Below are 144,179 nucleotides of genomic sequence, written 5' to 3' on the forward strand. Positions count from 1 at the left end.
AAAAAAACAGAGGGAAAGGGAAATTTTAGGGCTGGAGATTTAAAGGTCTATAGCGGCGGTCCAACCCGTTGCTATAACTAAGAAAAGGCACCGCACAAAAAGGATCCCTATTGCGGCGGTCATTCAAAACACCCCTACATCTTGCATATTACAGCATTTTTCTCTATCGCTATTATAACATCTGCTCAAAATGATATATTTATTGCGGCGAGTTTTTGGAGCGTTGCTATATCTCTGTTACCACCGCTAAAACATATATGTTATGGTGGTTTTATGTCTCCCTGCTGTAGGACGCCGCAAAAAACCATACTTATAATGGTGGTCCTAGAAACCGCCGCAATAGACCTTATGTATAGCGGCAGTCCAAAAAAATGCCGCAATATGTGACATATAGAGGCATTTTTTTGCACCCGACACAAAAAAACCACCGTAATAGTACAAATTTCTTGTAATGTTTCTATTGTTTGGTCACTTTTTTTGCATCAGCCCAATTTGGGCAAAAAATGGGATAAAGGGATAGCAATAATTACTTAGGCTCCACCACTTTATACTATAAAATGACTAATCTTTCTTTTAACACTTTTAAAAATTTGCAAGTGTTCTAATATATGAATTTCCCCATCATTAATAAGGGCACAAAGGTAAAAGCATGCATTTTTCCTTTATCTTCCTTATACAAACCAAACAAAGAAAAGACGAAATCTCACATTTTCTTCTATCCTATCTTTCTTATATTATATCCAAACACATTAAAGGGAAATATTTTATTTTCTCTTTCCCTTCCCTTTTCCTAGCTACAACCAAAGTTACCAAATATAGTGTTAAGTAACTTGATCTTAATCCTAACATTTTCCACACAGACCTTTAGAGCACTGGCATTAGGGGGTGTAAACATCCCCAGTTGCTATTTTACAACCTAATTCCTTAAAAGACAAGCTCCATCCCAGTTGCTAAACCCAATTTTTTTTCCCACCTTGCTACAGTGAGGTATTCCTCACTATTCACAAGTTGTATAAAAAATACTATTATTTTATTAACTCTTTTTTGTCTCTCCTCTAACTCTCCTTCTCACATTATTCTTTTTTCCCTTTCTTGCTCTCTCCCACTCCTCTTCATCTCACTTCTCCATCTTTGTCTCTTCTTTCTCTATATCTTTCTTCTCTGTTTCCCACTTTTCTCTCTCTATTTCTCTATTCTCTTTTCCCCTTCTTGGTCTCCCTCTCTTTGAATTGGTGAATGCTAGTTCAGTGGCGGCGTTTTGGTGGTAGCATTTTGGTGGTGGAGTTGAATCGGTGGCTGGGTTTGGTGGTGGCAGATTGGCTTTTGGGCTTTGGGTGGCCGTGATTTAGATTGCCACGAGCCGGTGGGTGCTTGTGGGTGTTGTGGCTTGCCGTGGGTGGGTTCAGATCGTCATGGGTGGTCGTGGGTTTCAGATCATCACAGGTGGGATTCAAGTGGGTTCAGATTGCCATTGGTTGGTGTGGGGCCATTGGTGCTCGTGAGTGACCATGGTTTTGCTCGTAATTGGCCACCATGAGTCTTGGGTTTGGTAGTTGTGGCAAAAAATAGATCTGACTTTGGTTTTGTTTTGTTTTTTTATTTTATTTTTTTTATTTGGGTTTATGGGTATGGATTTGGCAGTGGTGGATGTTGATGGTAGTGGTGGTGTTGTTGTTGTTGGTTATGATTGTGATTGTGGCAATGGTAGCGGTGGAGGTTGGTTGTGGGTTGGGGACCTTCAGGTGGAGGTGGCTTTTTTTTTTTTTTTTTTTGGTGTGGCAACTCAGGAGGTGTCTAGTTTTGATTGTGGGTGTGTGGTGGTTGGTTGTATTTGTGGTTGTGGTTATGGTTGTGGTTGTGGTTGTGGTTGTGGGTGAAGAGAAAAATAAAACGGGAGGAAAGAGAGAAGAATATTTATTATTATTATTTTATTAATTTTTTTATATTATTTTAATCGGTTGTATGTAAAAATAAAAATTAAGATGTAGGATGTATTGTAAAATGAGTTAGTATAATAGATAAAGCATATTTTTGGATGATAAGAATCATTTTAGAATATTCTTCCCTTTCCTCGTTTGGGAGTTTTAATGGAGGGAATAGAAAGCCCATTCCCTTGTTTGAGAGTTTAAGTAGGATGGAATGGAATGGGTAGGAGGGAACACTCATTCCTCTCTATTCCCTTAAAACCTCAAATTTTCATTCCCCTCGAAATTGGGAGGAATGAAATTAGATTTATTGATTTTTTTACTAAAACTCCCAAAATACCCCTGTATATTCAATTCTTTATTTTAAAACAGAGGTCTAATAGTACTATTGTCATAAAATGATTCCATTCCATTCCCTCCATGTTGCTCCCAAATAAGATTACTTACATTCCATTCATTTTCATTCATTCCCATTCGTTTATTTTAAAACATCCAATCAAGGTTACTTAATTCCATTACATTCCATTTTTTTCCATTAATTTCCCTTACTTAAATACATTCCATTCTATTCCATTTCTTTCTATTCTCTTATGATCATTCCATTTCATTCCCTTCCTTTATGAACTCCCAAGCGGAGCCTTAGTCAACATGAGCAGGGACCCATTAATTTGAATTTACTAATTTGCTCTACTTTCCTAACCACATTTTCCGTGCAGACTTCCTAGTTAACATGAGTTGGGGCCCATATTGCCTTTTGCATTTTTTTTCCACATCTTTTTCTTGCTATCAAATCTACCCCCATTACAAGTTTAGCACTAAGTACACTATCAAAACGAAAAATCAAAGTTATTCAAATTAAGCACAATCTGTTCATCAAAACAATTAAGCGCAATCTTAAACTGATGGTTGTAAGAACCAAACTTGTTCATGTTTTTTATTATTTATTTTATTTATTTTTATAGCAAACAAGTTAAACTCAAGCACAAGTTTAAGCTTAATTATTAAACAATCAAAACTCAAGTATAATAATTTATTCGTGAACAAACTTATGAACATGCATTCTCGATTTAATTATATATAATATAATATTTTTCTATGTATACTCTCTAAAAAATAACGAAATAGACTTGAGAACATATTTTGTAAGCTTGTAATTAGTTTTATTTAATATCAAATTCATATTTGTGATTCATTGATAATATATAAACAATTAATTCAAACGTGTTTTTAACTCTCCATTTGTTTTGAAGTAAATATTTTACACATTTTACGGTATTTGTTTTGGTGTAAAATGTGGTCAGTTGTAAAATGTTTTACAGTTAAACGATAAAACCAAGCCTAAAATAAGTAAAACGTTTTACGCTTAAAACAAGCATAAAACATTTTACTTGTTTACCTAGCCAACTCTTTCACCCTCTCTCTCTTCGACTAACCCATCTCTCCCTTTGTCACTTTGGTTCTTCTCTTCTCACCCACCCACCGACCACCACCAATCATCGATGCATTACTGTCTCCTCCTCCTACAAAGCCTCCCCTCCCTCTTCTTTTATCTCTCGTATTGTCCTTTAGGATTCAATTGACAAGCGATGGTCATATGGGGTTTTGGTGGCTGCTCTGATCTTGTTATTGGTAAGTTTGCTGGGTTTTTAGATTTTCATATTAGGTTTGTGTTCATGGGGTTTCTTTTTGGGTTTCTAATTTAGGTTCCGAGGGGGGGGGGGGGGTTGGCTCTCTGATCTAGATTTTTGGGTTGCTAGTGGTTAGTTTTGGGTGACTGTTTTATGAATGGTTGATGGTGGTTTTGGTGGTTGTGTTTTTTATTTTTTCCTTCCTGATCTGGATTTTGGGGTGGTGTATGGTGGTTTGTGCATCAGTGCTTGCATTTGGTGGGTTTTGTCGTTTTGAAAACTAGGAAAAAAAATGGATTTAAAAAAAAAAAAAAACCAAATCCCTTAAACTATTTTATTAGTAAGGCAACATTTCAAACTATTTTCGTTTCTAACAATTCGAGTCCAGAAACTCGATTTTGCCATTTGAAAATGCGCTTGGAAATTGAGTGTGAGAAACTCGAGTTTGAAAATCGAGTGTCTCACACTCGATATCCAAGTGCATTTTCAAATGGCAAAATCGAGTTCTCTGGACTCAAATTGTTAGAAACGAAAATAGTTTGAAACGTTGTCTAACTAATAACATAGTTTCGGATTTATAGTTATTTTTTAAGAAAATCCGAAAAAAAATCATTTAACAGTAAAACAAACACTTAAAATTATTTCCATGATATTTTCAAGTTCGCAATCAGACACGATAAAATGAAATTGTTTATTGAAAAAAATTTGCATCTAAAATATTTTGCATCTAAAAATATTTTATTTTGAAATAAACAAAGTGTAAAGTTATAACTTTTAGCGCTAGATTATTAGAATTTAACAAAACATAGTTGATACAAAGAAATAAAATAATATGTTCAATTACATACAATATTCCCGTGAAAAATACATACAATATTATACTTACACATGTCAATAGTAATAGTAGTACAATACCAGAATATACAACAGTGGAGGTGTTAGCGTTATTATCAGGGATGATAAAGGAAATGTGGTGGTAGCTTTAAGCAAAAAGATTAAGCTACTATGGATACTATAGGTTCAGAGGCGAAAGCCTTTGAGGCTGGCCTCCATTTCACCCATGTTGTGGGAATTAGAGACTTTATTCTTGAAGGGGAACTCTTTGATCATCTTCCAGGCTTTGAGTGGGCATTCCTTGCCTCCCTCTTCAATTGCACCAATTGTATTTGGTTTGATGTCTGATTTTCATAGAGTTGAATTTTCACATGTGAGATGGTAAAGTTATAGACCTGCTCATCTTTTAGCTAAATATGTTTTGGACATTGATGATTTCTCTACTTGGATTGAAGAGAATCATTATTTTGTTGAATAAACTCTTCTTCATGATGTACTCTCTTTTTTTTTTTTTTTTTTAATTTTTAATTTTGAATAATATTCTTTGCCTTTCAATAAAAAAAATGGTGGAGGGATTGGACTATGGTGATTAGTTAAATTACAAGACTTTTGACGTAGATACTCTCTTTTAGGGAAGAAGAAGATCAAGATTGGGCCCATCATAATGAACTTTGTAGGATAAGGTATAAAGCCTAAAGGAATTCAAAATACTTATATAATTTAACAATAATTAAAAAAAAATTACAAACAATAGATATGTAACGTACACCATAGTAGAGAGCTTACTCAATTTTACATGTTGTCTTTTTGTATTAATTAATTGGCTAAAACTTAGTACATATGTGTACTTTCACACAAGCATTTCACAACTAGGTTGAACCCATATTTTCAAATAATTAGGTCATGTTTGGTACACTAAATGAGGATTATAATAGGAGATGTAATCTTTAATACTAATAATAAAATGTATTATATGGGAATAACCAAACTTATTAATAAGTTTGGTTGTGAGTTGTAATATTAGAATAAAACTTAAAATATATTAGGTAAATTACAAATTACACCTCTAAAGTTTGAAAGTGTTTGGATTTTGTACCTTGAAGTTTCAAAATTTAGATTTCACCCCCTCAATTTTAGGGGTGTTTGGATTTTACTTCATAAATTTTGGAGGTGTTTGGATTTTATACCCTAAAGTTCCAGAATTTGGGGTGTAAAATTCAAGCAATTCCAAACTTTAGGGGGTAAAATCCAAATTCTAAAACATTAGGATGTAAATTCCAAACACCCTTGAACTTCAGAAGGTAAAATCCAAATTTTGAAACTCCATGGTGTAAAATCCAAACACCCCTAAACTTTAGGGGTGTAATTTGTAATTTACCCAAATATTTTAGGAATTATCTTACTCATACAATTATCTTTCTTGAAAAATACTCATTAAATTTAAGAGATATTAGTTATTTTTTATAATTTTAATCTCATAATCTATATATGCATTAATAGCCAAAATTTAGAGAAAATTCAATTAGATTTTAATTAGATTCTCACTTTTACGTCACTTGTTCAATTTAATTTTTAATTTTGTGCCAAGTGGATTATTGAATGTAAAAATTGAAGAGTCCAAATCTAATTAGATTCTAAATTGGATTTTAATTGGAGTCCAATTTTTCGCCACATGTCCATCTATGTTTTTAAATTTTATGGTAAGCGAATTATTATGTACAAAAATCAAAGAGTCTAAAACCATTTCAATATATATATATATATATAATTGGTTTTCTCATTATATATAACTAGTCGCTAACCCGTGCAATGCACAAAAAAACTATTAGAAAATAATAAAGCATGCATATATTAAAAGACAATTTAAGTTCATGTGTGCTTGCAAGGGATACATACCTAAATAGTTCTTGCGGTAGAAATAAAAGCCTTATCTTTGAGATAAAGAATTGATGTAAACAATCTAATCTTACATAAAACAAATTAAAAAAAAAAAACATAAAACTGATGTCACGGGAAATTCAGCCACATAGTAGTAATATATAAATCTCTTAAAACCTAAACCTAAACGTAAGGACTAAATATTTAAACAAACTAACCTTACAAAAGCTGAACTTTATAAACTAAAATCTATACTGTGAGTTGTAGATCTTGAATGCTATACCATGCGTTTTGGGCTTCCTACATCTGGAGAGAGACAGAGTTTGCAGAAACCAAAGAAAATCTCTCTATAGCTTAAGAAACACAATATACTAAAATCAAAGAGATAAAATTTTCAGAGGACAAAATATTATAGATAATTTAAAAGAATTTTGGTTTAATTCTTGAACACCGCAACTCCATAAAATTCATACTAATAATAATATTTTATAATAGCGCAGTTAGAATTTTGGTTTAATTCTTGAACACTGAATTGGAAATTGATTATATGAGTATTCAATGGTAAACAAAGTACTATGTATTAATTAATATATAAACAAAACTAACCTTACAAAAGCTAAACTTTATAAGCTAAAATCTATACCGTGCATTGTAGATCTTGAATGCTTTAGGGCTTCCTACGTCTGGAGAGAGAGAGTTTGCAGAAACTGTGGCTTTATATTTCTTAACTTGAGAGAGGGGTAAGGTTGCTACGGTTTTGTAGATCTTGAATGCTTTAGGGCTTCCTACGTCTGGAGAGAGAGAGAGAGTTTGCAGAAACCGTGGTTTTATATTTCTTAACTTGAGATAGGGGTAAAGTTACCAGGGTTTTGAGGAGTTATAATTTTTATTTATTTTTAAATATTGTGCTGACGTGGAAAATTGTGGTGCCAGCAAAGGTTTCGGTTTTATATATATATAGATGAGAAACCATTATAAATTCTAGAAATGTATGATTTAAAAAAATGTAAGCTAATACCATGTAAAATTTGAACATATTTTAAAAAAGTTGTATAATTTGAGACATATAATTGATATTGTTTTTAATTATATCCGTGCATATATATAGAGATACTAGTTGCTATTAAACCATAGGAAAATGTCTATTACAGTTTACCAAAATATACATATGGTAAATTATGCAGCAAAATGCCTATATTTTGAAATTATTTAGCAAAATGTCTCTATTTTTAAAACTCGATTTTAACAAAATCAAGTTATAAGTGTCTATGCATATTTTGCCACTTATATTTTTTTGAAAATTTAAGTGAAATTCAATTTTAAGAACATCAAGTTTTACACCAAACTCGATTTTGTTAAAATAAATCTTAAAAAACATGTGATTTTACTAAATAATTTCAAAATAGAGATTTTACTGATAATTTGTAAATTAGCATCAAATGCCCATTTTCTCCTCCATTCCCGACAGGGCCGGTACGTTTGCCAGGAGGCCCAGGACCAGCGTAAGATAAAATTTGGGAGTGCTTCACTTTATCTTTTGTTTAAACTTTGAGGTCAACATTCAAGACTTGTAGTCTAGTATACGCAGTGAGAGGCAGAAGTCGAAGATTGGACATTGTAGCGAGCTCCTAATCGCCATCTCCGTGTTGGTGGGTGCTTCTAGCTGCAGCTACTAGTGCTAATACTGATTCTATTAAGGGTTAGTCTTCTTTGTCCTGTTCCTCAGTAATTATATGGCTTTCTTTTTTGGTTGGAGAAAATGACTAGTCTAGTCTGTATGTTAAAGATTTCTAATCTAAGAAATGTTAGTGGAAATGGAAAGAAAAGAGAGCAGAATCAACATAGAGATTTATGTAGTTCGGGTGTGAGCGGTTAAGAATTCCACGTATTTACGCTGCCCAGACAAGACCCAATACACCCGCCCGATAATCTAGTGACTTTTGCTAAGCAACAAAACCAGCCACAACAGCCAAAGGCTACAACACAGGGCAAGCAACCCCAAACAACAACTTGACAAAACCAGCTAAACTACACAGCCAAGTCCAATTATACATACACACGGACCAGGCACAAAATCTCAGCAGCTAACTAACCAAATACAAGGTAATCAAAGCAACAAAGCTAACAACCAAATATCCACACAGAAAATCAGCTAGAACTCTGTAACTACTAGAGTGTTGTACTGCCACACAGATCTAGTATTAAGCTTGAGTTCAACATCTGAGATGCCCCATCTTGTGTAGATTTTTTTTGTTGACGCTACAGCTGGGATATACACCAATACTTTCAATCCTAGTCTTTACCTGATTCCTTATGACCCCTAAATTTTTTGAGAAAATGGGCACTTGAAGAAGGGGTGATCTCTATTTTCAATGCTTGCTCTGCACAACACACATAAAATGTCACAACTAATTCCCCAACTAACTATCCTTTCAATGAAATTTTTCCCTCAAAGCCAACCAATTAATGAAATTATGGCTTGGAGTGAGTTTGACAAACCAAACAATTTTATACCAATTAACAATAGGCCTCCTTAGCCAAATTTAGTCCCAAGCACTTGAGATAGAAAAATTTCCTGATTTAGAGAGAGTTCATACAATCTTATCACATTCACCAATATAAATCCATGGCAATTTACTTAAGAGTAGTAACAAGCTCATGAAACCTTGCATAGCCCCAATTCCAAGCCTTGTCTAGAATCGCACTAGATAGTTTTGCATTTATTGAGTGGGCATCATCAAACACTATTCTATCCCCTGCTAGGAACTTGATTAAGGGTCTAGCCAAATCTCTGATTTTCAAATTTTCTCCATCCCTATGAACAACATTGAGGAATTTTGATAAATTAATAGTTTTTATTTATTTAAGCAGGATCTCCTTAAAGGTTAGTGGATGATGATAAAGATTCAATATCAAAGGAGAACGAAAGGAAGAAAACTGATATAGATGATTGTTAAAAGAAGTCTAATTCAAGCAAAGCTGCAAGAGCAGATTGAGGTATGTATTCTTTTTGATAATGTTGTTGATTCATAAAATGTTATAGATTCATAAAATGATAATTTTATATGTTATATTTTATTTATTTTTTCTAAAATATTATCTAAATGTCTTACAGTTGATGCAATGTGGGTTTTATGATTTTGATGCAGTATAGTCAAAGTTGCATGCAAGGGAAGAGAGTTATTCAATGAGTAGCGGGTTGAGAGGTATTGCTCAACCAAAAACACAAGTCACAAAGACTAGTGTGTTTTTTTTTTTTTCATTCAATTATCAAAAGCTATCTTTACAATGGCATAGCATGGCTCTTTATACAATAAGAGTTACTTATGATGACATCATAACTAGCAAACTCACTACTCCTAGCACATGCTAAATGATCACAAACTATATCTAATACAACATTTATTCCACATGTCTGACTAACTTTTAAATCAATCGATCACATGCCTAAAATATTTGATAATATGTTCTAACTATAGCATTGCTTGGAGTTGGAACTTGTTCGCTTGGCTTCATCAAGATATACTCAGCCATATGAATTTGCTTGCTTCAAATGCTTTGCATTAGATATTTGTTACTCATTTTCATTGTGGAAGCTTATGGTTTTTATCATGGTCCATCACAAAATCAACCCCACGAGGGTGGTTTTGGTATTCGAAAGAGCTTAGTTCTTTTAATCAACCCCTATAAGGAAAGTAGATTTGAAGTTTTGTAGTGGAAAAGAATCATCTTCAGAGAAGGCTCATTTAGGTGAAATATGGAGAAGAGTGGGGAGGATGGACAATGGAGTAAGGGACATTATGATGTTAGTTTGTGGAGGTATTAGTGGGGGGTGGGATTTTTTTGAGATGCTCTATAAATTTTTTGAGATGCTCTATAGATGCTCTAGAATCAGCTATAAATTTTTTTTTGAGATGCTCTATAAACACTAGCCTTCATCTCATGGTAGAGATCGAGTTTTGTGGATGCCAACAAAGACTGGGATATTTAAGGTTTGTTCCTATCATAATGCCCTTAGGGGTTTCACATAACACTCTTTTCCATGAAAGAGCATTTGGGGTGCTAGGATCCCTTGAAAGATATCATTTTTTGGGTGGACTGCAACTATAGGGAAAATTAAGTTTGGCTTACATCCCGTACTTTTTTAATGGGACATTTCCTTTTTATTTTAATGTACTTTTTTAATGGGACATCTCCTTTTTATTTTAAATATACTATGGCAAGTGGTAGTGAGTTTTAAACTACATATTTTATTTAGTTAATGGGTGATGTGATAGTTTCTCATCAATATATATATATATAAAAGTAAAGACCTCATACGAGAGTGCATGTGATCCTGACAAGCGGCGCTCTAATTTTGCTATTAGCCTTTTTTTTTTACCTCTTTTATTAAGTTTTTTTTTTTTTTTTTTTACTGTTATCCAAAAGTTCACATTAACTTATTTTATTGTTATCTCATTTATATCTCATTAATTGCTTAAGCTTACACAACACATTTCTCTATTCTTCATGTTTTTTAGCATACTCACTATTTTAGTATTTTTAAAAAAGCAAAAATAAAATAAAAAAGTAAAGACTAATAGTAATAACTAACTAGATAAGACCTTGGAGAGAGATAGAGAGACAAAAATGTTGTGAATTATTAAATAAAATGTACTATTTCATTATATATTACCAAAATAAAAGACTTGAGACTAACAAAACATTTGAAAGAGAGAGGGAGGAATCTGAGGGGTCACAATCTTCGTTATAGTGGCCTCCCACCACCATCAAGACGCCAAAACTCCGACGGGTAATTTTTTTTTTTTTTCCTTTTTTCTTTTTTAAATTAGGGGCTTAAATATGATTTAGGTAATTTAGTTAGATAGTTTTTGTTTTGGGTATATAGGCAGAGAGAATATTTGTTGTGTAATGTAAAGCCATATTCTACCATAATTTAATTTTAAATCATCTATAAGCCCTGGAGAGAGATAGAGAGACACAAGAATGTTGTGGATTGTTAAATAAAACGCACTATTTCACTATATATTACCAAATAAAAAGACCTGAATGTTGGAGGTGAATGGGGTTATCTATAAGGACAAATTGGAGATGGCAGACCAAGCTGTACAGTTTTATAAAAACTTGTACAAGGAGACAAAGGAGTGGAGGCCTTTTGTAGAAGGTTTGGAGTTTGATCAGATAGAGGGGTTGGAGAGGAACTGGCTTGAACGAAGATTTGAACAGGAGGAGGTTCTTTGAGTTGTCAAAGAGTTGGAAGGAGATAAAGCCTCAGGTCCTGATGGTTTCTCTTTGGCTATCTTTCACCATTGTTGGGGAGTTGTGGAAAGAGATGTCTTAGTTGCGTTTGAAGGGTTTTATCTACACAGTAAGTTTGAAAAATCTCTTAATGCAACTTTCATAGCCTTAGTCTCTAAGAAGAATGGTGCATCCAATATTCGAGATTTTAGACGTATTAGTTTGGTGGGGAGTGTTTACAAGATTTTGGCCAAGGTGTTGGCAAACCGCTTGAAAGAGGTTTTGGATCAGCTGATATCTGAGTCTCAGAATAGTTTTGTAGGTGGTAGACAAATACTTGATTCAGTTCTCATTGCTAATGAGTGTGTTGATAGTAGGGTGAAGAGTAAGATTCTGGGGGTTATTTGTAAATTAGATATTGAGAAAGCCTATGATCATGTGAACTGGGAGGCTCTTCTTGATTTTTTGCAGAGAATGGGATTTGGGGTGAGGTGGTGTAGGTGGATCTGCACTTACATATCTACTGTCCAATTCTTGGTCTTGTTTAATGGGTCTCCAGCTGATTTTTTTGGGAGTTCGAGGGGATTGAGACAAGAGGAGCCGCTATCTCTCATGTTGTTTTTGGTTATGATGGAGGTCTTTAGTAAGATGATGAAAAGAGTTGAAGGAGCTGGTTTGTTTTGAGGCTTTAGGGCTGATGGTAGATGGGGTGGAGGGATATGTGTCTCACATCTTTTGTTTGCGGACGATACGATTCTGTTTTGCGATGCAGATGAGGAGCAGATTGTACATGTTCGGATGCTTCTTCTTTGTTTCCAGGCAGTTACAGGTTTAAAGGTTAATGCGCTGAAGAGTGAGATCGTTCACATTGGGGAGGTTCCTAATGTTCATGTCTTGGTAGAGATTTTGGGATGCCAGATTGGGTCTTTGCCTATGACCTATCTTGGTATGCCATTGGGAGCGTCCCACAAGTCCCCTACTATATGGAATCCTATCTTGGAGAAAATTAAGCGTAAGTTGGCCAATTGGAAGAAGATGTATTTGTCAAAAGGTGGAAGACTAACGTTGCTTAAAAGCACGTTATCTAGTCTCCCCACTTATTATTTATCTCTTTTTACCATCCTTACGCATGTGGCCAATAAAATTGAGAGGTTGCAAAGGGATTTCCTGTGGGGGGACTCCGAGATACATTTGGTGGGATGGGACAAGGTGTGTGCACCTTTGAAAAATGGTGGGTTAGGAGTAAGGAAATTAACTACTTTTAATAAAGCCTTACTAGGGAAGTGGTTATGGCGGTTTGGGATTGAGGAGACAAGGCTTTGGAGAAGGGTAGTGGCTCTCAAGTTTAGGGAAGAATGGAGGGGATGGACTTCTAAGCTTGGTAGAGGGGTACATGGATGTGGCTTGTGGAGAAGTATCCGCATGGGGTGGGAGGAATTTAGCAAAAATATTCGCTTTGTGGTAGGGGTGGGAGACAGAGTTAAGCTTTGGACAGATCAATGGTGTGGGGATTCTCCACTTCAATTGTCCTTTCCGAGTGTGTATGGGATTGCATCCAATAAAGAGGCATTGGTGGTCTCTTCTCTTGAACGGTTGGGGATAAGGGAACAGAGAAGCTGGAATGTTCATTTTATTCGGAGACCAAATGATTGGGAAATGGGTGGTGTTGATGAATTTTTCTGTACTTTGGGTTCAAATCTACCTCACATTGAGAATGGAGATCGTATGTGATGGAAGTTGACAAAGAATGGGGATTTTGATATCCGTTCATTTTACAATAAGTTGAGAAGCCCATTGCCCATTATTTTTCCTTGGAAAGGTGTTTGAAAGGTTAAGGTTCCTCGGCGTGTTTCCTTCTTTGTGTGGACTGTTGTATGGGATAGGATCCTTATAGGTGACAATTTGAGGGGAAGAGGGATGGTTTTTGTTGACTGTTTTATCATGTGCCCTTGTAATGGGGAGACGGTGGAGCATTTGTTACTTTATTGTGGTAAGGCTTATCGGTTGTGGAGTTTGGTGTTTAGATATTTTGGGATTTCTTGGGTCTTGCCAAGATCGGTTGCAGATACTTTATTTGGTTGGTGAAAGTGGCCTGGAAAGCATGTGTCTAGCATTTGGAATTTAGCTCCATTATGCTTGATGTGGTGTTTTTGGAGGGAGCGAAATAGAGGGACATTTGAGGACATGGAAAGTTCGGATGACCAGCTATTGGCTTCTTTCAGTGACTCTCTATTTGATTGGTCTAGGGTTTGGGGACTCACCTTTAGTGATTCTCTCCCTTTGTTCCTTAGCTCTCTCTTGTGTAATTAGTATATTTTCTTTTCTTTTTTCTTTTCTTTTTTTTTTTTTTCTTTTTTCTCTTTCTTTCCCTTTGTGCTTTTCTCTCTGCCTTATGTTTTTTGCATAAGTTAGTGTTCTTAAATATATATCTTTATTACTTATTAAAAAAATAAAAAGACCTGAAACTGGCAAAACATTTGAAATATAGAGAAAGAGGAATTCGAGGGGTCACCACCTCCATTTCACTGGCCTCCCACCACTATAAAGACACCGAAACCCCTTTGGGTCATTTTTTTTCTCTCTTTTTTAAATTAGGGGCTTAAATATAATTTAGGGTTTGGTAATTTGGTTGGATAGTTTTTGTTTTGGGCATATAGGTAGAGAGAATATTTGATGCGCAAAGTAAAGCCATATTCTACCATGATTTAATTTTAAATTATCTATAAGACACATGCATACACACTTGCCCACATCATGTCTTAATGTTACACTATCGATGAATGAAAGACGATTAGAAAGTTGGACATAATTTCATTTCATGATATGAAATATGTGAAAACAACACAAATTAGTTGATTTTCATAGTCCCTTTACTTTTTTGCATTTATTTTTGGTTTCATGATTTAAAAAAAAAAAAAAACAAATTAATCTTACTTTAAGAAGGCTACAAATATGCAATGCAGCTACTAAACTAATTTTTAATATCTCAAAATGTATATGTTTCTTTAAAGACCAGATTTGAGTTTCTAGCCCAAGAGGTGGATGGACTTAGGCCCAAAAAGCCCAAAGTAATAAATTTGTAGAGAGTGGGTTGGAACACTGGGCTTTAATGAATCAGACTAATATCAAAGCAAATTCAAATGTCAAGAGAATGAAAATAGACAGGTTTATGATAACGATAATCTTCCTCGGCAAAGTCCGAGGAGATCTGTTCTTATATATTTCCCTTAGATTTGGTTACAAAGTCAGTTCTTAATGCTATAGTCATTTTCTCTTTTTCTCGATCCCCTTCTTTCATTGCTCCTTCCTTCTTTTATACTCTTTTCTCCTTTTATCTTTTTCCTCCACATGCATGCTAGGTGGTTGATGTTGATACTTGTCCCATTAGCACCTCCCATAAGTCTTCATGTAGTAATTGTAAGGCTGAAATCCACTGTTTAGGTATCACCTCCACATTAATGTGGTCAAAGAGTTAGCTGCAATGCATTTAATGTGAAAGCAGCAATTTTCTCTTTAGATATTTTAGGACTTCTCCCTGTCTGGTGTCTCTGCAATGCTTATCCACACCTACAGAACTTCCTGGAACGTTACCTTGGTCGATAGATTACCTCCTCAGACCTTGGCTTTGGTTAGCCGAGGAGGCATTTATCCTCTGCCCATCATCTTGAGCCATTATAACCAAAACTAACCCCTTTATTTACTAACATTATCTCTTCTGACAAAAACTTCTCCTTCTTGGACAATCCCTAGTCCTCGGCTTGGGCCACGGGCCCTATATAAAAACAGATAATGGACTCCTGGGCCTAACATCCCTACAGTTTCTTTACTCTAATTTAATTTGCTTTTCCTTTATAATGTATGCACAATATTATCCAAAACCGTCTTGCATAAAATATCACAAAATTATCCGTGCATTGCACGGGCAACTTACTAGTTAAAACAAAAGGAGATTCTAGTTAAAAAAATACTGGAGGTAAACCAAACCGGGAGAATTTTCAACAACTTGAAACCTTGCAAACACATTCATAATAATATGTCACTTATAAATCTCTACAACCAAATACTTCAAACCCTAAACCACGTATATATGGAACAGAGACCCAAACCCCCAAACATCCAAGTACTCTGCTAGGGTTGCTATTCACAGCCCTGTAATTGCAAACCAAACCTTAGGTTTTCCTTTTATTTCTTCCAAAACTTCTACCATTCCTTTATCCTTGTTAGAAACCCTATATTCCTTACAATTTTTCTAGCCTTTTTTCTACAAAAACCTAACCCTAATTCTTAAAAATTCTAGCTGTCTAGAACTTCTAAATTTGACTTGGATTGTTCCCCTTTGCCTTATGTTGCTAAATTTGTTTTGATGCTTTTGTTTTAGCTTTGTTCTCGTGCGTGTGGTGGGAATTAAGTTATGTGATTCAGGTTTGGGTATTGTTTCGTCTGGGTTGAAGCTATGGATTAGGTGTTGACATTGTGATTGAGTTCTTCTCTACCGAACAATTTCTTGTGAGATAATGTTGGATGCCTTGTCAAAGAGGTCTTCTTTGAGCGGCAATTCATATCCACCACAACTATTGGTGGCAAAATAATAATAATGAACCTGCCACCAAATTTGGAGATTGATTGGATAGTTAGTTTTGGCCAAGCCTTGTTAGTCATGAGTGGGTTTTATTTTTTTTTAGGATGGTAAATAAAAATAAATTAAGAACATGGTGTTTGATGTGGCACATTCCACATAGATTGCTAATGCTACCTCTATTTGTGAAAATTTTCAGTAAAATTGGTGGTACCTGACACCATGCATAGGCTAATTATTGTTTTGCATTGCTTGATATAAAATGTTTCGCATAATGTTCACACTTTCCTACCAAATTTCCACATTTTTTACATGATATGAAATTCTTTGGACAGGATGTGAAGGAGTGTGGACACTCTTAGATGTGAAACAATCAAAGCCCCTTTCTATAATGCCCCTATTGCTTATGTTACTCTCTCTATAAAAAAAACTCTTGCTTATATTAAAAGAGATTAATTTTTGCATGGTGACCTGATGTCTAAATCATACAGTGACGTATAATATATATATTAGACTAATGGGTTATTGATTTATATGCCAACTTGATGTGGAATGCATATGTGCTTGAGCCAATTAAATCCGTAGGAAAAAAAGGGCCTTAATATTTAAAACATTAGCGCAAAAATAAATTATGACTGAAAGTGCTCCATGAGCGAAGTATGTATTTTAATATTAGATTTTGGTAGAAGGTATGATTTCTTGGAATTGTTGGTTTATTCGTTTTTAAATAAGTCCATAACTTAACAAGAAATTTATTTGATGTATGGATTCTCAAGAAGAGAGAAGCCATGGTGGTCCCCCCCCCCCCCAAGACCGTCCGGATCCTACAATTGAATAAAAAGTTGAATCTACATTAGATCCCACCTGAATCGCCCCATCTATATCCTCTTGTGGAGAAGTTTTCAAAAAAATAAAAAGAGGAGATTAAATTAAAAAATTAAAAAAATAAAGAGCCCATGAATGAATAATTCTTCATTGATTAAAATTGTTACTTGAGAATGTTTGTTTATGATCTTAGGAGAGTGATTAATGCACTAACGAGAAAGAGTGAGTTGATTCAAGTGTGATGGCAAAAAAAAAAAAAAAAAACAAAGAGAGTAAAGGAATGATTTTTGATAAGAAAAAAGGTAAAGGAATGCTAAAATAATATAAATAGAAGTTGTGGTAAAAAATAACTTGTCAATTAAGTAATAGAAAGTATGATTTTGAATAGAATAAAATGGCGAAAAAAATACATGTGGCTAACCCCAAAAAATTGGGACTAACGCTTGGTTGTCAATGATTAAAAATAGGCTCCATGTCTAAAGATGCTTCATGAGAATGTGAGAACTGTGCTTTGATTCTATAATTTTACCATGTGAGAGTCATCTACTAACATGATTGCTAAATCCACTCAGCATCTTTTGACTAACCACATCCTTGTTTGTGTTGTTGTATATTTTATTTATTACTTGTCTAAACTGAAAAGTCTTCATCCTGCATTTGAGTTTTGTTAGCATCTTGAATTCCTTTTTGTTGTAAAACAGATATGTTTGAGGCAGCAGCTTCTGGTATAGGTTCGGCTGCAGCTTCTGCTGTGGGTACTGCAGCAGGGGAGGATGCCTACAACTGTGTGAAAAATATTGTCAATAACATGAGGCGCAAACCTGATAATGAAGCTGATAATGATCTAGAAGACAACCATAGAAGGTTAAAAGAGGAAGCAAAGAAGCTGTATGCCAGAAGGGATGATATATTGGCTCAAACAAAGACAAAGCTAGTCAATCAAGTATGTGAAGCCTGGATTTCTAGGGTCATGAAGAGTGAAGAAGAGGTGCGAGAACTAGAAATCAAGTACAATGACGAAAAAAGTAATAAAAAGAGACGGAGTCAGCATGGGTCAAGCAAGTCATGCACAGATCTTAGCAAAATCATCGCAGAGAAGTGTGATGAACTGCATAATCTTTGGTTAGAGGAAAAGTCTAAGATAGGAATGCTAGTTGAGAAATTGCCAGAGCGTGTGATAATTATGCATGGACCCAAACCAGAAGACAAGCCATTTCTCCACTCAATTGTTGAAAAAATACTGGGCCATCTAAGAGATAAGAATGTAAAAAGATTTGGACTTTGGGGAATGCCGGGAATTGGAAAAACAACCATAATGAAGAGTTTAAATAACTATGAAGATATTGCTAAAATGTTTGATATTGTTATTTGGGTAACTGTATCAAAGGATTTGAGTTTAGAAAAGTTGCAACACAAAATTGCAGATCGGCTAAAATTGAATACGGAAGGCATCACTGAGCCTGAAATTGCACAACAAATATGGAGAGAGTTAAAAAGCAAAAGGTATCTACTTCTTTTGGATGAAGTTTGGGACACTCTTGATCTGTCTCTGATAGGAATGTATGGAAGTGAAATGGATAGCAAGGTGGTGTTGGCAACTAGATATCTTCATGTTTGTTCTGATATGAATACTCATTGGGAATTAGAAGTGAAACGATTGTCTGAAGCTGATGCATGGAATATGTTCAAGGTAAAGGTGGGTCGACATTTCAATATTCCAAATGTTGAATCAATAGCCAAGGAAGTTGTTATTGAATGTGCTGGTTTGCCACTCTTGATAGATAAGGTAGCAAGTTATTTTAGAAGAATGGATAACATTCACCTTTGGAGGGATGGATTAAGAAGGTTGCGGAGATGGCCTAGTATCAACATCCAAGGCATTGGTGAATTGATTGAGTGCTTAGAGTTTTGTTATGAAAATTTGAAAGATGAGGGTCAAAAGGATTGCTTTCTCTATTGTGCATTATATACTGAAGACTATGAAATTCATACAGATCCTCTATTGGAATGCTGGACAGTTGAAGGTTTCATTCATGATGCAAGTGAGTTTAGAGTTGCACGTGGGATAGGACATTCAATATTGAACGAACTTATCAGCGTGTCTTTGCTAGAGAAGAGTGAAAAGGTGAATCATGTGAGGATGAACAAAGTAATACGAACTATGGCACTTAACATTTCTTCTCGAAGATGTAATTTTAATATTTTGGTGAAACCCCATGGAGGGTTGCAAAAGGTTCCCGATGAGGTAGAATGGCAACAAGCGAATCGAATCTCCTTGATGGATAGTAAATTGGGCACTTTGCCGGAAATGCCAGATTGCAATATGCTTTCCACACTGTTATTACAGAGAAATAGGGAACTAAAAGAGATTCCTGATTTATTCTTTCAATACATGCAAAATCTACGAGTTCTAGATTTACATGGCACTGGAATTACGTTATTACCATCAACTATATCCGTCTTGAAGTGTCTTAGAGCGCTATATTTGCATTCTTGCATCTCTTTAATGGAACTCCACTTAAATGGACTTGAGCATCTTGAGGTGCTTGATATTCGAGACACTGGGCTTAATCATTTTCCAATTCAGATTAGACATTTGATTCAGTTGAAGTGTTTACGTATGTCATTGTCGAATTTTGGCATTAGACATTCAAGTGATGTAGAATCTTGTCGAGATGTCTTTTCAAGTCTTTATTTATTGGAAGAGCTACAAATAATTGTGGATTCAAATAATCAAAGTTGGGAGCTAACTGTAAAGGCTATTTCTGAGGGAGTGGCTACCTTGATGCAATTGACTTCACTTTCAATTTGCTTCCCTACAGTGGATTGTCTTAAGAGTTTTATCTCAACGAGCCATTTATGGAAAGTTTCCTGCTTCACATTTCAGTTTTCTGTTGGTTACCATGACACAGCCCTTTATAAAATTCTTGGTTGCTTTGAATATCAAAATATGAATTGTTTGAAATTTGCAAATGGTGAAGGTGTAGATCCTATCATTTCAGAGGTACTTTTGAAAACTCATGCATTTGAATTGATTGGGCACAAGGGAGCTTCAAGACTATCAGATTTTGGTGTCGATAGTATCAACAAGATGCAAGGTTGTTTGATTGACGGGTGCAATGAAATTGAAACAATTGTTGATGGTAATAACATAACAGGAAGTGCGTTAATATGCTTGGAAAAGATGCTCATAAATAATGTTCCAAATTTAAAAACCATTTGGGAAGGTCCGGTACATTATGGAAGCCTATCTCAGCTAACAATTTTAACTTTATGCAAATGTTTGAACTTGAAGATGATATTCTCTAGTGGCATGATTAAAGAACTCTCTAAACTTCAACACTTAGAAGTTGAAGAATGTCCTGAAATTGAAGAGATAATTACAGAGTCTGAGAATATTGGGCTGGAACCTGATGTGCTTCCAAGATTAAAGATGCTAGTACTTTCTAATCTTCCAAGAGTAAAAAGAATTTGGACAAGTGACTCATTAAAATGGCCATCTTTAGAGAGTATTAAGATATCCATGTGCCAAATATTGACAAAATTGCCTTTCAACAATGAGAATGCAATCAACTTGAGATGTATTGAAGCTGATCAATCATGGTGGAGTGCATTGGAATGCCAAGATGATGCTATTAAACAAAGATTAAGTTCTATATGGTTTCAATCTCCTTAATAGCGGTTCTTCTGGATAAGGTAGTGGTAGAAATATCTGCTCCATCTTTGAGTTTGTAATATTTAAATTGATTTTCTTTCCTTTTCAAGATATCGTTTAAATGTGCGTGATTACATGAATGTTGGATTGAAACCTTCCTTATAGTTGGCTACGATTGTCTTAAATCTTTCATGAAAACTCTTGAACATTTAAGTTATACCATGTAAGATAAATCTTGCTTCACTTCAGTTATGGGTAGCCAAACTGACCTTATATGGGTATTTCATGAATTTTTGTTTAATTTCTGAATAATGAGAACTTTTGTCTATATAGAGAAAGTATTGCTTCTAGAAAGCATTTAGAAATGTACTGTACATACTAGAAGCCTAGCTTGACTAACAGCTTTAAATTTATGCAGATGCTTGAAGTTGAAGGTATTCTCCATTGGCATGGTTGAATAGCTCTTTGAATTTCAATACTTAAGAGTTGAAGTATGTCTTGAAATTAAACTGATAATTGTGGTTGAAATTTGGAAATACATTTGGTTTGGTTACTCATTGAAGTGGCTATAGTTAGAGAGTATTGCAATATCTATGTGCTCAATGTTGACAAAATTTCCCTTCAACAATGAGAATGTAGATAATTTGAGACATATTGAAGGCAATGGTGGAGTTAATTATTATGGCAAGAAGATGCTAGTGAACAGTGGTTACGATCTATATGCATTTCAAATGTAATGCATTTGGCTTCATTCTTGTTCACAGCAATCCTGTGTATGGAAGTGGTCGAGGGTCTGCTCCCAACTTTTGGTTTGTAGGATTTAAAACTTTCTTGTTTATCTACTTTTTAAAATGACATATGAATGTGATGAGCATCTACTAAGACTACTATATTGACATGTGATGTGATTGTTTAGTGTTTGTAATTTAAATAAATATTAGACTGAAACCCTTTTATATAGTTGGTTATGATTTTCTAAAATTTCTAATGAAGTTATACTGTTTAAGATGCAATTTCTTGCAAATTCACTTGAATCAAATCTACCTTTTTCACATACCTCCAGCCTTTTATTGTTTGATTGGAAATGCTCGAGTCCAGCTTGCCCCATGATCATCTTTCACAAAACTTTGTCTTGTTCGATATATTATGAGATTATGATTTACACATATGAGCGTAACTTATCCAAAATTTAGGCATGAAAAGTTGTGTTTATTAGAGAATGAACAAAGGTGGTAAACTCCGCTTTGTCGATGTATAGGTGTTTTGTGTATTTCTGTTTGTTTAACTTCTTAGTGATAATGATAATGTGAATAACAGGAAATTTGACTCCATTCGTAAAATATTGCTTCGAGAAACCATTTGTGAATATGAATGGTAATGGCTAATGACCGACATGCTTAAAATTTCAATCTCCAACAATTTGAGCTCTGTCAATAAAATGTTACAATTTGTTAATAGACCTACGGACACCCTTCCTTTCATGAATCAAATTTCGTTCCCTCTCTCATTTACCCCTACCTCACAGATGAAGCAAAATCCATGTTACCCCCTCACCTTTCTGATCCAAAGAAAACAGACAAAGGTAAAGTTTAGAATCTAGTTAACAAGGAAGCTCCATGCCAAAACTTTTAAACTAATTGCACTAATTTTTTTAGAAAGAGGCAACTTTCTTCTTCTTACTTATTTATTTTAATATTTTTCCTTGCGGTTTCGTTGCTGCCTAATAAGAGAACTAAAGTCTTCATTAATTTTTGCTGAGTAAAATATATGACAGTAAAACATTTAAAAATGTCCACTAGTACTCATACAAATGTTCGTGGAAAAGAGGGAATAAAAAAAGTTAAAGATTATGTCATACAAGCGGGAAAAGAAACAAAATGAATTTGCCCAATCAAAAGAGTCATTCTATTTCTTATCTAGAGTTCTCAAAATCTCATTTATTGTTAATCATATCACCAGCATTTAAATATTCATTGACTAATATATTTTTAATATCTACGATTTAAATAATTTAAATAATGATGTAGACAAAAATTAAACCACTTATTTAACGTTGGAGCGTAAAGATTTTTAAGAAATTTATTTGGGAGTTACTTTATGTCAATTTGTCTCTTTATGCTTAATATTTAATAAGGTGAGATTTCATAGAATGTGGATCCTCTAGAGTTTATAAAATAACCCCATTTAGATTTTTTTTTTAAGTTGTTAAAGTACTTATGTCCATAGTAAGAAAGCTCTTGATGATTAAATATTGATAATAAGCACTTATATTGTAATGAGCCCACTATAAGGTTTATATACCAAATAATACTTAACTAATCCTAGACTAACTCAGGGTTAAGTTGCTTGTTTTATAAGTACATGAGTCTACAATTGGTTTGGATAGTATATCTAACAACTGTAATTGTTTCCGGATCTTGGCCTCTAATCCCTCGAACTAGTGACATGTATTGTGCTTCGCGTAGGAGCACTCCCAATTTTTGTTGAGTCTTATCATTCTTGTAATCGACTAGAATCTCCACAATTCCTTCAAAATCCGTGGGATAAACAAGTCTCCAAAATTCCAAGAATTTCCTAAATTCATGGGATTGATTGAAGTCTCCACCATTCCTTCTATCGCCAATGAAATTTCATTTCTAAAGTTTAGGTAGTTTCAACAGGTAAAATCTTCTCTCGCACAGCATTTATTTTTTTAAGTTTAGGTTGTTTTAACACATTAGTTACTATTCCTTAGGTTTTCTTCTTAAATTTCTATCATCTGTCTAATCTAAAAACTTAAACAAAAAGTGTTAAAATATATATGTTTTTTCTCTTTTATTCCCCCGTCCTGTGAGAGAATGTAGAAGGTAGAACACCTTGACATTAGATCTCTCCAACTTCTCACCCTTAATCTGAACCAATTTGAAACCAACAAAGGGTAAGTAAGCCAATGGGTAAATGGTAAGAAGAAGAAGGTAAGGGATGAGAAGGAGAAGATGCAGATGAAGAAGTGAATTTGGTCCTTAATTTTAGAGATTTTGAAAAGATTCAAATGTGGGTTTGAAGAGATTTTGCAAATTAAATAGTGGTAGTCCTTGATTTTTGGAGATTTGGACTTCCTAGAAGCCACAAGAGAGAGAAATGATAAGATTTTTGTGTCGCTTTTATGTATAACTAGTCGTAGACCCGCGCGGTGCGCGTGATAATATTATTGGTTAATAGTTGGTTTTTCATTTTCTTTCAAGTTAATATATTGACTTTTAAAAAATATACAATCTAATAGGTTGACTGGGCCCTGGGCCCGTCCGAGGACCAGTCCGTCCGAGGAGACATCGTGGTCCAGAATCCTTATTTAGGCCCACTGGGCCAAAGAAAACATGTCCGAGGAGGAATTCCTCCTCGGACACTGCAAAATCCAGATCAAAGGTGTGTCCCAGCCACTGTAGTCCATCCCCCAAATACGCAAAAAGGAAGGAACCCAAAATATCTCAGTAAAGGCTGCCACCACCACATTAAATGCATCATAACTACTCTCCTGGCCGCATTAATGAAGAGAAGACCCCTGAACAGTGCTACCTTGGCCACTGCAACTCACAAAGAATTGATAAGGGTGTCTGATGAGACAGGTGCTCAAGTAGGGGTTTGGATGATCAATAAGTGTAAAGCCCAAATGATAGGAGAGGGCCTATATAATATGTAAAAGTCTCCCAAGAGAGGGGGAGGAAAAAGAAAGGAGAGGAGGAACACAGAAGAGAAATTTTACTGTATTAATATATGCCTATGAATGAAGTTTCGAGCCCGGTCACTTAAGAGGGATCTCTCTTCACGTCCATCTTTTTCGTTTTTCTTTCTGTATTTTTTTTTAACCCATGCAACAAATCGTTTAAGCTAACTGAAACCTAGTTCTTCAGCCCATACTCTACAAAAAAATTCATTGTGTGGGACCTTTTGGACCAAGACTTGACCAACAAGGATTGGGCCACTAGAATTGTGCCCCTACAATTGGTGCCATCTGTGGGAAGAACTAAAGTGTCAGTAAGCACAATAGTTGAGCATGGCAGGATTAGGTCCACACCAGGAGAATCCTCACCAGGCTAACCCTCAACAGACAGAACCCATTGAGTCTCAGTGGCAAAATGATCCTGCCAACCTAGGTAACAGAAGGAATCATGAGGGGAGCGTACATACTACCCAGACGAGCCAAAGTCATACCCAAATAGGTAGTCACGTATCCCAGAGGCGAAACAATCATCAGGCCATGCAGCGAGAGATAGATGACCTGAAAAGAAAGTTGCGACGTGCGCAGCGAAAGCGATCTCCCTCTAGCTCAGACGCAACCTTTAACAAGGAGGACGTGAGTTATCGACGGAGGTTGAGAACACCCCCAAGTGAGACCTTTTCTTACGAGAAGGAGTCTCACCTTCTGCGAAGGTATGAGAACCCGTCCAGCAAGGGTTTGGGAAATGACGCTATGAACAAGGCATTAGATCAGATCTCCAGATCACCTTTCGCACACAGAATCGAAGGGGCTAAGTTACCTCGACGCTTTAATCAAGCAACGTTTGCCATTTACAACGGCCGATCAGAACCAGTGGAGCACGTAAGCCAGTTTAACCAAAGAATGGCCATCCGCTCCCAAAATGAGGCTCTGATGTGCAAAGTCTTCCCGTCGAGCTTGGGGCCAATGGCGATGAGATGGTTTACTAGCCTAGAGACAAATTCCATAGGCTCCTATAAGCAGCTCACTCGGGCTTTTTGTTCTCGCTTTATTACGGATAGTAGGGTCCCTCGACCCCTAAGTTTGTTATTGTCTTTATCCATGCGCGAAGGAGAAACCCTAAAGGCGTACTCGGATAGATATTGGGAGATGTATAACGAGCTAGATGAGAACCACGATAACGTCGCTATCAGCACGTTCAAAGGCAGTCTCCCCATTGAGCATGGCTTAAGAAAATCTCTCATTGGTAAACCCGTTACCAACGTTCATCAGTTAATGGATAGGATTGACAAGTACAAAAGGGTGGAAGAAGATCAGCTACAAGGAAAGGGAAAGGAGAAGATCGTTCCCCCCAGAAGGAATGATTTCAGGTCAGAACGATATAACCATAACCAGTTGAGGAGAGATTTTTTGAGACAGGCTGGACAAAATAACATGCAAACGGTTAATGCCGTGTTCAGAGAGCCAGTACAACAAGTTTTAGAGAAAGTCAAGAATGAACCTTTCTTTAGATGGCCAGGACAAATGGCTGGGGACCCTTCGAAACGTAACCAGAACCTGTATTGCCACTATCATCAGGACTATGGACATACCACTGAGGATTGCAGGAATCTATGGAATCACCTAGATTAGTTGGTCCGAGAAGGAAAGTTACGTCACCTTTTACACCCCTCAAGCGGTCATCCGGGCCAGGCAATGCAAGAGCCTCAAAAAGATGTATCCTTAAGACCCCCCACAGGAACGATCCATGTCATCTTTGTCGCTCCAGGAAGAACCGGCTCATATCCTTCCAGGGTGCTGTCTGTGGCTTGGCTCTCTGTCGAGGACAGGGAAAGAGGATTTAAAAGGTCTAAAAAGTGAAGCTCTTTGATATTAGTATTCTCGGACGAGGATAAGAAAGGAACTATCCAACCTCACGACGATGCCTTAGTAGTTACGCTGAGAATCGGAGGCTTTGATGTGAGAAGGGTGTTGGTAGACCCGGGTAGCGCAGTGGAGGTAATGTACCCTGATCTATACAAGGGGCTGAACCTGAGGCCAGAGGATTTGACGGCTTATGACTCTCCCCTTATCAGCTTCGAAGGGAAGACTGTTACGCTAAAAGGACAGATCAGACTACCCATACAAACTGGGTCAAAGGTGGTGGAGGTGAACTTTATCGTGGTCGATGCCTACTCGCCCTACACAGGGATAGTAGCCAGGCCATGGATCCATGCCCTAGAAGCTGTATCTTCCACGCTTCACCAAAAGGTAAAATACCCGTCCAGAGGCCAAGTAGAAGAGATTCGTGGAGATCAAGCCATGGCCAGGCAGTGTACGGTGGCCGCCATCTCACGTCGGTCCAATGCCGAGTCCTTGGCCTCTGAGAACTTATAGCAACCAGCCACCTCGGCAGGGCAAGTCAATGAGTTAGCCGAGGAGATAAGGTGTGAAAGTTTAGAAAAGTTTATCGTTGACAATGATCCGAAGAGATTTTTCCAGGTCGGCTCTGAGTTGCCTCCTCAAGAAAAAGAGGAACTGGTCGGGTTTCTGAGAAGAAATGTCGATGTGTTTGCATGGGACGCTTACGATGCCCCCAGGGTTAACCCTAGCCTTATTTGTCACCACTTGAATGTCAACCCATCTTCCATTCCAAAGAAGCAACCACCCCAACGTCTCTCAAAGGAACATGCCAGTGCCGTTAGAGACGAAGTGACAAAATTGAAAAAGGCAGGGGCTATCAAAGAAGTCTTTTACCCCAAATGGATGGAAAATACGGTGGTGGTAAGAAAGAAAACAGGGAAGTGGCGAGTCTACGTAGACTTCACAGACTTGAACAAGGCATGCTCGAAAGACCCGTTCTCGTTACCTCGAATAAACCGACTGGTAGATGCGACTGTAGGCCACTCTCGAATGAGATTCTTGGATGCCTTCCAGGGCTATCATCAGATACCTCTGGCATTAGAGGATCAAGAGAAAATAGCATTCATGACACCCGTCGGAAACTACCACTATAAGGTGATGCCTTTCGGACTAAAGAACGCAAGGTCAACGTACCAAAGGATGATGACCAAAATGTTTGAACAGCAACTAGGCAAAGTTATTGAAGTCTACATAGACGATATGGTGGTGAAAAGCAAGGTGGTGTCCGAGCACGTGAAAGACCTAGAGATCATTTTTGGCATCTTAAAGGAGCACAAGTTGCGGCTCAATACTTCCAAATGTTCATTTGGGGTCGGATCTGGGAAATTCCTAGGCTATATGGTAACCCATAGAGGGATAGAGGTAAGCCCAGATCAAATCAAAGCGATCAATAGCCTACAGGCTCCTCGGAATCCGAAAGAAGTGCAGAAACTCACTAGCATGGTTGCGGCATTGAACCGGTTCATATCACGATCTGCAGACTGATGTCGACCTTTCTACCTATTAATGAATAAGTGGAAAGGGTTTGAGTGGTCGGAAGATTGTGTCCTGGCCTTCCAGTAACTCAAAGAATACTTGTCGCGACCACCCATTATGTCTAGCCCTGAGGCAGACGAGGTGCCGTTTGCATACATAGCGGTAGCCCCTCATGCTGTAAGCCTGGTACTTTTACAGGATGATAATGGAGTTCAGCGACCAGTGTATTATGTGAGTAAATCGTTACATGAGGCTGAAGTGTGTTACTTACCACTAGAGAAGGCAATTCTAGCAGTGGTGCATGTCAAGCGAAAACTCCCCCATTACTTTCAGGCACACAGAGTCATCGTTCTAACCCAGCTTCCCCTTCGATCGGTACTTCAAAGCGCCGACTACACAGGAAGGATCGTCATGTGGAGTGCACTTTTGGGGGCCTTTGATATCAAATATATGCCCAGATCCTCTGTCAAGAGTCAAGTCCTCGCAAACTTAGTTGCAGAATTCGCTAAACCCTCTGTAGAAACAATAACCAAGAAGAAAGGCATGGATGGAAAATTGGTTTGCACAATCTCAACACGGGAGACCTTGCACTGGAAAGTCTATGTGGATGGTGCGGCCAACCAAAGAAGATTTGGAATTGGGCTAGTTCTAATATCGCCCGAAGGTATTGCCATTGAAAAATCGCTAAGGCTCGGGTTCTCGGCCACGAACAACGAGGCTGAGTACGAAGCCTTACTTCAAGGAATGATGATGGTTCAAAAATTGGGCAGAAGGGTAATGGAAGCGTTCTCGGACTCCAAATTGGTTGTTGGCCAAGTGATGGGTGAGTTAGAAGCTAGAGATGCTAGAATGCAAGAGTATCTCAGACGAGTCAAACGCTTATAGTCGGACTTTGAATCCTTCAATCTGACACATGTTTCTAGAAGCGAGAACACACATGCAGATTCGCTGGCCACTCTTGCCACGTCCTCGGCGCATGATTTGCCACGAATGATCCTTGTTGAGGATCTAGTCCAAGCAAGTTCAATTAGAATAGACTCAGCTCAGGTCCATTAGGTTAGAAAGAGTCCCAGCTGGATGGATCCTATAATGAACTTCCTCAAAGATGATACATTACCAGAGGGAAAACTAGAGGCCGAGAAAATACGAAGGAATGCTCCTCGGTTTTGGTTGTCGGAAGACCACAAGTTATACCGGCGTTCCTATTCTGGGCCGTACCTATTGTGTATACACCCAGAGGGGTCCGAGTCCCTGCTTGAAGAGCTACATGAGGGAATTTGTGGGAGTCACACAGGAGGAAGATCGCTGGCGCACAGGGCACTCACCCAGGGATACTGGTGGCCGAATATGCAGAGAGATGCCCAAGAATATACGAAGAAGTGTGATCAATGCCAGAGATTCGCCCCAAATATCCACCAACCTGGAGGAATCCTTAACCCCCTCTCCAGCCCTTGGCCGTTTGCTCAATGGGGTCTTGATATTGTCAGTCTTTTCCCTAAAGTAGCAGGGAATAAGCGATACATAATAGTCGGCACCGACTATTTCACCAAGTGGGTAGAGGCTGAACCTTTGGCCAACATCAGGGACGTGGACTCTAAGAAATTCATTTGGAAAAACATTATTACGCGCTTCGGAACTCCTCACACCCTTATCTCGAACAACAGTCTTCAATTTGATAGTAAGAACTTCAGGGAATACTGCAACGAGTTTGGCATCACCAACCGATATTCCACTCCTGCCTACCCTCAAGGAAATGGGCAAGCCGAGGCCGTGAACAAAGTTGTAGTAAGCGGTCTGAAAAAGAGATTGGATGATGCAAAGGGGAAATGAGTGGAAGAGCTCTCGTATGTTTTATGGACCTATCGAACGACGCCGCAACGGTCAATGGGCGAAACTCCCTTTTCAATGACTTATGGGGCCGAAGCTGTACTCCCAATCGAGAACAGCTTCCCCACATTGAGGTCTAGCACTTTTACCCCAGAAAACAATGACAAGTTACTAGGGAGAAGTCTAGACTTAGCTAAGGAAAAAAGCGATGATCCATATGGTCTATTATCATTAGAAGCTAAAGCGGGGATATGACGCTAATGTAAAGCTGCGACCTTTAAGTCCAGGCGACCTCGTAATGAGGAAGATTCTCGGCAGCGCTAAGAACCCTTCCTAGGGCAAGCTGGGACCCAACTGGGAGGGACCGTATCGCATCACATCTGTGGCCGGAATAGGTGCTTATTACCTAGAAGATTTAGATGAAAAAACTGTACCTCACCCGTGGAATGTAAATAATCTAAGAAGATATTATTATTAATGAAAACAGCTCTGCCTATGTTTTGTTCCATGATCATCGCATTGGTCCATTTCCATCTATCCAAGTTTTAAACAGAACTTAAGTCTTGCGTGGCTCCTCGAACCACAGACTTAGGGAAAATTAATAACTTATAGCATCTGTACAAGTTTTAAACAAAACTTAAGTCCTGCATGGCTCCTCGGACCACAGACTTAGGAGAAATTAATAACTTATGGCATCTATCCAAGTTTTAAACAGAACCTAAGTCCTGCATGGCTCCTCGAACCACAAACTTAGGGGAAATTAATAACTTATGGCATCTGTACAAGTTTTAAACAGAACCTAAGTCCTGCATGGCTTCTCGGACCACAGACTTAGGGGAAATTAATAACTTATGGCATCTGTACAAGTTTTAAACAAAACCTAAGTCCTGCATGCCTCCTCGGACCACAGGTTTAGGGAAAATTAATAACTTATGGCACCTGTACAAGTTTTAAACAGAACTTAAGTCCTGCATGGCTCCTCGGACCACAGACTTAAGGGAAATTAATAACTTATGGCATCTGTACAAGTTTTAAACAGAACCTAAGTCCTGCATGGCTCCTCGTACCACAGACTTAGGGGAAATTAATAACTTATGGCATCTATCCAAGTTTTAAATAGAACCCAAGTCCTGCATGGCCTCTCGGACCACAGACTTGGGGAAAATTAATAAATTAGAACTCTTGTGCAAATTCGAGGTACGTGCGTAGTTTAGTATAATTGCAACTATCATTCTAAATTCGCCGCATGGCACTCCTTTTTTCTTATTCGTTTATATTTGTTTATATTGTTACAAATGGTAAATAGAGGAACAGTATTAATAAACATCAGAAGAGAATGGAAAAAAGAACATTCTATATTAATAAGCCGAGGTCAATACAAAGAGAGGTCTTTACAAAAGAACAAAAAATAAGACAACTCTCGTTCCAAAAAAAAAAAAAAAAGTACAGGAATTAAAAACCTAGCAGCTAAGCCTCAGCAGGAGGATTTTCTTTCTGCTCTGGCTGAGGAGCAGGAACCTCGGAAGTGGACTCCTTGGCAGGATCCTTGGCTTTATCAAGCAGAGGCATGGCATCAGGAATAGCCATGGCCTGCTCAGAAGCTTCAGGGGCGCCGTCAGGAACCTCTCGGATCTCCGGAGGGAAGAAGACCTTCTCGGGCAACCTTAGCGCCGAATCTGCAGGAATCCCTGCAGCATCAAGGGCATGAGCCCATGAGATGCTGTAATAACCCCTTCACACCTCTGGAATCTCCTTGGAGAGCCTGGCTTCGGTTTCTTCAGCCCTAAGCTGATAAATAGCTTTCTTTTCAGCCTCTACAGCCTCCCGAATCAGCTGAGCCTCTTCCTTAGCTCACGGGACCTTCTCCTCAGCTTTTTGTAGCACAGCCTTGAGATCTAGCACTGTTTGCTTTTCAGTGGCAAGGCTGGTCTCGGTCACGAACAACTTTTGGCGCTGGTCCTCGGCTTGAGTTTCGACGTTTTTTAGTCCGAATAGGGCGCTCTTGCGGCCTTTCTCCACCTATTTGAACTTCTCCGCAAGTTTAAGGTTCTCTTGCTTGAAGGACCCCGCGGTTTTCTCCACCTCTGTCCGAGATTGGGCCTCAACTTCAGCTAAGCTGCGGTTGCTGCGGTAGAACTCCTCAGCCAAAAACACCTACTGAGTGATCTGCCAACAAAACAAAATTGTCTTAGAATGCAACAATGTCTAATGATTTAACGAAAGGGAAAAAGAGTCACTTATCATTGCAAGATCCCTCTTGAGAGATAGAAAGAGCTCGGGCTGAGAGAACCGCTTGTAGGCCTCCATATCCCAAGGGAGGAGTACTGGCTACTCCAAAACCTCAGCTATGTACCCTGCTCGGCCCCTGTTGTATTCTCGGACCGAGGCAGTGTAGGGGATAGCAACCCCATCTACCTCCAACTTCGGGCTCCAAGTGCGTGGTTGAACACACACTTCAGCCCGGTTCTCCTCCTCTCGGCTTTCTATGGAGGAAGCCCTTTTATTCTTTTGCCCCCGGGTGGTTTTTTGCTGCCTGCCCTGGCGGGGCACCACCTCGCCTTCCTCAGGGATTTCAGCCGGCCTTCTCTTTTTTAGGTCCGGGTTAACCTTGAGGCCGAGGTCAGAAGGAACTTGATGAGCGACTGGAGGAAGGTCCTGGGTCTACGATTGAGCAGACACCTTTGAAGATTGACCTTTTCCTCGGGAGGCCATCAAATCTCGTAGGATTTTTCCTTTGCCAGCCATATTGTCTACCTCTTCTTCTGAGGAGTCTTCCGAGCAGGTTATAATAATTGGAGCGCCGACCGTAGAATTTCAATCCTGCTTTCCTTCAGGGTCCGAAAGCTCGATCAAAGGGGCTTTATGAACCTCCTCTTCAAAATAGAACTCGTCTATCTCCTCCTCAAGAGAAAGACGAGATGATTCGGTCTCTCCTTCAACTGGCGCAGCAACTTCAAGGTTGTTTGGTAGAGGCAATTGCGCAGCTGGTGGAGGATTCCGAACACCAGGTAGCACGATTGGCTTGAGATCTTGTTAGGCTAGGAACTTGGGCTTGGATATATCAATCCTAGCCAATCTTGGACTACCAGCTCTTATGGCATGGCCAATGGATTTTAAAGAACGGGTTAGGGGTTGGTAGCCCGAAACCAAATGAGCCGTGCGTAGCTGCCTGTCCTCGGTAACGTGGATTTTCGACCTCAACAGATAGTTCAAGGCCAGAACGTTTACGTGGCTCAGCTTAGGAGCAACTTGAGCTCTATCTGCAAAATAGCCAAGAAGGAGATTAGAATTAAGTTATAAAAATTTTCGATTCTTAAGCAAAAAAAAAAAAAAAAAAAAAAGAATGAATCCAAAGAGCTAAGCCCCCTCCCTAAAGGATTGGCCCTACAGGCGCCGCACTTGGAATTCCTGCCCGAGTTGGACAATGAAAACCATCGCTCTACTCTTCTGAGGCAATGAGGAAATCATCCTTCATAGTCTTATTGGATATGGGGAGGCAGGAGATTAGCCTAACGACCTGGGACCGAGGTTTGAGGTAATACCCTCCCTTCTCGATGTAATGGCACTCATACAGGTGAACCACATCATGCCAGGTCAGGCCTAGACCTATCCGCTCGTTCAAAACATCTATGCAGCCTAATATCCTGAACATGTTTGGAGCGCACTGATGCGGTGTCAACCTATGGTGGAACAAGTAGTCCCGGGTAATCCTACGCATGGGGAGTGTCATTCCTCCTTCTATAAAGGCAATCATAGGAATGACAACTTCGCCCACGTCTCTATCTGTCAATACTCCTTTTGGGGTACAGTACCGCAGAACCACCCCCTGCGGGATGTGGTATTTTGCCCTAAAGGCCTCCATGGCAGCCGGAGTGTCTACTAGGTCCTTGAATCTACTTATTTAAGTTGAACTGGAGGGACGAGAATAAAAATCGAGGAGAAAAGTGAAATTCGAGGAGAAATTCGAAGCAGCGAAATGAACGGAACTTACGAGTATCTTCACAAACGACCAGTAAGATGCTTGAAAATCTCTTCTAGGAAGGACTCTTCGCAGAAACGATTATGGAAATCTGAAGAACGGAAGTTTTTGTAGATCTCTGTGCACTGGAGTTCTCTGGAGTTCTTTGGACTTCTGATATGCAGATAAAAAAGAAAAAAATGAGCCTCTCTAGTGCTTTATATAGCAAGAGGGAGAAAGAGAAAATCACTCTCGCTCAAAAATTCAAGGAAAAATGCTGGCCATCAGATCTACGCCTCGCCGTTGGATAAAGGAGACATAAAGCTACCTGGAGTAAATGGCCGCGCCTCGTAAATTGTAGTGCGTCCAAAGTGACTGCCCACACGCGCGAACCAAGATCTCATTAATTCCATCATTTGTAAATGTCAAAACCCCGCTTTTCTCCTCGGAAGGAGATCAAAAACTAGAGTTTTGAGGGGCTATTGTGGGGATCGGTCCAGAATAATAGGTTGACTGGGCCCTGGGCCCGTCCGAGGACCAGTCCGTCCGAGGAGACATCGTGGCCCAGAATCCTTATTTAGGCCCACTGGGGCAAAGAGAACATGTCCGAGGAGGAATTCCTCCTCGGACACTGCAAAATCCAAATCAAAGGTGCGTCCCAGCTACTGTAGTCCATCCCCCAAATACGCAAAAAGGAAGGAAACCCAAAATATCTCAGCAAAAGCTGCCACCACCACATTAAATGCATCACAACTACTCTCCTAGCCATATTAATGAAGAGAAGGCTCCTGAACAGTGCTACCTTGGCCACTGCAACTCACAAAGAATTGATAAGGGTGTCTGATGGGACAGGTACTCAAGTAGGGGTTTGGATGATCAACAAGTGTAAAGCCTAGATGATAGGAGAGGGCCTATATAATATGTAAAAATCCCCCAAGAGAGGGGGACGAAAAAGAGAGGAGAGGAGGAACACGGAAGAGAAATTTTACTGTATTAATATATGCCTAGGAATGAAGTTTCGAGCCTGATCACTTAAGAGGGATCTCTCTTCACGTCCATCTTTTTCGTTTTTCTTTTTTTATTTTTTTTAACCCATGCAACAGATCGTTTAAGCTAACTGAAACCCAGTTCTTCAGCCCATACTCTACAAAAAATTCATTGTGTGGGACCTTTTGGACCAAGACTTGACCAACAAGGATTGGGCCACTAGAATTGTGCCCCTACAATAATAATGTTGAATAAAATAATATGAGAAGGAAAAAAAAAAAAGATATAACAATAAACACCAAATTAATTATCTCTAAATAAATCATATTATGTAATATTATAATATTACATTTTTATATACTATCTTTAATTCTTTACAATGCAATACGATAAAATTTAACAACCAAAGTAAAAAAAAAAAAAAAAAAACAATTAAATCGCATCAACCTAAAGTAGAGTTCTAAAAAACACAAAAATTTCTCAACCTAAAACAAAGATGCAATATATATATATATATATCACCAAAAATTGAGTGAGATTTTTTTTTTTTGGTGAAGAAAAATTATGCATATAATGGAAAAGAGAATGCCAAATTTATACTAAAAAGATAACAATAAGAAAAAACAAAATAAAGGGAAAAATGAAGAGTGATATTAAGAGAAAGGATAGTGGGGAGATGAAAATGTAAAGGGAAAGAGAAAGGTTGGAGTAAGTGTAAATGTTAAAAAAAGTGAGTACAATTTAATTTATTTAAATTTAAATAAAATATTATATGTTTAATTAAAAAAATAAAAAAAATAAAAAATTTAATTATATGGAGGATGTGACTGAGTTTAAATATTGAATAAAATAAGATGAAAATATTAAAAAAAGTAAAAATATAATAATGTAACAATAAATACCAAATTACCCAAATCATGTTATGTAATAGAATAATATATATTATATTCTTATATATTATCTTTTTAATTTTTTTTATAATGCAATAGTATAATATTTAATAATCAAAGAGAACAAAAAAAAAAAATTAAAACACAAAATTAAATCGTATCAACCCAACGTAGAGTTATAACAAACACAAAAATTTATCAACTTAAGCAGAGATGCAGGAAAAAAAAATACTCCAATTATTATTGTGAGAGAGAGAGAGAGAGAGAGGGAGGGAGAAACAACATTTCTATGATGGAAAACTATGCAAAGAATGGAAGAGAGAATAACAAATTTATAGAAGATGGTGTGAATATGAAGAGACAAAATAAAGGAAAATGAATAGAAAGATGAATAGTGACTTTAAGGTTGAGGGTAGTGGGGAGATGAAAAGGTAAGGGAGGGAAAGATGAAGAGACAAAATAAAGAAAGATATAAAGTGATATTAAGGTTGAGGGTAGTGGAGAGATAAAAAGGTAAAGACATGAGAAAGGTTGAAGAAAGTGCAATTATTAAAAAAAAGTAAATGTTAAAAAACAATTATAGGAAAATTGAAAAGAAAAAGGATAATGACGTGGATACTGATGTGACTCAATATGAGTATAGTAACATTAAACGCTTCAACTTTTAGTAATATATAGATATAGATTTATTCTCTAAAATTTATTTAAGATAAATTATTTTTTCTTAAATATTAAAGAATTTCTAAAATTATTTTTCCATCTCTCTATTTCTACAATTTCCCCTCCCCCAAACCAACCTTTTTACTCGTTTCTCTCTTTTTCTACAATTTCCCCTCCCCCAAACCAACCTTTTTACTCGTTTCTCTCTTTTGCAAGGGAATTGTGTGAAATATGAAATTAAATGAAAATTTTCCTTTAAAATATGAAGTCAGCCTCTAACTCTTTCATGCATGCATTGTCAGTACATGTACATAAATTGTAAATGCATATGCTAGTATTTGAATTTCACGTGTAGATGTAGTACACGTACCTGGATATATTGTATGTAATAGTATATTTCACATGCTGGATACATGCACTTACTTTTGCTTGCAAATGTATATATCTTGTTAGTGTACCTCACATGCTAAGTATGAGTCAATCTACTAAGCTCACCACGTTTGGGCTTAAATCTTTATTCGAATAGGCCTTTCTTTTCCAAACCTTAAGCCCACCGTGGGCTAATTCTTTTGGGCTGTTCGCTTTAAGTCCAACTCAAGCTTTGTGGGTCCTTAGTGGGCTAGCTTTCCTAAGTTTGCCTGTCAATCTTTTCTCATCTCTTAGATATTCCATAGCTTTTTTTTATTTTTTTTGGAACAAATATTCCATAGCTTTCTCTATATGCTATGAACATAATAATTTTACAATAATTTCTTAACAAATCATAAGTAATAAATTATTACCGATTCTCGTCTTGACACTTAAATTATTTTTTTTACCTACCTATAACATTTTGTCCGTAACTTTATTCTTATGCTATGAGTATTGTTTGTTGGAGTTTGGAAAACACTAGAATGATGATCACATGGCTTTAGGGGCAGAATAAGTGGCTATTGCATATTGATTGGTCCATGCCATGATTCGATCAATATGTGCAAGCCACATGAGTCACTTAACTCAATCAACGTCTTATCTTGTCTTCTTACTCCCTCTTTCTCCGTCCCTATGTTTTCTGTCTATATTATCTTTAAAAAAAAGAAGAAGATAAGTTGTCTAAAGTACCACGTCGGTCAATTAGTGAGTGAGTCTTTGGTTTATAAGTCTCGCTTTAGGCACTTTTGTAAGTGTCAGTGTTGTAAGTCTTGTCTTCTCACTCCCTCCTTCCCCATTCCTTGTCTATATTATCTCAAAAAAAAAAAAAAAACACTCAATCAACGTATGTAACATGGCTCAATACACATGCAAATTATCTTTCAGACATGGATTAAGTTCAGTAGTTTACTATTTTAATATAAAGTTTTATAAATTGAAGACTGAATTTTATTGCTAAGTATAGGATCATATCTCTCTCATTTTCTTTGGGAGGCTTGGAATCTAAACAAGATGGAGAGAGAGAGAGAGCAATAAATGATACTTGCTACGATTACAAGACAAGCTGCCAAGAAGAGCAAAGTTGTCGGTGCTGTCAAAGAGAACCAAGGTCCACAACGTATCTCTTGGTACTGTTTTTTAGGAAAAAACGAAATTTTAGATTATTTTTATGGAATGGGTTGAACAAGTTACGAATTTAAATTATTAGGGATTTTTATTTTTGTTTTTGAATGAACTTTTTGTTGATATTTGTTGTTTAGACTATTTTTCTTATATTTGAACTAATTTTTATTATTTTTATTTGAGAGTTTTTTTTTAAGAGATTACCTATTATGTCTGGGGGGGCATTATTATTTTTGTGAGTAATATTAGGCACATAACAAAATTTCACTACATTCTTGAACTAACAAACCAAAAAATTTACATTAGAGATCGTGGGGAACTTATGTGTGAGTTGGCATGCTAATTTAGGAATGTAGTGACATTTTGTTGTGTCCCTAACATTATTCTTATTTTGTTGAACCTAGATTCTTCGGTTTTTATTTTTAGAATCAAATTTTTGGGATTCTCAAATCAGGTGCTCAAAATGTAGTCGTTAAAAGCCTCTCCGCAACATCTTCTGTCTACGGATTCTTTCCACACTACTTCACTGTCAATCTTGCTTTCAAGACTACTATGTAGAGCCGCAATTGCACCTTATAAATAAGTATTTAAATTGCCACTTTGTATTTTGTTATACATCAATTTGGGAGCTCAATCCTCAATTAAAAGTTGTAGTACTTTAGAAGTCCTATGCCATTCCATGTGTGTAAAATAAATTACAGAGAGAATGAGCTTCTTCTAGCAGGTGTCCATTATCCATAAGTAAGCTTGGTGATGATGAACGAAGATTCTGAAATTGAGCTTCAGTCCAACCTTCTACCGATACTTTTCTCACACCATACTCCTTTGCCAGTTCGAGCCCCTTGATTAGCGCCATGGGGTGCCCTTCTGCTGTTCTACGAGCCAACCTCCCCATGAAGCAATAAGCCAACAACGTTTCTCCTTTTGAGTCTCGAAGACATATCCCCACACTACATTGCCTATGTGAGCTTAGTACCCCTGCTATGTTGATTTTGAAGAAACCCGGCTTAGGTGGAAGCCACTCTGTGGTGGTTCTTGGCTACAAATTAAATAGCTGTTCATGAATTGGCTTCCTTGAAATCACCAAGCATTGTCTTTGCCACATCGAAGATTTGCTACGGTTGATGGCCAAAATGGCCCATTAGCATTAATTTTTGAAATATTTAGCAACAGAGCACTGTTTCGGAAATAATTAGGGAAATACCACTTTTTCGGGCCCTATAGCGGCGTTTTCCTGCAAAATTTTTTTATAAGTCCCATAACAGGTTCAAGGGGCCCTATAGTGGCGTTTTTAAGCCCTATAGTGACGTTTTTGGGCCCTATAGCGGCGTTTTCCTGCAAAATTTTTTTATAGTCCCATAACAGGTTCAAGGGGCCCTATAGTGGCGTTTTCAAGCCCTATAGTGACGTTTTTGGGCCCTATAGCGGCGTTTTCCTGCAAAATTTTTTTATAAGTCCCCATAACAGGTTCAAGGGGCCCTATAGTGGCGTTTTTTAAGCCCTATAGTGACGTTTTCGGGCCCTATAGCGGCGTTTTCGAAAAAAGTGGTATTTCCCTAATTATTTCTGAAACAGTGTTCTGTTGCTAAATATTTCAAAAATTAATGCTAATGGGTCATTTTGGCCACGGTTGATGAAGAAATCCTCTTCATTTATTGAAGGTAGCTTTTGGAGCTTTCCTTTGGACAAGGCCCAAACATTTTGCGCTAAAAGGCATGTCCAAAGAATGTAAGTCATAGTCTCGGCCTTTTGCTGGCATATTATGCAAGTCTTATCTACAGGTAGCCCCCATTTCATCAGGTTCATTTCAATTGTGATCGCATTGCAGCAGGCCCATCAAAGCTTTATTTTGTTGGAAACCTGCATGCCTCTGTTTGTTTGTTTGTTTGTTTTTTTTCCCCAATTTTTTATAAACACCATGAAATCTCAATCAATTAAGCTATGACTGCATTCCTCATATCTACTCCCACACAATGCAACAAGTCAAACGACCATCTATGTTTAATGAATATGTGACTTGTTTGAATAATTTAAATTACACATGGATGGTTTAACTTTAAAAAAAAAAAATTACACATTGATTGTTTGGAATCGTTACATAATGAATCCACTAAACCTGTTCGAAGAAATTCTTTTCAAATATTATCTACATCATGATTTTACAAAGGTCAAGGGACCTTTTTTTTTTTTTTTTTTTTTTGGTGTGGGAAACAGGTCAAGGCACCTATGCTCGATATATGTGTACTTTTTTATAAACAAAAAACAAAAACTTTTGGTCCATATATGTGTTTGGTTGCAAAGGTTAAGTCCACATCCATAAACTTGGGCTTACAGTATGTACATTGCAGGATTCCAGGAAAGCATTTCCTACATATTCATGAACTTGGATTTCGTTATCATTTTGTGTTAGGAGAATTATAAACCTAAACACACAATACATATTTTTTTACAAATAGCATGAGAAAGATCAGGCTAGAGGGACTATATTCAATGTAAGTAGGGTCTAAACGCCATAGCTGCTACAGGACTACAGGAATATGAGCAGAACAAATAGAATGCGGTCCATGGATGCCTCAGTTATACTATCTTTTTTTTGATAATCAGTTATATATACTACCATTGACATTAAACCAATGATCTTGCACAAGTCAATGCGTAGACAAAATCTGATTAGGGAATATTTCAATTGTTCAGCAATTTCATATGTCAATTGGAACAAAAATTTCATCCAAATTACCCGGACAACTGTTGCTCCACTCCAATGCTTCCCACCAACTCCTCTCACCCTTTATCTTTTTCAAATCTTGACTAAATACTTCATCGATTAATGGATTCTTAAGATTTGGGCAATTATAAAAACTCAACCATTCTAACTTTGGTGCAATGCGTAAACCACCAGAGATGCTAACTAATCCAGGCATGTAATGAAGTGAAATCTTCTTCAATTTTGGGAGAAAATAAGAGGTCTTATGCTCAGCAGGAATGTCGCAACATACTATGCTTTTGATAGAGGGGCAATCTTCAACTTTAAGCTCTTCTAAGTTGCATAGGTTATTAATAGACCCTTGTGTGAAAATAGTGGTCAACTGGGGACATGTGCGCAATGTCAAGGACTTGAGAAGAAACAAAGAATTTTGCTGTACCGACCCCTCCCATATGCCCCTTAAACTCTTCATATAATACACATACAGGTATTCAAGTGATCCAAGAACATTTTTTTCAGTACCATAGGATTTAGATACATTTTGGTTGCAATCATCCCCTTCATAACCATCTGCTTCATCTATAATCACTTGAAGCTCATTACATTCCCCCATAACTATGCATTTTAGTTTCTCCATATTTTGAATCCCAAAATTGGATAGCTTCTTAGCAGTTGCATGCCTGTCTAAGAAAAATGCTGTGGCATGTTGGAGTACCTTTTTAATATCTCTAGGGACACCCACACCATTTATGTATCTCAAGGATCTCTCCCATCGTTCTAGCTCAAATTCAACATCAAGTGGGACTCTAGACATAATGCGCTTAACATGGCGACCAACAGTAAATCTGAAATGAGACAGTGATAGGCTATTCCACTGAAAGTGCCTCAAAAGTTCCACCCTTGGAAAATAGAATTTAAGAGTTTCCAACTTCTTTAAGGTACATACTTCAGTAACAATATCTTCCACATGTGCATCCCACTGCTCATTATCTGGATTCACATCAATATTCAATTCTTCTAACTGAGACAATGCAGAAATTACCCCACCAGGAACCACTGCATTTGACTGCATGGCTCTCCTACCATTACTCATATATCCGTAAAATGAAACTTCCAAGCATTTCATATTAGTTAGCTCCTTAATCTCCATAGGTAAATCCATAATCTTTGCCCCTTCAAGATCAAGAACCTCAAGCAGCTTGAGATTTCCAACCTTTGGTGACAACGTCATGAGGCGATGACAATCATTTAGAAACAGTCTTTTGAGGCTTACCAATCTGATAAGGGAATCAGGCAAAGACTTGATACCAGTCCTGGACAAGTTCAGGATTTGAAGGGCTGGCATGTAATCAAAAAATGACAGAGGAATCGTTCTCAATTTGTAGTTTCTTGGAAGGAACAAAGCTGACAGATTGGGGCACCTTGGATTCTCAGGTAAGATGGACAACTCATTGTCCATCAAGTAAATCTCTTTGGCGTTCTTCCAATCATCATCCTTTGGCGGCTTAGTTAATCCTAAACCACCCTGCATGAGAAATAATCCACATTGCTCACTGGCTTCAGGTTCCATCTCAACGTCTTCAATCTGAGATTCCATCTGCCCATTAGATTTAAGGATCTTAACTGCTCCATCATCAAACACCACTCCTTGAGTACTTAATGCTTGTGGTTGCATTTCCTCAACCTGTATACGCTCTGGTTGTCTTTCTTGTGAAGCTAAATTCCCAATTTCTCCAATTTCAATTTTCTTTTGTTCACTTGAAATAGTCATCTTAACTGGTTCAACGTTAAACACCATACCATGAGGCTCTGATGCTATTTGTTTTTCACGGTTTTCATCTGCCAAAAAAAAAAAATTCAAGAAAATTTATACTTCTATACAGAAATGATCCCCAAAAAAAAGGAAAAGAAAAGATTGAGAAGATATATATTGAACAAGCACATGTGAGATTTACCAAGTATCCCTAAATTAATTGAGTAAGTTTTCCATCCATTTTAAAATTATAAAGAAATATGATAATAGAAATTCAAAAAAAAAAAATTCTTGAAAGAAAAAGTGCAATGACCAAAGGACACATAAAATTCTAATTTCAAAAGAAAACAAACTCAACGCAGTGGAAAACACCAAGTGATGATAATAAACTGCACCCACACGATGCTTATCAGTTAATCTTTCACAAAGCCAGTTCCAACCCCAAAAAGAGGATATCTAAGGTCAAACATTGGATTGGGCACAGTTCGGTTTGGAGAGGGAGGGGATAATATTATAACTGAACCAACCATAAACTCCCAAACTGCAGCCAACAACTGGCAGGCGGCAGGTCGTTGAAGTTAATAGCGGGATTCAACTCAGTGGTCTGACCTACTGTGAATACCCTCCCCCACCCACACCCCCCAAAAAAAAAAAAAAAAAAAAAACATTTTCTGTTATGGCCAACAACAACAAAAACAAAAAATACATTCTCTATAAATAAATAAATAGTATTGTTTTAAAGAAGTAATTGGTATTTCTTGTCAAAGAAAAAATGTTGTATATTTTGTCCACCAAGGAATAGTTCGTGAAGCCTAATATGTTGACAGTAACGCAAAAGATTGTTGCTTTCCAAAAATGTTTTCATTGTATTTGTGTGTTTGGTGAAGGTGAATACTGGTTTTCCTGAAAATATTTTAGGTTGAGTGGGAAAACACAATTGAGAGAGGCCTAAAATGTTTTAGGCCTGGCCTTAACACATAAAACATTTTCAGAGAGCACAACAGAACACCCTCCAACCCCCGAGTAAGTAGCCAACTCCCTCCCCCAAGCTGACCACTCCAAACCACAAGAGAAACCATTGCACAAGCCCACCAACAAAGCTCTTCCAACACAACAAATTAGACCAGCAATCCACCAGTTTTAGCCAAGATAACCCACAGTGAACATTTTTTTGTAATTATTTTTGCTGTTTTTCGTTCCCAATCCATTGACCCCCCCCATCCCCCACAGCAACCAACCCACCCTGCCCCACTATCACTGCCAACCCACACGACCTCTCTCTCTCTCTCTCTCTCTCTCTCTCTCTCAAAATCTCAATTTAATTCCTAAATCTGTAATATTTTTGTGTATTTTTTCATGGCATGCTTATTGGCATAATTTATGTGAGTTATATGTAATTATGAAGAATTTATGTGATTTTTATCAATCCCTATGGCAAAATTTGTGATATCAAAGTGGATGCTTATGCTGTGATTGATACTTGGTTGAGATTATTGAGCACCTCGTATGGATGTTTTTTAGTGGTAGGCAGATTTTAGATTTAGTACTCATTGATAATGAGTGCCGAGATAGAAAATTGAAGAGTTGTATCCCGGATGTGGCCTACAAGCTGGACATGGAAAAAGCCTATGATCATGTGAATTGAGATTCTCTGTTTAATCTTTTGAGCAGAATGGGTTGGGGGATAGATGGAGGAGATGGATTAGGCCCTGTGTCACCACTGTTCATTTCTCAACATTGGTTAATGGCTCCCCCTGCTGGGTTTAAGCACACCGGGTTTGAAACAAGGAGATCTACCTCTTCTGTTTCATCTGATCGTGGAGGTTTTGCCCAAGATATTGAAGAAAATTGAGGAGAGTGGTTTAATACATGGATTTCATGTAAGGCTTAATAACACAGATGGAGAGTGCATTTCACATCTTTTTGTTAATTACACTATCTTATTTTGCGATGCTTCTAGGGAATGATTGTTTTACATCAGGATGACTCTTATATGTTTCCAAGCAATTACTGGATTGAAGCTTAATGTGGAGAAAAGTAAAATTGTACCTATTAGGAAGGTGAGTAACCTGGATGATTAAGCTGGTATACTTCAGTGCAGGGTGGGTAGTTTGCCAATGAAATATTTCGGAATGTCTTTGGGTACACTGTTTAAAGGCAACTTCTATTTGGAATCCCATTTTGGATTAGATGGAAAAGAAACTTTCTAGTTGGTAGTGACTCTACTTATCAAAGGGGAGGTAGACTCACTTTGTTGAAAAGCACTCTGTCAAGCCTTCCAACATATTATTTTTCTTTGTTTACCATCCCTAAATTTGTGGCTGACAGATTGGAAAGAATTTAGAGAAATTTCTTCTAGGGGGCGTCAGAGGAGGGCTTCAAATACCCCTTGGTGGCAAGGGACAAGGTTTTTTCTCACATTGAGGTAAGCATTGCTAGGGAAATGATTATGGAGGTGTAAGCATGAAGTTTCTTTCTTGGGCATGAGAATAAATTGCTTAACCAATCAGGAGTGCAAAACTCCTAAATTACCTAGTAACTAGTCCCCGCAGGTGGAGTTAGTTGCCTATAGAAGTTTGATTAACAGTGAGAATTTTTGTACAGTATGCTATACGACATGCAACTAAATCTAAGTGAAGTTCTCCTAAGTCATAAAAAAAAAGTTTCTCATTTATGAAGACGGGTTATTCCCACCAAATATGGGGGATAGAGGGGGGAGGAGTAGTAAAGTTAGTCAGGGGGCTCATGGGTGTGGTTTATGGTGTAGTATACAAGTAGGTTGGGATAGTTTTTCTGAACATTTGGCTTTCGAAGCTAGAGAGGGTAATCATATTATTATTTGACATGATTGGTGGTCTGGGGACACTTCTCTTAAGACTCTTTACCCTAATCTTTTTGAGTGTTAATGTGATAAAGAAGCTTTTATCTCTAATGTTTTGGACCACTAGGTAGATGGGAATAATAGGACTTGGAACTTGAGAATTCACAGAGATTTTTATGACTGAGAATTAGAGGTGATTTTCTCTTTTCTTGATCATATTTACTCTTGGGTTCCAAATGGTGAGTGAAGTGATAGCCAACAGGATGCGTTGGTGCCTCAAAGGGAGTGACAAGTTTGAGACTTGGTTTTTTTTATCAAGAGATTTGAGGTGCTACTAATTCTCCATTTCCACGTAAGCGTATTTGGAAAGTTAAAGTTCCTAAACGGGTAGCTTTCTCTATGTGGACAGCAGCTTTATGTCGGATCCTTTCTTTGGATAATCTTATGTGGAGAGGATTGCCACAAGTGAATTGGTGTTGTATGTGTCAAAGTATTGGGGAATCAGTGGATCATCTCTTACTTCTTCATTGTGATGTTTCCCATACTCTGTAGGTGGACGTGTTTAAGATCTTTGGGACTCACTGAGTCATGCCAGACTTTATTGTGAGTTTATTGTTTTGTTGGAGGAATTGGCTTGAGAAGCAAGGCTCAGATATTTAGAACATGATTCCAGGTTGTTTGATGTGGATTTTATGGAAGGAGTGGAATCTTCATTTGTTTGAGGACATCGAAAACTCATTGGATTAACTCAAATATTTGTGCCAGAAATGTCTTTGATTGGTCCAGGTATTGGGGTTCCTCAGATTGTTCATCCATTCTTGATTTCCTAGCTTCTCTTATACCAGTAATTTGATTGTTTGAATTTATGTATTCCTTGTTCCTTTGTATTCATCATGGTAAACTCAAAGTTTATATTTTTATTGACCAATAAAAATGCACTAGTTACCTATCCAAAAAAAAAAAAACTCTTTAACTTTAATAGACAGCCTCACTGACATGTTTAAACCATATTTTAGGATTGTAAGCTTCAGTCCCTTTAATATATATTAAATTTTTAAAAAAAAAAAAAATTGGAGACAAATTATAAATAAATCATTTTTGAAAGTTGATTGCAAATCAGATCAGACAATAAAAATAAAAAGCTCGCCACACTTCAAATTATATAAACCCTAAAGCTTCATCTTAGAGGTAATTTATTTATACAAGAAGCCATTTAACTGGGGTCAAAGTTGATGCAATTCAGTCACTCAATTTATATGATTTTAATTTTTTTGTCAGAAAAATAGTGATTTATTCTTAGAATCCAATTGCACCACGCAATCATGGGAACAAAACACACACACACACAAAAAAAAAAAAAAAAAGACAGATGGAGTTACCACCTTGATAAGGATTGCCTTTGCCCACCATGATTTTTGGTTCTGCCACAGTCTTGTGTGACAAAGGGACCTCAGATATCCCAGCATCTTTCATCCTGCACTCCAAGGAAAAAAAAAAAAAAAAAATTTCAAAAATCACAAAAAACAAAAAAGGGTAAAAGGATGAATATGTACAATAATACGTTGGAACATGCCTTCCCTTTGGATTTGACCCATTCCCCTCTTCTATTGTTTCTGCATCGCCTTCCCCCTCACTGTCACTTGATCCAGTTAACCGAGTAAGTGCTGTTTGAGTAGGTTCTTGATCCCTCTCAGGAACTGTATAAGCTGGTACCACTTGACTTGACCTGTTCCAATTTCCAGCCTGGCTTTGCAAACCCAGATCTGTCTTAGCTTGAGACAAAGGGAACTCAAATGTCCCAGCATCTTTCATCCTGCACTCCAAGGAAAATATATATTTAAAAATCACAAAAAACGAAAAAGGGTAAAAGGATGAATATGTACAATAATAGGTTGGAACATGCCTTCTCTTTGGATTTGCCCCATTCCCCCCTTCTATTGTTTCTGCATCACCTACCCCCTCACTGTCTCTTGATCCAGTTAACTGAGTGAGTGCTGATTGAGTAGATTCTTGATCCCTCTCAGGAACTGTATAAGCTGGTCCCACTTCACTTGACTTGTTCCAATTTCCAGCCTGGCTTTGCAAACCCAGATCTGTCTTAGCTTGAGACAAAGGGACCTCAAATGTCCCAGCATCTTTCATCCTGCACTCCAAGGCCCCAAGGAAAATATATATATATATATATATATATTTCAAAAATCACAAAAAACGAAAAAGGGTAAAAGGATGAATATGTACAATAATAGGTTGGAACATGCCTTCTCTTTGGATTTGCCCCATTCCAAAGAGAAGGCATTTCAGTTTAATTATATATATTATAAGTATTAGATCACATAATTGAAGAAGATGAGTACTACTATATATGACCTTATAATCTTCATATATAAGACATATTTGTTTCAGTAGTCAAACTTAATTAAAAAGAGTGGTGGCCGGTAATAATAAATATAAAATTATAGGAGAAAAATATACCTTCCCTTATAACAGCCTCTCCGATCCTTGGGAGTTGGCCTCTTTCTATTCTCGCCAGAGTCATCAGAGCCGCCAGAGTCATCAGAGTCATGAAAGTAATCATAGTCATCAGACCTGGGGTCATCGCAATGTGAAGCAGCATGGGAAACAGCCAGATTCCGATGAATTACCTCAACAGACTTACAAGAGAGTATGGAAAGACTCTCAGTGAAAGATCTCATGATTTTCGAGACAAGTTCATCAGGTGAGGGTGAGGGTGAGGCATGGTCATGAGTTATTTCCAAGCGCTTGTGGAGAAGGGACTTAAGCTGGGTTGCAATGTCTCGGCCTTCATCTAGCTCTTCGATCAACTTTTTCCGAGTAGTTGATGGACCTTCAGACTTAAGCTGGGTTGCAAAGTCTCGGCCTTCATCTAGCACTTCGATCAACTTTTTCCGAGTAGTTGATGGACCTTCAGACTTAAGCTGGGTTGCAAAGTCTCGGCCTTCATCTAGCTCTTCGATCAACTTTTTCCAAGTAGTTGATGGACCTTCAGGCCAAGGATGAGTAGTTTCCATACTATATGTTTGTGGATCTAGATAGTTGATGATCTTGTTTGTTTGTTTGTTTGTTTGAAAGATGAAAAAATTAACTAGCTATAGCTATAGGAGTACTGGGAGATGGTGTTGGTATTGGTGTTGGTGTTGGTGTTGGTGTCGGTGTCGGTGTCGGTGTCGGTGTCGGTGTCGGTGTCGGTGGGGATGAGGAGGGTGAGAATAAGAAAGGGAGTAAGAGTTTGTGTTTTTTTTATATGAGCTTCGGAATGAGATGAAGAGGAAATGGAGAAGTAATTTAACGGAAGATCTCAAGCAACACCTCCAAATTTTTGTATTGATTGCAGTATAAATAGTAATTTTTATTTTTTTAGCTATACAATTTTACAAATACATCTTTTAATAAAATTCCTATCACATTTTTTATCTTATTTAAATATTACTTCTTTATTTATTTTTTATTCTTTTTATATTTATTCTCAATAATTATATTTTTTAATAAAAAAATATTATATTCATAATATTTTTTGCAATATTTTCATAAGAATCACATCAAAATCTTATGTAAAAAGTTATTATTAGTTCTAATTTGAACTCACCATTGAAATTATTTTCTTACTTACTAATATTAGCTAATTACTTAACATTTTTTTGCAAGAACGAAAATTCCACGCAGATGCTTACAAAGCCCATGCTGACGGTTCTTCCATGATGTTAGGCTTACGCTGCTTTCCCTTTCAGCTTATCTGGCATAGTAACTTTTAGGCAAAATTCTAAAACTGACCCTCTAATTTTCACTATTTTTCATTTCAGTCCTATAACTTTCAGTTTTTCAATTCAATCCTCTAATTTTCAATTTTTGTCAATTCAAAACTCTGTTACAACTCAGTTAGTGCTACTATTATATATACTTGAAACAACGCCATTTTGCTCTTTTTTTTTAATTTAAAATTAAAAAAATAAGAAAAATCTATAAAAAAAAAATAAAAACATTAGGGGAAGCAAAAATTGACCAAGAAACAATAAAAGAGAGAGAGAGAGAGAGAGAGAGAGTGTGTTTTTTTTTTTTAACGGTGTTCTTCCATCAATCCTAAGCGTTGACATCGACGCCATACTCGATCAAGCACTTCGCGACTTCAATCCAATCGTGGAGCAATGCCACGTGGAGCGGCGTGCCGTTGTTGTAGTCCCTAGCATGCACCAACGTCTGATGTTCCTCCAGAAGCTTTCGGACAACTTCGGCGTCGTTTTGGTGCGCATGCCAGAGAATCGAAGAGGTCCAGCTCACTCTCGCTTTCTCCTTCTCGTTCAACAGTGACGGCACTGACGTGGAGCCTCTGCCGCTACCGCCTTTGCTGCCGGTGCTATCTCCGCCAGGTCATCATTCCCTTTCCCTTGAAATCAAAACAAGACAAAGAAACAAAACAAATCCCTAACGTAAATCAAATCAGAGAAACTTTGAGAGACCCAAATCCCTAACGTAGAGAATTTGGGGAAAAGGAAGAGAGGATGAGTCAGACTTGAGAGAGAGAGGGGGTCGATGGTTTTCTTTTTCTTTTTCTTTTTTCAGATTTTTCTTATTTTCTTTTAAATCTGAATTTATAAAATAAAAATAATAATAAATAATGGAGAAGTAATTTAACGGAAGATGCAAGAAAGAGGGGCGATAGACCATTTCATAGGAGAGAAAACGTTCTGTCCGAAACTGGTAGAAAAGGGGCTATTTACGCCACCAATCAGGAGCTGCCACTTCAGATACACATTGAGGCCTTAGTACACTCTATCACACAGGATTGTAGCTTAAACAAAACCAAAATCACCAAACACGTTATGTTCAGAAGAAGCCCTTACCTGGAGAAAACAGAGTCCGATGCCAACGCCTCCTCTCCTCTGAGTCTGACCAACGGAGCTCCTCCCCGCCACAAGAGCTGTCACCGCATCAATCTTAGCTGGCTCCCACGCACCAAATACTGCGGTTTGTTCCGATTTCCCGTTTATTGTTTGATTAGTTATCTCCCCAATATTTAGGTTTCGAAATTTTGATGGGTTTGGGTTATTTTTTGGATATCAATCTGTTCATATTGGTATAGGTTTTATTGATTTATATGGATTTTCTTTTTCTTCTTTTTTTGCCCCTTTATTGTTTGATTAGTTAATAGTTATTTCCCCAAAATTTAGGTTTTGAAATTTTGATGGGTTTGGGTTTTTTTTGGATATCAATTTGTTCATATTGGTATAGGTTTTGTTGACTTATATGGATTTTGCCTTTTTTGTGGGGTATTTTCATGGGTTTTGATTAGATTCTTAAGTGATAGCCCACCCACCTGTATAGACTTAAATTTCTTGGAAGTTCATGGATTTTGGTTTTAATGGATACAGGCTTAAATTTCTTGTACCACTCTTGATTCTTAAATTTGTCATCGATTCACTTTTTCTTCCTTCATTTTGTAAATTAAGTATATAATAAAAAAGTTGAGCTTCCTTTCTTCCTGCTGTCAATTAGAATTGTTGCAATCTGTTACAAGAAAGCCATACACAAATGATAAGTAACTAGCTACCGTTGATTTGACTAAATGTCAGTTTTATCTAATCAACTAAAAGGAAAACAATTTCATGTCACTCCCAATGGTGCAAGATTTAAGTTTTAGAAGTAAAAATATTGCAGAACATGATAATACTACAGCATAGCAAAAGTATAATGTAACCCATGTGAAATTTGCCCACTAAAATATCCTTTAGCAAATGTATAAATGTGAAACTTATAGAGATTTTGATTTTGGTTTTAGTTCTTGACAATGGTTACCTCTGATTCCTAACATTACAACTACCGTATCCAAACATAAAAGGGGAATGTAAATGTGAAATCAAGAATTTTTCCTTTATAAATTGGATACAAATACAAATATACAATCTGATAAACTTTGGCTGAAATTAGTAACACTTATTTTATTTTTAAATGTTACCAAATCCTTATTGAGATGTATCAAAGCCGCTATTCAACTGTTGAGGCTCTTTTTCTTTGTCTTTTTGGTTGATGAGCTTGATTGATCTCCTTGTTCGTAGCTAGGATTTTGTGTTTCTCAATTTTCTGAACTATATATAGTAATACTATTGGTTTATAAACCTCATTGGATATCTTTTTTTTTTCTTTCTTTCTTGTTTTTGAAAGGTGGTAGTCCTTTCTATTATGTTATTAAAAGGCTTATTGTTTGGATGATATTGAATTTCCTTGTACAAATTTTTTCAACTTGGATCAGTGCCTACCACTTAATTTTTTAAGTACTCGTATGATGGTTGAATTTGTGCTTTTTCTTAATTCAGGATGTTTTCTTAACTCTATTTATTTATGGCTAGGATTTTGTGCTTCTCAATTTTCTGAACTATATATAGTAATACTATTGGTTTATAAACCTCATTGGATATCTTTTTTTTCTTTCTTTCTTGTTTTTGAAAGGTGGTAGTCCTTTCTATTATGTTATAAAAAGGCTTATTGTTTGGATGATATTGAATTTCCTTGTACAAATTTTTTCAACTTGGATCAATGCCTATCATTTATTATTTAAGTACTCGTATGATGGTTGAATTTGTGCTTTTTCTTAATTCAAGATGTTTTCTTAACCCTATTTATTTATGGCTGAGACTAGCATGAACTATTTCACATCTTCCATTCTTGAATAACTTTTAAGTGCAGGCAAAAATAAGTAAAATAGGTATTAAGTGCAGGCAAAAATAACTATTTCTAGGTTGCCCCGTCGTCATTATACTGTCATATTTATTTAATTTTTTAGTTTGTGTTTCTTTTTTTTTCTTTTTCTTTTTAAACCTTGACTTAAATTTTTTGGATTTGCTTTTCTTGGGAGCTTGTTCAATTAGGAATCCAACACTAAAATGAATTTAATTGAATGAGAATCTTGTTTTTTGTTACAGGTGCCTTTTTGACAAGTTTTTTTACTGTGGTTGTTGAATTCTCCACCGTGAACCTAGGCCTCCGGGACACAACCAGTATCATTTATTTGATAGATATTATCATATTCTTATCTTCAAATATAATTTTATGCTACTTGTAATTTCAATTTTCTCCTACTTGTAATGTCAATTTGCTCTCTATATGTACCAGAGTGCAATAAAAGATGTAGTTGGAGCTATTTTATGTAGTTTTTATTGAGTTGTTGAGTAGGGTGTTCAAATGTACCTTGCCTCTGTTGTGCTTATATGGAATTAATTTGAATTTCTAAAAATTCAAATTGGTTGTTCAATTTTGTATTAAGTGGTTGGATTCACTCTTTACTTGTACCCTAGAACAAGTCTATAATTAAACAAGTTTGCCAAATTGTGCAAGTTTGATATTGTAATAGCACAATATTTGAATTTTTTCTCAATTGTTTCTTATGAATTGTTTCTTCTTTGTTTTTTATAGGTTATTTTGAAATTTAAAATTACTTGAATTGAAAATATGAGTGCGAGCAATGAACCTAAAACAATCTCACTTTATGATATGATGGATGATGAGTCAGAAATAAATGAAGATCAAAATGATGTAGACTTGTCATTGAATGGTTCAAATCAACCTTTTGCATGCAATAGGCATTTGGAACCATGTCTCAATATGGTATTTGATAAGCTTGAGGATGTTAAAGCATGTTATAATGCATATGCAAGGTGAAAGGGGTTGGGCATACGAGTAAATCATACTTGAAAGACTAAAAATGATAGAATATTGGTTGGTATTAAATATGTTTGTTCAAAGGAAGGGTTTCCTCATAGACATGATGAAGACACAGAAAGAATAGGTCCAGAACGTGCAAAAAAAAAGAGTGGAATGCAAAGCAATAGATTTAAAGAAATTGAAGATTCATGGGTTGTATTCTGAATCGTGACAGGTTTTATTTCAAGTGATGTATTGTCAATTAGGAACTTCTATTGCAAATTGTGACAGGTTTTATTGTCAATTAGAAACTTTGCTTTCAGAAAAAAAAAAAAAAAAAAATTTGGGGGTATATGTCATCATCCTGTGAAGTAAGAGCAAAAAAATGCATACAGAAATTTTTTTGTTGGTCTTGTATAGATTCATTCAATCATGTTTTTTACATTTTGTTTGAGAAACAAGGGTATCCATGAAAGATTATTTTAATGCTTTAAAACTAACAAAATAAAATGTAATGCATTTATTTCATTGATTGAACAACGTCATACATTTAAACCATTTAAGTACTTATCGGATCAAACACAAATATTATGGAATTACAGTAATATCAACAAATTTAGCTCTTAGATCTAGCTAAAGATGCAAAACTGTGTGCAGCTGTGCAAAAGAATGATTAACCTTTTCAATATAATTGTGTTTTAAGCATACAAAGCTCATATGATGCATAGAAAGTACCTTCCTTAATCAGTATAGGGAACAATGAGAGGGAGTGATACATAAAGAATATAAGCAGCTTTAGCAATAAAAGACAGAGCAAGCAATCAACTAGGTTGCATACAACAATGAGAGTGGTTGATACATATGGAACTTTCACTTTATACTGTAAGTGTTAATGTTAATTGTTAAATAGGTACATTTTAGTTAAAAAAATCCAGTGGCATAAACTAATCATGCCCAAGCAATCAAGTGAACACACTTGCTTTAACCCCTATATCACATGGGTCTACTTGCAATTCCATAAAGTATTCTATGTATTTTAGCCAAGGATGTCAATACCGTACCGGAGGCTGTACCGATTTAGCCACCGGTACGATATATTTCGGATACTGGTCAATACCGGTATACCGTTTCGGGTTTACCGCTATTTTTTATATTTATAAATATATATATATGTATGTGTCTGTGTATATATATATTATAATAAATATAAAAGTTTACCATAAAACATTTCCTCACATCCTCTTCTTCTTCTTCTTCTTCTACTCCATCCTTTGATAGTGAGCGGTTTTTAAGTGAGAAAAACCAAGAGACGTATGAGAAGCTGAACATTATTAGGAATGTGTGAGCTAAGTGGAAAGTAGTTTTATATGAGCTTAACCCAGAAAGTAGGAGAAACTTTGAGCATAGGGGCTAGTTGGCTTTGTTGGATGTTGATCATCCTCCTCTAGCTACCTTGATTAGAGAGTTCTACTTGAACCTTTCTGTCCACTCCTATGATTCCAACACTCTGGTGAGAAGTTGGAGAATTTTGTGCTTCCTTTACTCTTGACTTTTCATCTCCCTCTATATATAAAATACCATCTACTGTTGGTATTTGAACTGATGAAACATATTTCTTGTCGTGTGGTGGACCCTCATGATTCTCAAGGCTGCAAGTTATAGCAAAAGTACGTTCAGATTTAATATCTTACAATATAGATATGAAAGTGAGAATTTGAAAAAATAGTAAATAGTTGAGAAGAAGAAAAGCATGAAAATTTTATATCCAACATAAGTAGTGGTTTAACAGTACACACACAGAGGAGATTAAAAAAAGCATTTCATTGCAAGATTAAAAACTGCAATGAACGTGTGAGTGCCCATAAGCCAATAGAACAAACTACAAAGCCTACTAGTTTATGTTCATTTGACATGCCATAGAGATCGGCATTCGTGGTTCCAATCATTGTGAACCCAGTAATCAAGCTCTTCAAAACATTCCATGCCATCCTTATGAAATTCTAAATCATAAACTATGGCCTATGGGAGAGAGAGGAGGGAGGGACGGGGAGAGAGAATACAGAAGGCTTGATCATGGTTCAACTCACAAACCTAACAGGCTTATCATCAAATAATTCAGAACACACACACACACACACATACTCTCTATTGCTTCATTGCTCATAATAAAGAAGCTCGTACCTGTAAATAGGCTTAGGCCATATTTTCTTGCCACAAAGCTCATGTAACTTCTGCTTTGCTCCATCAATCTCAAATGACTTATTGAGTCCAAAGGAAAAATCCAACAGATTGCTAGTTACTTATCATTTGTGTATGGCTTTCTTGTAACAGATTGCAGTTCTAATTGACATCAGGAAGAAAGGAAGCACAACTTTTTTATTATATACTTAATTTACAAAATGAAGGAAGAAAAAGTGAATCGATGACAAATTCAAGAGTGGTACAAGAAATTTAAGTCTGTATCCATTAAAACCAAAATCCATGAACTTCCAAGAAATTTAAGTTTGTGCAGGTAGGTGGCCTATCACTTAAGAATCTAATAAACCCCATGAAAATACCCTAAAAAAAAAGGCAAAATCCATATAAATCAACAAAACCTATACCAATATGAACAAATTGATATCCAAAAAATAACCCAAACCCATCAAAATTTCAAAACCTAAATTTTGGGGAAATAACTAATCAAACAATAAAGAGGGGAAAAAAGCAAAATAGACATAAATCAACAAAACCTATACCAATATGAACAGATTGATATCCAAAAATAACCCAAACCCATCAAAATTTCAAAACCTAAATATTGGGGAGATAACTAATCAAACAATAAAGGGGAAATCGAAACAAACCGCAATATTTGGTGCATGGGCGCCGGCTCAGATCGACGCGGCAGTGGCTCCAACGGAGGGGAAGAGCTCCGTTGGTCAGACTCAAAGGAGAGGCACCGGATTCTGTTTTCTCTAGGTAAGGGCTTCTTCTAAATAGAATGTATTTGGTGATTTTGGTTTTGTTTGAGCTACAATCCTATGTGATAGAGTGTACTGAGGCCTCAACGTGTATCTGACGTGGTAGCTCCTGATTGGTGCCATAAATAGCCCCTTTTTTGCCAGCTTCGGACAGAACGTTTTCTCATGATTTAAACTATGAGCATGACTTCCATCATCAATATCATTATTATTATTATTATTATTATTATTATTATTATTATTGAAGGGAAATTGATTATTATTCAAGAACTAGCGTTTTCCAATGCAGTAGGTGACATTTGAGTTGAGGCAAAAGGACATGTGGGTTGTGAGTTTTGTGACCAACCCAACAATCTCTTATGCCTCCAAAATTTAGGTCTGAAAACAAACTACGCTATTGCTCTTCTATGTATGCGTGTGCGAATTGTTGAAAACAGTTTTTCATTATTTTTTGTCTTCGCTTTTGTGCATATATTCTAGCTTTTAGATATTTTGAAATAAATTAGCTTTTACCTTTATGTAACATATTTAAAATAAAAGTTACAAAAAATTATATCTTTTGATAAATATTATGCAAATAAGCAATTGGAAATAAACAATTCCATGCTATGTAGTTTTGTTGATTTAACCCGCTTGGTAATGATAAAAGCCTTGTAAGAAAAAAATTATAAAAAAAAAAAAAAAATTGAAAAAAACCAAATACAAAGACAAACAAACCTTTGGTATGACAATATCCTAAATAATAGGAATTTTTGTCTCTATAAAATATTCCTTCGAGATATCATTTATCAATATGAATGGTAATGACTGATGCCTGACATGCTTAAAATTTCAATGTCCAAAGCAATTTAAACTATGGCAATAAAAAGCTTTCACCATGTAGTTATGGATGGATATTCTACTAATTCACCATGCCAAAACTTTAAAGTAATTGTACTAATTTTCTATTTAGAAAAGAGGCAACTTTTTTTTTTTTTTTTTACTTTTCATGTTTAGCATATTTTCCTTGTGTTTTCGTTACTTCTTAATAAGAAAACTAAAGTCTTCATTAATTTGATGAGTAAAATGTACGCCAAAAAAACATTTAAAATGTCCATTACTCATTTAGATGTTCATAAAAAAAAAGAGGGGAAAAAATTGAGGGTTATGTCATACAAGCGAAAAAAAAAATAATAATAAGAAAAGAAAAAACAAAATAAATTTGCCCAATCAAAAAGGTCAAAATCATAACCATTTACTATTTATTGCATCATTTACATTTAAATATTCGTTGATAATATCTACTATTTAAATAATTAATGATGTGACCAAAAATTAAACCACTTATTTAACATTGAAATGTAAAGATTTTAAGAAATATATATTGGAGATTTCTCTGTTATTGCTTAATAAGGTGAGACTTCATGTAGAGCTGAGCATGAGTATGACCAAGGCGATACGAACAAATGTTCAGTCCCCTCATGTGCAGGTGAAGAAGGAAGACTCATCTAGCCACAGTGAGCCCTAGGGAAAGTTAAATAACAACACGGTGACTCTTCCAAGGCCACAGACGCTTAACGGGCCTGCTGATCAAGCCCAGGTAAAACTTTCAACTCTTTCTCCTTTCACTATGTGCCCAACTTCACCGTCCAGCTCAGCAAAGCTCAAACCGAAAAAATCCAACCAAGCAACATTAAAGAAAGGACGAGTAGGCCTAGCCATGCAAAGAAAAGAAAACAATTCGCGTAGAGTGATAGATATGGAGAAGAGCGATGGTTGGAGACGGGTACCATGATGCAGGTAGAGTATACTGAGAAGTGTGGCAAGCGTAGAACTCGTTCTCCCTTGGAAGACATATCGGGTATTGTGGAGAATGTGAAGAGGACCAGGGTAGAAAGGGATGTCATGGCCTTTAGCAAACTCATGCCTTAAGAGACTGGATCGGCGGTGGCTGCAGGTTAGCACTGTCGGGAGCAATAAGTGCGATAAGCTAGAACTATAGGGGGCTTGGGAACCCCCTCACCGTTAAAGCACTCCACAAAGTAGTGATGGAGGAAGATCCCACCTTAGTCTTCTTAATGGAGACCAAACATGATGTTACAGAGATGAAATGGATCCAAAGGAAGTTGGACAGAAAACAGGGGCTAGTGGTACCATGTGTTCGTTGAGGGGGGGGGGCGGGACTTGCCCTCCTATGGAGGTGTTCTACAACTATGGAGGTGAAAACATACTTAACCAACCATATAGATGCTATTATAACGGAGGATCAGGGTGCAAGGAAATGAAGGTTCACCGGTTTTTACGGGCATCCCGACATTAGTAGACGTAGTGAATCATGAGCTCTGTTGTCAAGGCTCAGTACTCGCAACGACTTACCTTGGGTGTGTATGGGGGATTACAATGAACTCATGTTCGCAAGTAAGAAGGAGGGTGGCAATGCTAGACCAGAGGGCCAGATGAAACAATTCTGGGATGCGATTAATAAATGCAATCTTAGGGATTTAGGGTACAAGGGCTCGGCATTCACCTGGCGGCAGAGGTTGGGCAATCGTGGGTGGATACTAGAACGGCTAGATCGTGCACTAGTCTCAACCAATTGGGTGGGGATGTTCCCATGCACTAAGTTATTCCACATTGCCTCCTCTACGTCCGATCATAGTATACTGCTCCTAAAGGCAACCAACTCCTCAAAGCAGAAGCTCAAGAGATCTAAACTCTTTCGGTTTGAAGCCATGTGGCTCAGAGATGATGCGTGTAGTGAGATGGTACAGGAAGCTTGGGTAAGAGGTGAAAACAGGGGCTCTCAATGGCTAATTGCTAGCTACTTAGAAGAATGCCAATCCACATTGACATCGTGGAACAAAAATGTGTTTGGCCATGTAGGTAGAAGAGTCTCAACATTGCAATAGAAGCTCCAAATATTGGAGAATTCGAACATGGGTGGCGCTGTCTTGGATGATCTTCATGAGACTAGATTAGAGTTAAACAAAGCACTAGTCATTGAGGAAGATATATGGTTACAGAGGTCAAGGAATTGTTAGTTGAAAGCAGGGGACAAGAATACATCATTCTTTCACACCAAAGCATCTAACCGCCTGCAGTGTAACACTATAAGTAGGGTGTTGGACTCCAACAACGTGTGGATAAAAGATGAGGAGTAGATTGGCCGTGAGTTCGTACAGTATTTTGATAACCTCTTTACCTCCTTTGAACCTCGGATTGAGGGGGAGCTCATTGATGCCATTCAAACAAAAGTATCGAACAGGATGAACGCCTTACTGAACAGGGAGTTTTAGGCAATGGAAGTCAAGAAAGCCTTGAAGCAAATGCATCCCATGATGGCCTCGGGTCCTGACGGTATGTCCCCTTTATTTTATCAACATTATTGGCCTACTGTTAGAACTACTGTTATATGTACCACATTGAATTTTCTTAGCCACGGTATAGCACCGCCTAAGTTTCATGAGACTCATATTGTGCTCATCCCAAAAATGAAAGATCCAAAAAGGGTCACGGATTACCAACCAATAAGCTTGTGCAATGTGGCTTACAAATTGGCTTCAAAAGTGGTGGTAAACAGAATGAAGTTAGTGTTGTAGGAAATCGTGTGTGAAAACCAAAGTGCTTTTGTGGCAGAGAGGTTAATTACAGATGATGTTTTAGTGGCACATGAAGTGATGAATCACATTGGCAAGCTAAGGATAGCCAAAAGTGGGGAAATGACATTGAAATTAGATATGAGTAAAGCCTACGACCGGGTTGAGTGGGAGTGCTTAAAGCAAATAATGTTAAAACTAGGCTTCCATGAGCAATGGGTGCAAATAGACATGAGGTGCATGTCATTGGTCTCTTATGCAGTGAGAATTAATGGCAGTCCATATGGGGAAATACATCCTTCGTGTGGGCTCCAACAAGGCGACCTACTCTCTCCATATCTCTTTCTCATTTGTGCGGAGGGCTTGTCTGCTTTACTCCATAGTCCAATCCAACGGCAAAGATTAAGAGGAGTGGCTACCTCGGGTGGGGGCCCTAAAATGTCACACCTCTTCTTCACCAATGATAGCCTCATTTTTGGGATTCGCGTGAGCTCCAACAAGGCGACCTACTTTCTCCATATCTCTTTCACATTTGTGTGGAGGGCTTGTCTGCTTTACTCCACAGTCCAATCCAACGGGAAAGATTAAAAGGAGTGGCTGCCTCGAGTGGGGGCCCAAGAGTGTCACACCTCTTCTTCGCCAATGATAGCCTCATTTTTGGGAGGGCTACGTTGAAGGAGTGCACAGAAATACTAAGGGTGTTGTAGGTTTATGAACAATCATCCAGGCAATAGTTAAATCAGTCGAAAACCTCCCTATTCTTCAGTCCTAACACAACTAATGAGTTAAAGGAGTCAATCAAGGCAATGTTTGCTGCAAGTGAGATTCGGCCTCATGAATCCTATCTCGAGCTACCATCCCTGGTAGGTCGATCTAAAAACAATACTCTTGCCAACTTAAAACAGAGGGTTGCAAACAAAGTGTCGGGTTAGAAGGAAAAACTCTTGATGACTGCTGGTAAGGAAATACTAATCAAGGCGGTTGCACAAGCCGTACCGTCGTATTCCGTGTCTTGCTTTCTCTTGCCCAAGAAATTATGTGATGAACTCACTAGCATGATTCAGCAGTTCTAGTGGGGTCAGGTTAAAGATGAGAAAAAACTAGCCTGGCTAAGCTGGGACAAGTTGTGCATGCCAAAGGAAATGGGAGGCATGGGGTTCAGAGATTTGCGATCATTTAATTTGGCGCTTTTGGCAAAGCAAGGGTGGAGGTTGTAGACTAACTCCACCTCTTTGTTTGCCCTAGTTTTTAAGGCGAAGTACTTTCCCCACTGCTCCTTCATTGAGGAAAACTTAGGCCGCCACCCTTCCTATGCTTGGCGGAGCATAATGGCGGCTCAAGGGGTGGTGAAAAGAGGCACGAGGTGGCAAATTGGCTTGGGGGAGGGTGTGAGAGTTTGGTGCGACAAATGGGTCCCTAGGCCAATTTCATGCAGTATTGTTACAAGTGAAGATGCTTTTCCAAATGTTACTTTAGTCTGTGACCTCATAAACAGAGCATCCATGGTTTGGAATGCAAAGCAGATTCGAAGCTGCTTCATAGAGGAGGATGCAACTACTATTTTAAGCATCCCATTAAGCTTGCATCGGCCCAAAGACAGGATGATATGGGCGGAAACACCAAGTGGAAAATTTAAAGTCAAAGCGCATATAGACTGGCCTATGAGGAGAACAGAGATGGCGGCAAAGTTGACTGCTCGAACCCCTCAGCGAGGAAGAAAGTATGGAAGGGGCTATGGAGAATGAACCTGCCTAAAAAAGTCAAGCATTTTGCTTGGAAGCTTGTTAGGGACATTTTGGCTTCCAAAGAGGCTCTACGGCAGAGGCACATCGTGGTGGAAGGTGGCTGTGCACTATGCGAGAACCCGATGGAAAACATGCTCCACATTCTCTGGTTTTGTACTCAAGCCAAAGATGTGGAATACAAGTAAGTTCTCTCTTCCTTTTGATATTGGGCCTAACTGGAGCTTTTTGGATGTTATTGAAAAGCTTTAAAGGCATGAGGAAATGCAACCAGGTCTGGCAGAATGGTTTGTATCTATATGCTGGGGTATTTGGAAAGAGAGAAATGTCATTCGAATCGATGGAAGGGGTAAACCTGGAAGAATCACACTGCAGAACTCCCTTGGCTTAATGGATGAGTACCAGATGACCAATGAGGGACAGAGGAAGTCAACAGCTGCGAGCTTTGAACCAGTACGATGGGCGCCACCGTTGTAAGGACAATACAAGGTTAATACAGATGGGGTCGTGTTCTCAAACCAGAGGAGGGTTGGGCTAAGTGTGATGATCCGTGACAGCAGTGGGAATGTGATCGCTGCACTAAGCAGACCCATGGTGGGTCCCCTTGGTGCTCTTGAGACGGAGGCCAAAGCCGTGGAGATTGGTATGCGCTTCGCACTTGACATAGGCATTCGAGATGCAGTGTTTGAGTGTGATGCGCTGGAAGTCTTCAATGCAGTTCAAGGGATAGCGACGCTGAGTTCTTCGACCCAATTCATTGTGGATGGCATCCATCACCAAGCACACATGTTCAGATCATGTTTTTTCTCTCACCCTAAAAGGCAGGGAAATCTCCCTGCTCACATGTTAGCTCAGTATTCTAAGTCATTAGTTAGTTACATTGCTTGGGTAGAATCCTGCCCGAGCCATATTGAGCAGGCCTATGCTCAAGATTTGATGTAGCTACTATTTCTTAACTCATGAATACAACTACAGTGTTTCCTATTAAAAAAAAAAAGTTGAGACTTCATGGAATAAGTATCCTCTGGAGTTCATAAAATTACACTTAAAAAGCGTAATTCACAACCCTAGCACTGATAAATAGATAATAATAGATCGATAGAGTCTCCACAATCCCTTTAAAATCAACAGATGCAGTACGATTGACCAAAATCTCCACCATTCCTTCGAAATCAATAGATATCAATAGATACAGGAAGAAGCTAGAAAAGCCCTGCTTCAATTTTCATGTTATTAGCAAAGCGGTAACGTGCCCTTCATTGAAAACAACCCAACTATAACGTGTTTTAGTTTGATTGCAGCTTGCACAGGGGCACTCACATTTTTTGGCAGCTTCATATCATTCTGGTAATGGATTGACTAGAGTCTCCACAATGCCTTCAAAATCCATATGATAAACAAGAGTCTCCAAAATTCCAAGAATTTCTAAAATCCTTGGTATTGATCAAAGGGCAAAATGGTCAAATAATATATCTGGTTGAAATTATTAGTGTTTTATCACTATTTGAGAAATAATTAGTGGTTTACCACATTTTAAAACTCGAGTTTCAAAAACTTGAGTTCCATAAAAAATGCCGCTAACTTGTTTTGTCTAAAAATATTAACAATAAACAATGTCCTCAGTACATTTATTGAGCACTATCCACTTAATACACCAAATAAAAATCATATTTTATTCAAACATTGAAAATGATGCGTTAAAAAATATATATTTAAGGAAAAAGAAATAATATTCAAACATAATAGAGATAGAGTACTAAGATTGATGTAATTATCTGTAAATAATAGATTAGCTCAACTAAAAAAAGTGAGTTTTTTAGACTAAATTCAGCTAAAAACCTATTTAAGCTGATGTGAATGCTGAGAGAGAGAGAGAGAGAGAGAGAGAGAGAGAGATTTTTGCTAGTGTGGTCACAACAACCTTGTTGGTTAAAGAGGAAGAACTAGGTGCCCATACGTACAACTAGATGGATGGGTGACAATTTTTGCGAGTGGTTTTATTCTCTAATTTTGCTGTCTACTTGGTTACCAAGAATTGGAAAGCAAAATTAAAATGGGAAAAATGAGAGATTGAATAGAATGAAAAAGAAGAAGAAAAAAAGAAATACTAACATGACATATAAATGGCCACTAAGCTACTGAGGTTCTTCTAAAAAATAAAAAAGCTACTAAGGTGGCCATTTTATGTAAAGTGTTTTTTATTCTGATGATATGATTCATAAACATTCCATTACACAAGGCAGCAATTTTTATGCATCATATGATAGCAGAATGTGAATTTTTTTTTAATAAGAAAAAATGTAACATTTAGACAATTAAACGTGCTAAAAAAGTCAATAATTAAATTGGGACTACTAGTTTGTTAAAAAGCAAAATGATCTTGTAGGTATAGGATTTAGCATTTGGAAAAGTTATGTGAAAGTTCGAGTTGAGTTTGATATTGCATGCTTTTTGGTCACTAGATTCCCTCTTGATCAAGGAAGTCAACCAGATCCAAGGATAACTTTTAAATGTGAAAAATTGGGATTTTTTTTTTTGTTATGGTTGTGGCCTCCATGGGTATGAACAAAAGAATGGTAGTAATGCTGGGTCCAAGTCATGATGAAGGAAGACATTATGTGTGGGATCTATGGAAAATTGTTAAAAGCTGATAACGAGGAGTTTCAATTGGCGATACAATTGAGGAGCCTTCAAGGGTTTGAATTGGAGTGCACTGATAGAAAGAGGAACCTAAATTAGGGGTTGAAAAGTGATTATAGTCCTTTGGATGAAGGGAATGCTATAAGCTTAACACTGTGTTTGATTGGGTAGAATTTAGGAAGGATGGAAAATATAAGAAGGAAAATGGGGTGGAAAACTGAGTTTTTCTCTGTTTGGGAATGGGAAGAAAATAAGAAGAATGGAAAACCTAGGAGAGAAAATTTTCTCTCCTGGGCCCACAAATTTTTTCCTCCCAAATTGGGAGGAAAATCAATGAGAGAAAACTGCCTTATTGTTATTTTAGCATAATGCCCTCCCACCTACCCTCATTCATGCCCTACCCCACCTGAAGACTTTTGTCCACAAATCCTTATCACTTTTTCTCATCTTCTCATCTTACCTTCAGCACACCGTCCAATGGTCCAGGTTCTCCACTCTTTCCTTTTTCCTTTTTTTTTTCCTTCTTCTTCTTTATTATTTTTCCTTCTTCTTCTTTATTATTTTTCAACACGATCTATTGTTTCTTGTCCTCATTATACTCCTCATTTTCTTGTTGATTTTTTGGTTTCGTATGACATTCATGGAATTTTTACATTATAATAATAAAAATAATAATATAAATTTATATATATGATGTGGTAAATTTTATATTATTTAATAAGTACAAATAAATCTATTTTTTACATATTATGTAACAAGGGTATAATAGTTAATTTATATAAATTACATTTTCCATCCTTCCCTTTTTCTCTCTAACCAAACAAAAGAGTTTTCCACCCTCCCACTTTTCCACCCCTCCAACCAAACACATAAGAGGGAAAACTAAATATTTTCCATTCTCCCACAATTTTCCATTCTCCTACTTTTCCACTCCTCCATCCAAACGGTCCCTAGGGATCTATAGGTATCATACATGGTCCCATCATGGGGTCCAACTCTCATGTGATAAGGGAGAGCATTGCTCGAGTACAAAAATAAATTTCCTGATAAATTAGGGTCATCTATATTTTCCTCAAAAATATTTATACCTATGAACCAGAGACGTATTTACCTTGTTTAATTCCTAACCAAAAGTCAATCCCTCCTCTTTATAAGGCCCAAGCCCAATTAATACAACAACCCAATTCACCAAAATTTCACCAACCCAACTAAATCTTTTGAACCTAAGGAGTAACGATACTACTAGAAGCCCATTAACCAACACCCCAACTAACCCATATCTCACAACTAATTCAAGCTCAAAAATAAAAATAGACCCTTTGAACCTAGAAGTTCAAATACCCAATAAAAAATTAAAAGCCTACCCTTTATACATTACTAACTTGTAATTTCATGCATATGCACGGATACACTTAAAGATATATAATAAGATACGTAATATAATTTTTATATATATATATATATAATTTAAATACTATTGATAGTAATTTTTATATTTTGTTAACTCTTTAAAAAAATTTTGTTAGGATATTATTAGGTATAAAATGTAAATTGTCAATTTTTTTAAAAAAATTATTGTGAACCATTTTTTTTTTTTTTACGATTCATTTATTCTAAACTTTTTGATTTTTGTACTTTATAACTCACTTGGATGAACATTTATGATGTGGTCCCACATTTGATTCTAAAATTAAGAAATAATACTCTTTAAGAATAAATAATTTAGGACACATGGCGCAAAAAGTTTTTCTCTGTTTCACCTACTATATATATATATATATATAGATATATAGATTAGATTAGTTAACTTGTTCCTTAAGATTATTTAACTTTGAATAATATATTTTAGATTATATGTATTATTAATTTTTTTATTGACTAAAAAAGATTTATTTGTGATTATTTATTTGCATATTTGTTCTCTTATTCATATTTAAAGAAATGCACCAAAAAGTTTTTGCTCAAGTTTAACTTTTATTTATTTATTTATGCAATTTGTTAGAAGACTCCGAATATATAGTTACTTTGTAATGTGCTAAGATATAATGCATACAAGCATATACATGGATTAAAAATCCAAAAAAAAAAAAAAAAAAGAGGGAGAATTTTTTTTTTTTTTTTTTTAAATTTTTGCTTGGACAGTATGGCAAAGAGATGTGCAAAGTAAGTAATAGCAAATTAATAGGAAAAAAGAAAAAGAAAAAAAAGAAGAACGAAAAAGGGAAATGATTTTTTTAATTTTATTATTACAGTATAATTTATAGAGGAGGGAATTGAAGAAAAGCAATGGTAGGGTTGGAAAAAAAGTGCGTGACAACTGAAACGGCATTCCCGGATTGACCCGATCCACAATTATGATTGCTAGTTGCAGCCATACATTGGAGTAAGTAATATAAAATGAGATTTGGGTTGCTCACTTTATCTTTACTTTGAGGTCAACGCTAGTTAATCGCCATCTCCCTGTGAGTGGTTACTTCGAGCTGCTGTACTGAATACTCTGTTAAAGCCTTAAAGGTTAGTCTTCTTATCTATCTGTTATCTGTACAGTTCTGACTCCACTCCTATTTAAGGTTAGCTAGCTGAAATGGTTTCTTAACGCTGTATTACAAACTTGGGAAATTCAATTCTGATTTTATTTTCTTTGGGATTATATAAGTAAAATTAAATTTGGTTGCTCACCTTTTCATTTCTTTCAAGTCAACGCTTGGTTGTGGGGGAGCTGGAAGTTCAATATCTTCTTCACTGCTGCGAGGTCCAGATCGCTATTTCTATTAAAGGTTAGTCTTCTTATCCATGTATAATAGTCTCTCATAAATGGTTAGATTAGTCTTCTCATCCATCTGTAGTAATAGTATGTACTCATTAATGGTGAAGTTACCCCTTTGGAGTTTGGAAGGAAGTGCTTGAGTTTGTTGCACAGTATTTAAAGTAGCTTCTTTTTGATTGGGAAAATGATTAGACTGTATATTGATGATTTCTGATCTAAGAAATTTTAGTGGAAATGGAAAGAAAAGAGAGTAGAATAATTTATATGTTTTGGTACTGTGCTTTCAGGTGCCACACTGGTACGACACAGACTTTATTTGGTCTGCCGAACTGGTGTCATACCCGTGTATCTGCTCTGTCATGTTATAATTTTTCAGAAATTGCTTGTGTTGCCATGACTTACCCGTGTCCGTGTTCGTGTCTATACTTTCTAAATTCCACTATATAAAAATAAGAGTTTTCAACATAGTTATATGGCCTGAACAAACCCTAGCCCAATACGCTGAATTTCCCAATTGATTTAGAAAACGAGGTCTTTTTTTGTCTGTTTTTTTCCCCCCAAACTTGATTTGGGTTATATTTTGATAAATTAATAGTTTTTATTTATCTAAGCAGGTTCTCCCTAAAGGTTAGTGGAGAATGGCAACTATTTAATATCAGAGGAGAACGAAAGGAAGAAAAAAGGATATAGACAATTGTTAAAGAAGTCTAGTTCAAGTAAAGCTACAAGAACAAATGGAGGTGTGTATTCTCCTTGATATTGTAGATTCAAAACTACTTAGTTATAATGCCCTTGTGGAGGAAAATGTTGTTGATTCATAGCATGATAGTATACATGTTTTATTTTATTTATTTCTTTCTGAAGCATTATCCAAATGTCTTACAGTTGCTTATGAATGTTAATATTGATGCAGAACCATTAAAGTTGCACACAAAGGAAGTCAGAAATTCTATGAGTGGCGGGTGGTGGGGAGGTATTTCTCAACCCAAAACACAATTTACAAAGACTAATTTCTTCATTCAATTATCAATAGCTATCTTTACAATGACACAAAGACTAATTAATGATGACAACATCATAACTATCTAACTACACCTAAGCAAGTGTGTAATTGAGGAGGGAAAAGGGGGTTGGTGCACTAGAGCTAGTAGAAGGGCTCATGGTTGTGGGTTATGGCGGAGTATTAGTGAAGGGTGGGATACTTTTGCTAAGCATTTCTCTTTTGTGGTGGGGGATGGTTCTCGTATTCTTTTTTGGCATGATAAGTGGACTAGGGGTGTTTCTCTTAAAATTCTTTATCCTCAGTAATTTTGTGCTCAGCTAACAAGGAGGCTTGTATTTCTGAAGTGTTAAGCCCTCTAGTGGGTGATAATGACAGAGTGTAGAGTTTAAAATTTTATAGGGAATTCAATGATTGGGAGTTAGCGACTTCCTACTCCCTACTTCATTTCATCCAAACCTGAATTCCTAGGGGTGGAGGGTGTGACAGGCTTTGTTGGGATCTTAATGGAAGTGGGAAATTCGATATTCGGTCTTTTTATCATAAGATTTGAAATGCAGCTCCTTCCACTTTCCCTTGGAAGGGCATTTGGAAAGCTAAGGTTCCTAAAAGAGTGGCTTTTTTCACGTGGACAGTAGCTCATGGTCAGATTATTACCTTGGATAACCTTAATCTTCGTGGTTGCCTTTTGGCGAAACGTTGTTTGTATGTGCTGTTGTAATGCGAAATTTGTGGATCACCTGTTTCTTTTTTGTCCGATAGCTCATTCTTTGTGGATGTATATGCTTCGGCTGTTTGGGATCGATTGGATCATGCCAGGTTCAGTTGTGGACTTATTATTTTGTTGGTATAATTGGCTTGGGAAGCATAGTTCTAATATTTGGAATTTGGTTCTAGGCTATTTATTGTGGACCATTTGGACCGAACGGAATCGGCGGTCTTTTGAGGATGAGGGGAAAACTGTGGTTCAGTTATTAGAGCTTTGCCAACAGACCCTCTTTGATTGGTCTCATTGTTGGGGTTTCTCGGATTGTTCTACCCTTATGGATTTTCTTTCGTCTATTAGAATAGATTATGGGTTGCTTCTGTCTTTATGTTCCTTTTTCCTTTGTTCACTATCGTGAACTCCTTGTATTTTTCTTGCTTTTCTTTTATTAATAATATTCTCTTCTTACTTATAAAAAAAAAAGTGTGTAATTGAATTAGTAACATGTTAAAATAATCACAAACTATATCTAACACGACATTCAGTCCACTAACCAACTTATAAATCAATTAAGAATATGCCTAATTGTTTGATTACATGTCATAAAGATAGGAGTTGGAACTTGTTCACTTGGCTTCCTCAAGACATTACTCAGCCATATGAATTTTCTTACTTCAAATGCTTTGCATCAGATGTATGTAACTTGTTTGTGGGAGCTTATGGTTGTTAACATGGTCCTTCATCACAAAATCAACCCTATTTGGGTGGTTTGTTGTCCATATTTCACCTAAACGAGTTACAAATACCAAAACCCCACGAGGGTGGTTTGGGCATTCAAAAACTTAGTTCTTTTAATCAAGTCCTATCAGAAAAGTAGCTTTGGAGTTTTGTAGTGGAAAATAATCATCTTTGGAGAAGAGTCATTTTGGTGAAATATGGAGAAGAACGGGGAGGATGGACAATGAAGCAGATTAAGGGACCTTATGGTGTTAGTTTTTGGAAGAGTATAAGTGGGGGATGAGATTCCTTCAACTTCTTAAATTTGATGTACAAGAAGGATCTAGAGTGAGGTTTTCGACAAATATCTAGAACGGGTTAAAATTTTTTTCCTAGATTTGTATGCCTTAGTTGTTGACAGGGAAGCTTCAGTAGCTTCTTACCTAGTCAACCCATCCAAGGGTGAGGTTAGGCATTGGAATCCTCCATTTGTTCAGCCTTTTCAAGATTGAGAACTAGAATCAATGATAAATTTTTTTTTAGTTGATCTATAAGCGCTTGCCTTCATCTCTTAGTGGAGATGGAGTTTTATGGATACCCACAAAGAGTGGGATATTTAAGGTTTGTTCCTATTATAATGCCTTTAGGGGTTTCACATTCCACTCTTTTCCATGGAAGAGGATTTAGGGTGCTAGGGTCCCTCGAAAGGTAGCCTGTGTTTTGTGTGGACTACAGTTTTAGGAAAAAATTTGTTGATTGATATTCTCCATAAGCAGCACTTATTGATAAGTTGATTAATGTTGTCCATGTAAAAGGAGTGGGGAATCAATTAATCATTTTCCGTTCCATTTCTTTTTTACAACAAATATTTGGTCATTTGTTTTTGCATTGTTTGGGACAGTTTGGGAGATGCCAAAATCTGTGATTGAGATCTTGGAAGGTTGGCAAGGATGATTCCATTGCCATAGCAAGCCACAACTGTTATGTCAAATCTTTGGCGTGAAGTGAACATGAGGATTTTTTTATGGTGCTGAGTAATCTAATTTTGTATTCAAATAGGTTTTTTTTTTTTTTTTTTTTTTTTTAAGTCCTTGTATGATTAGATGACTGCCCTAGGTACCACCCCCTTGTTGTATTTCGTTAATTTTGTAGATTTGTCTTTGTGATTGATTTGTATGTACCCTCCCTTTTCTTTTCTAATTATTATTAAAAAAAAAAAAAACAAATAACTCTTATTAAGGTTTGAAGAAGTCCCAGTTCTATTACAAATTAGGAATAAGTATTAATCATCTATTTATATGGATGTAATGTTTTCTAATCAAAAGAGGAGAATAACTTTCAAAAGTTATGAAACTAAATTTGAGGATTGTGTGATATAATCTTCTATGAGGCGTGATGCAAGGAAATGCTAGGTGTCATGCTTAGAAAAAAATTCTTATGTATGTATCAAAAAAAATCAAGAGAAAAGGGAGTATATCTAAGTTTTGCATCTAAACTTTGTCTAATACTCTGGACAATTAGTTAAGATATTCAATTCTTTGAAAAAGATTTTTTTTTTTTTTTTTTTTTTTTTTTTGGGGAGCAGAAAAACACAACTGCCTTTTATTTTCATAGCAATAAGATCTATAACAAAAAAAATCATGGAGATCAGGAGAAACAGACTTCATTCAAACTAATACAAGAAAAGCAAGTCTCACTTTCTTGGCTAAGGCATGAGCTAATGCATTGCCTTGCTGAAAAGTATGAGAGAAAGTTAAGCTCTGTAAAGAGCTAGCAGAAAATAAAGTTTTTCTAACAAGGTAACCAAAAGAAGAGTGTAGCAGGTTCTTATGGTGGAGAGCGTTGTTTAAAAAGAAAATGCTACTTTACCAAACAACTGTAAATGATATGATTTTACTCATTTTAGATTAGATTACCAACATTTTTTGCCAAATATTCAGTTTTTGCAAAAAAAAAAAATTACTGAAAATTCTCTTTCTAAAGTTATTTTGTTATGTAACCCTTTTTGGAATTCGAGTTTGCTAAACTCGAAAACTCAAATTCTAGGCAGAGGCTGCATAATAAAATAACTTCGAATATAGGCCTTTCAATAATTTTTTTTGCAAAACTGAATATTTGGGGGAAAAAAAGCCTAGATTACCGGATTGATCTGATCCGTAATTATAAATTCAAGCACCCGCTTTAGTTTCCATTTCCAAAAGAAGCTCACTGCTCACTTTTTCTTTTGTTTGAAGTTAATGCTAGGTACTGCGACCCAAAAGTTCAAGAACTCTGATCTTCATGTGGATGGTTGCTTCGAGCTGCTATACTGATTCTATGAAAGGTTAGTCCTCCAATCCATCTGTACTTCTATTATCTCATTAATGGTGATGCTTGTGCTTTTGGAAGGAAGTGCTTGACTTGATTACAATCTTGGGTTTCAATTCTGATTTTATTTTCTTTGGGATTATAGAAGTAAAATAAAATTCAGGAGGTCACTTTTTCTTTTCTTTGAAGTCAACGCTTGGTAGCTGAAAGGTCCTGATAATTTCCACGGTGGTGATTTCTTAATTAGAGCTGCAATTCTGATTCTAGTAAAGGTAAGTCTTCCTATCTATCTTTTGTATTCTCTCGTTAATGGTGAAGTTATGCCTTTGGAAGGAATTGCTTGAGCCTGTTACACACTGATTATATGCCTTATTTTTGGAAAAAGACTAGACTGTATGTTGAAATTTCTGATCTAAGCAATATCATTGTTAGTGGAAACACAGAGAAAAGAGAGCACAATCAGCATAGAGATTTATGTGGTTTGGTAGTGTGCCTACATCATCGGGAGTGAGTGGCTAAGAATTCCACTATAAAACTAAGGGTTAACAATGTATTTATGCTGCCCAAATACATTAAATTTCCCCACGGATATATACTACACAGTCTTTTTTTTTTTTCCTTTCAAACTTGAGTTGGATTATATTTTGATAATTAATAGTTTTTTTTATTTATCTAAGCAGGTTCTCCCAAAAGATTAGTGGAGAATGGCAAAGATTCAATATTCAAAGGAGAACAAAAGAAAGAAAAAGGATATAGACGATTGTTAAAAAAGTCTAGTTCAAGCAAAGCTACAAGAGCAAATGGAGGTGTGTATTCTTTTCAATAATGTAGATTAGTTAAGATGATCTTGTGGAGGAAGATGTTGTTGATTGATTCATAACATGATAATATTTTATATGTTTTACAATTGCTGCAATGAAGGTTTTATGAATGTTGATATTGATGCAGAAACATCAAAGTTGCAGGCAAACGAAGACAGAATTTCAATAATTGGTGGGTGGGGAGGTATTTCTCAACCTAAAACACAAGTTGTAAAGCCTAATTTCTGTATTTAATTATCTAAAGTTATCTTTACAATGGCATAGCAATTAGCAGGGCTCTTTAGACAACTAAGAGTTAGTTATGATGACAACATGTCAGCATAACTAACTAACTACTCCTAAGCACATCTAGTTGAATTAGTCGCATGTTAAAATAATCCCTAACTATATCTAGTACTTGTATTCCACATGTCTAACCAACTTCTAAATCAGTTAAAAACATGCCTAAAATATTTGATCGCATACTCAGCCATATGAATATGCTTGCATTAAATGCTTTGCCTTGGATATTTGTAACTTGTTTTCATTGTGGAAGCTTATGTTTCTATCATGGTCCTTCATCACAAAATCAACTCCATGAGGGTGGTTTACAAATACCCAAACCCCAGGAGGGTGGTTTGGGTATTCAAAAAATTGGTTCTTTTAATCAGGCTCTATTAAGAAAGTAACTTTGGAGTTTCATAGTGGAACAGAATCATCATTGGAGAGGGGTCATTTAGGTGAAATATGGAGCAGAATGGGATCAATGGACAACGAAGCAGATTAAGGGACCTTATGGTGTTATTTTGTGGAAAAGTATGAGTGGGGAAATGGGATTCCATCAACTACTTAAAATTTGATGGACGAGAAGGATCTAGAGTGAGGTTTTGGACAAATATCTAGAGTGGATTAAAGATTTGTTCCCAGATTTGTATGCCTTAGCTATTGATAGGGAAGCTTCAGTAACCTCTTATCTAGCCAACCCATCTGAGGGTGAGGTTAGGCATTGGAATCCTTCTATAAACACTTGCCTTCATCTCATGGTGGAGATTTGAGTTTTGTGGCTGCCAAAAAAGAGTTGGATATTTGAGGTTCATTCCTATTATAATGCCCTTGGGGGTTTCACGTGCCACTCTTTTCCAAGGAAGAGGATTTGGGGCGCTAGGGTCCCTTGAAAGGCAGAGGGTGTTTTTTTTTTGGTAGACTGGAGTTGTAGGGAAAATTTTGACAATTGATAATCTCCGTAAGAGGCACTTTGATGTAGGACAACCTAGGCTTCCCACCTAGATTAGTCCTACTGTAAAACCTTAGGCTTCCCACCTAAGGTGTTTGGAATCACCACCAAACAAATCAATGCAAATAATCTCAATAATGATAATAATAGTCTGTAAAATACAAAAGGAACCATTTGGAGCTTTAAATACAACTTCCAGGAATCATAATGATAAAGATAAACTCTCTTAAACAAATCGTAAACAATCTCAAATACTAATACGATAATCCTAACAATATCAAATACTAATCCAATACTAAAGATAAACCCAAATAAAGATAACATAAATGATAAAGATAATCTCCACAGATGTGCCATCATGTGGTGTCCGCACCAACTCCCTTGGGGTGGGAGAAACTCGACCCCATCAAGTAAAGCTCATAAGGATCAAGTAACATCAGAATAAACTCCATCAAGCCACAAGCTTATTGGATCAGCATGGCGCCTCTGTCGACGCTCATATGTGCGGGTGATAGGAGGTAGAGATGAGGTGGTAGCAAGTGTATCCAAGTAAGCCTCCAAAAGAGTGGGATCAAGCTGCTGCAACTCCTCTCTGGTGATCCATGTACAGTCAAAATCAGGCCGTCCTTGCCAGCGAACCAAGAAGCGCTGAACTATTCCATCCCTAGTGAAAAGAGACTGCTCATCCAAAATAACATCAATAATATCTTTATGTGCCTTTTGGAAACAAGATGGTGTAGGGCTAGGGACAGGGTTAGCCAAAGAAGAAGAGAGAGGATCATCAAAAGGGTCATAGGGAATAACTGCTGGACCTTTAAAAGCAAGTAAATCAACAATATTAAAAGTAGAACTAATACCGTAATCTGAAGGTATATCAATCACATAAGCATTAGGTCCAAGTTTCTTTAATACCTTGAATGGGCCAGCACTGCGGGCCTGCAATTTCTTAACGGTTCCTGAAGGATACCGTTCAGGCCTGATACGAATCATAACATAATCTCCTACATCAAAGTCTAAATGACGTCAATGTAAATCAGCCTAAGTCTTATACTTAAGATTACTAGCAAGAATTCATTTTTTTTTTTGATAAATAAGAAAGATGTATATTCAAGAAACTACCCCATGAAAACTAAGGTAGGGCAAAGAGTACAGAGAAAGAAACAAAAAGAAGAAGAAAAAGACTAGAAAACAAACGGAAAACAACAAAGAGCTAATTACAAAGAAGAGAACTAAGGAACAAAGGGAGAGAGTCACTAGAGGTGAGTCCCCAAGCCCTAGACCAATCAAAGAGAACCACAAAAATAAGCAAGCAATTGGTCATTGGATTTGTCCATGTCCTCAAAAGTCTGCCAATTTCACTCCCTCCAAATACACCACATAAGGCACATCGGAGCTAAATTCCAAATGCTAGAGGAGTGCTTTCCAAACCAATTCCACTAACTGAAAAGCATATCTGCAACCGATCTAGGCAAGACCCAAGAAATCCCAAAGGATCTAAACACCAAGCTCCACAACTGATAAGCTTTTTCACAATGGAGAAGCAAATGATTCACCGTCTCCCCATTACAACGACACATAACGCACCAGTCAACAAAATCAAAGCCTCTACTACGCAGAATGTCTCCTGTAAGAATCTTCTCCCAAGTTGCAGTCCAAACAAAGAAAGAGACGCGCGTAGGAGCCTTAACCTTCCAAATACCTTTCCAAGGAAAGATAATAGGCAAGGGGCTTCGAAGCCTATCGTAGAACGAGCGTATGTTAAAATCTCCTTTCTTCGACAATTTCCATATCATACGGTCACCTTGTTCAGATTGAGGTAAGCTAGAAGCCAAGGTGTGAAGGAAATCATCCACATCTCCCATCTCCCAATCATTAGGATCCCTAAGTAAAAGAACCTTCCAGCTTCTTCGTGCCTTGGTCCCCAACCGTTCGAGAGACGAGGCCATAGAAGCCTCTCTATTAGTGGCAATCCCATACACTACCGGGAAGGATAGGTGGAGTGGTAAGTCCCCACACCACTGATCTGTCCAAAACTTCACTCTATTCCCCTCCCCTACCTCAAACCGGATATATTTGCTAAAAACCTCCCAACCTTTTCAGATACTTCTCCATAAACCACATCCATGAACACCCCTACCTAGCTTAGAAGACCACCCCCCCCACTCTTCCCCAAACTTCGAAGCTACGACCCTCCTCCAAAGACGAGTCTCCTCAACCCCAAACCGCCATAACCATTTTCCTAATAAGGCTCTATTAAAAGTAGTTAACTTCCTTATCCCCAAACCTCCATTAGCCTTAGGAGCACACACCTTATCCCACCCCACCAAATGAATCTTTGAATCCCCCCACGTGAAGTCCCTCTGGATCTTCTCAATCTTATTAGCCACATGCGAGGGGATAGTAAAAAGAGATAAATAGTAAGTAGGAAGACTAGAGAGCGTACTCTTAAGAAGCGTTAGTCTACCTCCTTTTGACAAATACAACTTCTTCCACCCGGCCAACTTCCTATTAATTTTCTCCAAGATAGGATTCCAAATAGAAGGGGACTTATGGGAAGCCCCCAACGGCATACCAAGATAGGTCATAGGCAAAGACCCAATCCGACAACCAAGAATCTCTGCCAAGGTGTGAACATTATTAACCTCCCCTATTGGAACCATCTCACTCTTCAAGGCATTAACCTTCAAACCTGTCACAGCCTGAAAACAAAGGAGAAGCATCCGCACATGAAGGATCTGCTCTATTTCCGCATCACAGAACAGGATAGTATCATCCGCAAATAGAAGATGCGAGACACATTCCCCTTCACCCCGTCTCCCAACAGCCTTAAAACCCCTGATCAAGCCAGCACCTTCAACTTTTTTCAACATCCTGCTTAAGACCTCCATCATGACCAAAAACAACATTGGAGAAAGTGGGTCTCCTTGTCTCAATCCTCTCGAACTCCCAAAAAAATCAGCTGGAGTCCCATTAATCAAAATAGAAAACTGGACAGTAGAAATACAAGTGCGAATCCATCTACACCACTTCTCCCCAAAGCCCATTCTCTTCAAAAGATCTAGAAGGGCCTCCCAATTCACATGATCGTAAGCTTTCTCAATGTCTAGCTTACAAATCACCCCCGGGATCTTACTCTTTACTCGACTGTCAACACACTCATTGGCAATAAGAACTGAGTCAAGAATCTGTCTACCTCCCACAAAACTATTCTGAGACTCAGAAATCAATTGATCTAAAACCCGTTTCAAACGATTAGCCAAAACCTTAGACAAGATCTTGTACAAGCTCCCCACCAAGCTAATAGGCCTGAAATCTCGAATATTAGAAGTATCATTCTTCTTAGGAATAAGGGCTAAAAAGGTAGCGTTCAAAGATTTCTCAAACTTACTATGATGATAGAACTCCTCAAAAATTGCTAGAACATCACTTTCCACCACTCTCCAACAATGATGGAAAAAAGCTATAGAAAAGCCATCTGGACCTGGAGCTTTATCTCCAGCCAACTCATTAACAGCTAGAAGAATCTCCTCCTTTTCAAATCTCCTTTCAAGCCAACCCCTCTCCGACCCATCTATCTGATCAAACTCCAAATCTTCCACAAAAGGCCTCCACTCCTCTGTCTCTTGATACAAATTTTTATAAAAGTTTACTACTTGGGCAACCACCTCGGATTCCTCCTCATAAATCACCCCATCCACCTCCAAAAAACTAAGATGATTAAACCTTCTACGGGAATTAGCCACCTTATGGAAGAATTTAGTATTATTATCTCCTTCCTCAATCCATAGCATCCTTGATTTCTGTCTCCAAGAAATTTCCTCCAAGGAGAGAAGTTTCTCAACTTCAGATCTCACCGCAACTCTCTCACATGTCTCAGCATCAGAGAGGCCAAACTCCCCTTCCTTGGCATCTAATAACTTCAAAGCCTCTAATAGTTGAGTCTGTTTGCAACTAGCAAGAATTCATTTGCTGATCTCTTTATGCAACTCATGCATGTGACTAGCAAACTCTACTGCAGACACAAAAACCCTATCATGTGAGGACATTGGGAGAAGGTCTAAAGGTCTCCTTGGTGTATAACCATGAACAACTTCAAATGGGCTCATACCTATGGACCTATTGACTGAGTTATTGTAAGCAAATTGGGCTACAGGAAGTATAGATTCCCAAGTCTAACCATTTTCACCTATGAGACACCTTAAAAGATTTCCTAAACTCCTATTGACAACCTCAGTTTGACCATCAGTTTGAGGATGGTATGTTGTGGAGAATTTCAACTTTGTTCCCATCATGTGCCAAAGGGTCTTCCAAAAATAGCTCATGAATTTAACATCCCTATCTGAAACAATTGATTTAGGCAACCCATACAACTTAACAATCTCATCAAAGAAAATCTTGGCTACCTTGGATGCATTAGAAGTCTTAGAGAATGGAAGAAAGTGAGCCATCTTAGAGAACTGGTCTACCACTACAATGATGGAATCGAACTTCCTAAGGGTACGGGGAAGACCTAGTATAAAGTCCATGCTAATATCCTCCCAAGGACGGTATGGAACTGGTAAAGGAGTGTAAAGGCTAGTATTTTGCTTGCAATGCTTAGCCAGTTGACATTGATGACATTGACCAATTATCTTGGCAACATCCCTCTTAAGACTTGGCCAATAGAACTACCTCTCTACCTCTTCAATTGTCTTATCACGTCCAAAATGTCCTGAAAGTCCTCCCGCATGCACTTCCCAAACCAAAAAGTCTCTAACTGATGTGCGGGGGATACAAAGCTTATTGGCTTTAAACAAGTAGCCATCTCGGAGGATAAAATCATCAACAGCCTGAAGATGCTCAGTCTTAAGTGTAGTGTACACTTCTCCAAAATTTGGGCAAAATTCATACTCCTTTTGCAACTTCTCAAACCCTATGACTTTTGTGCTCATCACAGAAAGTAAGGTGACTCGGCGACTTAAAGCGTCAGCTACCTTATTCTCAACACCAGATTTATGTCTCAAAACAAAAGAGAATCTTTGCAAAAACTCAACCTAAGGGACATGTCGAGCATTTAATTTCTTTTGGGAATTGATGTGGCAGATAGCATCATGATCCGAATAAATGACAAACTCATGGGGTGTCAAATAATGGCTCCAATATCTTAAAGCTTGTACCACAAAATAGAGTTCTTTGTCATATGTTGAATACTTCTTCTTAGCCTCATTTAATTTCTCACTAAAGTAAGCTATAGGGTGACAATCTTGGCTAAGAACTCCTCCTATGCCTACACCAAACGCATCACATTCCACTTCAAAGACCTTATCAAAGTCTGGTAGGCGCATCACCGGTGCTTCTGTCATCTTCTTCTTGATTTCTTGAAATGCTTTACTGGCAACATTTGATCATTGGAATTCGCCTTGCTTCATACAATCAATGATTGGTGCCATGATTGTACTAAATCCACGTATGAAGTGGCGATAGAAAGTTGCAAGCTCATGAAAACTGCGAACCTTATGAATGTTCTTGGGTTTGGGCCAATCCACTATGGCCTTGACCTTTTGTGGGTCAGCAGAAACTCCTTTAGATGAAACCACAAAACCTAAGAAAATGACACTATTAGTGAAGAAAGAGCATTTCTTTAGGTTGGCATACAAGTTTTCTCTCCTCAAAGTGGAACAAACTTGTTTAAGATGGTCCAATTGTTGCTCTTTTGAGTTACTATAAATGAGGATCTCATCAAAGTACACTACCACAAATTTGCCCATGAAAGGCCTTAGTACTTGTGTCATCATTCTCATAAAAGTACTAGGAGCATTTGATAAACCAAAGGGCATCACAAGCCACTCATATAGACTATCCTTTGTCTTAAAAGCAGTCTTCCATTCATCACCTGGGCGGATCCTAATTTGGTGGTACCCACTTTTCAAATCAATCTTTGAAAAGATTGTGGCTTCTAACATCATATCAAACATATTATCTAACCTAGGGATAGGAAAACGATACTTCATAGTAATCTTATTGATTGCGCGACTATCCACGCATATTTTCCAGGATCCATCTTTCTTTGGGGTCAAGAGCACAGGGACTGCACATGGGCTTAAGCTTTCATGCACAAATCCTTTGTGCAAGAGCTCATCCACTTGTCTAACCATCTCATCATGTTGAGGAGGGCTCATTCTATAGTGGGGCAAATTTGGGAGTGCTGCTCCCGGGACAAGATCTATGGCATGTTGAATATCACGCATAGGAGGCAATTGATTTGGGAGCTCCTTAGGAAAAACATCTTGGAACTCTTGAAGCACTGACCGTACTTCTTTTCTTGGTTCTTCAAAGTTATCTAGTGCAATTTCCTTAACAACCAAAGCAAAGATGATGGAGTCTTGATTGACAGCCCTTTCAAGTTCTTTTGGACTAATGAGGTTCATACTTTGCTTTTTGGGCTCTTCTTTAGCCTTACTTGCACTAACAAACTTAGTTTTGACTGGGTTAAGCTTAATCCTTTGTCCATTGTGCATGAAGGAATAAGAGTTCGAGTGACCATAAAGAGTGACTTCTAAATCATAGAGCCATGGTCGTCCTAAAATTATGTGTCCTACATCCATTGGAATCACATCACATGAAATCTGAGCCTTGTATGAGAGGATATGAATAGGAACAAGACACCTATCCTTGATGGTGATAGATGAATCATCTACCCAAGAAACCTTATAGGGCTTAGGATGGGCAACTAACTTCAAACCTAGGAGGGAGACAAGTTTAGAAGAAACTACATTAATGCAACTTCCACTGTCAATGATAACCTTCCAATTTGTGGTTCCACACTTAATAAAGGTTTGGAAGATAGTATTTCTTTTCCAATCATCACTTTCTTCGAACTGTGCTAGAGCACACCTAACAACACTCATTACAGGAGTATCAAGACTACCTTCATTGAGGTTATCAAAAGATGGTAGGGCTCTAATGCAAGCTAATTGGGTGGGATCATCCTCTCCTATTTCTACAATGTCTTCAATGTTAGGCTCATAGACTACTTCTTCTACCTCTTTCTCTCCATCCAATTCTTCAATCAACAAAGTCTTATTAGGACATTGGGCAGCCATATGACCAAAGCCTTGACACTTAAAGCACTGGATTCTAGAATTTGGCCTAAATGTCTCTCTAACCACACGCTTCCCTTTGTCTTCTGGGCGTAAGGGCCTATTGTTCGGATTGGGTTTAGTTTGAGAACCTTGTTGGTATCTACCCTGAGGATTTTCTTCTATGTGTAAGGGTCTGTTGTTGAGATAAGGCCTATTTTGGGTACCTTGGAGGTATCTACCTTGGGGACCATCAAAATTGTTGCGAGGCAACATGCGATTGTCAAATCTCCTTCCACCTTGGGGCCTAGGGATCAACTCTAAATCTTGCACTAAGGTATAAGCATCATCAAGAGTTGAGATCTGTCGAGCTACCAATTCTCTTTGAAGATCATAATTGAGACCTTTCCTAAATCTACTCAAGGTAGTTGGCTCATCCTCAGCTGCATTGCTACGTATCCTGTACTCTTCAAATTGTTCTACGTACTCAGTAGCAGACCTATTGTCTTAACTCAAATCATGCCATTGATCCAACAAGTTTCCTTGAAGAGAGACTAGGAAGTACTTTTCATTGAGCTTGGCCTTCATTTCTTCCCAAAGAGTTATGGGTGGTTGGCGGGTCCTATGGAGGTGGTTGACAACACTATCCCAATGGAGTTTTGCTCTTTCTACGAGTTTCATTTTGGCAAACCTAACCTTTCTATCCTCAGACAGGTCATACCACTCAAAAAAATGCTCCATCTCTTGCACCCAATCATTGTAAACCTGAGGGTTCCTAACACCACCGAAGGTAGGGGCCTCTACTTTGATATGCTTAGCGGAGTTGTCTTCATTATCTCTATGGTTTTGCCTAGGGTGAGGGCCATGCCTATTATTGTTTCTTCCATTATGTGCATTTTCCCCGTCATACCTAGCCTCTAAGTGTCCTAGACGGGCAGTAAGCTCTGCTATGGCTTGTCTTAATTCATCTTGGGGAGGAGGATCCATGTTTAGGCAGGATTGTGGACTAGACTGGGATTCAAACTAGACTCTGATTTGGAATTAGACTGTTCTTCAGAACTAGTTACTAGACGACTACTACACAAATGCATGCAAAGAGATCAACAAACTAATTCTAGCAAGTGAATAGTAAGGATAATACTCAAGTTAAATTATATGTGAAGAGAAGTCATGAATTCCACAGTTTGCTGCATTCAAACAGTACTAGCTTCAACAAGAATTAAATTAAAAGGACCTAATTATGACAATGTGATTGGGCTAGTTCAACCACTAATACTGAGAAGTAATTACTTTAAAGGATTTTTTTTTTTTTTAGGGTTTTTTTTTGTTTTTGTTTTTTTTTTTTTTGGCTAAAATAAAATGCTGAAAGAAAATAAACCAGCAGCTAAGATAACAAAGTCATGTGGAAGTTTAAGCAAAACAAAGGACAAAGGCAGTAGCATGTGACTGAGATAAAGTTGAGGCACATAGTAGACATATAGATATTAAATTTGAAAGTACATTTCAATTCATTAAGATAGGAAAGTTCACACCTTGGATGGGCTGACTTAACAACCTGGGCTTCACTGGACAGTGGGTCACACTACTAACAATGGTGAAAGTGGGCTTGTGGTTCCTCACATGTAGTGAACGTGGAGCCTTCCTAAGAATTCTGCCTGCTTCGTGGACCTGACTTGACCTTTTTTTTTTGAAATACAATAAAGAAAGACCAAAATATAAAACTAAAACCTACTAGTGCCAAATAGTAGCACGTCAAACTGAAACATTACACACGGAAGCTAAAGAAACGAGAAGCAGAGGAAAACTAAAAAGAGAAGGAATCGGCGCTCGCAAGAGTCATCGGCGAAGAGGTAGCGTGTCTCATCGACGTTCACTATCGGTGGTGCGCGATGGTAGGGATCGGAGTTGGTGAGTCAAATCGTGGGAGCGATGGTGACGGCGTGTCGGCGGCGGCTGTTGGTGATGATTTTGGCAGCGGGTTGTGTGATGTCGTCATTCCGCTGGGGGGATCAGTGGTTTGGTGTTGGCTCTCAACTCTCTTCTGTCTCTGTCTCTGATCTCGTGGATTGAAGTTGTGAATTTGAATTTTTTTTTTTTTTTTTTTTGGTGGTGGTCCTAAAGTCGGGCACGAATGGGGGTTACGGGTTTGGAGGGAGTAGTGGGTTTCTCTGTTGGTTTTGGGATGAAGAATTCGTGTGGCTAAAGGGGGTATATGGTTCGGGCTGGTTCTGGCTCTGGTTTGCAGATCTCGTGAGGTAAGAAATTAGGTTGTGTTGGTTTGCAAATCTCGTGGGGTAAGTATTTGAGTAATGGCATGTTTGGTGGTTGAGTTGTTTTCTGACGGTGAGTGTGGCTGTGGGTTGTCAGTTGTGATTTTGGTTGCTGAAAGGGGAGATCGGGTTAGGCTCTGATACCAAGTTGATGTAGGACAACCTAGGTTCCACCTAGATTAGTCCTACTGTAAAACCTTAGGCTTCCCACCTAAGGTGTTTGTAATCACCACCAAACAAATCAATGCAAATAATCTCAATAATGATAATAATAGTCTGTAAAATACAAAAGGAACCATTTGGAGCTTTATATACAGCTTCCAGGAATCATAATGATAAAGATAAACTCTCCTAAACAAATCGTAAACAATCTCAAATACTAATACGATAATCCTAACAATCTCAAATACTAATCCAATACTAAAGATAAACCCAAATAAAGATAACATAAATGATAAAGATAATCTCCACAGATGTGGCATCATGTGGTGTCCACACCACACTTATTGATGGTTAATTGGTGTTGTATGTGTAAACAGAGTGGGGAATCAATTTATCATTTGCCACTCCATTGCTCTTTACAACAAATATTTGGTCATTTATTTTTGCATTGTTGTGGGATAGTTTGGGTGATACCAAAATCTAAGTTTGAGCTCTTGGAATGTCGAAAGGGATGATTCCATTGCCATGTTAAGCCACACCTGTTATGTGGAATCTTTGGGGTGAAAGAAACATGAGGACTTTTGATGGTGTTGAGCAATCTAATTTTGTAATTAAAGAGTTTCTTTTAAGTCCTTGTATGATTAGATGACTGCCTTAGGTACCTTCCCCCATTGTCTTTTGTTAATTTTGTAGATTTTTTATCTTTGTGATTGTGCTCTTTGGAAAGGGATTTGTATTTGAGATTTGTGTTATATACCCTTCTTTGAGGTGCTATGGGAGGAAATGCTAGGTTTCATGCTTGGAATTTTTTTTTCTCTTTATCCATCCTTAAATTTTCAACAACTTGAAACCTTGCAAATGCATATTGATAATGATTTTGTCACCTAGGAAACTCTTAAACTATGAAGCACAGACGCGGCACCAGAGGTGCCGCACCCGCGTCGGACGCGGCAACGCACGAGGGACGCCACTGCCCGCGTGTCCGGCCACTTCATGCCACGTGGCTTTTTTGTTTTTTCAGCCGACGCGTCTCCGACTCGGGCCGATTCGCGCTGAATTGGGCTGTATTGGCCATATCAGCTGAAACCGCCGAAATTCAAAAAAAAAAAAAAAAAAAAAGGCACAGAACGCACCATTTGAGCCAAATATTAAACCCTACTAAAGACCCACTTCACACAAACATAGTAAACTTAGCTCTCTGCCTCTCTCTCATTCCGTCTCACTCGTCTCTCACTCTCTCTGTGCTTTGATCTCTGCCTCTGTCTCTGCTTGCTGTGACTCCGTGAGACACTCATCCTGAGTTAGCCATATTACTTGTGGGTTTTATTTAATTTGTGATCATCATGTTTTAATTATTATCTACTATTGCTCTTAAATTTGGTATATGTTTGTATAATGTGAAAAAGTATGCTTAGCAATATATTAAAAATATAAATAAAAATATTTTTAATAATTTTTTAATTGCCGAGTCCCATCGCACCCGCACCCACCTTTTTCAAAAGTTGCCGAGTCCCACACCCGCACCCGCACCTGAGTCCCGAAACGCACCCGTGCTACTTAGCTCTTCTATCAAATACTTCAAACCCTGAACCAAATAACCTGCAAAGTGCAAACATCCAAAAATTCTGCCATTCCTTTTTCCTCATTAGAAACCCTATATTCTTCACAATAACCTAAACCTAATGCTTAAAAATTCTAGCTGTCTAGAACTTCTAAATTTGATTAGGCTTGTTCATTCAATTACAAAGACTAATTTCTTCATTCAATTATTAATAGCTATCTTTACAATGCCACAAAGTCTAAGTTATGATGACATCATCATAACTAATTAACTACACCTAAGCAAGTGCGTAATTGAATTAGTTACATGTTAAAATAATCACAAACTATATCTAACAAAACATTTATTCCACGTGTCTAACCAACTTATAAATCAATCAAGAATATGCCTAATTGTTTGATCACATGTCATAAAGATAGGAGTTGGAACTTGTTCACTTGGCTTCCTCAAGACATTACTTAGCCATATGAATTTTCTTGCTTCAAATGCTTTGCATCAGATGTATGTAACTCATTTTCATTGTGGGAGCTTATGGTTTTTATCATGGTCCTTCATCACAAAATCAACCCTATTTGGGTGGTTTGTTGTCCATATTTCACCTAAACGAGTTACAAATACCAAAACCCCACAAGGGTGGTTTGGGTATTCAAAAACTTAGTTCTTTTAATCAAGTCCTATCAGGAAAGTAGCTTTGGAGTTTTTTAGTGGAAAATAATCATCTTTGGAGAAGAGCCATTTAGATGAAATATGGAGAACAACGGGGAGGATGGACAATGAAGCGGATTAAGGGACTTTATGGTGTTAGTTCATGGAAGAGTATAAGTGGGGGATGAGATTCCTTCAACTTCTTAAAATTTGACGTACAAGAAGGATCTAGAGTGAGGTTTTGGACATCTAGAGCAGGTTCAAGATTTTTTCCCAGATTTGTATGCCTTAGTTGTTGACAGGGAAGCTTCAGTAGCTTCTTACCTAGCCAACCCATCCAAGGGTGAGGTTAGGCGTTGGGATCCTCCGTTTGTTCAGCCTTTTCAAGATTGAGAACTAAAATCAGTGATAAATTTTTTTGAGTTGCTCTATAAGTGCTTGCCTCCATCTCTCAGTGGAGATTGAGTTTTATGGATTCCAACAAAGAGTGGGATATTTAAGATTTGTTCCTATTATAATGCCTTTAGGGGTTTCACATGCCACTCTTTTCCATGGAAGAGCATTCAGGGTGTTAGGGTCCCTTGAAAGGCAGTGTGTTTTGTGTGAACTACAGTTTTAGGAAAAATTTTGTCAATTGTTAATCTCCATAGGCAGCACTTATTGATAATTTGATTAGTGTTGTCCGGTTAAAAGGAGTGGGGAATCAATTAATCTTTTTCTGTTCCATTTCTTTTTTATAACAAATATTTGGTCATTTGTTTCTGCATTGTTTGGGGCAGTTTGGGTGATGCCAAAATCTGTGATTGAGTTCTTGGAAGGTTGGCAAGGATGATTCCATTCCCTAGCAAGTCACAATTGTTATGTGAAATCTTTGGCGTGAATTAAACATGAGGATTTTTTTATGGTGCTGAGTAATCTAATTTTGTAATCAAATAGGCTTTTTTTTTTTTTTTTTTTTTTTTGAGTTCTTGTATGATTAGATGACTGCCTTAGGTACCATCCCCTTGTTGTCTTTCATTAATTTTGTAGATTTGTCTTTGTAATTTTACTCTTTGGAAAGGGATTTGTGACCCTCCCTTTTCTTTCTAATTATTAAAAAAAAAAAAAAAAAAAAAAAAAAACTCTTATTAAGTTTTGAAGAAGTCCAAGTTCGATTAGAAATTAGGAATAGGTATTAATAATCTATGCATATGGATGTAATATTTTCCAAATCAAAAGAGGAGAATAAATTTTCAAAAGTTATGAAGCTAAATTTGAGGTTTTTGTGATATAATCTTCTATGAGGTGTGATGCGAGGATTTTCTCAAAAAAAAAAAAAAAAAAGGTGTGATGCAAGGAAATGCTAGGTGACATGCTTAGAATTATTATTATTTTTTTTCCTGTCTTTAAATTTTCAACAATTTGAAACCTTGCACTGGGTTACTATTCACAGTCCTGTAATACCAACCTAAACCTTAGGTTTTACTCGTTAGAAATCCTATATTCCTTACAATTGTCAAGCCTTTTTTCACTAAATTCTAACCCTAATTCTTAAAAAATTCTAAATTTAATTTGGCATGTTCCCCCTTTGTCTTTCGTCATTTTGGGCAGGCTGGATTTGTTGCTGATTGAGGTCTTCTTTGAGAGGCTATTCTTTTTTGCTGCAGCTCTTGTTAATCATGGGTGTTTTTTTGAAGCACAATAAAGAAAAATCAATTAACAACATAGCATGGCTAAAGTAGTGGATGTGGCACATTCCACATAGATTGCTACCTCTATATGTGAAAATTTTCATGAAAAGTGGCTGTATCCCCTAACACCACCCTCTGTATCGGTAATTATTGTTTCACACTCCCAAATATGAAATGTTTCTCAAATGTTCACACTTTCACACCAGATGTCCACATTTACCACATGATATAAAAAAAAATGTGGACACAATGTGAAAGAGTGTGGATGCAGTTGGATGTGAAACAAGCAAAGCCCCTTTCTATAATAACCTATGTTACTCTTTCTTTTAAAAAAAAAAAAAAAAAAAAAAAAGGCTTATGTTAGAATAGATTAATTTTGCCATGGTGACCTGATGTCATAATCATAAAGTGACATATTGGTATGATATATATTTCTAAAGTTGGGTTATTTTGATGTACATACCAACTTGATATGGAAATCATATGTGCTTGACCAAATTGAATCCACAAGAAAAAAGGGTTTAAATGTTATTACCATTTTATATTTAAAACAATAACACAAATAAATTATGACTGTTTTAATTTTAGATTTTCGAAAAGAAAATTACAAAAAAGGGTCATAAGCCCATGAATGAATAAATCTTCATTGATTAAAAATTCTCCTCAAGATGGTTTAGCTATGTTTAGAGGAAAGCAATTAATGCACTAATGAGAAACAGTGAGTTAATTTAGGTGGAATGAAAAAAGGTAGAGGAATACCAAATTAATAGAAATTGTAAAAAATGACATATCAATTAAGGAAGTAATTGAAAGTATGACTTCATATTGAATAGAAATGGCAAAAAAGAACACTTGTGGCTGACTCTAACAAGTTTGTTGAGGATCCATAGTTGACCCCAAATTTGGGATTAAGGTTTGGTTGTTGTTGATTAAAAATAAGCTCCATGTCTAAAGACCATTCATGAGATTGTGAAAACTATGCTTTAATTTTTGTAATTTAACCATGTTTGCGCCTTTTGACTAATAAAATCCTTTTTTGTGTGGTTATATATTATACTTATTACTTCTCTAAACTGAAAATTCATTCTTCACTTTGCATTTAGAGTTTTTGTTAATGTTTAAAATTTTTTATTGTTGTGACACAGATATGTGGGGGGCAGCAGCTTCTGGTATGGGTTCAGCTGCAGCTTCTGCTGTGGGTACTGCAGCAGGGGATGAGACCTACAAATATGCAAAAGAGATTATCAATAACCTGAGTTGCAAAGTTGATAACGAAGCTGATTATGATCTAGAATACAACTATGAAAGGTTAATAGAGCAAGCAAAGAAGCTGTATGCCTGCAGGGATGATATATTGGCTCAAGCAAAGACAAAGCTGGCCACTCAAGTATATGAAGCCTGGATTTCTAGGGTCACGAAGAGTGAAGAAGAGGTGCGAGATCTAGAAACCAAGTACAAGAAAGAAAAAGGCAAAAAAAGGACATGGAGTCGACGTTTGATTGGGTCAAGCGAGTCACGCACAGATCTTAGCCAAAGCATGGCAGAGAAGTGCAAGAAACTGCATAATCTTTGGGTAGAGGGAAAGTCTGAGGTAGGAATAGTGGTTGAGAAATTGCCAGAGCGTGTGATAATTATGCATGGACCCAAATCAGAAGACAAGATATTTCTTGACTCAACTGTTGAAAAAATACTGGGCCATCTGAGGGATAAAAATGTAAAAAGATTTGGACTTTGGGGAATGTCAGGAATTGGGAAAACAACCATAATGCAGAGCTTAAATAACAATGAAGATACTGCTAAAATGTTTGATATTGTTATTTGGGTAACTGTATCAAAGGATTGGAATTTAGAAAAATTGCAACAAAAAATTGCTGATCGGTTAAAATTGAATATGGAAGGCATCACTGACCCTAATGAAATTGCCCAACTAATATGTAGAGACTTGAAAGGCAAAAGGTGTCTACTTCTTTTGGATGAAGTTCAGGAAGTTCTTGAGCTGCCTCTGATAGGAATGTGTGAAAGTGAAAAGGATAGCAAGGTGGTAGTGGCAACTAGAAATTATCATGTTTGTTGTGATATGGAAACTGATTGGGAAATTAATGTGCAACGATTGTCTGAAGCTGATGCATGGAAAATGTTCAAGGTAAAGGCGGGTCGAAATGTAAATCTTCCAGGTATTGAACCGATAGCCAAGCTAGTTGTCAGTGAATGTGCTGGTTTGCCGCTATTGATAGACAAAGTAGCAAGTATGTTTAGAAGAAAGGATAACTTTCACCTGTGGAGTGATGGATTAAGAAGTTTGCGGAGATGGCCAAGTATCAAAATCCAAGGCATCGATGAATTGATTGAGTACTTGAAGTTTTGTTATGAAGATTTAGATGATGAGGTTAAAAAGGTTTGCTTTCTATATGGTGCAATATATCCTGAAGACTGTGAGATATATATAGATTATCTGTTGGAATGTTGGAGAGCTGAAGGTTTCATTCATGATACATGTGAGTTTAGAGTTGCACGTGACAAAGGGCATTCCATATTGGAGGAACTTATCAGTGTTTCTTTACTAGAGAAGAGTGCAAAGATGAATCATGTAAGGATGAACAAAGTAATACGAAATATGGCCCTTAACATTTCTTCCCGAAGTTGTAATTTAAAGATTTTGGTGAAACCCCGTGAAGGGTTGCAAGAGGCCCCCAATGAGGTAGAATGGCAACAAGCAAATCGAATCTCCTTGATGGATAATAAATTGTGCACTTTACCGGAAATGCCAGATTGCAATGAGCTTTCAACATTGTTATTACAGAGAAATCAAGACCTAATAGTGATTCCTGAGTCATTCTTTGGATGCATGCAAAATCTACGGGTTTTAGATTTACATGGCACTGGAATTACATCATTACCATCATCAATATCTTGCTTGAAGTGTCTCAAAGCATTATATCTGCATTCTTGCAGCTGTTTAATGGAACTCCGTTACTTAGAAGGACTTGAGCATCTCGAGGTGCTTGATATTCGAGACACTAGCCTTAATCATTTTCCAATTCAGATTGGACGTTTGAATCAGTTGAAGTGTTTACGTATGTCATTGTCGAATTTTGGCATTAGGCATTCAAGTAATGTAGAATATTGTCGAAATGTCTTTTCAAGTCTTCTTTTACTAGAAGAACTACTAATAGATGTGGATCCAAATAATCAAAGTTGGGAGGTGACTATAAAGGCTATTTCTGAGGGAGTGGCTAAATTGATGCATTTGACTTCACTATCAATTTGCTTCCCTACTGTGGATTGTCTTAAGAGTTTTATCTCAACGAGTCAATTGTGGAAGGATTTCCGCTTCACATTTCAATTTTCTGTTGGTTATCATGACACGACTCATTATAAAATTCTTGATTGCTTCGAATATCAAATTAGGAAATGTTTGAAGTTTGCAAATGGTGAAGGTGTAGATCCAATAATTTCTGACGTTCTTTTAGAAACTGATGCATTTGAATTGATTGGCCACAAGGGAACTTCAAGACTATCAGATTTTGGAATCGAAAGTATCAACAAGATGCGAGGTTGTTTGATTGAAGGATGCAATGAAATTGAAATGATTGTTGATGGTAACAGAGTAAAGAGAAGTGCGTTAATATGCTTGGAAAAGATGTTTATAAATAATGTTCCAAACTTAAAAAGCATTTGGGAAGGTCCTGTACATAATGGAAGCCTATCACAACTAACAACTTTAACTTTATGCAAATGTTTGAAGTTGAAGAAGATATTCTCCGGTGGCATGATTAAACAACTCTCTCAACTTCAACATTTGAAAGTTGAAGATTGTCCTGAAATTGAAGAGATAATTGCAGAGTCTGAAAATAATGGCTTGAAACCTGACGCACTTCCAAGATTAAAGATGCTAGAACTTTCTAATCTTCCAAGGGTAAAAAGCATTTGGACAAGTGACTCGTTGAAATGGCCATCTTTAGAGAAGATTAAGATCTCCATGTGCCAGATGTTGACAAAATTGCCCTTCAACAGTGAGAATGCAATCAACTTGAGATGTATTGAAGCCCATCAGACATGGTGGAGTGCATTGGCATGCCAAGATGATGCTATTGAACAAAGATTAAAGTCTTTATGGTTTCAATCTCCTTCATAGAGGTTCTTCTCTATATGAGGTAATGGTAGAAATGTCTACTCCTTTAAATTTTCATTTTCTTTATTTTTCAAGATATCTTATGAATGTGTGTGATTGTTTAGCATTTGTGATTACATGAATGTTGGATTCAAACATTCCTCATATTTGGTCATGATTATCTTAAATCTTTAATGAAAACTTTTGAACATTTAAGTTATACCATATAAGATATCAACCTTGCTTCACTTCAGTTTTGGGTAGCCAAACCTGCCGTACATAGGTGTTTCATGAATTTCTGTTGATTTGTGAATTATAGAAATTCTTGTTGCTATATAGAAAATATTGCTTCCAAAAAGCATTTTAGAAATTTCTTGTACATACTAGAAGCCTAGCTCAACTAATAGCTTTAACTTTACGCAGATGTTTGAAGTCGAAGATATTCTCCTATGATTGAATAGCTCTTTCAACTTCAACACTTGAGACTAGAGTTGAACAATGACTTCAAATCAAAGAGATACTTTTGGTTGGAATTTGGAAATGCATTTGGATTGATGACTGATTGAAGTGGCTATATTTAGAGTGTAATACGATATTTATGTGTTGACAAATAGCCCTTCAAGAATGAGAACGTAGTTAATATGAGACATATTGAAGGCCATTAATCATGGTGTAGTTCATTGTCATGGCAAGAAGATGCTATTGAGCAGAAATTATGATATATATGCATCTTCAACTGGTGCATTTGGTTTCATTCCTGTTCACAACAGTCCTATCTAAGGTAGCGGTAAAATTCTTGCTCCAACTTTTGGTTTGTAAGATTTAATACTTTAATGTTTTTTTTTTTTTTTTTTTAAAAGATGACATGAATGCTAGTGTCTACTATATTGACGTGTGATTGTTTTGTATTTGTGATTAAAATAAAATGTTAGACTGAAACCCTTCCTCTTCTCAAAAAAAAAAAAAAAAAAGGAAACCCTTCCTTATAGTTTGATTTTCTATATTTTCTATTATACTATAGAAGATGCAATCTTGCTAATTCACTTGATTTTTAGTAGCCAAAACTACCTTTTTCATATACCTCCTACTTTCAAATGTTTGTTTGGAAAAGTTCGAGTCCAGCTTAGATCATGATCATATTTGCCACAACTTTGTGTTTATTATTATTATTATTTGGGTAATATGGGAATATTATAAAACAATAAGAAGCAGCTTTAGAAGCTGTATCAGTGCATAAACGGTTACAACCTTGACGGCTAGACCTATCAGGTCATCATCAAAAGAGGTTGTAACTCCACAGGAGGAGTACTCAACATCAGGAAGTCATTAGTCATGTTGTGTCTGAATAGCCTTTCTTACTGGAGCATCAGCAAACGGGTTTGCCTCCCTATAGCAGTGGCTCAGCTTCCACAAAGGATTTTGGTTCAACAGGTTCTGCAATCATCAACAATTGGTGCAAATTCAGCATAGCTATTTTCGTTATTAGACAGCAAAATAACCACAGTGCTAGCATCAATCACAATTTCAATGGCTTGGATTTGCAGCAGGATACAGAGGGTGAGCCCATCTCTGATCGCCCATAGTTCAGTTTCAAGACTGTTTGCCCATCCTATAGCTCTAGTGAACCCCATCACCCAGCTTCCCAGGCAATCTCTAATTATGCCTCCCCCTCCTGCCATACCAGGGCAGCCAAGCACAACTTTGTGTTTGATATATTATGAATATGATTTAAACTATGAGCATGACTTCCATCATCATCATTATTATTATTGAAGGGAAATTGATTATTATTCAAGAACTAGCGTTTTCCAATACAATAGGCGACATTTGAGTTGAGGCAAAAGGACATGTGGGTTGTGACTAGTGAGTTTTGTGACCAACCCAACACTCTCTTATGCCTCCAAAATTTAGGTCTGAAGACAAACTACGCTATTGGTCTTCTATGTATGCGTGTGCGAATTGTTGAAAAAAGTTTTTCTTTTTATTTTTGTCTCCGCTTTTTTGCATATATTCTAGCTTTTAGATATTTTGAAATAAATTAGCTTTTAGCTTTATGTAACATATTTAAAATAAAAGTTACAAAAAAATTATATCTTTCGATAAATATTATGCAAATAAGCAATTGGAAATAAACGCTATGTAGTTTTGTTGATTTAACCCACTTGGTAATGAAAAAAGCCTTGTAAGAAAAAAATTATTTAAAAAAAAAAAAAAACCCAAAACAAAAACAAACAAACCTTGGGTATGACGATATCCTAAATAACAGGAATTTTTGTCTCCATAAAATATTCCTTCGAGATATCATTTATCAATATGAATGGTAATGGCTGATGCCTGACAAGCTTAAAATTTCAATGTCCAAAGCAATTTGAGCTATGGCAATAAAATGTTTTCAATTTGTTAATGTACCTATGTACACCTTCCTTTCTTTCAAGCGCCCAGATTTTAGAATCTAGTTGACAAGGAAGCTCCATGTAGTAATGGATGGACATTCTATTAATTCGCCATGCCAAAACTTCGAAGTAATTGTACTAATTTTCTTTCTAGAAAAGAGGCAAATTTTTTTTTTTTTTTTCCTTTTCATGTTTAGCATATTTTCCTTGTATTTTCGTTACTTCTTAATAAGAAAACTAAAGTCTTCATTAATTTGATGAGTAAAACGTAAGAGAAAAACATTTAAAATGTCCATTACTCACTTAGATGTTCATAAAAAATAAAATAAAATAAAAAGAGGGAAAAAAATTGAGGATTATGTCATACAAGCGAAAAAAAAAATAAGAAAAGAAGAAACAAAATGAATTTGCCCAATCAAAAGGTTCATTCTATTTCTTTTATAGAGTTCCTAAAATCATAGCTGTAGGGGGTGGGTTTGAGCACTCCTTCTACTGGACGGAAGGTCTTAAGCCCAACTAACCCAATACAATAAATTTTTAGAGAATGGGTTTAAGAACTAGGTCTTAGTCTGAACCACAATCACTTGACACGGTTGGGTGTGGGTTAAGCAACAAGGAAATGGGTTAAAGTATGGAACTTTGTCCTTGGGCGTTTCGTCCAAGGAGTTTAGTATTCTTCTTCTTATTCTTTTCGGTACTAGTTTACAGTGGGTTTCAAGATCATGTAGACTATCATAGTTTTCTCCTATTTCTCTCCTCTTACTCTTTTTCTGCGATCCCTCATTCTTGGAGAGTCTCTCACATTATATACTCCTTTCCAGTCGATCTTGACCCTCCACCTGTTGATCGTGCAGATGATTACTCGAGTGCTCGTCCCATCAGCCACCTTCCCAAACACTCTGTGAGTTGCGGCAATCAAGGCCACACTATTCAGGGGTCCTTTCCTCATTAATGCGGCCAAAACGTTAGTTAGGTGCATTCAATGTGAAAGTGACAGCTTCTCCTTGAATTGCTTTTACACCATACTCCCGTATGTGTCATTCTATACTCATCCTTTCTTCTGGGGGCGCTCTGGGAAGCTGCCTCTGATGGCGTGCCATCCTTTCCTACTGGGGTCTGGAGTGCCGATAATAGGATCATCCTCGGCAACGTCTTTAGGCCATTTGGGCTTTCTTTGTACGTCCTCGGGCATTTTTCCTTCCTTGGCGCAGGCCTTGGGCCCAGTATAAAGTGGACCGGGGTTGCTAAGTTCTTTGGCACCACAATAGCTCCTCAAAATCCTACTGTCCGGCACCTCGGACGGAGAGGAGGGTTTTGATGACATCAGTCCTGTGTCGTAGCTTGTCAAGTCTTGTCCTTCATCAATGCCAGAGCCTCTTCATCTGCCCAAGACACATTCCTGGCGCCTTGGTATATGAAGCATGTCTTCATTAAATGCTGGCGGCTCTGTGCTCCTCACGTTCAACGGTGAGATGGTGATCTAAGGGTGGAGATTTTCTCACCTTTATGGGTGGGAAAACCCGCACGGTTATTTTTAATGGGAGGTATAAATACCCATTTGAACGGACTTGTCTCTTTACCTCTGCACTTAAGAGTTCTTACGCATATATCCTGAGTTCAGTCAAACTTCCAGCCAAACTCCAATCTCTTTCCAACATAAAAAGCCTGTCCGAGGAGCTTTTCCTTATTTCTGTAAGTTTTCTCCTCTCTCCAACTTGCGTTTTCTCTCTTCTAACTTTATCTTTTTCTTGTTCCTCTCCTTCTTTCGTCATCCCCTGAGTCTCTTTAGCGGTTTTTAGAGATGGGTAAATTAAAAAAGTTGGTTGAGACCGAAGAGGCGATGGAAAAATTCATCGCCGATTATAGGATACCCCCCAATGTGGGTTTGAGGTACTGCGAGGAAGGGGAATGGCACTTTAGGAGAAAAACAGGCGAAGTGGTGATCCCTTTACTCGCCTTTATAGAAGGGGGTGTGAGAATCCCCATGGGGCTAGTAATGAGAGATTACCTTAGGCACTTTCGATTAGCTCTCACCTAGTGTGCTACTAATGTGTTTAGGATCCTGGGTTGTGTAGATGCCTTAAACGAGAAAATGGGGCTAAGATTAACCCACTACGACGTAAACTGGTGCTACAACCTCCAACTCCTGAAGGGCAAATCCTACTATATGAAGACGAAGGACGACAAGGTTCGGCTTATTCAGTGCCTTCCTGAGTCCAACAAAGGGTTAAACAAGGACTTTCTCATTGTGTCTGGGGAGTGGCACGATAGCCTTCCTTGCCCGACAGTAGAAAGGGAACCAGGTGGGGTATCGAGAGTAGGAGAGGGATGGTCTTCTTTGCCATCATGATTTGCATGGTTCGGTTACTAATATGAACATGTCTTCTTTTTGCAGATCCACACGCCTTTCAACAGCACTTCCATCTGACCAACAAGGAAGATTTGGAGACTATTCTAAGGGCGGCGGTTTTTGTAAACGAGGCGGACAACCAAGTCAGAGCCGCTCACAAGATCTTGGGGTATGATCCTATCCAGAGGTCATTTGCTGCCCCAAAGCACGTGATCAGGGCTAACGATCCTCGGCTTCAGAAAATCATTGTGGTAGAGCATGGATTCCTGATCCCTGAAGGATCTCCTGTTCTAGAGGGCATCCCGTTGACTGACTCTTCTTCGTCCCACCAAGCAGCGGAGGTCCAGAGTGATTTGGGTTTGCTCGAAGAAGGGTTCGGTGTGTTTGACCAAGCTAGTCCATCTGAGGATCCTTCTGGTAATTTGGGTGACCTCGACTTATCTGAGGCGGATCTCTTGTCAGCGGGGACATCTTCTCAGGCGGGGATGGGTTTTAAGAGGAAGCCCCAGGCAAGCCTATTCGACCTGATTGAGGGCCAGCCGGGGAAGGATGAGCCAGGGAAGTCACAATCCAACCCTCCTCCTCCTCCCCCACAGCCTCAGCCTGTTTGGACCAGGTCTTCTCCTTCTCAATCACAGCCACCCTTTCCTCGATCCAAACTTCCTACCCTTGCCCAATCGACTCTACCTCCTCGGCCTAAGCCCACTGACCTAAAGAGAAAGAGGAATTCTAAGGGTAAGGAGCCCATGGATGGGGGGAAGTCTCGCACATCTCAAAAGGAGGGTGAAGCCCCTCGGCCTCAAAAGCAACTAAAGATTGGGCATCAAGGCCAGGGAAAAAAGATCGATGCTCAATTTACGCTCGAGGCTTGGCTTCCTGCCCCAATGCTCCACGGGGAGCCGTTGATGGAAAATGCCTCCCTGAGGGACTTTCGAGGCGGCGAAGATGCTTATGTGGCCGACGCGTTAGAGAGGACCCTGCTCCTCCCCATTGACATGGAAGAGTTGAAGAATACGAGGAGGCAGGAGGTTTTCCTCAACATGAAGAGGTACTTGGCCATGGTAAGGCTTCTGATACTTATGACTCCACTGATTTTTGCTCCTTAATTTCCCATTCATGGTGTGTTTGTTCCAATTGGCAAGCCGTTCAGGCCACTTATAGGCTGGAGGATGAGGCTAAGGAGGAGATTGAACGTAACAAGCGCGTGGACGTTGCTCGGACCTTCAAGAACTCCAAGGCTGACCTCTCTATGGCCATGGAGGATCTGAAGGAGATGACCAGGGCTAGGGACAGTAGTGAAGCAGGCCTGTTTGGTGCCCAAAAACAGGCCGAAACCCAGACAAAGCACCTACTTGAAACTGAAGATCAACTGAGAATTGCTAAGGAGCAAATTGTTGATCTTAAGAAGAGGCTGGTTGAGGTAGAGGAGGCCAAAAACATTGCGGAATGGGCTAGGGACGAAGCTCTAAGGGCTAAGACGGAGGCTGAATTTGCCAGGATGGAGGTCGAGACCTCCAAGGAGAAAGTCGAGGAGGAGGCCTATGACACAGGGGTGGCTGATACCCAGGCCATCCTCAAGGCTCAAATCCCTGGGGTATGTCGGCTTTACTACTTCTAGGTCTGGAATGAAGCCCTCAGACAAGCTGGGGTAAAGGCTTCATCTGATCTATGGAAGGTGGAGAAGGTATACTATCCTCCGGCCATTCATGAGATCACCCCTGCCAAATCCGAGACAGTGAGCACTCCAGAGGAGGCTGGGGCTGCTCAGCCTGAAGCTGCCTTGGCCGTGCCCACCATCAATGAGCCAACCAAGAGGGGCGAGCTTCCTAGGATAACGGAAACAAGTGGGAGTTCTAACCTGAAGCGTCCCAGGAGGCTGCCGGATCTATAGTTAGCGCTCAGGACTCTCACGCCGAGGAGCCACCTCTCTTGGTTCAGCCCCTTTAGTCTATTTCCCCGGCTAATGTCACTCAAGATCCCGATGCCAATCTTGCTCAGCTTCCCAAGGAAGGGGATGTCTCCCAGGGTCCTGAGGCCAACGCTGCTCAGCTTCCTAAGGAAGGGACCAAAATAAAGTTGAAGAAGTAGGGGTCTCAGCCAACTTTTGTATTGGTTTTTTAGTTTAGTTTTTAGTTAGTTTGCTTCTATTTGAAGAACCTTGGAATTTGTTTGTAACTAAATTTTTCGACTAGGGATGGCAATTTAGATCCGACCCCCGGATACTCGGTCCGGTCCGACTCTAATGGGCTGGATTTTACCCGGTCCGATAAAGAATAGGGTCGGGTATGGGTTTTTAAAAAAAAACCCGAAGCGAGTCTAGGTTTTATTAAAAAAACCCGAAACTCAACCCAAAACCCGACCCGGTTAAAACCCGGTTATATTATATATAAAATTACTAAATTACCCTCCTATATATATAGTTAAACCCTAAATTTTCATTTCCTCTCCTCATTTCAGCCTCTCACTGTCTCACGCCTCTCATCTCCTCAGCTTTCTCAATCACTGCCTCTCATCTCTTCATCTCTCAGTGATCTCACACGCACAGCCACAAGCCATATGTATAGCGTGATGAACATCATGAACTCATCAGAAAAGAGCTAGCAGGACTCCCGTTGCTGACAGATGGAAGTACCGATACCAGAAGAGCTAAAGATCCTCGCCGTTCTGACAGATTTAAGAAGGGAAGGAGGCAGTTTCGTCCTTGCCGTTCCCGTTTCTCTCAAGTCTCAACTCCGTTTCGTCCTCGCCGTCACCGATCTCGCACTGTCTCCATTTTTTTTCTTTTTTCTATTTTTTTTCTGGGTTCAGTTCGCCTCAATCATGTGAATTTGTGTTTGTGTTTATGATTTCTGAAAGGGAAAAATGAAAATCATAGATCTGAAATTTGTGTTTGGATTGTGATTTTGAAAGGGAAAAGTAGATCTGAAATTTGTGTTTGTGATTTCTTTGTTTGTGTTTGTGTTTGTGTTTGTGATTGTGATTGTGTTTGGATCTAAATTTTTTTTTTTTTTTTTGGTTAGGCCACGAATTGGGCCCAATCCTTGAACGGGGCCCGTGGGGCCTGCGGGGCCCGGATGAGGCGGGTCCGGGGCCCGAGAAAAAAACCCGTTTAGTTAACGGGCCGGGTCCGGGCCATGGGTCTTGGCTCGCGGGTTGGGTCCGGGTATAGAAAAACCCGGCCCGAACCCGACCCCGACCCGTTGCCATTCCTATTTTCGACTATATGTATGAAATTCCTTTCTTCCTTTTTCTTTTGAATCATGTGTTTATTGCCATCATCGATATTACTATTACTACGAATCTCGTGGCTTGTGAATTAGTTATCCTAACGGGTATGAATGGTCGTGCACATAGTATATTTGAAATTAAATACCTAAATTTTGACTTACCGGCATCAAGGGGATGCTTAGTTTGCATCTACCTATATTTCTAAGGGGCTAAGTGTATAATCTGAGGTGCCGAGCGTGCACTTAGGTCATATCCACAACTTCTAAAAATCTTGAAGTAGCTAGTTTCCCCATAGGTTTGAGTCTGAGGACCATGCAAGACCTTGGTTCTGTCCAGTACTTAGATTTTCTTCGAGTAGCTAGTTTCCCCATAGGTTTGAGTTCGAGGACTATGCAAGACCTTGGTTCTGTCTAGTACTTAGATTTTTGGAGTGACTAGTTTTCCCATAAGTTTGTGATGTGTATGAAATATATACAATAAAGTACTCACATGTCTACATATTTAGCCTTACTTTTATGTTATTTTGTGATTGATTCTATAATATCTTTGTGTTATAGGTAACAAGGGCTTTACATGCAAAGTGGGGTTAGGCCAATTGAATCAAGCCAACTTACATCCAGCCAGGCATGAATTTAAGAAAAGACCAATCCAATTAAATTTAAGTCCAATTGGAGTAAGAAATCAAAAGAAATTTGCACCAAATCCAAGTCCAATTCGGATTAGGATTCCGGACTGCACATCAGTTAGTATTTTTAGCATAACTTTTGGCTCAGATATCCAATCGAGATGATTCAAGTTGGCTGAAAAGTTAACTTAAAGGGCTACAACTTTGTAGTTTAGCAAAAGTCCAAATTCTGAAGTTAAATGGGCCAAAACCGTCGGTTAAGTGAAGCCTAAAAATCTAGGATTTTTTCCAAACGGGAATTCAACTTGTAATAGGATTCCTTGACCTATTTAAAGGCTCTTTAGGGCAAAATTCAAGGGGCAGAGGCTAGTGCTAGGGCTGAGGGCTGAATGTGTAGAGAGTTGCAGCTACTTCTTCCATGACAGTTAGTTTTATTTTATTTGTCTAGTTTAATGTTTAGTATTTTATTTTTGTGTTTTCTTTCAATTACTATGAGTAGCTAAATTGATAATTAGAGTTGAGGATGAAACCTTATTAAGGATTATCAATAATATTTATGTGATTTGATTTTTCCCACAATAGTTGTTCTTTAATGATTTAAATTGTTCTTACTTCATATCAATTGACTAAGATAGAATTCTAGATATGAGTTCAATCATTTTTTTCTCATGATTTAGGATTTGTCTTAATTAATTGAATGCTTGGTTTATTAATTCTTGATTATAAAATTGGATATTGCTTGTGATTTGTCTGTCAATGGATACAATTTATGATTTGATTTTTAGAATTGGATATATCTGTGATTTGTTTGGCTACGGATACAATTGATGATTTGATTTTATACTTAAGAAGCGAAGAAGAACATGCTTTTGATTTTTAAAATAAGGGTTTAAATGATGATATTTTCCATGATAGCAAGATTGATTTCTAGATTATCATATAGTGAGTTGGGAAAAATTAATGATCATAAATATATGCTGATATGATTTACAAGGCGGATTCCAAAACCTTAATTCCTTTCTCTTAATTGTTTACATCTTTTTATTGCTTTATATCTTTTGCTTAGTTTAACTATTCGCTTAATTTTATTATTTGCTTAGTTTATTTTATTGCAACCAACCAATTTTTATTTAAACTAGATTAGGATTAATTTGATTAAGGTTTAATTAATTTTCCTACGTTCATACAAGTCCCTGTGGGTTCGACCTCATTCTTGTCCAACTATACTTCGGTACAGTTCATACACTTGCGTGTATTTTAAAATTTCACAACAGTTTGAGTCTAAGAACCAGGTAAGACCTTGGTTCTGTCTAGCACTTAGATTTTCTTGGAGTGACTAGTTTACCCACAGGTTTGAGTCTGAGGATCATGCAAGACCTTGGTTCTGTCTAGCACTTAGGCTTTTGGAGTGACTAGTTTCCCCATGAGGTTGAGTCCGAGAACCATGCAAGACCTTGGTTTTGTCTAACACTTAAGCTTTTGGAGTGACTAGTTTCCCCATAGGTTTGAGTCCGAGGACTATGCAAGACCTTAGTTCTGTTTAGCATTTAGGCTTTTGGAGTGACTAGTTTCCCCATAGGTTTGAATTCGAGAACCATGTAAGACCTTGGTTCTGTCTAGCACTTAGATTTTCTTGGATTGACTAGTTTCTCCATAGGTTTGAGTTCGAGGACCATGCAAGACCTTGGTTCTGTCTAGCACATAGACGGTTGCCAGAATGCGAGACGTGTAATCAGGATGGACTTAAAATTCGAACTAGATAAATGATTTTATTAATAATAATACATTCTCAGGTTATTTACATTCCATGGACAAGGTACAGCTTTTTCATCTACGTCTTCTAGGTAGTATGCTCCTATTCCCGCAACTAAAGTAATTCGGTATGGGCCTTCCCAGTTGGGTCCAAGCTTTCCCCATGATGGATTTTTGGCAGTACTCACAACTTTTCTCAGCACTAAGTCCCCTAGCGCTAGCTGTCTAAGCTTCACGTTGGCATCATATCCCTGTTTGATCTTTTAATGGTAATAGGCCAACTGGACCATTGCCTTTTCTTTTCGTTCGTCAATCAAATCTAGGTTTTTCCCCAGTAGTTCGTCGTTACTATCTGAGGTGAATAAGCTCGTCCTCAGTGTTGGGAAGTTTGCCTCTAGAAGGATAACAGCCTTAGCTACATATGTCATGGCAAAAGGTGTCTCCCTTGTTGACCGCTGTAGGGTAGTCCGATAGGTCCATAGGACGTGCAACAACTCTTCCACCCATCTTTCCTTGGCGTCATCCAGTCTCTTCTTCAGCCCGTTAACTATGACCTTGTTGACAGCCTCAGCTTGCTCGTTTCCTTGAGGACAGGCTGGAGTTGAGTACTTGTTAGTGATCCCCAACTCGCAGCAGTATCTTCTGAAGGCCTTGCTGTCAAACTAGAGTCCATTGTCTGAAATGAGGGTGCGAGGGACCCCGAATTGTGTAACAATGTTTCTCTAGATGAATTTCTTAGCATCCACATCCCTGATGTTGGCCAGAGGCTCAGTTTCGACCCATTTAGTGAAGTAATCTGTGCCGATCAGTAGATATCTCTTATTCCCTGTTGCCGTTAGGAAAGGTCCTACAATATCCAGGCCCCACTGGGCGAATGGCCACGGACTGGACAGAGGGTTGAGGGTCCCACCTGACTGATGAATATTCGGGGTGAACCTTTGGCACTGGTCACACTTTTTAACATACTCTAGGGCTTCCTTCTGCATCCCCAGCCACCAATATCCCTGGGTAATAGCTCGGTGCGACAGAGATCTTCCTCCTGTGTGACTCTCACAGATCCCTTCGTGCAGCTCTTCAAGTAGTAGTTCTGATGCCTCAAGGTGGACACACAGTAAATATAGCCTGGAATATGAGTGTTTGTACAATTTGTGGTCCTCGAACAATCAGAACCGAGGATTTTTCTTCGTGTTTTCTCTGCCTTCGAATTTTCCTCGGGTAAGATGTCATCTTTGAGGAACCTCACCATAGGGTCCATCTAACTAGGGCCCATTATGACTTTATGAACATGGACCATGCCTTTGACTGCTTCATTCACTCTGTCCAGATGCTCAACAAGAATAATTCTAGGTAGATCCCCTGTTGAGGAGGTGGCTAGAGTGTTTCCACTTCTGGGGACATGCGACAAGCTGAAAAACTCGAAGCCCTGCTGTAAGCATTTGACCCGGCTTAATGACTCTTGCATCCTTGTATCTCTGGCCTCTAGTTCTCCCTTTACCTGGCCTATTACCAGTCTCAAGTCCGAGAACATCTCCGCTACTTTTCCTTCCATTTTCTGTACCATGGCAATTCCTTGTAGCAGGGTCTCATACTCGGCCTCGTTTTTCGTGGCCGAGAACCCGAGTCTCAGGGACTTCTCTATGATGGTCTGCTCGGGAGATATTAGGACTAGCCCCACTCCGGATCCCTTTTGGTTTGCTACGCCATCAACTTACACCCTCCAACATGGAGGTCCTGGTATAGAGATTACTCCAACCGATTTTCCATCCATGTTCCGCTCCTTTACCATTACTTCTATTGGTGGTTCAGCAAATTCGGCTACTAAGTCAGCTAGGACCTGGTCCTTTATAGAGGTTGGAGGCATGTATTTGATGTCAAAAGCTCCTAGGATTGTGCTCCATATGGCAATCCTTCCAGTGTAATCAGCGGTTCGAAGTACAGACTTCAAGGGTAGTTGGGTTAGAACAACCACTGTGTGGGCTTGGAAGTAATGGGGAAGCTTTCGCGTGGCGTGGACCACAGTCAGTATGGCCTTCTCTAGGGGTAGGTATCTGACCCCAGCTTCATACAGCGACTTACTCACGTAATAGATTGGCTTTTGGATGCCATTGTCATCCCGTATTAGCACCAAGCTCACAAAATGGGGGGCCACAGCAATATATGCGTACAGAACTTCATTGGCCTCGGGACTGGACATGATAGGTGGCCGGGATAGGTACTCCTTGAGTTGTTGGAAGGCCATAACACAGTCCTCAGACCACTCAAACCCCTTCCACTTGTTGATCAAGAGATAAAACGGTCTATATCTATCCGCTGACCTGGAAATGAATCGATTGAGGGCTGCGATCATCCCAGTAAGCTTTTGGACCTCTTTTACATTTTGTGGCAGTTTTAGGTCGTTTATAGCCTTGATCTGGTCAGGGTTAACCTCAATTCCCCTATGAGTAACCATGTAGCCCAAAAACTTGCCTGACCCCACGCCAAATGAGCATTTGGAAGCATTCAGGCGCAGCTTATGCTTCCTCAAGACGCCAAAGGTGCTGCCGAGGTCCCCTAAATGCTCAGACACCACTTTACTCTTCACCACCATGTCATCGACATAGATTTCAACGTTCTTGCCCAACTGTGGTTCGAACATTCTTGTCATCATCCTTTGATAAGTGGACCCTGCGTTCTTCAGACCAAACGACATCACCTTGTAATGGTATTTCCCAGTTGGTGTCACGAAGACTGTTTTCTCCTGATCCTCCAACGCTAGTGGTATTTGATGATAGCCTTGAAAGGCATCTAAGAAGCTCATCCGAGGATCGCCTGCTGTCGCATCCACTAGCAAGTCTATCCGAGGCATTGGGAACGGGTCCTTAGGGCACGCCTTATTTAGGTCTGTAAAGTCCACGCAAACTCGCTATTTCCCACTTTTCTTCTTAACCACCACAGTGTTAGCCAGCCATTCGGGGTAAAAGACTTCTTTGATAGCCCCAATACGCTTAAGCTTCGCCACTTCGTCCCTAATCGCATCGGCATGCTTTTTTGACGAGTGACGGGGTTGTTGCTTCTTGGGAGTGATGGCCGGGTTGACATTGAGGTGATGGCAGATGAAGGTTGGGTCAATCTCGGGGGCATCGCAGGCATCCCATGCAAATACGTCAATATTTCTTGTAAGGAACTTAATCAACTCCTCCTTCTCTTGAAGAGGCAACTGAGCCCCTACTCGGAAGAATTTCTTCTGGTTGCTGCCAATAACCATCTCTTCTAGATCTTCGCATTTTGCCTCCTCGGTAGTTGTGTCATGGAGCAAAATCGGGGCCTTTGATTGCTATAAATTCTTTTCAGCGGAGGTCGAGGACTCCGCATTGAGCCAATGTGAGACGGCCACTACTACGCACTGCCTTGCCGTGGGTTGGTAACCACGGATTTCAAAAACTTGGTCCCCTGATGGGAACTTCACCTTCTAGTGCAACGAGGAAGCAACAGCTTCTGAGGTATGGAGCCAGGGTCTATCGATAATGGCCGTACAGGGGGAGTAGGTGTCCACCACGATGAAGTTCACCTCCACTATCTCTGGGCCGGTCTGAATGGGCAACCTAATCATGCCTATTGGGATGACAAGCTTCCCGTCAAAAGTCATCAGAGGGGAGTTGTAGGGCATCAAATCCTCTAGTTTTAACCCTAGCCCCTTGTAGAGGTCGGGGTACGTAACCTTGGCAACACTACCGCCATCCACCATCACTCTTCTTACATCGTAGTCCCCGATTCTGAGGGTGATCAACAGCGCATCGTCGTGGGGCTGGATGGTTCTCATCTTATCTTCCTCTGAAAAACTCAAAATGGGACAAAAGTTCATTCTGGCCCTCTTCGGCCCTGGTTGGGACTCCTTGGCCGGCAATTGAGCCATCAATAACACTCGTGCAAGGTGCGTGCTTATTCTCCCTGGCACGGCCACGATTACGTTGATCGTTCCTACGGGTGGCCTCAGGGCAGCATCCCTCCTGGCTTCTTAATGGCCTTGATGACCACTGGAATGATGCAGAAGGTGCTTCAGCTTTCCTTCCCGGACTAACTGGTCCAGGTGGTTCCAGAGGTTCTTACAGTTCTCCGTGGTATGACCATGGTCTTAGTGGTATTAGCAATAAAAGTTCTAATTGCGCTTCGAGGGTTCTCCTCCATCTTATTCGGCCACCTAAAGTATGGCTTGTTCTTGATTTTCTCCAAAACCTAATGTACTGGTTCTCGAAATACGGTGTTGATAGTTTGTGCATTGGTTGTTCCGGGTTGCCCTACGAGGTCCCTTCTCGGGCGGTTGCTGCTATACCGGTCCGACCTGAAATCCCTCATCTCCTGAGGGATAACCTTCTCTTTTCCTCTTCCCTACAACTGGTCTTCTTCCACTCGCTTATACTTGTCGATGCGATCCATCAGTTGGTGCATATCGGTGGTGGGTTTGCCAGTCAGAGACTTCCTCAAGCTGTGATCGGCTAGGAGACTATTTTTGAAAGTGATAATGGCGATATCGTCAAAATTGTCTTTCATTTCATTGTACGTCTTCCAATATCTATCCGAGTAGACCTTTAAGGTTTCTCCGTCATGCATGGAAAGCGACAACAAAGCGCTCAAAGGCCGAGGGGCTCTATGGTTTGTAACAAAGCGGGAGCCAAAAGCTTGGGTCAGCTGCCTATACGAATCTATGGAGTTCATCTTTAAACCATTAAACCACCTCATCACCACTGGTCCCAAGCTGGATAGGAAAACTTTGCATATCAGCGCCTTGTTCTTAGGATGGACAGCCCTCCTTTAGTTGAACTGGCTTATGTGCTCCACTAGGTCTGTTCTACCATTATAAATGACGAAAGTTGGCTGCTGGAACCATCGAAGGAGTATAGCCCCTTCTATGTGATGCGTGAAAGGTGACTTGGAGAGTTGATCCAATGCCCTACTCATGGCATCGTTTCCCAAGCCCCTAGGAGATGGGCTTCTGCGCCTATGCCTCCGGTAGTGTTCTTCTTCGTGGGAGAAGGTCTCACTTGGGGGAGTCCTTGATCTTTGTCTATAATCATCGTCACTTTCATCGTCGGAGGGCGTGTCAAGCCTGGAACGAGATTGCCTTTGCTGTGCATGGTGCAGCTTTCTCTTCAAATTATCTATTTCTTGCTGCATGGCCCGCTTATTGTTTTGTTTTTGAGACATATGGCTCTTAACTTCTTCCTGTTGCGGGGCCCGATTGTTATTTTGTCTCTGAAGCACATGGCTGCCTACGCGAGAGTGGCTCCTGCTGGTTTAAGTGGTGTTTATGCTGCCCTTTCGAAACCTTCTGTTCTCTTCATTTCGATCATGTTCGGGGTTGGGGAAGTTACCTTGTTGTTGGGATTTAGCTGGTTCGGGCTGATGAGAGCCTGTTTGATGAGGGCCTGATCCTACCATGCCTGATTGTTGTCCTTACTAACACACAAGTTCTTCCCACAGAAGGTGCCAATTGTAGGGGGTGGGTTTGAGCGCTCCTACTGGACGGAAGGTCTCAAGCCCAACTAACCCAATACAATAAATTTTTAGAGAATGGGTTTAAGAACTAGATCTTAGTCCGAACCACAATCACTTGACATGGTTGGGTGCGGGTTGAGCAACAAGGAAATGGGTTAAAGTATGGAACTTTGTCCTCGGGTGTTTCGTCCGAGGAGTTTAATATTCTTCTTTTTCTTCTTTTTGGTACTAGGTTACAGTGTGTTTCAAGATCATGCAGACTGTCATAGTTTTCTCCTATTTCTCTCCTCCTACTCTTTTTCCGTGATCCCTCATTCTTGGAGGGTCTCTCACATTATATACTCCTTTCCAGTCGATCTTGACCCTTCACCTGTTGATCATGCAGATCATTACTCGAATGCTCGTCTTATCAGCCACCTTCCCAAACCCTCTGTGAGTTGCGGCAACCAAGGCCGCGTTGTTCAGGAGTCCTTTCCTCATTAATGCAGCCAGAATGTTAGTTGGGTGCATTCAATGTGGAGGTGACAGCTTCTCCTTGAATTGCTCTTACACCATATCCTCGTGTGTGTCCTTCTGTACTCGTCCTTTCTTCTGGGGGCGCTTTAGGAAGCTGTTTTTGATGGTGTGCTGTCCTTTCCTTCTGGGGTCTGGAGTGTCGAGGACAGGATCATCCTCAGCAACGTCTCTAGGCCATTTGGGCTTTCTTTGTACGTCCTCGGGCATTTTTCCTTCCTCGACGCGGGCCTTGGGCCCAGTATAAAGTGGGCCAGGGTTGCTAAGCTCTTTGGCCCCATAATAACCATTTACTATTTATCGCATCATCAACTACATTTTTAATATCTACTATTTAAATAATTAATGATGTGACCAAAAATTAAACCACTTATTTAACATTGAAATGTAAAGATTTTAAGAAATATATAGTGGAGTTACATTATGTCAATATTTCTCTGTTATTGCTTAATAAGGTGAGACTTCATGGAATAAGGATCCTCTGGAGTTCATAAAATTACTCTTAAAAAACGCAATTCACAACACTAGCTGATAAATAGATACTATTAGATCGAAGTCTCCACAATCCCTTCAAAATCAACAGTGGCAGTAGGATTGACCAAATCTCCAGCATTCCTTCAAAATCAATAGATATCAATAGATACAAGAGGAAGCTAGAAAAGCCCTGTTTAAATTTCCATGTTATTAGTAAAGCAGTAACGTGATCTTTATTGAAAACAGCCGAATTAACGAGCTTAAGTTTGATTGCAGCTTGCACAGGGGTACTCACATTTTTTAACTGCTTCATATCATTCTGGTAATGGATTGACTAGAGTCTCCACAATTCCAAGAATTTCCAAAATCTTTGGTATTGATGAAAGCCTCCACTGTTCCTTCTATCATACACGACGGCCAAATTTTTCTTAACAACACATTCGAATCACACCCTCCTTGGTTATATGACCCCTCACAGTTCTAACTTCTAATTCACCTCAATCATACCCTTTGTAGTTATAATTCAGCTGGGATTACACCCTTCATGGTTATAATTGATGGGATTTGTTCTTTAAAATCTATTTTGTATGATGATTTTAATTAATAAAAGTATTTTGGACATTATGCATTCATTTGATAAATAGTGAATGAGTTACACTACATGTGATTTAGATATGTTGATAAGATTAACATACCAAAGATCTGAATTGCAATTCCTTAGGATTCTTAAACTTAGGGTCTCAAACGCCATAGTTGCTACAAGAGTATAAGCATAGCAGACAGAAAGTGGTTTAAGAATGCCTCAGCTTACAAGTTACAATCATATTCTATCAATTGACATTGAACCAATGAGCCTGCATAAGGCAATGCACAGACTACTTTTGATTAGGAAACATCGCTAGTGCTCAGCAATCCCTATGTCAATCGGAACAAAAAATTTCATCCAAATAACCTGGACGACCCTTGCTCCAATCCAATGCATCCCACCAACTCCTCTCACTCTTGATCTTCCTTAAATACTGACAAGACACTTCCTCAACCAATGGTTTTTTTTTTTTTTTTTTTTTTGGGCTTTTTACTGAGAGTATATAATTTCCAAAACCATTTTCAAAATGCTTTTTGTACCTTATTTTGTCAAAAATTTGTTGAATTATACAAAAAACTTGAGATGCTGCATCTTAGATATGCCATTGAGTCATCCATAGGTGGGGTAGTCCTTATCTAACAAGGGAGTTCTTCCACAATATGGGATCAAAGATGGGGATCAGGTACTACTTGTTGCTGAAGAAGGGAAGAACTTGTTGCTGGAGCTCTTAATCTTATTGGAGGATATACTTTATTTGGGCGGCTATGGGGATGTCAGCCACGAGCTTACTATCCAAGTTTGCATTTTGAAGTATGCTATTACCAGGTTTGTATCTGACTGTTGAACCTAAATAATCTACAATTCTCAACTCCTTACATTCAGTTCTATAACCGGAAGAACAATCTCGAAATTTTTTGATGTTATGAAAAACCAGCTATATCTATGATAATGTTGACTATAAGTATGAACATGATAGTCACATCCTGTGTATTAGGGCTGCGCACTCCTCTTTGCTCTTGTTTCAATATAATTAATTACTTGTCAAAAAATGAAAAATAGCTATGAATGTGATAGTGCACTTTAGAACCCTTGAGCCCAGGGTGATTGTTCTCCCACTTTATCACAAAGCTCAAGCTTACCGGCAAAATCACGACAGTATGGGTAGGAGGGTTGAATATCAGGAAATTGAGTACACGAATACACATAATCCAAATTGGCAACCAGTGTGTATGGTGGATGTAAGACTACATATACATATAGCATAGTTTTTGTGCATGAGTGGTGGTGTAGTTTCTTCTATCACATGCATAATATTAAAAGTGACCCTTCTTCTCTATAGGAAGCTATTTAATTTCAAATTTACTCTTATCTCATATACTCTTCCAATGCCCCTTCAACCTCTACCTCTTTCCCCTCTCTCTCTCTCTTCTGAGCAGTGAAATTTCAATGTAATTAATTGTCCCTTAATGCTGATAATATTTGTCTGCATAGATTAAGTACTCTTTTTTGCTGAAATAGAAGATTTAGTATTCTTACATACATGCCTTGCGTGATTTTACAGTATCTAATTAGTTATTCTGTTTGCAGGTCAGGTTTGTTATGAAACTCTTGCATGAGTCTGGTCCCTTTAAGGCCTTGAAGGAAAAAATTTGTGTTTTTACACCTGTAAATGTCTTTTTCATCATTTTGTGATGATCATGGTTATGATATTTTTCTTCAAGAATCAAGATTATGTAAATAGGCACACGTGACAGCAATCATTAGTGGATCATTGAATCATATTTCTCTTCAGTAGATAACCAGCTAGCTGAGATACCAAATGCTGTCTCTAGACTAGTTTAAACCCATGTAAATCGTGCCCTGATACCTATAAAAAACCTGTAAATGTCTAGAGGGAATCATATCACTATAAATGCAGACAGTATTATTCATAAATTGAAAATATCCCCCATCTATTTAGAAGAAAGTTCTTTATATAAGCCTATCAAGAGATTAAAGTTCTTTATATAAGTTGAATAACACCCCCAGAAGTAGTGCTGATGACTCTTTTGGAGAAAAGGGAGGGTGCTTGGACAAATGCCTTTAATCATAGAAATATATGTACAAACAATGTAAACTCTTCAATAATTTTATGGCTTTCTGGGGTATTACGCAAACAGTAATAATTCCTTTCTTTAAAGAATAAATTTGAAAAATGTAAAGAAATTCATATTTTTCCTCATTGACAACTTCCAATCGCAAATTATTATTACTATGAATGGTGATTATTCCATTCAAAGATGTACTTGGTATGAATTGTCTTCAAATATTGACTAGATAATTCCTCAACCAATGGGTTCTTAAGATTTGGGCAATTATAAAAACTCAACCATTCTAACTTTGGTGCAATGTGTAAACCACAAGAGATATCGAATTGACTCCGGAGCGTATACCGAATTTCGGCCGGTAAATGGATACCGGGCCGAAATAAAAAAACCTCCATTGTTTTGTAGATTTCTGAGAAATTGAAGGTATTTGAACAAGAATAAAAATAGAAGAAGCAGTTGAGGCTTTTTGTAAAATCTTTGAAAATTTTCTTTACCTGCAGATTCTGCTTCTTTCTCAGTTCTCTGATGTGGCCTTCTTCTCCTTCTTTTTTACTTCTTTCTTCTTTATGTTTTTCTACCACACTTTGGCACTTCACCCTCTTTTTCTTGTTCTAACCGCATGTGAATCTCAATGCAAAATTTTGAAACTTGTGATCAGTGATGGGAAGTGAAAATGACAACGCTTTTACGCTCACTTTTACCCATCCAAAATGGTCACGTTTCACTCACGTGACCTGTGGTGTATTTTTTTTTTTTTTCTTTTTTCTTTTTGAAAGGTGTATTTTTTTTTTTTTTTTTTTTTCCTTTCACTTGGTAATTGTACAATACGGATCTTTAGCTCAAAAAAAAGTACATTTTGTATATATATAAATACTATAGATTATAATAAACTATATATATTGTACATTAGTTAGATAGTATTAATTTTTTTTTTAGAAATTATTGTGTACTTATTGTTATGGCAAGAAGGTGCTGTTTTTTAGGTTCCCCTCTTAAGATTCAACCATGTGACTATTTAATTAGAAAAAAAGTCTACATGGCAGAATTTTAAAATGAAAACTTAAGGAACAGTACCTAAGTACTGTACAAATTCTATACCTAAATTTTGTCCTTATTGTTATCATTATTACTATAGAATTAGTGGTAAGCTGAAACGATATACATGTATTGACTAGTACCAAAATATATCGTTTTTTTGGCTAAATCAATATGGCTTCCAGTACGAAATTAATTCTCTTGTCGCCACCACTACCACTACTACCGCAGCATCACCTCATTTTGGGATCGGGTATTTTGGATAATTTATATGATCAACTTAATAATAAAAGCATCTTAGCTATTTTCAAGATCTAAAAGTAAACTTCTTTTTTTGGTAAACAAAAGTAAACAACTTCATCTCTTCTTCATCAATACGAAGAATAGAAAGCTAAACTATTTTGTCCCGCGCTCTCTTTCTTGATTCTAGTGTCAAGGTTTTCAATTCTTTGAGTTTATTCTTTTAGGATATATATATATATATATATATTAATCCTCTTCGATTTTCTTTTTACCAAACCATTTCTGTGTAAGTCTTAATTTTTTTATGAAAGAAAAAATTTCTAAAATATCATTTTTTTTTAATTATTTCCCTACTAAACATAATCAACATAAATAAAATAGATTACCATAAAATAATTATAAACCATCATTTAACAACGTTAAATAACAATATAATAGTACCAAATCATAGTTCAAAGACATTAAAATAAACATAATCTAATAGGAAATTATTGTTTTGACATAATCCCCCATAGCCTACTCAACCAAACCATCCTCCTGGCGAGACTTATGTTAACAAAGATCTCTCTATCATTAGGATCTTGCTTGAACTTCTCAACAACCTTCATAAATATTTCATCATTGACTACTTCCATGGTCTCAAGGATATTAATGCACTTGCCTAAGGAGAAGTCATTTGTAGGTGCAGTATTGCTACTAACTTCATCAATGGTATACCTCTTATACCTCTCATAACTTCATTCGAATTGCCTATCTGCCATATTTCCCTTATTGATCTCTTTCAGCATTATGTCAATAAATAGTTTCTCAAGTTGTGGTGTTCAAAGTTTATTGTCATCAATTGAATTGTTTCCTTTCATCTATTATAATACAATGAAACATGGAAACAACTAAGGAACAACCTCAGAACACATGCCAAACCACCAGATCAACAAATACATAAATAAAAGGAGATATTGACATTAAATTTTAGATAAAATTTGTATTAACTGTTGAAAAAGAGAACAAACTTAAACCATTGCATAGTTGCTGCACAAGGATAGTGTATTATATGAAATCACCTTGTTAAGAAATTCATTACAATACAAAAAGATATCACATAATTCACAAAAAAAAAAAAAAAAAAAAAAAAAACTGTAATATTTTGTGTTTCACGGCTCCTATTAAATCTCACATATTTTGTGTTTCATACGGCACCTTTTTTTTTTTTTTTTTAATGAATTATATGGCACCTGTTAAATCTCATACTGCAATTGCACTGTTATATACCTATAAAACTGGAATCCTATAAACTAGGATAGTATTATATGCCTATAAAATAAACCAAATGTGCTAACACTATTATATACCTATAAAATAAACCAAACATACTATTATATCACATCAACCCCTAAGATGGATTCTGTAAAGCTCGTTGTCCTTGTAACATTAGTTTATTCAAAGTTAAAGTAGGTCTTATTTATTTAGATAGTAAAATATTATTTTATATGTGTACCTTTGACTGATGGATCACCAAAAGCTGTAAAAGATTAAGCAAATCTGCTAATAGAAGATAGAAATATGAAATTAGGGAGTGGGTTTTCAGTACCTAACACCCTTGTCTCTGGTTTCGTTCTCTAGCCTCTCTATGATGAACTAGAGGCACAGCAAAAAGAAAGAAATATATAGCAGGATTTGTGCGGGAAATTTTAGTAGAAAGTAGCTACAAAGATTGAAATTATTATGTGAAGTAGCGGCAAAGAGAAAAAAAAAATATAAATAAAAAATCAAAGTAAGTTTAGTTGCACAATTCGAACCAGAGAGCTGGTTCATTAAAGTTGTAAAATAACTTTTTTTTCCCGTGTTTTCACAAGCCTAAAAAAACACAAAACTAAAAAGAGCCCTTTGGTTGTTTTCTTTTTTCTTTATAAATTAGAAACAAAAATTGTTTTCTATTTTTTGTAGTTTTGAGCTTACCAAGCAAGTTTTTTGTGATTGGAAACAAAAAATAGCCCTTGAAAACAAAAAACTAATAAAAAAAAACAGTTACTAAACATACCCTTAATTTTCTTTATAATTTCCTTATACCTTAGGGAAGTAGGTGTAATCTTCCTTCTTCTTCTTTCTTCTTCTTTCTTCTTCTTCTTCTTTTAATCAGAATTTTCCCCTAATCTTACTCCAATTGACTTACTCATATAAGTATTCATGTGAATGGCCAAATGATTTGCCATAAAATAGGTTAGACAATTTGGAATTTTTTTTTCTCCTTTTTCATCTATAGCCTATATGTACAAGGAGAGGCAATTCTCTCAGTTTTCTCTGTTAAATGCGGGAATGCATTCCATACTCTTATGCAACAATTAAAAAAAAGTATCAATTCATTTAGACAACTGTTGATCTGGCTTAACAACAAATCAACAAACCAAGGACGACTATTGCTGACATCAATAGAAGGCGGCATGACAATAACACTGACAACAAGCAAGGAAGCCATAAGCGTGAGAGATGGGTACTATATGGGTCCTCTCTACAATTGACGTCTCATCCAAATCCAATTTCTTATTCCTTGAAAAGTTTTTTTGATACAAGATAGAATTTATACTCTAGCATAATCTAAGTGTATATGTGTGTGAAGGTCCCTTCTGGAGACTTGAACCCCGGCCCTTACTCCCCATACCCCACAAGCATTTATACTTGTAGGTTGAAAACCTTAAAGCATCCTCATCAAAGATTTCAAAAAATTTAGCATTTATTATCTCAAAAACTTACTTTATCAATTTTAACACATCACTTTACAATACACCCAATATCAAAGATTTTATATTTTTTACCACTTCATTAAAATATTAATTTTTTATTAATTTTTATTCTCATTCACATCTGTTTCACTACCAACAAACCCACTGCCACTGCTAAAACCCGCTGCCACCACCGCAGACAGCCACAGCCACAACCACCACCACCAACCACAACCTCAACCCCCAACCACCAAAAGAATAAATAAAATAAATAAATAAAAAACCCACAGCACAAACCGCTGCCACCACCGTGGACAGCCACAGCCATTGCCACCGCCACCAACCACAACCTCAACCTCCAATTGCCAAACCCATGGCACAAACCGCAGCTAAAACCCATGACACACACCACTGCCACCATTGCGGACAGCCACAACCACCACCACCAACCACAACCTCAACCCCCAACCACCTAAAAAAAAAAACCCAGCACAAACCGCAACCAAAACCCACAAACAACCGCAGCCAAAACCCACCACCCCAGCAACCCCGATCTAAACCCCAGCAGACCCATCACATCGAACCAAATAAAAAGAGAACCACAGCCATCGAACCAAGAAGAACCACGCAGAAAAAAAAAAACAAACAAACAAAAACAAAAAAAAAACAAAAAAAACAAAAAACAAAACAAAAACAAAAAAAAAAAAAAACAAAAAAAAAAAAAAAAAAAAAAAAAAAAAAAAACAAAACAAAACAAAACAAAAAAACAAAACAAAACAAAAAACAACCTCCATCGTCGCCACCAGACCACAACCATCGGACCCACGATCCATGACCACAATCATCGGACCACAGCCATCGGCAAGCCACAATCACCAAAGCACAATCATCGGCGAAGCACAGAGAGAGAAGAGAGAAGAAGTGAGAGAGGAAAGAGAAAGATAGAAGAGAAAGAGCCGTTGAGGTGAATAAAAAAGAATTTTTCTTTTACAATTCAACGATCTCAAATATGAGATTGTACTGTAGCTGAATCTTAAAAATTTTAAGATTTAGCATATTTAATGTAGAGGTGTTTTTATCATTTGAGGTGCTAAAAATGCTAAAAAATAGCATTTAGCATTTTTAGCACCTTTGATAAGAATGCTCTTAGGATTATTTTCCATTCAAAATTCTCACCTGTTTTGTTAAAATGTTTGAAATTGATTATTTATTTAAATTTCATGGTAAAATTTTAGAAGTTTTGATTTCCTCCGTCAGATTTTGTGGTCACTACTGTTGTTGCTGCTCTATCAAGTGCCAAGCCCGAACTGTCATCATTGGGGACAACAATGAGATGGAAAGCTCAAGTAGAAACTTTCACTTTTTTGTTTACAAGACGAAAATCGAAAATGGGTGGTTCTTTTCCATTCGGACTTACCAAACACTGATTTCCCCAAATAGGGAGAAAAGAAAGGGATGTAGACAAAAATATTGACAAAACCGTTACACACCTATTGATGTGGAAGATTATTTTTTGTAGGTAAAAAGGTAATGTCCTCTCTATTGCTTTTCTTCTCTCAGATCTAGATGTCTTTGTTGGATATTTTCTTAACCAGTTGAGCTGCTCCAAGGTTGGTTTTTAGAATTGTACCACTGCTCACTCAGTTACTCTATTAGTACTATGAGGAACTTCCCCATCTAGTCATTAATTTTTATACGTATTCTCGGTCTAATTTGAATTTACTTCTTAAATTACTTTTTGCCAACTAGTAACAGTTAATAACAATATTCCACTGAGAATTTGTTGTGAAAATGTTATGGGTATAGCATTTTATTTATCATACAACACAAAGAATTTTTTTTTTTAAATTGTTTTTTTTTTTGGGTAATGTTATATGGCATGGATAAAGAGGAAAAACAACAAATTCAACGTCATAAATATAAATAACCTAAAGCATCTTGTTTAAGTAACAACGAAATATTAACAGAGAGGCATCAAAAATAACAAAATCTTCTCCAAGATTAGTGACACTCCTTCCTAGAGCATCATCCACACCATTTGCTTCCCTGTAGCTGTAATGATTTACTTGGTACTGGGGGGATCCTACATTCCTACTCAGAAGGGCCCTGCAATCATCAACCATAGGAGATAGGGATCTAGAGGTGTTGGTTCCTCTATTTATCTAATTAACAATCAAGGAAGCATCCATTTCAATTTCAACTGAGGAGAGGTGAAGTTGAATGCAAAGATTTAGGCCATCTCTAAGCACCCACAGTTCTGCAATCATGCTAGTGGCAATACCAATTAATTGGGCAAAACCACTGACCCAGTCACCATTGTGGTTCCTAATAATGCTACCTCCTCCAACTCTCCTCAGGTTGCCTAGCGTAGAGCCATGAGTGTTTTGTTTGAAAATTGAAACAGTTGGTGCTAGCTAGGCTTGATTTAAGTGGGCCGAAGGTCTCTCCCCCATATTATTAAACTGGGGTCATATTGCTTTAACATATATATGATCAATCTTGAGTTCCATTTAAGAATTTACGAAGATCATCTTATCAACAATAAAATAAATGGTCAAGACCTATAAATTTATTTGTCTCAAATAATACATGGGGTTTACCAAGAATGTTTGTCTCATTGAATGATCAAGACCAAAAATTAAACCACTTATTTAACATTGAAATGTAAAGATTTTAAGAAATTTATGTTGGAGTTAAATTATGTTAATATTTCTCTGTATTTGCTTAATAAGGTGAGACTTCATGGAATAAGGATCCTCTGAAGTTCGTAAATTTACTCTTAAAAACGTAATTCACAACTCTGGCACTGATAAATAGATACTATTAGATCGACTAGAGTCTCTACAATCCCTTCAAAATCAACAGACGCAGTGGGATTGACCAAAATCTCCACAATTCCTTCAAATTCAATAGATATCAATAGATACAAGAGGAAGCTAGAAAAGCCTTTTCATGTTATTAGTAAAGCGGTAACATGCCCTTTATTGAAAACAGCCTAGCTAACGAGTTTTATTTTGATTGCAGCTTGCACAGGCCGGGGCACTCACATTTTTTGGCTGCTTCATATCATTCTGGTAATGGATTGACTAGAGTCTTCACAATGCCTTCAAAATCCATATGATAAACAAGAGTCTCCAAAATTCCAAGAATTTTCAAAATCCTTGGTATTGATCAAAGGGCAAAAATGGTAAATACTATCTCTAGTCGAAATTATTAGGGCACGTTTAGTTGACTGTAATAGGCACTGTAATATAATAGTTATTTATATGGTTTAACTATTCAATAGTTTGATTATGTTTTTATTACGGGGAATAGTCATTCCTTATGAATAGTTATTCTTTAAAATGAAGAATAATTATTCCTCTCTAAAAGAGTTGTAATAGCTATTCCTTAGTAAATGTAATAATTTCTAACATTAATATATTTCCAAATAAATAAACTTTTCATATCCACCTAACAATTATGGAAATAAAAAATCATCAAAAAATAACTCATCTCTCTAAAATTTAAAATATATTATTTTCAAGGAAATATATTTGTATGAATGAGATATTTCCTAAAATAGATCATAAGTTTTATTCTAATGTTACAACTCACAACCAAACTAATGAATAGATTTAATTATTCCATTAGAACAACTTTTATTCTTGGTAATAAAGATTACTATTCCTGTTGTAATCCACATTCAGTGTACCAAATGTACCCTTAGTGTTTTACCACTGTTTAAGAAATAGTTAGTGATTTACCACCTTTTAAAACTCAAGTTGTGAAACTCGAGTTTTACATGTAACTCGAGTTTCAAAAATTCGAGTTCCATAAAAAATGCCGCTGACTTGTTTTGTCTAAAAAAATTAACAATAAACAATGTCCTTAGTACATCTATTGAGCACTATTCACTCAATACATCAAAAAAAAATCATATTTTATTCACACATTGGGAAGGATGTGTTAAAATATATATATATATATATACATATTTATTTATATATATATATATATATATTTAAAGAAAAAGAAATAATATTAAAACATAATAGAGATAGAGTATTGAGATTGATATAATTATCTATAAATAATAGATTAGCTCAACTAAAAAAAAGTGAGTTTTTTAAACAAAATTCACCTAAAAACCTATTTAAGCTGATGTGAATTCTGAGATAGAGAGAGAGAGATTTTCGCAAGTGCGGTCACAACAACCTTGTTGGTTAAAGAGGAAGAACTTGGTGCCCATACCTACAACTAGATGGATGGGTGACAATTTCTGCGAGTGGTTTTTTCCTCTAATTTTGTTGTCTGTTTGGTTACCAAGAATTGGAAAGCGAAATTAAAATTGGAAAAATGAAAGATAGAAAATAATGAAAAAAAAAAAAAATGAAATACTAACATGACATATAAATGGCCACTAAGCTACTGAGGTTCTTCTAAAAAATAAAAAAGCTACTAAGGTGGCCATTTTATGTAAAGTATTTTTTATACTGATGATATGACTCATAAACATTCCATTACACAAGGCAGCAATTTTTATGCATCATATGATTGCAGAAGGTGAATTTTTTTTTTTAAATAAGAAAAATGTAACATTTAAACAATTAAACGTGCTAAAAAAGTCAATAATTAAATTGGGACTACTAATTTGTTAAGAAGCAACATGATTAAATGAAATCAACCATAAAAAGTTGAGAATCATAGCAAAAATGTCTCTCTCTCTCTCTCTCTCTCTCTCTCTCTCTCAGTATTCACATCAACCTCTGTAGGTTTTTAGCCAAATCTAGTATAAAAAAACTCACTTTTATTAGTTTAGCTAATTTACTATTTACAGCCAAATTTAGTCTAAAAAGCTCACTTTTATTAGTTTAGCTAATCTATTATTTACAAACAATTACATCAACCTCAGTACTCTATCACTATTCTATTTTAATATTATTTCTTTTTCCCCAAATATATATATTTTTTTAACCCATCATTCTCAAAGTGAATTAAGATTTTTATTTGGTGTATTGAGTAAATAGTGCTCCACATAGATGTATTGAGGACATTGTTTATTAAGTTTTTGAGACAAAATATTGAGATTGATGTATTGAAATTTTGGGTGAGTTTAGCAATTTTTTTTAATTAAATGTTACTTTTGTAGGAAATTAACACAAAATTCTCAAACCTATGACAAAAAAAATAGAGAAAACACACGCCAAAGAAAAATAATCACACACACAAGACAGTATTTACGTAGTTCGGCAATTTGTCTATGTCCACATAGTTGCAAGGATTTCACTATTATTAGGAAAAAGTACAAAGTGCGGCATTACAGATTTTCTCTCTCTCAAAACTACATCAAGAAACCCTAATCACCAAAACAACGATTTCTATATCCTGCGCACAGGATTAACAATAGGCTATCAACCCTAGCCTCTGCTCCATGGATTAAGCCTCAGAAAATCTCCCATTAAAAAATCATGTAACATCATTTTGAATCGAGTTATCATTCGGATCAAATACAACTAAACTCCACAAAACCCAACAACTTTAGCTAGGTTGATGGGAATGCTCTGAGCTCAGCATAGACTTTCAGCGTAGCTAAAGAAATGTGACAATAGAATTCAAAGATAATTTTTGGTAAAAGGCCGGTAATATCCAAGAAACTAATATTTGTGAAACAAAACAACAGAATCGTTTATAATCCATTAAATCAGTTGATCGGAAAAGATTACTCATGTTAGGTCATTACTTTAGTACATACAACAGTTTTGACCATGTAACCATGATAGAATTCTGGTTCCAATAAAAAAAGAAGGGCTCACAATTACAGACAGACAACCAACGGTAATGGACTACATTAATCTAGAGCTTTACGGATCCAACTTTGTAGGATTGCAGAATGGACTTTTCCCCATGTTCATGAGCTCGGATTTCATAAGCATTTTGTGTTTGGGAGTATCAGAAATCTAAAAACACATTACTCTTTTTTTTTCTTTTTTTCTTTTTTACAAATGTGTGTTGGAAAAAAGCCCCAACAGCAGCATGAGAAAGATACATCAGGCTAAAGGGCTATATTAAATGAAAGTAAGGTCTCATCGCCATAGCATCTACAAGGGTATAAGAATAGCCAACAGAAATTGGTCTAAGGATGCCTCAGTTTTCACACATTATCATTGACATTGAAACATTGAATTTGCCTAAGGCAATGCACAGACTAATTTTTTATTAGGGAACATTTCAGGTGCTCAGCAATCCCATATGTCAATTGGAACAAAAATTTCATCCAAATAACCTGGACGACCATTGCTCCACTCCAGCGCTTCCCACCAACTTGTCTCACCCTTGATCTTCTTCAAACATTGACTAGATACTTCCCCAACTAAAGGGTTCTTAAGCTTTGGGCAAGCATAAAAACTCAACCATTCCAATTTTGGAGCAATGTGTAAACCTTTAGAGATGCTAACTAATTCAGGCATGTAATGAAGTGAAATCTTCTTCAATTCTGGGAGAAAATAAGAGATTTTATGCTCAGCAGTTATATCATGGCTTACTATGCTTTTGATGGAGGGGCAGTCATCAACTTTAAGCTCTTCTAAGTTGCACAGGTTAGCAAGCAACCCTGGTGTGAAAATAGTGGTTAATTGGGGACACGTGCACAATGTCAAGGACTTGAGACAAACTAAAGACTCGGGCTGTAGTGGCCCCTCCCACATGCTCCTTAAACTCTCCATATAATATACATACATGTATTCAAGTGAACCAAGAACAATTTTTTCAGTATCATATGATTCAGATACTATTTCATCGCTATCATCTTCTTCATAACCATCTGCTTCATCTATAATCACTTGAACCTCACTACATTCCCCCATAACTAAGCATTTTAGTTTCACCATATTTTGAATCCCAAAATTGGATAGCTTCTTAACAGTTGCATGCCTATCCAAGAAAAATGCTGTGGCATGTTGGAGTACCTTCTTTATATCTCTAGGAACATCCACACCATTTATGTATTTCAAGCATCTATCCCATCGTTCCAATTCAAACTCAACATCACGGGGGACTCCAGACATAATGCGCTTGACATGACGGCCAACAGTAAATCTGAAATATAACAGCGATGGGATATTCCACTGAATGTGACTTAAAAGTTCCACCCTTTGGAAATAGAATTTAAGAGAGTACAACCTCTTTAAGGTGCATACTTCATTAACAATATCTTCCACACACGCATCCCACCGCTCATCATCTGGATCAACATTAATATCCAACTCCTCTAACTGAGACAGTACAGAAATTACCCCACAAGGCACCACTGCATTTAATTGCATGGCTTGCTTACAATTACTCTGACATTCACAAAATGAAACTTCCAAACATGTCAGATTAGTTAGCTTCTTAATATCCGGAGGTAAATCCATAATCTCTGTCCCTTCAAGACTAAGAACCTCAAGCTGCTTGAGTTCTCCAATTTTGGGTGACAACACCATGAAACAATGACAATCATTTAGAAAGAGTCTTTTTAGGCTGACCAATCTGATAATGGAATTGGGTAAAGACTTGATATTAGTCCCGGATAAGTTCAGGATTTGAAGAGCAGGCATGTAATTAAAAAATGCGGGAGGAATCAATCGCAATTTGTAGTTTCTTTGAAGGAACAGTGCAGACAACTTGGGACACTTTGGATTCTCTGGTAAAACAGACAACTCATTGTCCATCAAGTAAATCTCATTGGCATTTTCCCAATCCTCATCCTTTGGTGGCTCAGTTAATCTTAAACCAACCTGCATCAGAAATTGTTGAGCTTCCTGAGGTCGATCTGCTTCAGGCTCCATCTCTTTGTCTGCAATCTGAAATTTCATTTGTCCACTAGATTCAGCCATCTTAACTGCTTCAACATCAAACACTCCTTGAGTTTTCAAAGTACTTACTGCTTCTTGTTCCATTTCCTCAACCTGTAAACCCTCTGGCCATCTTTGTGAAGCTTCAACCTCAATAAATTCAATCTCAGATATTGTTTGTTTACTTGAGTTAGATGCCGTCTCAAATGCTTCAGTGTCAAACACCATTCCTAGAGGCGGTAACAGTATTTGTTTTTCATTTTCTTCTTCCTCAAAAAAGCTTTCAGGTGGGCCAGTCAAATCCAGCTCTGTCACTGATTTTGCAATAAAAAATTAATTAAGATTCACAAAGATTTATAGTAAGTAAATGTGAAGTTCACCAAGTAAACCTAAATTGATTATTTTCAATTTATAAAATAAAAATAATGGAATTTGATAAATATAAGTCAAATAAAGTAATTATCCTCCTCCAAGAGAACAAAACAATCGCCAAAAAACACATAAAAATTTATTTTAAAAGAAAATAAAATCCACGCAGTGGAAAATACCACCAACAGATAAATTTCAGTTTAAGCCAATTTTTTTCATCACTAAGGTGCTAACTAAATTTCCTCAACCTGCATAATGCTTAGCATTTCATCTTTCACACAGGCAATTCCAACCTCATAAATTGGACAACTAAGGTCAAAGACTAACCAACATAAAATTATGATCTCAGAAGCAGCTAAATAGAAAAAGGATTCACAGTGAATTATCTGCATTTCCAATTATTGAGCTCTGCAATAACAACTCAACCAAAAATATATTTTCCTAAAACTTATCAAAACCAACTCCAACATAACATTTATTCCAAAACAACAAGCAGTATCAGAGCCACGTTCGACAATCTTATTTGGGCAATTTCAGCAGTCATAGAAGGACAATTCAAACTAGAAGATGACATCTTTTACTGGACAAAGTTCCAGTGTTTCACTCTCTGTTATTCCAATCTTTGAAGGAGAAATTTACAAATTTTCGAAGGTTAATATGGAGACATTGCTCTTGTCAGAAGGGCTGTGGAACATTGTTGACAAAGGTTTCAACAAACCTGCTGATGAGAATCAACTTTCAGAGGCAGAAAAGGAGAAACTTGAAGTGAATAGAATGATGTATGCCAAAGCTCTCTCAAAGCTGCAAAATGGAGTCTCTTCCACTGTTTTTCCAAGAATTATTAGAGCCACAACAGCAAAGCAAGCTTGGGAGGGAAAGTCTGCTGCGAGAGTTTCAAGGTAATAGCAAGGCAATAACGGTAAAATTTCAATCCTTGGAGAATTTGAAAATCTGAAGATGAAGGAATCTGAATCCATAAAAGATTATTTTTCTAGAGTCATTGAGATTGTTAATCATATGAAAACTATGGAGAAGAAATTTCAGATCAGAAAATTGTTGAGAAAATCTTAATAAGCTGGCCAGAAAATTAAGCTTGCAATTGAAGAATCCAAGGATCTTGCTACTATACTGTTGAACAATTGATGGGCCCTATTGAGTCTCATGAGCAAGGAAGATTCAGGCATGCTGACCAATCGCAGAGATCATTCAAGAAGGGCAATTCAAGAGAGGAGCAAAAGATGACAATCAAAGAAGATAAAAGAAAATTGATTCCAGCGAGAAGGAAGATGACAAAATTGAGAAAAGTACTGCCTCTGACTCCAAACCTCCTTGTAAAATTTGTAAGACAAATCATGCAACTTCAAAGTGTTGGTTCAGTGGAAAGCCCCAATGTCATCACTACAAAAAGTTTGGCCATATTGAGAAATTTTGCAGGTTCAAGGCTAATAACCAAGCAAATTTCGCAGAGAACAGGGATGCCGAAGAAGGAAAACTATTTTTTGCTTGTCATTCATCCATCCATCAAAGAAGAAGACAAAATTTGGCACCTTGATAGTGGCTGTAGTTATCACATCTCAGGAAATGAAAGAAGATTTATTGATATGGACACTTCAATTAAATAGCTATGCACTGTAGCTGAGTAGGTAAAAATTTTACCTATACCACCACTGATGTATCACATTTTTTGTACATGGTGGTGCTAAAAATAACTATTTAGCTTTTTAGCACCACCATTAGTAGTGCTCTAAGGTATACATGGGTAATGGAAAAATTGCAATAGCCAAAGGAAGAGGAAGTGTTTCTGTATAGACAATGAAAGGAAAAAAAAATGTTTGTGATATTTTTTTGTCCCTGATCTGAAACAAAAGGCAGCTGAAGATGGTGGCTGCACTATCTATGATGATAACAGGAACTAGATCTTGTGATTGCTAATGTCAAGCTGAAGTTTTGATGGATACTCAGTTCTGGCACAAAAGATTTTGTCATCTTAATTTTCATGGGCTGAAGCTACTAAAGGAAAAAAAAAAAAAAAAAAAAAAAAAAAAAAGTGGATGGACTACCAAAGATAGAAACCAACTTGTGAAGAATGAATAATAGGAAAGCAACATCAATGGCCATTCATTAAACAAAGCTATTGGAGAGCAAAGGAGCCATTAGAACTCATTCATACCAACACGTGGAAAAACGAGAACTCCTCTCAGCCAGCACGGATATTTTCTGACCTTCATAGATGATTACTCGAGAATGACCTGTGTACTTTTTCTGAAGAAGAAATCAGAAACCTTTCTAGTGTTCAAGAAATTTAAAGCGTTCGTAGAAGAGCAAAGTAGCAGCAGTATCAAGATTATTCATGATGATAGGCAAGCACACTCAACAGTTTGAAGAATTTTGCAAAGATGAAGGAATTTGGAAGCAGCTAACTGCTGGATACAGTCCACAATAGAATGAAGTCGCTGAATGAAAAAACAGGACTACTGTGGAAATGGCAACATTGATTCTCAATGAGAAAGCCTTGCCAAAGAATTTTTCACTCAGCCGTGTACATTCTCAATAGATGTTCAACAAAGGAAGTGAAGAACAAAACTCCAATTGAAAATGGAGTGGAATCAAGCCACCTGTAAGGCATTTCAGAATTTTTGGAAATATTTGTTATTCTCATATACCTCAAGAAAAAAAGAACTAAATTTTATAATAAAAGTGAAAAATGCATACTTGTTGGGTACAGTTCAATGACAAAATGATATAGACTTTATAATTTTGAAAGTAAAAAAATAATCATTAGCCAAGATTTTTTTTTTTAATATATATTTTATGGGAAGGCTTCTGGGGATTGAAAGAGAAGAAAGTGCCGGAAAATGCCTTTGTGATTGAAGTGCAAGAAAGTATTCCAGCAGTACAATATGAAGAAGCTTCTCCACAGTCACCGATGACTCCATCAAGTTCAAATTCCAGAGAAGAGTTCAAATTCCAGAGAAGAAGTATCTTCGCCAGAAACTCCTTCAAGAAGGATGCAAAGATTGAGTGAAATATATGAGTCATGTAATTATTCTGTAATGGAACCAGAAAGTTTTGAAGAAGCTGACAAACAAGAAATGTAGATGAAGGCAATGAAAGAGGAGCTTGGCATGATAGTGAAAATAAAAAATGGGAGCTTGATGATCGTCCAAAAGAACATGATGTCATTGGAGTAAAATGGATTTACAAGACCAAGCTCAATTCAAATGGGAGTATTCAAAAACATAAAGCAAGGCTTGTGGCAAGAATTTACTCAAAAGCCAGGAACTGATTTCTTTGAAACCTTTGCTCCTGTTTCAAGACTCAAAACTATAAAAACAATAATTTTTTATTGATAGAGAATCGAAATTTTTATTGACTAGAAAAGTACAGTGTTTACTATAGTAAACCCACTGCACTTAAAATGAAAACAAACAAAATCAAAGAGAAGAGATAACAGAAATTATTGTAGTCTTGAATGAAGATAATTATATGTTGAGCAAACCCAAGGATTTTTGATGAAAGGGGAAGAAGACAAGGAGGATAAAAGCAAGCCCCTCAAGCATGTTACAGTGAAAATAATTAATAGTTCACCTCAAAAGAGTTTGAAATAAGCAAAAGTGAGCCTACACTTTACGTCATGAAGAAGGCAATCCGTATTCTCATTGTTTCTGTTTATATTGATGACTTAATCTTCACCAGTAATGATGAGAAGATGCTCCAAGATTTCAAGAAAGACAAGAAGAAAACTTACTAGATGAGTGATTTGGGGCTACTACATTGGTTTTTGGGAATTGAAATACCTCAAACAAAATATAGGATCTTCATTTCTCAAAAGAAAACTGCTGAAAACATTTTCGACAAATTCAAGATGCTTGGTTGCAAATTTGTTCCCACCCCCTGATTGCAAATGAAAAGCTGAAGAAAGAAGATGGTGCTAAAAAGGCAGACGCTAGAATATATAGAAGTCTGGTTGGTAGTCTATTGTATCTAACAGCTACTAGACCTGACAGAATGTTTGCTGCAAGTCTAGTTTCGCTCTTTATGCAAGAGCCAAGATAGCATCACTTTGTTGTTGGAAAAAGAGTTTTGAGATACTTGCAAGGAACTCATGATTATGGGATTTTCTACAAAGCTGGAGAAAGTTCAAGTCTAATTGGTTATACTGGCATGATTGCGCTGGATGTCTAGATGATATGAAATGCACAAGTGCCTACTTTATCTCTCTTGGTACTGGCATATATGTTCATGGACTTTGAAAAGGAAAATATTGTGGCACAATCTTCTGCAGAAGCAGAGTATGTGGCAGCAGCTAAAGCAACTTCACAAGGAGTGTGGCTAAGGAGAATTCTTAAAGACATCGGAGAAAAGCAAGAAGGCACTACAATGTTGTTCTGCAATTACAATCATCAATTGCTATTGAGAAGAATCCAATTATTAATGACCAAACAAAGCACATTTCCATAAGAGAATAAATTGAGAAATGTGAGATTCAACTCGAGCATTGCAGAAGTGAAGAACAGCTAGCTGATATTTTTATCAAGACTCTTCCAAAAGAAAGTTCTGCAATCTTAGCAAACTTATTGGAGCAATTAAGAAGTGCATTAAGGGGAGTGTTAGAAATTAATGCACCTTCATGAACTTTCTTGAATCTTCATGTATCTTTCTATTTCCATTGAACTTGTTTTATGTGTAGACACAATTTAAGTGTTTGATTAGTTCTAGAATGGCTCTAGAATTGTCTAAAGGAGCCTATAAAGATGTGGTTTGTAGCTTCACCTATGTAAGCAAAACTGAATAATTTTCTCATAGTGAATTGTCTGCATTTCCAATTATTGCTCTGCATTAGCAACTTAACCAAAAATATATTTTCCTAGAACTTATCTAAACCAACTCCAACAAACCATTATTCCAAACCAACATAGGATCGATGAGTACCACTAAGCTGTGACCTTCCATTTCCCCTGAATCTTCCATTATTGACCCTTGTGGGAGGTTGCGAACTCTCTCCTTTGTGATGTGATGAGAAAGGACTGAGCTTGTAAATAGCTCAATGATTCTTTCAAGGATCTAATTCTGATTTGAGAGAGAAGAACTTACATTCTGCTCCAACGACTGCACCTTCTGCCCCATTCCCAAGCTCTAATACCACTTTGGTATGTAAAAGGGGTTTTCCTTCCTTATTGTGGCCATTGGAGTGGAACATAGCCAAAACAAGATAATTGGGTTATTACTTTGAGGGAATCCGACCTCCAATAAAAGAGTTAGAATTTCAGTGTTTTTTCTGCCCTTTATTCACATAGTTCCCCTTTATTTATACAGCTATGCTCAAAAAATCAAGCAGAAAAAATAGGACCCATTACATCAACTACCAAGGAACTAGGAACCCATAACAATAAAGACTCGGCAATTTAATTTCCTAAGCACTCAAACTTATTGCTAACATTGACATGTTACTGCAGGTCAACAATAACATTTGACACGTTTAAACAAAACTAACACATAACAACTCAAACTAACATATCTTTCATGGTGAATTTTGATAAGGAAATGAGCTCGATTCAGAGTTTAAAGAGAACGGAGATAATATGAAGGGAGTGAAAATATATTGTTCTAAATAAATCTTTTGCCATTCAGCAAAAAAAAAAAAAAAAAAAATCTTTTGGTTGAGTTTATTTACTTCTATGTTTTGACAAAAGACGAATATATTTGAGTTGTTCTGAATTGCAAGACAAGAGTTGTGGCAATGGGGATGGAGCTAGTAATCTTGTGTTGGTGGAAACCATAGCAATGGCAGTGGATTGATAGTTCAAGTGATGGTAAGGGGCTAGTAATGATGGTCCAACGAGAAGATAAAGTGACGATGGTGGTAGAAAATTGGCAATGGCTATAAAGTGGTTCTAAGTAGGTTGTTAACAATAGTGATGATGACAATGAAAGCACAAAAGCTATGGAAATGGCATGACTTCAATTCTTGTCATGATTGATGGTTGCAATAGTGTGGGTATGCACCAAGCCTTTGCATGATGAAAATTTTTTAAGAGTACAAATAACATTCACGGTAATGCAAATAACTTTCAACAAAAGCTTCAAAACCCCACTCACTAGCTGCAAACATTTAAATAGGATGTTAATGTTCTTAAGTGGTTCCAGTAAACGCTAATATTTTACATTTTATCATTTATCAAATGCAGAACAAATCTAAACCACTAAATAGTTACATAAACTACCTTAAATGTCATATTATACACAGCTCTTCCCTACATCCAGAAATTTTCTTTTTATTTAGATAGGTAACACAACTCACACACCTACATAGGATTGAAAAAATGCTTCTCAATGGTCAGGGTAAGACTAATCCAAGATAAAACTGAAAAATAGCTTATATGGAATGTATCCAAAAATTTAAATTTATAAAAAATAATAATAAATAAATGGGAACAAAATACTTGTTCAATTGATCCAATGCAATGCAAGGAAAAAAAAAAGATATTTCCATCAACAACCATTTAGTGAAAAAAAAACCCAAAGAGAGCTAAAATGAAAAATAAAAGATGATAGGCCAAAAATGTACTGATCCCTTGTGATTAAATTAATTGATTAATTAGCCAAGTTATTAATTAATCAAATTAACATGCAAAGCACGTGGTAGCACAAACAAATCACCAATTAAACTAAGTGCAGCGGAAAATAAATTTGACACGGTAATTTGTTTACATTGTGCAACTTGTGAACACTTTGATAGCCCTTAAAACAATCCTTTTATATGTCTAGGGTTAGGAGAAAAGAAAGCCCAAAGACATTCAAGGATTCCAAGAAAATCATATCAGAATTCTGGAATTCTTAAACCTCAACAGATAGGAGCTATCGAGCAGGTGTCGAGCACATGGGCTGAAACAGCTTTCTTAAACTCGATAGATGCAGCTGTCGAGCCAGCTGTCGAGCTTTAATGAATTTGCACTATTTAGCTTATTTCTTGGATAGACTTGAATGACTTTAACACTTGATCTTGAAACTTTGTTTCTTGAAGTATTAAAAACACCTAAATCTACCCAATTACAAGTAAAGTGCGTTTTGTCAAAGGATTAGTCAATTTCATAAAAGAATGACATATGTCCTTAACAAATGAAACACATATGTCCTAACAAAAGAGGTTGAATAGGTGAGAATGCCTTTATCAGGATCTAAACTATTGGCTCAACATTTTTCCATCCACAAAACTCAAGGAAAGAAATATGAGGGATAATTATATGTTCATAGCAACCCCAGTAGAACTAAATTCTCACATACACTTATACCGAGAGAAGGAGAAAGGAGATCAAAGTTTCAGAAGTTGCTAATTAATTCTTATAATGAGAGTAGGACTGGTTTTCTCAATTTTTATTTGCCAAAAAGAAGTAGAATAGGTGGAATGCCTTGATAAGGATCTAAACTCTCTGCTCGGCATTTCCCCATCCACAAAACTCAAGGCAAGAAACCGAGAGGATCCTTATACGTTCAGAGCAACTCCAGTAGAACTGAATTCCCGATACAAATTTTCAACCGCTTGAAGGAGAAAGAAGATCAAAGTTTCAGCATTGTCTAGTTAAGAACAGTAAAAGATAAAATGACAGGATCTAAATACAGAATAAGACAAGGTTAAACTTTTCAAAGTAAAAAGAAGAACATCTATGAAAATGACAGGAAAAAAGAGGGAGAAAATTTTGGTATGGTGAGGAGGCTGTCATCTTTTAAAATTAAACTATCTATAATTACAAATGTATTGAATAAGAGCTGTTATAAATAGATTGAAAGAAATAAATAAATAAAATAAGACCTTTGAACACAAACAAGAGCAAGAGCACATGCAAAGAGGCAAGTTATATAACCAATGTTGGCTTCTTTGTTGGACGTGGCCCCAAGGAGAGAAGGCTTTGTTCCTAAATGGAATAACTGTTAAACAGTAGCAAGTAGCATTATTGAGTTGATTACTAACTTATAAAAGGTTAAAACTATATATTAATTGTTAAAATGAAAAAAAAAAAAAAAAAAAAAAAAAAAAAAAGAGAGAGAGAGAGAGAGAGAAGATATTATACGATAACTAAAAAGGTAACGTGGGGTTTTGGGGGAAAAAAAGTTTACCTCCTAAGGTTGCGTTTGGCATTGGCTTAAAAAGCTAGCTTTTTTTACTATCCAGCTTATTCTTGCTACTATTCATGGGTCTCATTGCACTTTTTGGTACTATTCATGGGTCCCACTGTACTATTTCAGCCACTTTTTAGCTTTATCTAAAATACTTTCAACAAAAAATTTTCAATTTCAGCTAAATAAGTTGTTCCTAAACAGACTTGAGTATATTAATGTGATTTAAGATATGTATGACAGAGCGTAAGATGGTAAAAGTGTCACTCGAAGAGAACTTTTCTTGCAAAATGTTTTCTAGATTTTGGCAAATGTTGTCTAACTTATCTTTTCTCCAAAAAAAAAAAAAAAAAAAAAAGGTAAAAAAAGTAGTCTAACTTATCAATCAACCATTGGTTATATTCATACCTCCGGATCTACCCCAAACTCGCTTATCTAAACTTGTTTCTTCAGACATGAAGGAGCCAATCCTATGTGATGTTGGGGGCAAGTCTTTATTAAACAAGCGACAAAGAATAAAGCCACCCTGTAAAAGGTAAAATGGGAATGTAATAAATTTTTTTAAAGTAATGTTGTAAACATAGCATTTCTCAATAACTTTATTCGAAACTAGGAATGAAACAAGTACACAGGAAGTGTTCTAGAGGTACATCATACTAAACATTGATATGTAATAATTCAAGAGATAAATGCTAAGAATGTCACTCAAACAATCTGAGCATATATGACGCCAATAATTTCTAGAAAGAATGAAAGCTTTTGAGTAACTAACCATGAAAAAATATGTAATAGACTAATAGTATATTGATATGCAGACAAGTATAACATTGTTGATGCAAGCTGGCAAGCCTATGGTTATTTTACAAATATAGTTAGATGAAATGATTATAAAGTGAGAAGATAATAACCAGACAACTACTAAGGAAAGAGAAAGAGGGAGAAAGTAAAGAGAAAAGAGGCAAGAAAACATAACAAAAAAGCTCTTCGTTTATTTATTTTTTTTTTTTACGTCAAAATCTTCACCCCTTTTAACGTCCTAATTTATCCCTTTCATTGACTTATTTACCTACCCTAGAACTAGTCACACTAAAACTCACTTAGCCTAACAGATATGGATCCTATGAAGTGCAGGACACACTTTAAAGGTAGAATAAGCCACTCGCATGAGGTGCACAGTCTCGTTACTCAAACAAACCAAGCAAAGTCACGAAGAGTAGCAACAGAAAATGAAGAGTTAAAAGACAAAGAAGAAGCCATCCTCTCTCTCTCTCTCTCTCTCTCTAAAAATGCATGCTTTTAATTTTCTTCTTGAACTCAATTCAGTGCAAAAACAAACAACAAAGCGAATTAGTTTCGACAAACACATTTACCTCTTAAAGATGTATTTCTCCCCAATTTAATTGAAAGCTTTCTAGACCAAAGTGGCCAATTTTTCAAATATTTCTGCACGTGTATGTGTGATGGAACTGTATATGCTTTGTTAAAGCATGAAATGGTTCTTATGGAAAAACATCAACGAGCCACCGGATGAATTAGAAAAAAAATCTAGGTTCGGAACATTTTGAACTCATGTTATTTCAAAATTAGTGACAGATTTTTTTAGGAAAAAAATATGTTGGGAGCAGTCTTTTTTTTGTATATAGACCATCCACTCATTTTACTGTTTACATGTCAAGATGTGCCCACAATAGCCTTCAAAGCTAGTCTTACACTTTAAGAGGAGACAATTCCCTTAATATTTCTAGGATGGCCAAACCCATTGGGTAATGGATAACCTATCCTACCCGGCTCGAAAGTTTCGTGTAATACCCAGTTCATCACGGGTAAAAGGTAATTGAGTAGGATTTGGATATTACCTGAACCCAGCCTACATTTATATTAAAAAAAAAAAAAAAAAAAGAGATGATTAGTTCTTTCAGTATTTCATGGATTTAATACCAGAAATTATATCCCTTGGGTGAATTTTTTGCATTCACCTTAAGTGATTTTTAAAAAAAATTATTAAAAGATTTGTAAGGTTAGGTGTTTAGTCTTTAGTTGTTGGCTCCTTTATTTTAGCACCTGATATGGTTGTTAGTTAATAAGTGGTCCTTGATTTTAGCTTGTGCTTTTTGCTTTAATTAGGAACATATAGAAATATAGTACTAATTTAATTCTTTATCCTAATGTATATTATTATTCATTATTTAATTGCTGGTTGACCGGATTTTTAAATTTGAATTGCATCTTCTATATATATTGAGTTTTATATTAATATTGATTGAGTACAGTATTAATGATGACATTGTAAAGTCAAAAAGTATTAAGAAAAGGAATGTATTGATAACTTAAATAATTACTGCCAAAATACATTTATTATCAAGATTAATTCAAACTTTTTTAATTTTACAGTTTAAACAAAAAACAAAAATTACACAAACTCATATATTTAACAAAAAAAGATTCATAATACTATAAGATAGCATTTGGTACGGGAGAATCCACATTACCCCTAGCATCCAGATCCTTGGAAATGTAATGCCTTGCAATTTGGATGTCTAGGAATGTAACTATTCCTATATTTGGTTTAATTGGGAATCTAATAAGATTTCTAAGAATGTGAGATTATAATGTTTGGTTTATTTTTAGAAATCTTAACTGAATTATTTATTTTTCCCATTCTATTCTTAGATTTGTTAATCCAATATAAGTCTTTTTTTTTTTAAAAAAAACTTCCTCTAAATAAATAATGAAAAACAAATAGTCCTTTTTTAAAATCAAATACAAGTAATAGGCTCATGCAATGCATAGATGAAAACCATATCCAAACTAAAGAAAATATTTCAATAAACCATATTTCCTTTCTCATTTTTATAAATCACTAAAACTTAATGGCGTTATTCATTTTAACCGTGAAAGAAAATATCTTCTGTTTTCACAAATCATTATGCAGGCAGCCAGACAGATATGTAGCTACCATGAAACCCCCGCAAAATATATATGGCATCTACTCATAACATTCTTCCTAACTATATTATATAATCACAAAATCACTACCATTATGAAGCATCCCCCAATTAAATTCATGCAATTCATTAAGGAAACAATATAATATTATAAAGCATTCTCAAGAGTGTGAATAAGCTATGATATACCTGGGAACTCGCTCGTAACCCACTACTTGACTCCTCAAGCTGCAATAATAAGAGACAAAGTTGCCGCAAAATTAAAGGCAGAATACAATAAAATAAATCATACCAATTAAAGAACAAAGTATCAATAAAGCAAACAACAAATTCACACCATTATTTGAATATAGCAACTAGTGGTCAAATATAGCACCAAAGCCACCTTCAGCATAAATCCTAAGACCTTCCAATGCCTTTCAAAATTCAAAAACACTCATACAAATATGATGGGTTGTTAAAAATTAAAAATCTACACATTTTTTATCATTTTATAACAAACATCAAAGGCACTAGATAGGATACAGATTATTAAAATTGTACTGTAACATATAAATCTAGAAACAAAGCCATTAATCTAAAAACAAAAAATAAAAAGCAATAAACCAAATGAAGCCACCAATCCAAATCTATATTTCTAGCAACTAAACAAAATCAAAATTTGAGATACAAATAAATACATGAACAAATTTCCATGAAAATAGCTCCATTAATAATTTATTGAGCAACACTCACGACAAGAGATATTGTAAGAGATAATGTTGTTTTGGCAGGAAGAGATAAAGACAAAGGAAAAGATATTAATGATTTGTTTTATTTTTTATCTCAATTACTTAAATGAAAAGGAAAAATGGTTAAAATTGTCAATTTATATAAAATGCAATTTCCTTTAAGCTTGGGAATCTAGATACCCACCTGATTTAAAGGGAATCCACATTCCCACATTTCCCTAGCATCTGATTTCCTAGTGTGATTTGCAACCAAATACGGAAATCTTTAAACATTCTTGGGAATCCTAAAACATTACTCTGTACCAAACGTCACATAAAAGGAATATCTAAATTAATGGTAAGGATATTCTTATGATTTGTTTGTTGAGTAATGCTACAGCCACAATCTATTTTACAATATTTTTACAAAATGTTAACGTGGTCAATCTCTTATTGGTTTTCATCTAAACCCACCATTAATATCACTTTTTCATTTACCAATAATCACTCACCACATCAGCAGTTTATAAAAATTTTTGTAAAATAGTTTGTATCTCTAGCATTATTTTTGTTTCTTTTATGTATCAAAACCATATTTTTTTATATTATTTCTAAATTAATTCTTAATTATATACTCCTATGTGAAACCATTTTAATAACTCTATACTTTATCCACAAAAAATCATAATACTATAAAATGGAATGAGATCAAATTAATTACTCTCCTAATTGCTCAATCCTTAATTAAAAATTTCCCTTTCTCAGTTTGGTTTTCGGCTAAAAACAATAGCTGTAAGTAATCTTCCATAACATTAGATAAAAAGAAAATTTATTATTAACATTTAAAACACCATTTAAGTGATCGCTAATTATTCATTCATTGTAAAATCAAATCATTTATATCATGATTCTGACTTTCACTTGGATGGAAAGTAATGATGTCATTAGTAAATACTAGAGAATATAGTAAACAAGCACATATTACTTCATTTTTCTTAGTATTAATCACCAATTGATTTTCTTTGTACATACCATAATATCATTTCAAAATCATTTTTAACAAGGTTAAACTAGTAAATTTGAAAATGTTTAATAAGGAAATTTATTAATTGATAGTTTAAAAATGTCACCAATGTTTTCGGAAAAAAATCCAACTAAGCCAAATAGTGATTAATAAGAAATCAAACGTCTTCTTAGTAATATTAAGGATTTTTTTTTTTTTTCGTGATTATTGATTTCTAGTCAATTAGTGATTTTTGATAAGTTTTCTTATAGTAATATTAAGGATTTTATAAGGAAAATTTCCATATTAGTAGGAGTTGTCATAGAGTTCTAGAAATAAATGTTTTAGTCACAACACTTTAATTTAGCATATAACCATTAAAAATTTTCCAATAGAGATTTTTTTTTTTTTTTTTTTGATAGTTTAAAATTTCATCACTGAAAAAAAAAATTTAAAAGCCCAAAAAATCAGGATCAGGTTGGGTATGGATACATGGGTAAATAATCCGGGTACTAATCAGGTATGGGTACTAACTGGGTATTAAAATCGTATATCCATGAGTAAAATATTTCGGTCGGGTTTGGGTAAACCAGACCCAAACCCGGCCCATGGCCATCCCTAAATTCCCCAAACCAAACACTCATTCCTAAATTCCCCTAATCAAATACTCATTCCTGTACACTTATAGGTTGTTAATGTGCCTTGATATATTTTACAAAGGAAATTTTCATATAATTGGAGAGTATAAATGCCTTAATTATTTATTTTCTAAGGCTACTTCCTTCTTAAACGAATGAGGAGTGTCACATCCACAACATTTTCACAACAAATCCTAGTTGACAAGTTGTTACAAGTTTTTAATTTAAATCCAACATTAAAATTACATTTTTACCCCTTAGTAACATCAAATAACAACTTGCCACGTAAGATTTGTAGTAAAAATGTTATAGACATAATGTTTCTCGAAATGAATAGGCTATGGTGCATATTATAAGTGCAAAAAAAAGGGAAATAATGTAAAAATATCCCCTTGAACATTGATAATTTGTCTAAATCGACCCTTTTGTTAGCTTTCAATTAATGCAAGGGTGGAAAATATTACACACGTGTGAATTGAGTTTCATTCAACTGCATTTCATACTATCTCATGGCCCTCCAAAGAAAATTTCTTGTTTCTTGAAAAGCATACCTGGTGAGTATCGATGGCACGATACTCGTGCACAACCCAACTGGTGCGCACGCCGGGAGCACGACCTTGGTGGTAAACTAAGGTCTTCTTACTACCAATCAAGCTGGAGTTACTGGGCCCCGACTTGCTGGACTTGATGTGGCGATCCTTACCGGTGACTTTCCAGTAGCCTGATTTAGTTATCCTATTCAAACGAGAGGCAATCTGGAGCTCGCAGAAGAAGAACCACTGCTCATTGCCCAACTTTTTAGCTGACAAATCTGAATTTAATCCCAAAAATAAAATAAAAAAAATAAAAATCCATATACAAATAAAAGCCAAAAAGACACCGCTAAAAAGAATTTCTTTAAAAAGAACCGAGGAAGATAAATATTCGGAGAAACATAGAATAAGTTGGGGGAAAAAAAGAGAGTACCAGGCAATTCCCAGGGATCAAATTTATAAAAGTCGACTTCGGCAATGACCTGGACCCCGGAATCATGACCCTGGTTCTTCAGCCTCAAGTAGTGGTTTATGAGTTCTTCGTCCGTTGGGCTAAATCTGAACGCCAAAGGCAATGATTCCAGCGACAAATTCGCCATCTTTCTCTCTTCACTTCGATCAAGAAACAAAGGTCTGTTTCCCTTTTTATCATAGTGCGCACTGACCCAAGAGGCATCCTTGTCTCTCTGTTTAAATTTAGATTTTAAAAAACAATAACAAAATATATATATATATATAAATTTAAAGAAATAATGTACCTTAATGTCACTTTCGTACATTTCGAGAGTAGATAGAGAACGTCCAGACCGCGCACCATGGTCACTTGATAAGTAGATGCAGTATCTAAGGAGGAGCTTCACATACATTTACATATAAATTAAGTTAAAGTAGAATTCTATCTTGCATATAAAAAAATAAAAAAAAATGTCTAAGCAATTTGATTAGCCTTAACGGACTGATATCACTTTTTTTTTTTTTTTTTTTTACGAAACAAACACATATAAGGAAAAGAAAAAGAGGTTCTAATATAAAAGCACACCACAACTCCACTCAAAACCCCTTTTCCTAAAGCCTTTAACTTTCTATCATTATTCCTAATGGTTCCATTACATTAATGTATTTAATATTAGGTCATGCTAACGGGTGTCCTTTAATCCTAATCTCAAAGCCATACTGATAACTTAAATTTTCTTGCATACTAAAATAAAAATAAATAAATCATGACATTTGTCCAACGAAAAGAAAAAGAAAATAAAAAAGTTAAATGAGGAGAACTTACTGTATCTTCTATTAATACCCTACTACAATCCTTGAGCATTTGTGGTGATTCTTGTTGAACAATTTCTTGACCCATTTGTTGTAAAAGGTCATGCATCCACAACGTGCCAAATTGATCAACAGTAATGAGACATTTATCAGTAAGTTTTTTAATTCCATCAACAATATCTAAACCTTCAGTTTTGAGTATATCTTCAACAGTAACCTTCTTCATTCCATTCAAGGAACATGCGACCTGGAGGAAAATCTCCCGTTCATTTGTATCCAATGCTTCATAACTTAATTTCAATATTTCTTGAATTTCTAGTTTAGGAATCCTTTTATACTTATCCAAGGCATTTTCCCATTCTTGTTTAGTTCTTCCACAAAAACTAGCACCCATTATTGTTAGAGCTAATGGATGGCCTTTAGCATAAACTATAACTTGTTCTGAAAGTTCCAAATAATCTTCCTTGGGTGTGTCTCTTAGGAAGGCATGCCAACTAAAGAGTTCAAGAGCTCTGTAGTCATCTAGTTCCTTAACCTTATAGCTTAAATCAACATTGACAAGAGAATCTAACAAGTATTTGTCTCTTGTTGTTATAATGATTCTAGTTCCAGAAGCAAACCAATCACATTTTCCAAGCAATTTTTCTATTTGATCCAATTTATCTATATCATCCAGAATTAAAAGAATCTTTCTATGGAGAAGAACTTCCTTTATCATAGTGATTCCTTTAGATACATTGTGAATCTTTAAGTTGCTATCTCCTAAGATCTGAAACAGTAGTGTCTCTTGAAGTTGGATCACACCATTTGTCTGTGACTTTTTGCTAACATTCTCAAGAAAGCTGCTTTGTTCAAAATGCTTGAAAATGTTTTTATAAACAGCCTTTGCAATTGTTGTTTTACCTACTCCAGCAGAGCCATAGATTACTACCATGCGAACATCATTTGACTTAATATCTAAAAACAATTTTATGGCCTCTACATGAGAATCTACTCCAACAAGGTATTTAGCAGAAAATAATGGCATCTGTTTTGTTATAGTTCTTCTGATAAATTCAAGAATTCCTTGAATAAATTTGTACTCGGTGCAACTGCCAATTACAAAGCATTAAAAACATGCAACGAGTTAGATTAGAAAATAATAAAAGATGAACTAAATTCAAAAAGTTAAATTTGTGCATTACATCCAAAGTATTGTTAATTAAGGTAAGAGTCATGTAATTGCATGGAAATCCCAATTAGCAAAGATACAAAACCCCACTTCTCATACTTGAACGAAATTATTAAGTAAATTTATGAAAATTTTCTAAATAACATATGGGGAAAAATCCTCATTAATTGGTAAGACAATATGATGTTAAATTTCTATTTCTACCATTGACCTGTAGCTAACTGCCTTATTAGACAACAAGGTAGTTAGACGATATGATTTAAGATTTTCTAACTTTGATAATCTCTGTTCAAAACCAACCAGGAATCAAGGTTTTGAGGTGCAAGGATGTTATCATGCCCTATTGTCAATATCGCCTAATGATATGGTGTTCCCTTGGAAAGTGTTGTGGTGTTCGAAGGTTCCTCTTAGGGTTGCCTTCTTTTCTTGGACAGTTGTCTTCATGAAGATCTTAACTATAGATAACCTCCGGAAAAAAGAGATTATTATGTTGGATTGGTGTTGTATGTGTAAAAGGAGTGGGGAATCAGCAGATCTTCTTCTTCTCTATTGCCCTATAGCCTATGAGATGTGGACGATGGTGTGTTGCTTGTTTGGAATCCAATGGGTTGTGCCACTGAGGGTCACCAATATTTTTGCTGCATGGTAGGGTGCCTTTGGCAGACATCATAACATAGCTTTTCGGAGGGTTGTGCTGCCCTGCATCATGTGGTGCCTTTGGAGTTTGGAGGGAACGGAATGCTAGGAGTTTTGAGAAATAAGAACCGTATATCCTTCAAATTAAATCCTTTTTTATTTTCTATTCCCTATTTTCTTAGATATGTTGGAACATTGTAATTTGAGGTCTTGACTGTATTCCTTCCTAAATACACCCCTGGTGTAATTGGGTTTATTTTCTTTCAATAAAATTTTATCGTTACTTATCAAAATAATAATCATAATAAAAATAAAAAAATAAAAAAACTACCTTGTTAGACGATATATTTGAGAAAAATAATAATAACAATAATACTCTCATGTTCCCCACCCAAAAAAAATAATAAGAATAACCCTGAAAAATTAGTGGCAGTTGTTAAACAGTAAATTTTGAGGTCATAACAAACCATTAAAAATCATAAAAGCACAAGAATAGTCTTTAAATACATACCCGTCCTCCTTGTAATGGAAACCAGAAAGACTGCCTGCTTCTTTCAGAGCATTCTTCCATCTTTGCACCTTTTTGATATCCCTGAATTTTATTTCATGTTTAGTCAATGCTTCCCCGAACTTTCCTTTTTGTTGTCGTACTTCTGATGGATCCACTTTGTAAAAAATTGGTAACACCACCTGATCATTCTTCAGGCACTCAATAATCTTGACAAGTTCATCCAAGCACCAGCTAGAAAATGCGTAGTTTTTAGAAAATACGATTATCAAAATTGTTGAGTCCTCAATGACTTTAAGAAGTTCTGCAGGAATTTCTTCTCCCCTATGGAGGTCATTATCAATAAAAGTGTTAAGACCTTCTTGACACAAGGCTTGATACAAGTGACTTGTAAAACCAACGCGGGTATCTTCGCCTCTAAAACTCAAGAAGACATCGTACTGGTGACGGGTGAAAGAGGAAGAGGAAGATGACGCTGCTTGATTGGTAAAAAATGCCATTGCAATTTATACGCAAACAGTAGAGACGATCTAGACGAAGGATGAGAAAGAAAAATGTCAAGAAATGAAAACTGGAAGAGATTTGTACAGATTAAATGCAGGAGCCAAGATGAAAGCACAAGATAAAGTTAATAGCTAACTGCAACAAACACGTGGCAAGAGAGGGAACTGACCAAAAAAAAAGATAGTTTTCTTGTAGATCTGAATTTCAGAAGCCCAAATGGACACAAAACACCTACACACTTCAAACACAAAGTAACTTCCCAGATCTGAAATATTTTTTACCCAAAAGCGAGAAAATACGAAAACCATAAAAATATATATATATATATATATATATATAGAAATAAAAGCAAAAACACTATTTGCCCGACAAAGTCACTGCCGGTGATGGGTGTACGGTTTACCGGCTGTGATGGGTGAAAAGAGAGAACGATCGACGAGCAGCACTCTACAGACGAGGAGGCGGGTAAAGATTGTGCTGAAATGATCGAATTAACAAGTTTTTTTTTTTTTAAATTGTAAAATGACTTTTTCTCATGAGGATTGTAGCTCGGTACAGCCGAATCTCCTTTTGGAGATAACCTGATTCGAATATTTAATAATTTCTCTCGTCTCTTTACTAACTTTTATTAGTGTGCCTTTTTGTTTAAGAACGCGTCTGCGTTGAAGCTACGTCAGCCTTTTTTTGGTTGGTCCCATGATACTATTTATGAATCAGATAAAATAACTTTTTAATACGTTAAAATAGAATTGTTTTACAACGTTTGATGCTAATGCTCTAATGAGAGTGCTTGTGTAATAAAAAAACATCACATTTTAACTTATCAATCCCAAAATTCACTCAAGTCATGCAAAATACAATTTACATTGATATTATTTACTTTACATTTTTTTTTTAATATCCCAATAATGAATGAAGAGAATGAATGCTAGTTGTTATGTATGAAAAAAGATAAAAATTTAAGAAAAATTGATATTTTAATCAAATATAATGTAAAATAAATAATCTAATGTAGAGTGTTTTGAAAAGTAAAAGTATGTTAAATAAAAAAAGTAGGTGTTTGTACTAAAATAAAATAAAAATATATAAAATATTTTTTTAAAAAAAAAAATTGCTTAAGCTTATGCGAATATTCTAACTATCAAATAAAATTTTCCAATTGATTTTAACTTTAAAAATAAAATGGGTAATTACACTCCAATTTGAAAGGGAAAAACCAAAAATAATAAAAAACTTCCACTTGACATTAGTTTGACCAAACCTTGTTAACTTGATGTAAAAAACGTTGTGTACTAACTTATCCTTTGATTAAGCAAGTGTTTCCAAAATTACCCTTCCAAAAAGAAAGAATAATTAACTTTTCTTTATTTCTTATTCACTTCCCCGATTTAAAGCCAATTTTTTTAATTGAAGAGTATTTTAAAATATTCAGTATGACTTTTGCTTTTTTTATTCTTTTTTTAACGGGTTGTTAAGAGATTTGTCATTGTGAATCTTTTGGTACTTGATAAAGTTTGCATTTTTATTATAAAATTATCAGTTTTTTTATTAATCATGCTTAAACTTTGGTCAAGAAAATATTTTTAAAAATTAGAATATTATGTTACTAATATTGAAGAAATGGGAGAGTGTTATTTTTCTTTAATCCTTAAGGGAGGGGAGTGTGGTTTGGGGTGTAAAGTCATTTCCCCAAACCTTAAGGATTAAGAGTATAATTACTCCAAAATAGAAATGTGAAACTTTTAAATCTTAGATCATTCCAATCAGCTTATGCATGAAAAAATGTATTTTGTATCACAAAATGTCACTTTATTATTTTACATTATCACTTTAACAACACTGTCAACACACCCAACTTCTCGTTCTTTATTTTGCAATTCATCACATTAACATAATAATATCATCACACACCAACAACAACTCCACTGCCACCCAACGTAGCCAACCGCCACCACAAGAACTCAATAAAGAACCACTTCCACCTCAAATCTCAAATCTGAACTCAATGAAAAACCCAGCACCACCGCAACCTAAACCCAGCTCAAATCAACTATAGTCTGAACTCAATAAAAAACCCAACACCACCACAAGCCAACCCTAATATCATTGAAACCCAACCTCAAATCAACAAGACTCATGACAAAGCCATGCCTACGCCGATTAGAGAGAGGTACCCTCAAGTCGCTGTGAGAGAGAGACCCACCTTTGAGTCACTGTCCAATCTCGCCGCCACCGCAAAGGCATTGATCTGCTGCTTCAGACGCCCAAGCTCAACAAGAGTGAGCTTTCAAAGAGGGGAGAGAGAGAGAGAGAGAGAGAGAGAGAGAGAAGCATGGAACGGTTGGAAAGACATAAAATAATAGAAAGGAATGATATGCATAAGTTGGGAAGGTGATGCAAAAATATATATTACTATATCAACAATGAAAAATTTGAACAACGATGGATGGTCGGATGTGAGTGTGCTTTTGGTGTTTTTTTCCTGCTTACGGGCACATCCCTTCCCAAACCTAAATTCGCATCTTGTTTAGACTTTAGATATCAACTCAAGATTGGATTTCAATATTTTCACATAAATCCACCGCTGGTAGTTAAGCATGTTTGTCAACTTATGCCGCCAATTACAAGTTAACACTTAAGCAGGTGGTGCGAATATGAAAGAGAATATGTCCCTAGAATTATTAATTTTGTACACGTAATTAGTATGCTGGATTCAATGCAGATTCATAACCCCTTTTGAAAACGATGCAGACATGTCACAATTTTTTAATACTTACTTGCAGGTGTCGGGTCCACCCAAGCCAAATTCGAGTGGAATTTCCCATCATTATTACATGTAAAAATTATGTTTAAAAAAATCATTTTCTAACAAGGGATAGGAGATTTGAACAATGTCTTCCTTGAAAAATACCATAAAGTATCAATTGAATCGCAAAGGCTTTTAACAACAAAAAAACTGTACTTTTATGCCTTTGTCTATATTGTCCCTCCAGAGTCTCAATAGAATTCACACGTGGATATGAAAATCCATGTTTTGGCCATTTCTTTTAGTCAAATACAATAGAATTTCATTTATAAGGAATTAATATGAACGATGGGAATGAGAAAAGATGAATATTTCTCATGTCAAAATGAGTTTTTCTGTGGGCGGGTGCGGCCCCGCCGGGGGGGGGGGGGGGGGTGGTTGGTGGGGGGAGAATTAACTCGTATTGTAGTTAAAAATCATTATAAAAAAAAAATGCTCTGTTTTGATTCTGTTAGGACAAAGCATTCCTTAGGTCAATGTAATTGAGCTCATTAACTTTCTGTAAACAAGCCAAGTTTTGTTAAATAATGAATGTTCATGTTCAGCTTGATAACAATAAAATGTTCAAACTCGGCTCGGACTTGAATTAAGCCTACAAATAATGTAGAGCTTGACCTTTTCAAAATGTATATGAAAGCTCAAATAGTGTAAAATATTACAGCTTGTTTAAACCCCCAATTTTAAACTTGTAGTAAAATTGCTTTTACTCTAACTTATCTAAGTGCAGAATAAGAATAAATGATATGCAATAACCAAAACTACTCTCTAAGCCATAACCACAAGCAAGCAATGATAAATATAAAGTTTAAAGAGCACGGGAAGAGAGATGTAAACACAAAATAACATCAAGACGTGTTATCGAATAGAAAATCGAAGTACTCGGTAAAATCCTCTTCGCGGCCCTCCAAGCCAAAATTGATCCATTAGTGAATAAAGTTGGAGTACACAAATATCAAAAAGACCTTCCAAGTCTAATTTACCTAATATACTTGAACCCTCCAAGTTCCAGCTACCAACGGACTACACGGAGCCATATCTTCACTAGTTAATAGTTATGTGAATCCAATTGCATCTGCCAATCAATGGCTTCTTCCAATGCTTCCCATACACGCCAAAACTTCTCTCAATACTCAGAATGAGTGAGGTAAGTGTTTGGGCTAAGAACCTCTCAAAAATGTGTAAATGAAGAGGTAGAAGTAAAGGAAAACTATGAGAAATTGTGTAGATGATTGTGGGTTTACAATCTCGAACTCTCAAGTGTATAGCTAGGGTTTTCTCTCTCAAAAGTTCCTTAGAAAAACTCATTCTCACAATTTCGTGGATAATGTGGGCTTATATAGT

The 144,179-nt window shown here is 36.9% G+C and overlaps 8 protein-coding genes across 13 annotated transcripts; 2 read left to right on the top strand and 6 right to left on the bottom strand.

Annotated features, from left to right (window-relative positions):
- The first annotated feature begins 7,829 nt into the window (after window positions 1-7,829).
- LOC115977600 (probable disease resistance protein At1g61300) lies at window positions 7,830-21,496 on the top strand. Of its 4 annotated transcripts, none has more exons than XM_031099540.1 (5): window positions 7,830-7,964; window positions 9,137-9,262; window positions 9,420-9,471; window positions 17,606-20,603; window positions 20,978-21,496. In XM_031099540.1, exons 2-4 carry the CDS (start codon window positions 9,212-9,214, stop codon window positions 20,578-20,580), a joined length of 3,078 nt encoding a protein of 1,025 aa, XP_030955400.1. In that variant the 5' UTR covers window positions 7,830-7,964; window positions 9,137-9,211; the 3' UTR covers window positions 20,581-20,603; window positions 20,978-21,496. The 4 variants fall into 4 exon arrangements, with proteins under 4 accessions (XP_030955400.1, XP_030955398.1, XP_030955401.1 ...); XM_031099538.1 differs by having other exon boundaries at window positions 17,606-20,600; XM_031099541.1 differs by having other exon boundaries at window positions 9,415-9,471; window positions 17,606-20,600; window positions 20,978-21,495.
- Window positions 21,497-39,947: 18,451 nt separating this feature from the next.
- Window positions 39,948-42,028, bottom strand: LOC115977602 (disease resistance protein At4g27190-like). Its single transcript, XM_031099542.1, has one exon. The coding sequence runs from the start codon at window positions 41,989-41,991 to the stop codon at window positions 40,189-40,191; it is 1,803 nt and encodes a 600-aa protein (XP_030955402.1). The 5' UTR covers window positions 41,992-42,028; the 3' UTR covers window positions 39,948-40,188.
- A 331-nt stretch (window positions 42,029-42,359) lies between these two features.
- LOC115974079 lies at window positions 42,360-48,040 on the bottom strand. Its single transcript, XM_031094296.1, has 5 exons — window positions 47,240-48,040; window positions 46,671-46,910; window positions 46,341-46,580; window positions 46,147-46,241; window positions 42,360-42,463 (listed from the first exon to the last, which is right to left on the bottom strand). The coding sequence occupies exons 1-5, from the start codon at window positions 47,794-47,796 to the stop codon at window positions 42,360-42,362; spliced, it is 1,236 nt and encodes a 411-aa protein (XP_030950156.1). The 5' UTR covers window positions 47,797-48,040.
- A 17,622-nt stretch (window positions 48,041-65,662) lies between these two features.
- On the top strand, window positions 65,663-91,097 carry LOC115977603 (disease resistance protein RPS2-like). Of its 3 annotated transcripts, none has more exons than XM_031099544.1 (10): window positions 65,663-65,851; window positions 66,035-66,114; window positions 66,719-66,844; window positions 67,018-67,077; window positions 70,762-70,850; window positions 70,980-71,106; window positions 71,515-71,640; window positions 71,783-71,839; window positions 87,380-90,388; window positions 90,769-91,097. In XM_031099544.1, the coding sequence occupies exon 9, from the start codon at window positions 87,382-87,384 to the stop codon at window positions 90,367-90,369; it is 2,988 nt and encodes a 995-aa protein (XP_030955404.1). In that variant the 5' UTR covers window positions 65,663-65,851; window positions 66,035-66,114; window positions 66,719-66,844; window positions 67,018-67,077; window positions 70,762-70,850; window positions 70,980-71,106; window positions 71,515-71,640; window positions 71,783-71,839; window positions 87,380-87,381; the 3' UTR covers window positions 90,370-90,388; window positions 90,769-91,097. The 3 variants fall into 3 exon arrangements, with proteins under 3 accessions (XP_030955404.1, XP_030955405.1, XP_030955406.1); XM_031099545.1 differs by having other exon boundaries at window positions 71,024-71,106; XM_031099546.1 differs by having other exon boundaries at window positions 70,772-70,850.
- Window positions 77,536-78,210, bottom strand: LOC115974080. Its single transcript, XM_031094297.1, has 2 exons — window positions 78,025-78,210; window positions 77,536-77,841 (listed from the first exon to the last, which is right to left on the bottom strand). Exons 1-2 carry the CDS (start codon window positions 78,208-78,210, stop codon window positions 77,536-77,538), a joined length of 492 nt encoding a protein of 163 aa, XP_030950157.1.
- Window positions 91,098-104,141: 13,044 nt separating the features above from the next.
- LOC115974081 lies at window positions 104,142-104,585 on the bottom strand. The gene has a single exon (XM_031094298.1). It carries the CDS (start codon window positions 104,583-104,585, stop codon window positions 104,142-104,144), a length of 444 nt encoding a protein of 147 aa, XP_030950158.1.
- A 15,209-nt stretch (window positions 104,586-119,794) lies between these two features.
- Window positions 119,795-138,196, bottom strand: LOC115977604. The gene is made up of 7 exons (XM_031099547.1): window positions 137,227-138,196; window positions 136,706-136,801; window positions 136,381-136,633; window positions 135,966-136,225; window positions 133,253-133,291; window positions 130,527-130,644; window positions 119,795-121,948 (listed from the first exon to the last, which is right to left on the bottom strand). The coding sequence occupies exons 1-7, from the start codon at window positions 138,145-138,147 to the stop codon at window positions 120,039-120,041; spliced, it is 3,597 nt and encodes a 1,198-aa protein (XP_030955407.1). The 5' UTR covers window positions 138,148-138,196; the 3' UTR covers window positions 119,795-120,038.
- Window positions 138,187-140,191, bottom strand: LOC115974084 (TMV resistance protein N-like; the record flags this gene model as incomplete). The annotated part of the gene is made up of 2 exons (XM_031094300.1): window positions 139,532-140,191; window positions 138,187-138,304 (listed from the first exon to the last, which is right to left on the bottom strand). Coding segments are annotated over exons 1-2 (615 nt in total), but the record flags the coding sequence as incomplete, so codon positions are not given.
- Window positions 140,192-144,179: the final 3,988 nt, after the last annotated feature.

This window comes from Quercus lobata, chromosome 2 (genome assembly GCF_001633185.2).
Source record: "Quercus lobata isolate SW786 chromosome 2, ValleyOak3.0 Primary Assembly, whole genome shotgun sequence".
NCBI lineage: Eukaryota > Viridiplantae > Streptophyta > Magnoliopsida > Fagales > Fagaceae > Quercus > Quercus lobata.

Coding starts and splice junctions, on each gene's coding strand:
- LOC115977600 (XM_031099540.1), top strand. CDS start 9,212: ATGATTGTTAAAAGAAGTCTAATTCAAGCAAAGCTGCAAGAGCAGATT. Junction 9,263..9,419: donor AGCTGCAAGAGCAGATTGAG/GTATGTATTCTT, acceptor GATGCAGTATAG/TCAAAGTTGCATGCAAGGGA. Junction 9,472..17,605: donor AATGAGTAGCGGGTTGAGAG/GTATTGCTCAAC, acceptor GTTGTAAAACAG/ATATGTTTGAGGCAGCAGCT.
- LOC115977602 (XM_031099542.1), bottom strand. CDS start 41,991: ATGGTGTTTAACGTTGAACCAGTTAAGATGACTATTTCAAGTGAACAA.
- LOC115974079 (XM_031094296.1), bottom strand. CDS start 47,796: ATGGAAACTACTCATCCTTGGCCTGAAGGTCCATCAACTACTTGGAAA. Junction 46,581..46,670: donor GGGGCAAATCCAAAGAGAAG/GCATGTTCCAAC, acceptor CTTGGAGTGCAG/GATGAAAGATGCTGGGACAT. Junction 46,242..46,340: donor GGGTCAAATCCAAAGGGAAG/GCATGTTCCAAC, acceptor CTTGGAGTGCAG/GATGAAAGATGCTGGGATAT.
- LOC115974080 (XM_031094297.1), bottom strand. CDS start 78,210: ATGACAGAAGCACCGGTGATGCGCCTACCAGACTTTGATAAGGTCTTT. Junction 77,842..78,024: donor ACAAAGAACTCTATTTTGTG/GTACAAGCTTTA, acceptor GTTGAGAATAAG/GTAGCTGACGCTTTAAGTCG.
- LOC115977603 (XM_031099544.1), top strand. CDS start 87,382: ATGTGGGGGGCAGCAGCTTCTGGTATGGGTTCAGCTGCAGCTTCTGCT.
- LOC115974081 (XM_031094298.1), bottom strand. CDS start 104,585: ATGGCTCAATTGCCGGCCAAGGAGTCCCAACCAGGGCCGAAGAGGGCC.
- LOC115977604 (XM_031099547.1), bottom strand. CDS start 138,147: ATGGTAGTAATCTATGGCTCTGCTGGAGTAGGTAAAACAACAATTGCA. Junction 136,226..136,380: donor TGATCCCTGGGAATTGCCTG/GTACTCTCTTTT, acceptor GATTAAATTCAG/ATTTGTCAGCTAAAAAGTTG. Junction 130,645..133,252: donor GGTTACGAGCGAGTTCCCAG/GTATATCATAGC, acceptor TACCTTTTACAG/GGTGGCTTTATTCTTTGTCG.